This window comes from Prionailurus bengalensis, chromosome A1 (assembly GCF_016509475.1).
Source record: "Prionailurus bengalensis isolate Pbe53 chromosome A1, Fcat_Pben_1.1_paternal_pri, whole genome shotgun sequence".
Taxonomy (NCBI): domain Eukaryota; kingdom Metazoa; phylum Chordata; class Mammalia; order Carnivora; family Felidae; genus Prionailurus; species Prionailurus bengalensis.
This window is the reverse complement of record NC_057343.1, coordinates 6,093,101-6,237,279: the sequence shown is the minus strand read 5'-3', so window position 1 is coordinate 6,237,279 and position 144,179 is coordinate 6,093,101. Positions and strand designations below refer to the sequence as shown.

Sequence of the window (144,179 nt, the reverse complement as noted above, 5' to 3'; positions counted from 1 at the left end):
AAGATACGGACGTCAAGCTGGTGGAGTCTATTCCGGACCATTCACATTTTTCAGAGGAAAGAAACTTCAGGCCACTGGGATACTGAACCGGAGCACAGAAGAGAGGTCTCGGGTAGAAAGATCTGCCTGTGAGTCACCAACGTCAAGGTTGATGGAGATGATGAAGGGAAGAGGAGAGGGTGGAGGAGAGCTCTGGGGATGTGGACATTGTGGGGACAGGGGAAGAGGAGGTGAGAGATGAGGAAGGCATATCGGAGAAGGACAGGAAGCTGCAGCCAATGAAAGGAGACCTCCTAATTCAAAAAGATACATGTACCCCCATGTTTATTGCAGCATTAATTACAATAACCAAGATATGGAAGCAGCCCAAGTGTCCACGCGTAGACGCGTGAATAAAGGAGAGGTGGTACGTATACACGATGGAATATTACGTAGCCCTAAAAAAGGATGAGATCTTGCTATTTACAACCACATGGATAGTCCTAGGGGGTATTATGCTATGTGAAAGAAATCAGACATAGAAAGGGAAATACCAAAGAAAACAGATGCAAAACAAAACCCAGAAACCGACCTGCAGGTACGGAGAACAAACTGACTGATGGTTGCCAGAGAGGAGGGGGTGGGGGGATCGGCAAAACGGGCAAAGGGGAGCAGGAGGGACGGGCTTCCGGTTATGGGGTAAGTCACAGGGATGAAAGGCACATCATAGGGAATATAGTCTATGATATCGTCGTAGTGCTGCATGGCGAGGGACAGCAGCTACACTTGTGGTGAGCACAAAATCATGCATAGAGTTGTAGTATCACTACGTCATATGCCTGAAATAAATGTAGCATTGTGTCAACCATAATTCAACCTGAAGAATGCCAGAAAAAAAAGGAAAAGAAGAAAAAAGAGTTCTTGGTAGAGGGGGAGGTCACTAGCGACCAGTGGTGCAAAGGCCAAAGAAAACAAGGAACAAGCGTGTCAGTTTCCAATTCAAAGCTCATTGATGGTAGGGGCACCTGGGTGGCTCAGTCGTTTGGGCGTCTGACTTCGGTTCAGGTCATGATCTCACTGGTGGGTTCGAGCCCCACGTCGGGCTCTGTGCTGATGGCTCAGAGCCTGGAGCCTGTTTCGGATTCTGTCTCCCTCTATCTCTGCCTCCCCCTGCTCGCGCTCTGTCTGTCTCTCCCTCTCAAAAATAAACATTAAAAAAACCTCATTTATGGTATCTCTTTTATACTTTCACTCATTTTTCTTGATGGATTCTTTTTTTTTTTTTTTTTTTTTTTTTTTTGCTTTTGGATTCCACACGGATAGCTTTCGTAGTCACAACAACAACAACCACAAAATTCCTAAGGATCTTGAAGAGGTAAAACCCAGATTGTAAAGGCCCAAGAGAGACTACGGCACTGGGAGACACAAGCAATGATTGTGGACTGCTCCTTGAGAAGTTCTACAACAAATAGAAGGAGAAAGATAGTTCAAGTTAAGGTCAGAGCTAAGGGGAAGGCTGCAGTGATGCCCCAGAAACCTCCTACCTCTGGGAGAGCTGCTTTAAATTTTCAGAGATTATGCACGTTTCTTGTTCAACTGGCTTGACACACTCCCACGGTGGATGTGTTTACACTGCAGACATCAGCAAATGCTACCGATCAACCACCTGCCCTCACGCCCAGCCGGTTGTGAAACCCTTCACCTCTGTGAAGATGGAGAAGGTAAGCATGTTTCTACGCAGGGGGATTGAAAAGTGGGTTACGGTAGAGAGATAGGAGTTGGGGGTAGGGGAGAGGAAGCAGATACAAGGTTGAGGGAGGTCCAGGCGTCACGGAGCCAGGAGGGGATATGGAGGCTGTGGAGGAGGCAGGATTGTGAGGATGGGATGTTGGAAGCATCACTACACGGACTCAGAGGAGAGAGTTAAGAAATTCCCTGACCTACCTGCCTCAACTGAGCTAACAAGCACCCCCTCCATATCTCAGCAACTGAAGGAAATTAGGTCAAATGACAACAACAAAACCCCCGAGAGGTATCCCTAAGGAAGAAATCATTTTAACTGACGTTGGAAAGCCACGCCTTCGTTAGGGTATTTCTTTGGGTTGTTGTATTTAATGCCTTAGAAGTTTCATCATTGCCCCTGCTGAGACTTGTGATGGTAACCCGTGTTTTAGAAGATCCCTCAATCCCGTTACCCATGAGAGCAGCTCGGTCATCCCAAGCCAGAACTGGGCAAGAAAGCACATTATGAATTTGGGGAAACACGACCCCCCAGATACAACACACTCTGTATCTCCTTACTTAGGAAAAAAGGAACAACCCAGCTGAACACAGCCACCATCACTGGAATCTGAGGCTAACGTGAAACTTACCTCTGTGGGGACTGTAACCCTAAAACCAGAGCTGAAGTTTCTTTTCTCAAATAAGATGTTTGAGGTTTGCTCTTTCCTGATACCTCTGTGATACATTCCTGACCTTTCGGAATTTTTATTTAATTTAAAAGGAGTTACAACAGAAGTGCGTCTTATCCTAAACATATTTACCCTTCATTATAGGTTTTATTAAAGTTCTGTGTAGGTACACACAAGCAAGGAAAGTTCAAGGAAGGATGGGAGAGAGAGAGAGAGACAGAAAGACAGAGGGGAGGACGGAAAAGAGCATGCTTGGCCCGCGCTTGGGTCCCGGAACCAGGTGTGATTTAAGCGTTCCGGAATGACCCACTGTCACATCTCTCAGGGCCCCTGCACTCGCTGTGGAAAACAACAGAATTTCACAACGTTTCAGGGCTGCTGGTGGGAGAAGGCGACCAGCTGCTTTCCTTGCTTAAGACGACAGTCCCACAGGCTCCCTTGCAAATGTCAGAAATGTCAGACCTACTCCCAGACAAATACCTCAGGAAAGACATTCTCAGGGCAGCTGAGGACACTGGTTCTGTTCCCTCGTATCAATAGTGCCTTTGACTAATGCACTTGGCTCTCGGCTGCTGAGACTTCCAGTGGGGAATGCTTTGCAACTCTATATGGTACATCATCTGGCCCATAAATAAAAACCCGCTTTTCTTTCCTTTGAGGATAAACAGTGTCGTCAATGGACTGGAGCGGGGTGGGAGGGAGGGTGTCGGGTGGGGGCTGTGCAGTTCTCGAAGTAAGACAGAGCCCGAGATCTTGGACTCAAAGTTCGGGCGAGGGTCACCCTCTCTGACTGCAGGTTTAAAATAAGGAGACTTTCGCTGTCATAGCTCAGTGTGAATTCACTTGGAAATGTGACATGCTGTGAAAAGCAGCCAAAATGACATGGCAGAAACGGGCATAATAGTCATAACAGAATCTAAAAAATGTGAGGTGGGTAATGAGAATTTCTCAGTGTGTCCCTGGCACTGTCCCCAGGGAGGAGGCGGGGGGGGGGGGGGGCGCGGTATCATGGTGCCTGGTCTGCTTGGCATTCTTGGTTTTTTTTAAGCATTTATTTATTTTTGAGACAGAGAAAGAGCATGAACGGGGGGAGGGCCAGAGAGAGAGGGAGACACAGAATCCGAAGCAGGCTCCAGGCTCTGAGCTGTGAGCACAGAGCCTGATGCGGGGCTTGAACTCACGGAGCGCGAGATCATGACCTGAGCCCAAGTCGGACGCTCCACCGACTGAGCCCCCAGGCGCGCCCTGCTTGGCATTCTTATCGTGAGCTAATAATTTGGCATCCCGGTTTCTAAAGGGGTGTGAATCTGTTCATCAGGGTTCGAGTAGATCTAGGTTGTAAGAGAATTTCCGAGTCTATGTTTTCAAAAACCAGCAATGGTTTTGGTATCCATGGTCTCGTTGGAATTTCTGAACATTATTACTTATCCTCCCACCTTCACGCCACCACCGCCCTCGGCACCCCCGTGGCGTAAATAATGAGACTGAGGCTTCAAGAGGTTAAGTAACTTGCCCAAGGACAGCAGCTAGTAGCTGGCAAGTAGCAGACCTGGAATTTGAGTCCAGGGTTTACCTGGCTTCAAAATCCAGGCATTCGATCGATTCCTGAGACCCTGAGGCTCAGAAGAGTCGGGCGTAAAGACACAGAATAGAAAGAGACGAAGAGTCTTGCGAGCTGCGAGCCAAGAACTGCGGACAAAGACCAAATACATATGAGAAATATACCTTGGTCATCTGAATGACCAAATATGCATTTCTTATAAATCACAATATCGCAGCAAGCGAATTCTACTGTGACGGGATTATTGCTTTGATGGAAAGTGTGAGAGGGTAGAGTGGGCACTCGCTGGAGGAGCCCCGAACTATGCCTCGGGAGAGCCAGAAAGAACGTGCTATGGTGTCAACTTCTACTCCACTGGCTTTTCCTCAACAGCCTGTTAAATTTGACGAACCTCTTCAATATTTTTAAAAACAAATACTTGGATCCCCCAGCTCTCCCTAGCAACCCGCTCTTTCCTCTGTCTTCCATTTCAGACCCTAACTGCCTGCTCACTGTCTCCGTGTCCTTCCCATTCGCTGCTTGGCCTTCCACAGCCGGGCCCTGTCCCACCACCACAACGATCTCCTGTTTGGCGATTCTAACGGACTCTCCTGTCTTCATCATGACTGACTTAGAGGTGGCATTTGATGGTGTGGACCATCCCTTTCTCTAAAAGATCGCTTGTTCCTTTGCTTCTCTGCACTACATTCTCCTGGCCCACCTCCGCCTCTTTGACCGTTATTTCTCAGTTTCCATCAAGGCTTCCTGCTCTCTGTTCCTCCCTTCCATAACTACAAGGCCTCCTTGCCCTTCTGTGTGATCACCCTCGTTCACTCCTTGGCTTCAGCTGCCATCAGTGTGTGCGTTACTTTGAACCGTACATCCCGTCTAGATCTCTTCTGAATTTTCCTCTTGGGTGTTCAGTTTCCTTGTAGACACTCTACTAGAATGGGCTGTACAAAAGCTAACCATGCACCAACCCGAACTCAGCTTTCCCTCCCACGCTTGCTCTTCCTTGCATCTGCCATCTTGAAAAATGTCACCAGCAGTCACCCAAGCTGGGATCCAAGGAGTCCTGTCTGACTCTCCATCATTCTCTTACGTGGCACCCTCCAACACATCCAGCTATGCTGCCTTAATATGTCTCATGACCCTTGCCTCGACGTTACCCCACAGAACAAAACCCACGGTTTATCTTATCTGAGTGACTGCAATCGTCTCTTAATTGGCTTCTTAGCCTTCGATCTAGCTGCTACCACCCTTCAATCTGTCTTCCAGACTAGTATTTATAAAACACCAAACTGAACCTGTTTATTACAGCTCAAAACTATTCAGTAGTTTCTCTTTGTTTATAGGATGAAACTTGAGCGCCCGAGCATGTGGTATGAGACCCTTCAACATCTTCATCTCTGGACATGCTCTTCCTGGAAACTTCTGTTTTGACCGGCCACTTGCGTTTCCTGGAATGTGTCTGGCTATTTCCAGCTTGCGAGGTTCTGTTCGTTGGCTCTTGCTGCTTAGAACTGCTTTTCTCTCCTTTATTACTTGGCAAATAGCTACCTATCTTTCAAGACTTGGCTCTGATAGCATCTAGCCTGCTCCCCCTCCCCCGGTGAGAATCAACCTCGCAGAAGAGGAAGTTCCGCGTGCAGTCCCTATCATAGCACTTTCAGAGATGTGTTGCACTTATTTGCAAGTGCTTTGCAGGTAGGGGCCGTGTCTGATTCACCTTGGTGTGCCCAGCACAGTGCCTGGCAAGCCGAAGACTCCAACAATTTTGTCAGCTTTTGAAACAGAACCTACATGCAATGAAGCTCACCATTTTTAACTCAGTGAGTTTTGATCGATGCATACAGTTGTGTAATCTTGATATAGAATATGTCCATCTCCCCAAAGTTCCCTTAAGCTCCTCTATATTCAATCCCCACCTCCCACCCCCTGACTCTCGGCAGGTTTCTATCTGATCTGCTTTCTATCACTATAGTTCTTTTTCTTTTTCTTTTTTTGCGGAATTTCACAGAAGTGAAATCAAATAATGTGCAGCCTTTGTGTCTGGCTTCTTTCACTTGGTATGATATTTTAGTCAGGCATCCACGCGAATGTATAGGTCTCTAGTTCATGCCTTTTTTCTTTCGAATAGTATTCCACTGTATGGAGATGCCATAATTTTATAATTTATTTCTTCTTTCCTAGGAGACATATGTATATACGTGCACATAGATATATCTCAACTATGGCTATCTAGTTGTTCCAGTATCATTTGTCCAAAGATTATCCTTTCTCCATCAAATTGTCTTATCGGTTTGTAGCAAGTCACATGGCCATATATATGTGGATCTATTTTGGGATTTCATTTCATTGAACTACTCGCCTATCTTTACACTCGTACACTATCTTCTTTTTATTTTATTTTATGTTAACATTTATTTTTGAGAGACAGAGACAGAGCACGAGCAGGGAAGGGGCAGAGAGAGAGGGAGACACGGAACCCGAAGCAGGCTCCAGGCTCAGAGCCATCAGCACAGAGCCCGACGCGGGGCTCGAACTCACAAACCGAGAGTTCATGACCTGAGCTGAAGTCGGACGCTCAACCGACCGAGCCACCCAGGCGCCCCTCATACGCTATCTTGATGGCTGTGGCTTCATAACCAGGGAGTGTGAGTCCTCCAAGTCTGTACTTCTTTTTCAAAACTGCTTGGACTCTTCAGGGTCCTTGGCATTTCCATGCAAATTTGAAAATCAGTTTGTTGATTTCTGTAAAGAAGCCTGCTGGCATCTTGATTGGGATTAACATTGCATGGAATCCATGCATTAACTGGGAAAGAACCGACATATTTTTGTTGAACAAGTGAACTCCTTCCACGTGCAAGGTGCTTAAACCCATTCAATTTGTGGAGTGCTTCATAGTTTACAAGGCCAATTCACGTGCATTACATCATAGGACTCACCTCCCAACCCTGCAAGGTCAGAGGGAAATGCTGGGCTCGCTTTGCCAATGGGAAAACTGGAACTGGGAGACCAGACTCAGGTCCACCGGTGGGTGTAGGGTGGTGCTAGGTGGCCTGGTATTTTCATTTCACTTCCATAGTGTATTTGATGCTTGCTCCTGTGGATACCGATGAGGTGTATCTAAAATACTGGCACGTAGGTCTAGGCAGAGAAGACTAGGAATACTATAAATTCAACCCTACACTTTTGCTCTCTGACTTGAATAAAGAGGTAGGTCTAGGCAGAGAAGACTAGGAATACTATAAATTCAACCCTACACTTTTGCTCTCTGACTTGAATAAAGAGGTACCTTGAGACCTATCACCCCTGCTTTCCCACCAGCTCTGGGGAGCTGCTCCAACTTTCTCATGCATCGCAATCCACCGGGGAGCTTTACAAATGCAGATGCCTAAGCCACACCCCCCAAATTTTGATTCCGTTGTCTGGGGGTAAGGCCTGAATGCCAATAATACGGAAGAGCTTCCCAGGTGATCCAGTACACAGCCAGGATTGAAAACTACCACTCTGGGGTTTCCGGGAAAGAAAGCAAGAGCCAGAGGGGAGATTTCTGACAGTCGGGCAAGAAGTGGAAGGAAGGCCCACGGGTCACTGGCATTAGGGTCCCTGTAATGGGAAGGAAGGAAGATCAGAGAGCTGGCTGGAAGGACTTGCCAAATTTCCTAAGCAGATTTAGGAAGAGATACTAAAATTATGGCAACCCCCCTTTGGAGAATTGATCCCCATTCCTTTAAAAATATTCTTACCTTTCCTGAATAAGAAATTCGACTCTCACAGAATCAGATAAATCCATCACAGGAAAGGTTTGGGGATTATTTTGTCCAATTTTTGTATTTCACAGATAAGAAAACCAAAGGGAGGGTCTGGACGCTGGCGACTGTTAGCCTGTCCACCCAGTACAAGCAAACTGGAATTCAGAGTCCTGGCTCCCAGTGGGGGCTCTTTCCTCTTCTCTGTGTAGTCTAGGCCACCGGCTTATGGGATGCAAAGCTTGATTCTCCAGTTCACGGGGCCATGCCCACCACTGGTTCCCAAGTCTTAGAGCATCAGAATCATGAGGGGAATTTAAAATATAGATTCCTGAGTGCAGCCTGGAATCCAAATCTTTGGGTTAGGGACTGGGAATTTGATTCAAACCATTCACTTCTTTTCTTTGGCGCCCTCTTGGCCCCGTTTTGTTTAGTGTTTGTGAACTCCAGGGTCTGGAGAGGTCTGCCAATAGAGTCCCTGGCAATTCCTACATTCAGTGATTACTTGTGAATTTTACGTATTGGAATGTCTATGCCCCCCGCCCCCCCCCCCCAGCACAATTAGGAGTGAACAGCACAAGATTTATAGCCTTATGCAACCAAGATTCTATTCTCACTTCCATGAGCTAGAATACAGACTGAACATGGCGATCGTTTTAAGGCCACAGAAAAGATAACACCAAGACCAGAGCTTTGGGCAACAGCGGAAACACAGGATCTGGCCCAGCTCCCTTGTGCAGCTCTGCAGGGTGGGCAGCGGGCGCCCAGGGCAGGTAGAAGACTGGGCTGAAATCCCTGCCCTGCAGTTAACCAACCTGGGTGCCGGGTGCCGTCTCTCCACGCTCCTCTGTCCTTATCTGCTACAGGGGAGCTCACAGCTACTTTATGTGATGCTGCACAGTTTCAATGAGTCAGCACTTGAGCTCCCTTAGCGGCCTGCAGACACAGGGCTGGAGCTGGAGACACAAAGGCTATCACTGATAGCCTTTTGAGTGCTGGGTCCCCTGGTCCCTGCACGTCCCCAGAAATTCCTTCCTCGGGGATGGCCAGCTCTCTGCCTCCCTGAGCCCCCTACCCTGCTTCCCACTCCCCATTTGGAGGCCTCACGGAACCCCTCCCTTCCTTTGTTTTTTTTAAAGCTTATTTATTTTGAGAGAGCAAGCAGGTAAGGGGCAGAGGGAGAGGAAAAGAGACAGAGTCCCGAGCTCGTCAGCGCAGGGCCAGACATGGGGCTCAAATTCACGAACCGTGAGATCATGACCTGAGCCAACACCACGAGTTGGATGATTAACCAACTGAGCCATCCAGGCTCCCCCACCCCCCGCCCCCACCCCCACCCCCACTTCCTTCTTGAGTCACTCCCTCAGATCAGTGGTCCCCAACCCTTGTGCCCATTTGAACAATTTGGGGAGCATTTTCGAATGCACCCATGCCTTGGGCTCCCCATCACACAGCTGAGGCCAGACACTTGAGGAGGAGAGTGAACGCCAGGCACTGCATTTTCAAACCTGCTTTGTGGGCGATTATCATGTACAGCTGGGGGTGAGAACCCCTGCTTTAGACTTCCAGCTTCTGGGAAGCCCTTGAGGGTACAGAGAGACGGGGTGCCGGGGTGCCTCTGGCCTCTAAGCTCCTGCTTCCAGGCCCAGGAGGGAAACTCTTCTCCCACCTTCCTGGACACACACACACACACACACACACACACATACACACACACCCCACTGGGGCGGCAGGAAGCCAGAGAAGAGGTTTAACTGACATCAGTGCTATTGCAAACTTAAGCATCTTAGTCCTTAACTGGCTTTGTGCTCCCCCATCACAGGGGCTGATTACAGCTTCCCCCCGAGTTGCTTCCCTAGCCTGCCTTCCCTCCTGCCTCTCCACACCCTGCCCTCCCTCCGTGGCCTCCGCCTCACCTTCCACCCAAGGGCCTTTCAGTGGGCGGTTTCCCAAAGGCAGCTCCCTCCCTACGAGGTGCCAGCTCCTAAGGGAAACATTCACTCGTGACCTCTTCTGTGTACCGCGTTTCCTCTGAGTCCTTCCCACAGGCCCCTTCTCTCCTGGGCCCCTCCTGGCGCTGCTCCAGGCCGCCCCGGCCTACTGAACTGAGCCGGGAGCCTCAGGTAATTCAGACAGGCCAGCCTCGCCCTTCAGTGGCCATCACGGCCTCCAGTGGCCATCACGGCCTCCTTGCTGCCCGCCCTTGAAATTGCCTGGCTAAGAGCCTCAGGGTTTGCGCGTCATGGGAGCAGAAGAATGATACCCTGTCCATTCCAGACCTAACCGCCACCCCCTCCCCGCCCCCAAGGAGCAGGTTTGACTACCCACAGATTGCTCACGGTCTGGCAGACAGGCAAAGCCTATGAACAATTACAATCCACGAGGGGCGCCGTCGACAACAGGACGCTGGCCTGGAAGGATCGCAAACGGAAGAAACCGGAAGGATTTTAAAGCTTGACCGGGAGTTTGCAAGGCCAAGAGGAAGCGCTGAGGGGTGAGCAGGCTGGGCAAACGGACTGTGTGTGTGAAAGGACAGATCCCTGAGGGGGTCTGGTGTGTTGAGGGACGCTGTGGTCGCTGGTTTGGCCGGACTCGGCAGCTGCCCGGCCTGGCCCGAAGCAATCCCTTTGTCCCGTCGGGCTCCACGCAACCAACCAGACCTGCCGGAAAGTGCGTTATGCTGTGATCTTTTATCTTCTGAGGAAGCCAAGCCAATAAATGGTTTCATGAGAACCCAGAGCACCCAGGAAACAGTGGGGGGGGAGAAGGCTGAGGACGCAGGACACGTGAGGGTTGAGAGCCTGGGCCACGACGGGAACTGAGCATTTCATTCTTTGACTTGAAGCACTGGATCTTGCCCATGGCCCTGAGGGTGACACGCAAGGGTTCTCCCCATGACCCAATTCGCCCACAGAGAAGACGATCTGAAAGATTCTTGATGTGCCTGAAATATGCCTGAGCAGCTGGAAACATCCTCGAGTTATTTACCCAATTCTTGTCACCTTCAGACGGCACAGCATCGTAGAGCACTGTCCAAACACAGAGGCGGCATTTGTCTCACCGTTCTGGAAGCCTCGGTTCGGCAACCGTGTTCTGGCCCGTAAGAATCAGAGTAGAGGCTTTGACGCTGGTCCTCTGGCCCCTGCGGCTCAGGGGCTTAGCAATTCCACCCACCGCACGTTTCCCCGTTCCCGGGCTGGTGTTCAAGGACAGCTTCGGAGGACGCTGCGGAATGAGAGTTACTGACACAAAAGAGGAAATGGGTCACCTGGAGCCCTGGCCTCCTGCTTAGCGAGGTCCTCACTGCCGCCCGGACGCAGGAGCCTGGGAACCCACTTCCAAGGCCGCCTCTCGTCTGAACGTCACACATCGGTCTTGGAGCTGCCTCACCACTGTCAACCATAAAAATAAAACGGCCAGTTATTTAACCAGCAAAAATGAGATTATTCAGGAATAGCAGAGAAACTGCAATTCAGGACGTGCAAACCATGGCACACCAGGACCACGTCCGAGAACAAAGGAGGAGACTGTCCTCTCGTAGAGGAAAGGAGGGCATTAGGCAGGGTTGTTCCAAACGAAAGTTCATTGGAGGAGAGCTAGAGTTCCGGTTGTGACGGCTTCTCATTGGCTGCCTTGTGGCAGCTTTTCATTGGCTGAGTTATGGAGGCTTCTCAGTGGCTGGGTTGTGGAGGCTTCTCATTGGCTGCCTTGTGGCAGCTTTTCATTGGCTGAGTTATGGAGGCTTCTCAGTGGCTGGGTTGTGGAGGCTTCTCAGTGGCTGGGTTGTGGAGGCTTCTCATTGGCTGGGTTGTTGCCAGGCAAGAAGAAAATCCTTTCTGCCCCGGCTTGTATGGTAAGCTGCTGCAAGTGGTAGTGCGTGAGAGCCCTCCCTTTGTTGCTTCCCAACTCCATATGGAATTAAGCTTTCTTTATTCATCATCGCATCTCCTGGATACGGACCGATGGGAGTCAGCGCGGGTAGAGGGGCCCAGGCCCTGGGTTTGGCCTTGCCCGGTGGCCTTGCTCCCTGAGGAAGGACCACGTTCCTTCCCTGATCTCATGCCCAGTCTGGTGGACCCTGCCCTTCACTTCGCGCCCCTGCCCCTTCCCTGGGGAGGCCCGAGCCTGGGAGCAGGACAGGCGCAGGCGTGTGTGGCTGAGGGTCAGTATCGTCTGGAGGCGTGGACCCGGGTCACGGAGGCCCTGGGGCCACGCGTGGAGCCAGCCTCCTGCCCCTGCGCGCAGCTCTGCACACAGACCTGCCCCGTTCTCTCTGCACAGTGGAGGGCCGTGCCTTCTCGAGGGCTCGAGGGGCAGGGGGCGTCTGACGCTGCGCGAGGCCACGAGTGGGCCCCAGCCCGCACAGGCCACACTGACCAGGGCAGCGCCGCGCTTCCGTCACTTGGCCCAGGGGCGCTAGCATTTCGGGGGGGCAGGAGACCTGCTGCAGGTGGCTGTGGGAATGTTCCGCGGCCTCTGGGGGAGCGCTGTTTAGGCCTCCCTTTCTCGGTCCCCACCCCCGCGTGCAATCAGCCAGGGGGTCCCACTGATTGATCTCCAGACTGTTCCATTTTTGTGTGGTAGAATACGTAAGATTTACGATCAACCATTTCTAAATATGCAGTCCAGGGACATTAGGGACATTTTCCTTGAGCAACCATCACCACCATCCACGTCCAGGTAATCTTCCCGAACCGACGCTCGTCCCCGTTAAACACCAACTCCCGAGTCCCCTTCTTCCCCCAGCCCCTGGCAACCGCCCTTCTACTTTGTCTCTGTAAGTTTGATTTGTGAAACAAGAAAGAAAACTAACGTCCATGAATTTTTTGTTGACGAGATTTAAAAGATGCTGGTGATAATTGAGTACGGTCCCAGCTGTGGGACCTTCCCCTTCCTCCGGGGGAGCTCCGGGCCTCGCATCAGAAGGTGCTCACTCCTTAACGCCAAACGCCCCAGCAAAGGTGACCGAGCCCTCGGAGCTGAGCTGAAGACTGTGCCTGACACAGGGCGCCCGGAGACAGAGGACGGACGGGGTGCTGTCATCAGGCCAGAGCCTATGGTTGTTGACTCACTTTCTCCTTGTCTCGCCTACGGCTGTGCTTCTGGAACTTTAAGAGTGCTTAGAAATCACCTGGCGACCTTGCTGAAAGGCAGGTTCTGTGTGTTGCACAAATTCCAGGTGATGCAGATGTCCTGGCCCAGGGGCCACACTTGGAGAAGCAAGGCCCCCTTCCACCTGAGGACCTTTGATATCCACGCCGGGCAGAAGCTCTCTGAGGTTGAAAAAGTCCAGGACCAACCTCCCCCCACCCCCCCCACATACACATCCTTTTTTTTTCAAATCACTGGATATATTAACAGATAAAGAGATGCCAAAGCAGTTACAAAAATATTGACATATTTTAAATGTTCACTGTTGAACAAATTAATGACTTTATCCTGTCTGCACAGATACAATGCGATATGATTGTGCCCGTCACAGTTGGGGGGAGGGGGTTGGGAAATGCAAGTGGAACAAGCCAGGAGGGGCACTTAGTGAAGGAGGGAGCTCAGGGTGCCATCCTGTCACTCTCCGGGGGCTGAGTGGGATTCGGTCCCGGATGTGTAGGACTCCTTTGAAGGCATCTCAGAAGCTGAGACTCTCTGCTCCAAGGCTTCCCAGCCCCCGAGGTGGGCTTGTTTCTTGAAGCCCCTGTGTTTACCAACGGGATGCCTGAATTATAAAAATTCTCACTTTGGGGAAAGGAATTCTAATGATACTTCTCTGAGTAAGAAGCCAGTTTAGCGGACTTAGAATATTATCAGACCACCTTTCTCCACCCACCTACCCAACAGACATACACAGTCATTCTCATTAATCCTTGGTCCACCCCTGAGTGCTTTGGTTGCTGCGAAGGCCAGCCTCCACCGAGGTCACGCACACCATGGGCACTGTCCCCTCATGATTGTCCCCCCTGGCTGGGACAATTACAGCTACCTCAAGTGTCCCCATTTGGAAGCATTCAGCATCGCCTGCCCGTCCAATTTCCCAGGCAGGCTGTGCAGATGCTTTAGTAAACAGGTTGGCATGACACCAAACCCTTTCAGCCTTTAAAGCCGCTTTCTCCCAAGCCAGAGCTCGGTGGCGGCTCACCTGGCTGTGTGATTGGCCTGTGGACCGCCGCTTCCTGCCGTCCCTGAGGCTGCTAAACAAATCAGCGCTTCCTGGTGGACGGAGAAAGTGGGCTCTGTTTAAGGATAAGAGCATCATTTAGACATAATCAAGGATGCGGAAGAGACTTCGTCTGGGACAAAGACAGAGCGTTTCTAAACCAGCCACTGCTCTCCGAATGTGGGAGACTCTCTTCCCACAAGGCTGGGATTGTTCAGCTCTCAAAGAAATCAATTAGCTTGGGAATGGGTGATAAAGGGCTTTGTGATCAGAGGGTTATGCTTGCAATGCACCACCAAGAAATCAATGTTACCTCTTTCTCCATGAAGAGCCAGACGCTGGCATAAACTCTTAGGGGCATGAAGTAAACACAGACGTTAAAGGATGGAAAAAGAAAACTGACAAAAAAAAAAAAAACCACAAAGGCATGTGAACACATTTTTAATCTTCAGAAAGCTAATTGGTGGATGTAGCTTGATCTCCAACGGGTACACGATGAATAGCGATTACAATTTTCATTAAAGAACATGTTCCCATAGAAAAGAAGCATATCAGTAAATAATTAGTAAGCAGAAAGAGCAGTAGTGGGTGAAGAATCCCAGACGTAGCTCGTCCAGTGTATCGATGAGTATGTTTCATCGCAAAGAGCAAAAAAAATCAACTCACAATGGCTTAAAGAGTAAGGACATTTCTTTCCTTTTTTTTTTTTTTTAAGTTTATTTATTTTTGAGAGACAGAGAGAGAGCTGGGTAGAAGGAGAGAGAGAAGGGGACAGAGGATCTGACATGAGCTCCGTGCTGTCAGCACAGAGCTGGATGCGGGGCTTCAACTCATGAACCGTGACATCATGACCGGGGCCAAAGGCAGATGCTTACCCGACTGAGCCACCCAGGCGCGCCAAGGATATTTATTTTCTACGTAACTGGAAAGTCCAGAGGGGAACAGGCTTCCAGGCTGGTAGGTCCACATCCAGCCCCAACTTCTGGCGGTCTCCCCTCTGCCACCCTGAGCATCGGCTTCGTCCCAATCGCTGCTCCCCTTCCTGCCTCCCTCCGGGACTCAATGGGGGCATCGTGGGCTCACTGATCCACTGTGGAGGTAAAGACGAAAGCTGTAGGGGAAGAGAGGCCGAAATTGAATCCCGGCTCTGCCTGAGAGCTGTGCGTCTTGGGCAAGATGCAAACCTCTGAAGCACCAGCCTCGTCGTGTGGCGAACGGGAGTAATAATAATAATGTCTGTGCCCTGAGATTGTGGGGAGGATTAAGACAGATGGTGAGGTGGGGGCTGACATAGAGAAAGCACTTAGGAAATTTAAGGACTCACCCCTTGTCTTCACGGAACGTATTACGTGCTTATAGAGTGCTAGGCGCCGAGCTCACTTACGGAGACCCGAGTTAGTGAGGATACAGGCAAGTGAGCTGGTGGTTGGGACACAGGGGGACATGTTTCCTACCCTTGATACTGTTACTCCCGTGATAGGAGCAGGACTGGGGACGCGGTGGCCTGGCACCCGGTAAGCGACAGAAAGGTAGGCAGGAAAAATGGGAAGGATGGTGACACTGGCCTCCGGGTCACTTCAAGGTCCTTATGTCAAGCACAGAGTTGGTCGCATGTTTCATTTCCACTTCCGTTCAAACGCCCTGGTATCACGGGATTGAAGGAAGGAAGAAGATCGTGGATGCAGAGGGAGCAAAATGCTCTTTTTTGTAACCCAAGAAACCCAACGTGTTCTAAGGTCGGCAGATCAAAGGGCCCCTGTGTGGTCCAGAGCTCTGTGAGGGGGCAGGAGTCAGGGAAATCCCGATCCTACGTCTTTCTTTCCGGGCCACGTGAGGGCAAGTACTTGACTGTGTTTAAAAACGTTCAATGCTTTTAGCAGATATCAAAACTTGAAATGGCTAAGCAGCTCCGCCCAGGAAAAGAAAAAGCAGTCCAGACCCACTTAAAATAACCGTTAAAGTTAAGACCTTTGACTTCGTTGAGGTTTCAGTGCCACGCCACTGTCTCCTCCTGCCATCCCCCCTCCCGTTCTGCTCTCGGCTGGGAGTTGAGGAAAAGCCGACTGGAAACTGTAGCCCTAAACATCATCTTCCCAGATGAAGCAGTTTAACCTACGCTTAACCATCAAGGGACCGCTCTGTCGGCCGCCGCGCCAGTGGGGAGGTACGTAAGGCCGGTTCCTGCTCCTATGAAGCTCACAGAGGGTGGGCGGGTAATGTCAGTAGAAAGGGGGTGTCGTGAGCTCACGTGAGTCCCATCCCAGACCCCCTAGAAGACTCCGCTCACCCCCGCAGATGGCTCCTGGCACTCTGGAAAGGTGCCAGCCCCGAGCCTGCCTGTTGGGATCTGGTCCCCCCGCTGACCCTGAGCCACAGGGAAGCAGACTGATTTGTGCCCCAGTGCTGCCCCAAGAGCCCAGCTTAGGTCGGAAATCAGTCTGGGTCTCAGTCTTCCACACTTCTTCTCCAGAACATGCCATTTCCTCGGGCAAGGAGTGAACGGTCCGTTTTCAGAAACCACACATCATCATTCAGTAGAAAATGCAGTGAAAGAAATCAAGCTGTAAAGGAAGACCAAGACTGCCGGGCATCTTTTGAAGTTGGCTTGGTAATTACTGGATGAGAGAGAATACTGTAAACACTTTGGTTCCGAGGGTACTTGCCTTTAAGAATGGAAAACCAGGGGCGCCTGGGTGGCGCAGTCGGTTAAGCGTCCGACTTCAGCTCAGGTCACCATCTCGCGGTCCGTGAGTTCGAGCCCCGCGTCGGGCTCTGGGCTGATGGCTTGGAGCCTGCTTCCGATTCTGTGTCTCCCTCTCTCTCTGCCCCTCCCCCGTTCATGCTCTGTCTCTCTCTGTCTCAAAAATAAAATAAACGTTAAAAAAATTTTGTTTTAAATAAAAAAAGAATGGAAAAACAAAAGCTTGAAGGAAATGCCATTTGTTGAATTAATAATGTTTAAAAAAAAATCTCTTTTTGGGGCGCCTGGGTGGCTCAGTCGGTTAAGCATCCGACTTCGGCTCAGGTCATGATCTCATGGTTTGTGGGTTCGAGCCCCATGTCGGGCTCTGGGCTGACAGCTCGGAGCCTGGACCCTGCTTCGGATTCTGTGTCTCCGTCTCTCTCTGCCCCTCCCCTGCTCTTACTCTCTCTGTCTCTCTCAAAAATAATCAATAAACATTAAAAAAAAAATGGAAAAAGAAAAGCCTGAAGGAAATGCCATTTGTTGCATCAATAATGTTTTTTTAAAAAAAATCTCTCTTTGGGGTGCCTGGGTGGTTCAGTCAGTTAAGCATCTGACTTTGGCTCAGGTCATGATCTCAAGGTTTGTGGGTTCCAGCCCCGCTTCGGGCTCTGCGCTGACAACTCTCTCTGCCTCTCCTGCTCGCACTCTTGACTCTCTCTCTCATTCAAAAATAAATACACATTAAAAAAAATTTTTTTTGGGGGGCGCCTGGGTGGCGCAGTCAGTTAAGCGTCCGACTTCAGCCAGGTCACGATCTCGCAGTCCGTGAGTTCGAGCCCCGTGTCAGGCTCTGGGCTGATGGCTCAGAGCCTGGAGCCTGCTTCTGATTCTGTGTCTCCCTCTCTCTCTGCCCCTCCCCCGTTCATGCTCTGTCTCTCTCTGTCTCAAAAATAAACGTTAAAAAAAAAATTTTTTTTTTAAATCTCTCTTTAAGGATGCTCGACTTAGCACATGTGAAATGTAAAAGTGAGGGTGAGGAACTGGGTTGCAGGGGCTGGTCAAGCTCTGGTTAGTATCAACGGGCTGGCTGGCAGAGAAAGCATTGTTCTGGAATGGGAAGCAAGGGTGTTCTTTAGGGATAGGAATGTGCTGGGAGAAATTCCTTCTAAGCCCGGGTGTGAAGAAGTTGCTGGAGCAAGCAGCCTTGACCTCCTCAGTGCATCAGCCTCAGAGGCAGGGAGCGCTCTGATTTCCCCCAGAACAGCAAAGTCATCTGTGTCAAAAAGGGAAGAGGAAAGAAAGAAAGGGAAAATCACTGATTTAAAGAGGGCAGTGGAGATTTTCACTGTGCGCGAAGGATATTTTCAGCACATCTGGGCAGGATTCGAAACTTACCAACGGCTTAATGTAAGATTCTCATGCCTCCTAGGGATGTTTTATTGTGTTACTTCCAAGCTTTTTTGTTTTGTTTTGTTTTGTTTAATCACTTTGTTTCCAATTTGTATCCTTGGGGACAGAACAAAAATGCTTTTCTGAATCACAGGAAATGCTTCAAGCTGGGTACAATTTGGTATTAACTGAGGATATTCAGGAGGCACGAAGGAACTTAACACTTTTTCATGGATTCTAAAACAGGATCCAAAGTAGCAAACATTATTTTTCCCCCCTAACTTAATAAAGTGACAGAACAAGTTAAGTTATTAAAGATGTGACACCCCACCAGGATTCCACAGTAGTGAGGTAAATTGAATTACTCTTTCTAAATGATACAGCAGGGGGAAATGAAAGCATTATTGTTACTATGCTAAGAACAAATGAAGAAAATACGATTAGTTTTGCTCACTCCTTAACACTTTTTTTTAAAAGTCATTTTGACTGAAGGAATTCTTTAATCCTAGATTTCTTCACAGATACAACCATTTGCCATCTAAGTTGCCTCACAAGTGTGTGTGGCTTAGGGGATACCTGCAATCTCGGGGGGGGGGGGGTCAGGATAGTGATGTTAAAGGTAACATTTACCTCTGAAAAATTCTGGTATTCCGAAATCTCAGAGAAAATAAACCTGAAAACGTGAAAAGAAAAATGAACGCACTCACCTAGCCCAAACCTGTGTTCATGAATATTGTAGTACTTTAATTAGTCATGTGGGCTCTGGTGGAATATTCAGAAAATGGGTGAACACAGTCTTCTAATATTTGGTTCTCTGAATTAATTTCTACCCCCCACCGAGGGAAAATGCTTGGAAATATTATCTAGAGTGCTTATGATATTAGTACTTAGGAAGAAAATGATGGTGAAAATTACTGTTTATGCCCAAATATAAAGCGAGATGGTTTTTCAATATTATCACTCAAAAGAGAAGGAATCATCTGATAAGCAACATCTTATAAAGATTTTCCAAGGAGGACCTGGATCCAAAACAGGGTTGTATCATCAATAGATGAATGGATAAAGATGTGGGGTGTGTGTGTGTGTGTGTGTGTGTGTGTGTGTGTGCGTGTGTGTGTGTGTAATGGGATGTCATTTGGCCATAAAAAAGAATGAGATCTTACCATTTGCAATAACATGGATGGACCTAGAGGGTATTATGCTAAGTGAAGTAAGTTACTTAGAGAAAGAGAAATATCACATATGATTTAACTCACATGTAGAATCTAAAAAACAAAACAAAAAAATGAACAAACAAAAAGGCAGAAACAGACCTATAAATACAGAGAACAGACTGATGTTTGCCAGGGGTGGGGGGATGGGCAAAATGGGTGAAGGGGAGTGGGAGGTACAGGCTTCCAGTTATGGAATGAATAAGTCAGGAAGATGAAATGCACAACACAGGGAACGTAGTCTATGACATTGTAGTACTGTTGTATGGGATGCCTGGTACCTACACTTGTCCTAAGTACGGCATAAAGTGTACCATTGTCAAATCACTACGTCTAACAACTGAAACTAATGTAACATTGTGTGTTAACTATACTCAATTTAATTTTTATTTTTTTTCAACGTTTTTTTATTTATTTTTGGGACAGAGAGAGACAGAGCATGAACGGGGGAGGGGCAGAGAGAGAGGGAGACACAGAATCGAAACAGGCTCCAGGCTCTGAGCCATCAGCCCAGAGCCAGACGTGGGGCTCGAACTCATGGACCGCGAGATCGTGACCTGGCTGAAGTCGGACGCTTAACCGACTGCGCCACCCAGGCGCCCCAACTATACTCAATTTAAAAAAATTGATAAAGAAAATAAAATAGAATTGCCAGATTTAGCCAATAAAAGTCTGTATTTTTATTTCAGGTGGACATTCTGTATGACCAGTTAAATTGGAATTTCAGACAAATACCTTTTTTTTTTGTAATGCATGTAGGTTTCATACAATGTTTGGGGCAATTTATACTAAAATTTACTGTTTATCTGAAATTCAAATTTAAGTGGACACCTGTATTTTTTATCTTGCAACTCTAGTTTAAAATGATCTCGGGGCGCCTGGGTGGCGCAGTCGGTTAAGCGTCCGACTTCAGCTCAGGTCACGATCTCGCGGTCCGTGAGTTCGAGCCCCGCGTCGGGCTCTGGGCTGATGGCTCGGAGCCTGGAGCCTGCTTCCGATTCTGTGTCTCCCTCTCTCTCTGTCCCTCCCCCATTCATGCTCTGTCTCTCTCTGTCCCAAAAATAAATAAACGTTTAAAAAAATATTAACATGATCTTAAAATGCTAGTTTGGGATGATTAGAGAGGTCACCTGATGGAATGGATTTTTAAAAACAGAGACAAAGCAATTGACCAAGTTTAGTATTTAGTGATTATCTTTGGGGGTCTGACACACCCAGTTAGAATTATTGGATATACTGTAAACAAGTCTTATAAAAATCACTTACAAAAGCCACAAAGTATTTTGCATGTGGTGACTGCTGAATGAAAACAAACAAACAAACAAAAACAAGTGCCAGACAAGCCATTTCCTGTGATGTGAATGAATACTTGTGGCCCAGGTAAAATTTCCAGCGAGAGTGATATACATAAAAAAGAAAAAAAATGCTGTATCTCATGCAATTTCAAGTGACATAAAAATGATGTTTAGATAACTTAAAAAGAAATTATAGCAATGACAAAATTGCTCATCAAGTCAAAGATGCATATGAGAGAATGGATAATTTCCTTCTAGTGAGAAGAGGCAATATTCTAAAATAATGTTAGTTTATGTAATGTGTAGTTTTAAATATGTGTAACTAAATTGAACTTTATAAGTATATGTAGTTAATTCCATCTCCATCTCTTAAAGGATATCTATGTCTGTCTGTCTATTGTCTGTCTGCCTGCCTATCATCTATCTTTCTTTTTTTTTTTTAATTTTTTTTTTCAATGTTTATTTATTTTTGGGAGAGAGACAGAGCATGAATGGGGGAGGGGCAGAGAGAGAGGGAGACACAGAATCGGAAACAGGCTCCAGGCTCTGAGCCATCAGCCCAGAGCCCGACGCGGGGCTCGAACTCACGGACCGCGAGATCGTGACCTGGCTGATGTCGGACGCTTAACCGACTGCGCCACCCAGGCGCCCCTATCATCTATCTTTCTATCTGTCTCTATCATCTATCTATCTATCTATCTATCTATCTATCTATCTATCTATCTATACTTTTCTTTTCTTCATCTTCTCATTGGGAAACCAGAGGATCACATTATATACCAGATTGTCAAACCAGATGTTTGGACATGTACACAAGTTTTAGGAAAATGTATTGACTGTCTTGTCAATATCGAACTCACTTACATCACAATTCTAATAAATCTTGTGAATCTGCTCAATGTTTTCTCCATCTACCAAACTGTCTCCAGCTGTGACTTCTGCTTCCAGCCACGATGGAACAATAGGACCAGATTTACCCTTCCTCCTTAAACAAATTTTTAAAATTTAAGTTTATTTATTTATTTACTTACTTATTTATCTTAATATAATTTACTGTCAAATTGGCTTACCTACCATACCCAGTGCTCATCCCAACAAGGGCCCTCCTCGATGCCCATTAATTTTATTTATTTTGAGACAGCAAGAGAGAGCAGGGGAGGGGCAGAGAGACAGAGGGAGAGAATCCCAAGCAGCCTCCGTGCTGTCAGCACAGAGCCTAACGTAGGGCTCGAACCGAAGAACCATTAGAGACCCCTCCTCCTTAAACAATTTGAAAATTGGACGAAATATATTTAAAAATGTGTTTTTCAGACATCAGAGAACAGGCAGCACAAAGTGAGTTTTACTCTTGTGTGAGCTTACTGCTTGAAAGCAGTTTCCAACACAAGAAAGGGAACTCCAAATACGGTCTATTGGCGTTGGTGTGTGTTGAACAGATAGAAGCTGCACTGCATAGAAGCTAAGGTGGCTAGGGGCGCTTGTGTGGCTCAGCCAGTTGAGCATTTGACTCTTTTCTCAACGTTTTTTTAATTTATTTTTGGGACAGAGAGAGACAGAGCATGAACGGGGGAGGGGCAGAGAGAGAGGGAGACACAGAATCGGAAACAGGCTCCAGGCTCCAAGCCATCAGCCCAGAGCCCGACGCGGGGCTCGAACTCCTGGACCGCGAGATCGTGACCTGGCTGAAGTTGGACGCTTAACCGACTGTGCCACCCAGGCGCCCCGAGCATTTGACTCTTGATTTCGGCTCAGGTCTTGGTCCCAGGGTTGTGGGTCGAGCCCCATGTCAGGTTCTGTGCTGAGGAATGGAGCCTGTGTGGGGTTCTCTTTCCCACTCTCTCTCTTTCCCTCTGGCCCCCCCCCCCACTCTCTCGTGCTAGCCCTCTCTCTCTAAAATAAAATAAAATAAAATAAAATAAAATACACATAGAAGCTAAGGTGGCCAGAATTTCAGGGCCATGTATTGGAGCAGGGGACTGCACAGAGAGAGGGAGCTTGGGAGATCTGCAGAGGAGTCCCGTCAAATCTTTTGCTGAGTACTGATCTGTGCATGCATGAGAGAACATTACCTGAGGTCAGAGAAAACCTCTTCCAGGAACTTACGCAGGGCTGAGAAGAGTCTATCTTCCTACCAATCAGAGTGGTTGCTGAGGCATCTGGCAGAATTCTCAGGACATTTCTTTAGTATCACTACTTAGTTAGCCCCAGGCACAGTTCTGGACCTGATATACAAGCTTAAAAGCAAGCATCAAAAAGATCCAGTTAATTTAATAGTATGCCAGAACAAATCCAACACTAAACAAATATAATAAGATCTAGTAACCAACAAAGGAAAATTCACAATATCAGCATCCAATTAAAAAAAAATACCAGGTTAAGAAATTTAAAAAACACTCTCACTTATAATTGCATCAAAAGGAATAAAATACCCAGGAATAAATTTAACCGGGGAAGAGAAAAGACCTATACACTGGAAACTATAACACTGATGAAAGAAATCGAAGATAACACAAATAAATGGCAAGATAGTCCATGTTGGTTAAATGGAAGAATTAACATTGCCAAAATACCCAAAGTACCCAAGCCATCTACAGATTTAATGCAATCCCTATCAAAATTCCAATGGCACTTTTCGCAGAAATAGAAAAGACGATCCTAAAATATGCACGGAACCGCAGAAGACCCCAAAAAGCGACGCGGTCCTGACGAAGAACAAAGAAATGACACCACACTTCCGTGACTTCAGTCTGCACTACAAACTCACAGTAAAACAGTTATGGTACTGGACGGAGAAGGGGACCACGAGAGGAGTCTCCTTGATTAAATCAGAGAAAATTGTTCGTTATCTATTTTTGCCTATGTATAGCATATATTCCACCAATGAAGAAACTCAACTGGGAAGGCAGTTACCGCCTATCAAGCGGATTTTAGGGTCTATTAAGCCAGCATCAGTTTTTACATCCATTAGCACTGTTGAGTATGCTTTCGACAGACATTATCAATAGCCGGTAAAATGCAAATTCTCTTTGTACTTTGTAACTTAAATGGAAAAACACACCTAAGAAATGACTTTATTTGTACACAAAACGGTCCTCACTGGCCTTCCACGAGCTTACCAATTTCATCTGTGGCCATTGCTGCCCAGGACACGTTTAGTGCTCTGAACAGAGTGGCCACGTCACCGTGGGTGACCACCTTAGACCTATTCCTTTCTCTGGGGCCTGGATGCTGCAGTAATCTGACTTTACCACACAGCCGACTGACTTTGCAGGGCACGATCTCTCCAAACTTCATTTTGTCTCATTTGTACACTGAGACAAGTACATTTGTACTTAATTCTCCAAATGGTAGGCAGGCAGTGTTACTTTAGGGTCAAGCTGAGATAACAAAGTTAATTAGGCAACTCTGAACAGTGATGGAGCTTGCTCTCCACAGCACCTTTACGCATTTCGGTGACTCACTGAAAGTATCATAGTTACCACTACAATTCTTTTTCTGTAAGTTTTTTTTTTAACGTTTTATTTATTTTTGAGAGAGCACAAGTGGGGGAGGGGCAGAGAGAGGGGGACAGAGGATACGAAGCGGGCTTTGGGCAGACAGCGGAGAGCCCGATGTGGGGCTTGAACTCACGAACCGTGAGATCGTGACCTGAGCCGAAGTCGGATGCTCAACCGACTGAGCCACCCAGGCGCCCTGTTACTACAATTCTTAATATTTACAGAGCTTGGAAGAGAACGACTCGACCAAAGCCCGAGGTCCCAAACTCACGTTCTTTCTGATGCTTTTCACCGATAGTCTCCCCACCCAACCCCCGAAATCTTTCCCACTGTACTACTTTCTCTTCTCAAAAGAGAAATAGTTATGGTTCTTAACCTTCCGTTTAGTGCTTGATCCAATAATGGCTTCCATTGCTTTATTTCCCATACGTGTATCCTGCCTCCTCAACTAAATTAAATTCCATGAGTATTTGAGGATAGGGATTGTGGTTTGTTTCGGTTCTGTTTGGCCACAGGCCCTAACAGCCTCTCTGAGATACCAAATGCTCAGTAAATGCGGATTCAGTTCCATTGCTCCCTCAAAACACATTCAGGTTATGAGAAAATTCACAGCTGTCCCTAAGTGAGATGAGGAGAATTAATTGTTCAGTAAAGAGCAGGAGCCCCTCACCTTCCCTGAATTTAAGAAAGAAAAAAAACTTCATGATGGGTCATTGAAATCGGAGTTACCTTTAACTATTTCAGCCCTGGAATTATTGACGTCAAGAATTCTGCTGCTGTTCATATAATTGCTCTACGTTCATTGTGAAGGGCGAGGAGACATCTGGTCGTGACGTGACCCCCAAAGTTCAACTTACCTGCTACAAGTAGGTCATATTTTAAGTCTTCAGAAAAATCATATCTCCATATAGAGAGAATGCTAATAATAGCTAACGTTTAATGAATGCTTATAGGCGAGGCGTGTGCTCAGCGCTTTATGGATTACTGCATCTTAAGCAGACTGGCTTTCAGACATCATTTACAAATTGCCAATTGAAAGTGTACAGTTTCAGGAGTTTTGCAAAATGTATACCTGTACCATCATTACAACTAAGAGTCTACTGAACCTCCATTTTTACTGCTGAGTAACATACCCCACTTCATGCATATACTAGTTCGTTTATCTATTCATCTGTTGGTAGACATCCATTTTGGTGCTATAATAAAGGCGCTCTGAACACTGTGTGGACATGTTTTCATTTCTCTCAGGTAAACACACGAGAGTGCAACTGCCGGGTCCCCTGGGAAATATGTATAACTTTATAAGCAATTGTCAAATTGTTTTCCAGGGTGGCTGTTCTATTGGATATTGCTACTAATAATGTATGACAGTTCCAGCCACTCCCCGTCCTTGCCAACACTGGATATTGTTGGTCCTTTTCTTCCCCTCTTGTCTTCTACTATGGTAGAGTTTATGCAAAGCCACTAAAATTCACCTGAACGATTCTGCCAGTTTTTAAACAAATGTTTACTTATTTTTGAGGGAGAGAGAGCAAGAGTGCACGAGCAGGGGAAGGGCAGAGAGAAGGGGAACAGAGAATCCCCAGCAAGCTCCACGCTAGCAGCGCAGAGCCTGACATGGGGCTTGAACCCACGAACTGTGAGATCATGGCCCGAACCAAGATCAAGAGTCAGACGCTTAACTGACTGAGCCACCCAGGTGCCCCAGTTCTGTGAGTTTTGACGCTTACGGTTGTGTAGCCATGACAAAGATCAGGGTATAGAGGTTTCATCACCCAAAAACATACCAACATGTTCTTATTTAGCGGATCCCTCTTCTCCCTCCCGCCCCTGGCAACTAGTGGTCTGTTTTCCGTTCTTATAATTTTGCTTTTTCCAGAATGCCATAGAAATGAGATCGCACAGTATGGACTTCTTTCATTTAGCATCACAAGCTGAGAATCATTCACGTTATGTGTATCAGTAACGCACTTTCCATTTCACTGCCTGGGAAATCCACCATTTTACGGCATGTGTTTTGGTCAAGGTACGGATAGGTTTCCACCTTTTAGCAATTACAGATAAGGCCCCTGCAAAGATTTGTGCGCAGGTTTTTGTGGGAACGTGCTCTCGCTTCACTCGGGACGGCTAAGTTTTAGGACAAGGGTGTGTTGAACTTTAAAAAGAAACTGTTCACCTTTTCTAAAACGACGGTGTCACTTGGCATTCCCACTAGTGACGTGAGAGTTCCACTTGCCCCGCATCTTCACGTATGTGGTACTCCGTTATTTTTTAATTTTACCCTTTTTAATAGGGGTGTAGTAGGATCTCATTGTGGTTTTAATTTGTAGTTCCCTAATGGGCAGTGATGTTGAGAATCTCTCCATGAGCTTATCTGCCATCTGTTTATCTTCTTTGGCGAAACGTTTATTCACATCTTTTGCCCGTAAAAAAATTGCTGTTGTTTTTTTTTTTTTTAATTACTGAGTTTTAAGGGTTCTTTGTTTCCAGAGACAAGTTCTCACGGAACTTGCAAATATCTTCTCCCAGTCAGTGTTTGTCTTCTGTTCTCATAACAGTCTGTCAAAGGGCAGAAGTTCTTGATCGTGATAGAGTCTAACTTAGTCAATCTTTTCTTCTCTGCATCTTGCGTTTGGTATTATATCTAAGAAATTTTTGCTTAACAAGAGGTCACAAAGGTTTTTCCTACATTTTATTCTACAGGTTTCATATTTAGATTTAGGTCTATGATCCATCTTGAGTTCATTTCTGTATGGAGTACAAGGTCTGAATTAAGGCTCTGTTCGCTTGGTTTTGCCTAAGGATATCAAATTGCTCCGGCATCATTTGCTGAAGAGACGATCCTTTCTCTGCCAAAATGCTTTTGCCCTTCTTTGGAAAATCGATTGCCCTTCTATGTGTCAGTACCTTTCTGGACTCATCATGTTCTACTGATTTATAAGACTATTCTTTCTCCAATATCACAATGTCTTGATTACTGTGGGTTTAGATGTCTTTTTTTTTTTTAATTATTCTTTTATTTCTGGGAGAAAGAGTGTGAGCGGGGGAGGGGCAGAGAGAGGCAGACAGAGGGTCCGAAGCAAGGCCTGTGCTGTCAGTGCAGAGGCCGATGGGAGGCTCGAACTCACTAACTGTGGGACCATGACCTGAGCAGAAGTGCGACGCTTCACCGACTGAGCCACCCAGGCGCCCCTAGGTCTAGCTAAGGCTTAAAATCACATAATGTATCTTCTATGTACTCCTTCATTCTAGTGCTTTCGCTTCTCCATAAATTTTAGAAAAAGTTTATTGATGTCTACAAATATCCTCCTGAAAAAACACATAACCTCCTAAGTGTGACTGACTCAGGAAGCCACTGAAGGCTTACGAGCATGCATGGTGACCATTCTAGTTTATTCTTTAAAAGGACTACAGAATCCTTACTCCATGGGGGAGACAGACAATAAACAAGTACACAAACAAAAAAGAAAACCCTAGATGTATACCAATGTCAAGTAGTGATCAGTGTTCTGGAGAGGAAGGATCGGTGCTGTGTGGAAGGCAGGCCACAGAATGGTGCGAGTGGGAGCCAGGGGCCAGTTAGGAAGCCAGAGCTTGGCGAGGGAGAGAAGATTGAAAGTTCTCTTTTGGATATGCTGGAGTTGAGATCGTATTTGACGTCCCAACGTGGAGTCGTTTGTTCACTCATTCATTCACTCAGTATGTCATATGTACTGTCATATGTAAGGCACGTTTCCAGTTGCCGTAGATGAAAAGACCGCCTAGAGGTGTTAGCTAACACTGTGGCAATCACGCTGAACACCTACGTGTACCCAATCAACACCTCTCACCCCGTAAGCAGGACCGGTGACAGGTCAACGACATCTCAGCGAAAAACGACTGCCTGCCTGGAGTTTATCTTCTGGTGGGGTGGGGAGGAAGACCAAGCAAGCCGGAGTTGGTAGCGGTCAGTGCTATGGAGGCAAATGAAGCCCGGCTGAAGGGGACAGAGAAGGAGGCTGGGGTGGGGAGGCGGGGGGCAGGCTGCTATTTCACAGTGGAAAGGAAGAGCCTCTCTAGGATGAGATTTGAGCAGACCTGACGAAGTGAGGGAGCGAGCCAAGCTGGGGAGAGCAGGAGACAGATGCAGCCGGAATAGGGTGTGAGAGCCGTGAGACAAGACATGCTTGGCAAGCTGGAGGGACGGCGCAGGACAGAAGGGTGACAGAAGACAGGTGTACGAAATGGGAGGCCACGGCGTGCAGGGACTTGTGTGGCTCTCGCTGAGCCAGGAGCACTGCGGGGACGAGAGCAGAGGAGTGGCACGGGCTGTGTTCAAAGGGTCCCTCGGGCTGCTGGAGGCTGAGGAGACAGGGCGGAAACAGGCAGGACGCTTGTGTAAGAGTCTAGGGAAGAGGTGGGTGGCTGTCGTTTGGCGCAGAGTGGGGCCGCAAAGGCGGGGAGGGCGGTTCGCCCGGGGACACGAAGGGAAAGCGCCCGGGGTTTGCATGCGGAACGGGAATAGCGCGTGCGAGCAAGGATGACGCCACAGTGTCGGCGCGGCCTGGACGGCTGGGAGGGAGGGGTTCGTGGCCACGGAGACGGTCAAGTCTGTAAAAGGCGCAGGGTGGAAGGCGGAGGCCGGAGTCCGCTTCGGGTACCTTTGGTCTAGAGACAATCTGCAGTGATGAGTCAGATGCGGCAGGTAGGTCTGCACGGGAAATCCGGGAACCGTCGGCCTACCCGAGTCCTGAGCCTGGACGATGCGTTCACCCAGGGCCAAGGGAAAAGAGGAGAGGCGGAGACGGTACAGGCTCCTCCCGGGGGGCTTCTGTTGTACAGGGAAGAGACAGACAACGGTCAAATATACGTGCAACACAGAGAAATAAAGCCAGGAACGGGCTGGAGGACGACGGGGTGTAGGTCTGTGCACGTTTCTCGTCACAGATGCAATTAAATATACGCAGCTGGACCCGTATATGAAATAGGCTGGCTATGTCAATTTGATGGTTAACATATGTCATATGCTAATATGTTTATATGTCATATGCCACATATATATGTTATATGACATATGTCAATATGTCATAAACATATGTCAATATGTTTAACTCCTCAAGTTTGGACAGGATCCCTCAGAGAACAGGGGTTGCTAAATTTAAAAATCTGAGAACTGAGCCCTAGGCGTTTCCAACATTTCCAGTGGAACTTGCCATAATGGGTTTTACTTTTTTGAAAAAAATTTTATTTTTTATTTGAAAGACAGAGAGAGAAGGGGGGGGGAGAGACAGAAAGAGAGAGAGAGAGAGAGAGAGAGAGAGAGAGAGAGAGAGAGAGAGAGAATCCTAAGCAGTCTCCACACTCAGCGTGGAACCAGGGTGGGAGGCCGTATCCCACAACCCTGGGATCATGACCTGAGCCGAAAATCAAGAGACGCCTAACAGACTGAGCAGCCCTGGTGCCCCAGGGTTCTATTTTTTGAAATTCATGCAGGAGGCGGGTTGTCGACACGGCGGCCCTCTCTCCAAGTCTCTGAACTGCCGTTTGCTCAAATCTTTAGACCAGCTTGGAGGTGTTCTCCTGTGTTCCTCAGACAACCACATCCGAACCAACTGAGGAGCTGGTTAAAAATGAAGATTCCGTGTCCTCCCTGCGCCCCTGAACCAACCTCTGGGACTAGACCCAGAGAAAACAAACTGCAGATCATTTTCACGCCCACTGAGGTTGGAAGCCACTGCATCAAAGGCAGGGAGGAAAAACAGAAGGCAATTCGAGTGAAGGGAAATAGGAAGGCGGGTTAGGGTACTGACAGAAGTCAGACTGACTCAGTCTGTGGTCAGAGGGCAGCTCCTGAGGGCCCTGGGGAGGGAGCTCCGTGATCAGATCCCCGCGCTGTGCGGACGAGCCGGGGCGGCAAGACGTCATGTGGCAACACAGGTCTAGCTCCTAAATTATCCTCACTGCTCTGATCCGGCCTAGCAAGATTAGGAATTCCTTAGTTCTTTGAATGTTTTTATCCGAATGAGTTGAATTTTTAGGAAACAAATTATGTCAGCTTTTTAAATCTTCTGGGTTTCGTGCGAAGGGAGGGAGGAAAAAGAACTATTTGGGATAAAACAAATTGTTCTCAGCATAAGACAGAATTACGTCTTATTCTAGAAATGGAAAGCTCATCATAATTCTTTCGATTAGAAAGGTGTCTACTCCACATCTATCATAGTACGAAGTGCAGCAGAGGAAAGAACCCGTATATACATCCTAAGTCATTACTCCACTACAGAGGTAGAATATATAGACATTATTAATGAAAACAATCACAGAGATTTATTTAAAGGCCACTTGTTAAGACACATTTTAAAATAAAACACCTTTGTGTATATAAAAATACAGCTGACTCCATATTTTGATTTATGAAAAATAAATTTATTACATAACACCTTGTTTTTAACAATGTTCAATTTTTTTTTTAATTCAGAATACTTGTGTCATTCATGTAAAATAGTTTGATACAGTACATTGTATGTTATAAGTTTTTTTTTTTTTCCTCAAAAATCCTAAGGCTCTCCTACTCCTTCTCCTTTGCTGAAGTAAGGGCACCCTAAACAACGTGCGAACGAGTTTTAAAAAGGAAAATTAACTGAACAAAATTTTAATAGCACTACACCAACCAGCTTTAAAATCGGGACAGGATAACTGAATCGGATGCCGCACTTTCAGAGGAAGTTATCATTCATGCTTTTTTCATCTTAAAGCATGCTCACTAATCAGCAACACCAACAGGAGAAATAAAACACTGTCTATGACAATCATTTCAGTTTGTTTGCTGAACCAAACAGGTTTATATCAATGACAACATATTTAATTACTATCAAATAGCAGCTTTAATACCAGTCAAGTCATAGATTGAAAATAAAAACGAACTTATAAGTTGGAAATTAATCTTTGGGAGTTTTGAAACCTTTCTGGAAAAACTATGTGGCTTCTGTACTTTCAAAAAAAACCCAAGCAATAGTCTTGGTCAAAAAACACTGATTAATGTAGAAAAATGAATCGACCCACTGATAAGACACTAAAATGAAAGGTGTACCAAAATAATCTCACTTTGCGTCTTGGTGATTTTGTTGAGTGACATACGCCGTGTGTTTCAAGTACCAGTTAAACTTGTGTGTGTGTGTACTATTGGTCAGAGGACGCTGTTACACTGAAAGAACTCACCACATACAACGACAAATGCTCGCCCTAGCACATTTCACAGCTTCAACTGCTACAGACTGTCACTGAAAACGATGCATTGGTCAGTCTGAACCATGTCAAGTAAACTATGGAAGTAGCAAATCCACAACACAAACTGTGCTAGCACTTTCTTTCAAGTCTAACTCCGGAACAGGTACAACTTGGAAGCCACTACCCCGGTCTGTGAAAAGTGGTGGAACTTGGCTACTGGACAGTCTGAGGATGTGAGCGCACAGTACACTCCCGTGGCCCATGCCGGGTTCCCGCAGGGAGCTGCACCGTCAGTCCACAGCGCTAGCAACGGTGCACGGACAACATTCCAGCGCAGCTCAGTACCGGTGTGTCTGGTGTGAGTACTGTGGAGGCTGCTGGGAGGTAGCTGAGTATCCCATGCTGCTCTGCGGCTGTGATGTGCTTGGTCCAGGGTTGGGATAGGCAGCATGTGGATTGGAACGCTGGAAAATGGAGAACGAGGGAGACATGTGAGTCAGACGTCTCTAAGAGTCGGCTCCATCCCGAGCCAGCAAGGCTTATGTGTGTTTAAAATGTCACTGATTTCAAGGCAGTAAGAATTTCAAAGTCTTGCGCCATATACTAGCTCTAGACGGAACATGATGAAAACCCCCAATCTTTTAATATCAGCTTTTCTTTGTGGAGGTCAGAGTATTGCCAGCAAACAGTATCAGGCTGAGTCTCATTACAATGCTGTGCAGTTCGCTGTTTCTCTAGAGCAGTAACCTCCCTCTGTAAGCCATTTTGTACCTACTTGATAAGTAATAATTAATTTGCTCGAGTTGTTTATAAATGAACTTAGTGATGGACACACTAAGAAATTCAAAGCTAATTCACATGCTAGTTTCTTCGGTAGAAACCTCTCAACATGCTCGTGACTGAAAAATAGAAAAAAAAATGAACAGGGCAAGAAAAGGTACCACGGAATAATTCTCTTTGGCATTTAATATTTTTATGCCCTTTAATGAATCTTATCTTCTGCTACAAGGTATATACAAAAGTTCGTAATTATAGAAACGTAACAAGAATGGTATTCTCAATTCTAAAAAGAGCACAAAGGGAAAGAACAGTGATAGAGTTCAGAGACCTCTGATTTTGACCTGTTATATTATTATTCCTATTCCTGCACCTCTCTCTCTCGTATTATTAGCTCCCAAGACAAATGTGATAACTGATTAACCGTAATTTACTACTTTCCTCTTTCAAAGCGTAGTTAATAAATCATACAATCCGAAATTCTGCCAACCCTAGCAAAATAGAATTTTAAAAGAGGGGACACGTGAAATCGAAGTCACTACAAAAACCAACCACAATGAGAACACCAAGAAACAAAGAAGGGCAGCAGCATTTTCTTGGTTTCAGTAGCAAAGGTCCAAGCACTGCTCCGCTTCATTCTAAGGATGCCTTAGTGTGCAAACACACTCTTGGGCCAAGAAGGATGCGCTCTTTCCATCCAGATAGGGAGAGAGAGATGTCTGAACAAACATCAACCCTCAGAGATGTCTGCCCTTGACGTCCCTGTTTTGTTCCTGGAAGAGAGCCGCTACCCCGGCAGAGTCTCAAGAATTTCCACGGTTCGGTGGACTGGCCCCCTCCTCAACCAAAGCGAAGAGTGAAGGTCTTATTCCTGAACCGTAGTGGCAGCTCTGGGAAGCTCACCAGTTCAGTAAGATCTCCTTTTCTCTTCTGGTAGGTAAGTAACTCTAACTGGTCAAGCTTTCAGTGTCCTCTCCACACTGAAACCCGGCTGAGTTGGCAATATGATCAGAATGAGCAAGGAGGTGGAATACGATTTTCAGAGCAGGTCTTTCTGCAAAGGAACTGACAATGTCACTCGACAGGATCCACGAGCAGGCAGCCTTGGCGGTCAGATCTGAGTCTGTGTGCTGGGTCTGCCCCCGGCTCGGCAGGGGAACACGTGAAAGCTATGGAACCTCTCTGAGCATCAGTTTTCCGAGATAATGATGAAATAATGTAGGTTTCATGCTTAGTATAAAAGCTAGCAGAGTAAGTACCCAACAAGTTCTTATCATTACAGTCACCACCAGCATCACCACCACCACTTAAGAAGCGCTTACTAAGGGGGCGCCTGTGAGGCTCAGTGGTGAAGCGTCTGACTCTTGATCTCGGCTCAGGTTCCTGAGTTCAAGCCCCGAGTCGGGCTCTGTGCCGAACGCTCGGAGCCTGCCTGGGACTCTCTCTCTTTCCCTCTCTCTCTCTGCCTCTCCCCAGCTCACGTTCTCTCTCTCAAAATAAATAAATGAACTTGGGTGCTATGAATGCTACTAAGACTTCTGATGGCAGGAATGATGATGAAGACGGTAAGAGTGGTAACATCCGTTAAGGACTCAAGGCAGGCCAGCCACTGTGCCTCAGCATACGTTCTTTCGTTAAATCGTTGTTACAACTTGACACTTGCCATTGTCCATTTCTACAAACGAGAAAACTGGGAACATCTGAATGACTTACTCAAGGTTACCCGAAGTCAGTGGCCGGGCTGGGATTTGAAAGCCTGTGTGCTTAATCGTTATCGGTATACGGCTGTCTCAAAACAACAGACAGCACTGACTGAGCTGCTGCTACAAGTTAAGGCGCTAGGATTTATCACGTCTACTCTTACAACAGCTACCAGTTAGACTTGGCTACTCTCATTTTACAGATGAAAAACTAAAGCCGGGAAATGTCACATCGTCTGTCCAAGGTCACAGAGTTGATAAATGGCGTAGTTTAAGTTCGATCATTCTAGGCCTGTCTGGTTCAAAAGCCAGCTCCCTCTACTGTATCAGTCAGTGTTTCTCCATGCCAGTGACGCTCGTGTCAGTGTCATTTCCCCAGGTATGTAAAAGTCAGCATTTTTCTTAATTATACTGCATTTCCCAAAGGTCACAAACCCATATACAAGTATGGATATGGCAAGCCAAAACAAAACACACTAGAAATACCTGATAGTCTGAGGTCATGATTAGTCCACCTGAGGTAGTGGTCGGAGGGACAACTCTCACTTTTTTCAACGGGGGTCCCTGTGTGTGACTGCTGTCTTGATTCCCTGGGTGACCGGTTCCATTAGTATGGTTATTGCCCTGCTGCTGCTGCTGGTTCTTCTCAATTGGTTAAACAGAAAAATAAAGTTCAACTCAGAAGGAGAACCAAATACAAGCAAAATTATCTTCACGGTCGCACTGGCCACAACGAGAGGCAGGAAATGTACTTTAATACTTACTTTGTCTCCTTTGTCATCAGGTTCTTCTTCTGTCAAAAATTCTCGTTTGGGGTAAGGGATCTGACAACCGGCAAAAACGCTGATCACAAAAAAAAAAAAGGAGAAATGTTTTCCAGTATGCTAATCGATATTTCAGATCCTTCATTTTAATCTTTTAAGGTGGACTTTGCCTCCGTATTTATAAAACCAGAACCCTTCCTGCAGCTGTGAAGAGATGACTCTTCTAACCCGTGACATTACAGCAGGCCGTGGGAGGGCTTTTCAGAACTGTATAAAAATAATCGATCATCGAATATGACTCAACTTCCTTCTGGCCCAGGCTTACTCTTTATTACTATACCCGAAATGTAGAGGCCAGCTGCAACGTCACTGCTCTTAGGGAACGAGATCTGCAGTTGGGAACACAGAGTGTGAGTGCAAGCGGTGAGCGGCCTCGGGGAGTCTGAGGGAGTGGCAGCACCCACACGCGACCCGCCACCAAGTAACGGGAGTGCGCCTGAAACTAGAGCCGGCAACGTCGCACAAAGCGAGACACGGCCAGAGATGCCTAAATGACACCTCGGTCATCAGAGCTCATTTCTGGCTTATTGTGGGGATTTCCTCAGGTCCTCCCGTCACAGGAGTGGCAACTTGGAGTTGGTAGCTAAAATAAAGCACGCTCCAAAAAATTCCATCGTGCCGGTGAATTAATAGATGGGTCACTTACTCTGATGTAGGAAGCGGATCTTCTAAGAAGTAGGGATCCTGCATAGCCTGTTCTGAGGTAATTCGCTTAATTGGGTCCATGGTAAGCAACTTCTGAAGCTGAAACCGTAAGTCATAAAAACGTTACTGCGTTACTTCCCGTAGTCATCTCCTCGGACACATGTGCGAAGTGTATGTTTTTTGACGAAAATGCCACCATTTGAAGGTATTTATTCCCCCAAATTAACAACAGGAAAACTTATTTTCTATTTAATGTAGTAATTCACATTTAGTCATTCTAATAATCATGATCTTACTTGGTTCTCCTTTCAGAAGTAACTAAACGTATGCCTTACTCCAAACCAATGATCCACATTATCTGAACTGCTTTGCCCAATTTAGGACAGAACTAAATTCTTGTCTTTTCTATTCTTTTTCTATTAAGGGGAAACATTATTATAACACAAATAATAAACTAGCCATGTGTGGCTATTTAGATTTAAATCCAAATTAACTAAAACCAAATTAAACTAAAAAAACAAAACAAAACAATTTCTCAGTCATATCAGGTACATTGCTAGAGCTCAAGAGACACATGTGGGTAGAAGTTACCCTATGGGATAGCACAGATCATCAGAGAAAGCTCTCCTGTGCTATCCAGTGCTATCCTAGTCTAAATAAATACGATGCTTGATACAGAACTTGTAAAGTACAGAGGGGTTATGAATGGGAGACTCCAAGGTTACTGCTTGGGTCAAGTCCTGACTTGACATTTATGAGCCGAGTGACTCTGGACAAGGTGCTTACTCTCTTTGTAATGCCATCTGTCAAAGGGAGATTAACAATCGTGCCTACTACCAAAGGTTTGTTTTCAGGATTAAATGAGTTAATGTATGGAAAGCAAACATAATGGTACCTGGCACAAAGACAGTAAGTGTTAGCTGCTATTATTATTGTTATTGTTACCTTGCTACCTATAGAAATGTTGCACTCATGTGAAAATTCAGTATTTTTTGGTTAAAACATAGTTGACCGAAGACTTTACGAACATATTTTATTTTATTATTTATTTATTTTAGAATGTTTGACTTTAACATGTGATTTAAGAGCTTATCTAAATAGTGGTCTCTCAGCTTCTCCTCTTTGATCTAATGCGGTGGTTTTCAGATGTCAGAGTACATCGGAATCACCGCTCGCGCACTTCCGAAAGCAGACCGCTGGCCCCGCTCCCAGAGCTCTGACTGGGATGTCTGGGCAGGGGTCCGAAGAGCTGCCTTTCCATCAAGTTCCCAAATGACTCTGGTGCGGTGGACCAGGACCACTCTTGAAAACCAACAGACGTGCTGAGACTTGATGGGAGAGGGCACAGAGGACAGAAGGACATAAAATATTCAGAAATACAGAAGAAATGCCGGGATGGCGAGATTTAAATTTAATTTTGATGAGATTTCAGTGGAAGTGCAGCTTCATTTTTAGAGTTGAAAGGAAAAGCACGGATTTGCCATTTAAAATAGTCAACAGTTTTAACGGAGTTACGTCCGAGTTTTCAGATGGGCCCACACAAGGTCGGTCACCCCAGCAAAAATGAGCAAATAAGCTGCAAGGGAAGTCTCTCTCTGGGATGTCAGTGGTGATGGTTGTGAGAGCCACTTCAGACCATATCAAAGAGCAGCAAACTGGGGGGAAGGAAGGGCAAACTGTGACTTTCAGTCTACCACTATTACCATTATTTTGCTGGAATAAATAATCCGTATGTTGAAGGATCTAACTTACCTTCCTATTTGGGTCCTATTTCAAGTACGTTATAAGAAACCATTATTTGGATAATAATATATTGTGTGCTAATAAGATAGGTTAAGTACTGCTTTTTAAGTTGCTAATAAGATATGAAATATAGGATATAGGACATGATATAAAAATAAGTAGAAGGTGTAGGAGCAGAAGCAGTAGACAGAGAAGAAAAAGCAGAAATAGAAGACATGTTTGCAAGTGGCCTGGTACTGTAATAAAGGAAAATACAATCTTTTCAAGGCAAAAAAAAAAAAAAAAAAAAAAAAATCCCACTTAATGAACTCATTTAAAAATACCAAGAATAAAGGATTAAAAGAATTTTAAGCCAAATATAATACAGCCTGCTCCCCCAAATTTCCAAGTATGTTATATAACTTTCTTAAAAACATAAAGCTGAAAATCAGTTTTAATTGTAATGATGTAAAAGTGGAAATTAAATTGTAAACAAATTTAAATCGGCAATAGTTGAATATAATCTCATAAATTATGATAGCGCATGGATTCTTTCAGTTTCTAGGTCAAATTATTTTTCCATTATACAGTAATAAATCACACAACTCTCATATTCTTCCAGAAAATGCAAACAGTGCACACCATCACTGAAGGACTTCTAATACCCAAGTCTGTAAGAGTATCTTGGGAGTTAAAAATTTTATAAACAATCTTTCAAAGATCTGAAATACAAAATAACCTGTAAAAATTATTTCTGAGCAGTGGGATGGTTTTTCTTTTAGATTCTTCGAAATATTTGGAACTTTTAAATAACTGATGAAAACCAATAAATGTAACTCTAAAAATGTTCTTGACAGCCTTGGTACAAAGACAACCTTTAGAAAATCTAATATAACTGAACATTAGTCTGTTAAACCATGTTATGGGTTTGCAAAAACAAATATTTTCATGCCTTTACTAAGATGCACCAACCAGATGTCTGCGTTTACCATTAAAGTACTCTAAATAAATAAATAAATAAATAAATAAAAATAAAGTACTCTAAGAGTGCTAAGTAACCATATAAAGTGACCCCAAAAAACCTCTGGTTGGGCTAATCAAGGGGAAAAAAAAATTATTATTGTTCTCTAAAGCTTACCAAGTGGAATGCTTTACTATCTGGTTTAACTTTATGTTTTTCCATGTACTTGATAAGGCTGCAGTTGGTATACCTGAAAGAGAAATACTATGAAATACCTATTAGATTTTGAGGTTAATTTTACATCAGCTGAGGCTTTTCCAAACATTTTAATAACAACCGGTACAGAATATGTATAAAAAATGGCATTATCGGCATAGCATTAGATCAATTTCATATTTCATTCACGCACACTAGTCACTTACGAATGGATACCACTGATTAAACACAAAATAATTTCATAAATGATATACACTGAATAGCATTTTTATATGACTCTTATCTCAATAACTACAGGTCAAATGTTTAATTCAGCCTTTTAGTATAAAGAAAATTTTTTTTACATTTGTCACAGGCCTATAAACTGTCCTCTCTCCCAATTCTCTGATATTGCATTGCAGATAAATGAAATATTCCTTCTTCTCTGCTAAAGCCTACATAAAATGACTACACAACCCAGGTGGGGAGGCAAGTCAGTGCTAGCAAGGCTGGGTATTTCAGTCTCTTACTGCTTCAGCTATGATACTTTCACTGATGCCGTTTCCAGAAAGTAATAGGTACAGAAAGGGTTTTTTTCTATCCAAATTAGCTACTAAAATCAGCTGTTTATCTTCTTGATATCATGTAAACATCTTGAGCAATAAAGAATGCCATAATGTAAAATATTTATTAAGTAAATAAGTAAAACTGTTTGTTAGCATAACCTTGTGTTCCGTATTCTGTCGAGTACTCAATCTTATACCTAAGTATTGTGGGAAAGCAGAAATCAAAAAAGGGTCTACTTTCTTTCCAACTTACGTATTTCTTCTGAAATCTTTCATTAATGTTGAATGTTCGGGCATCTTTTTTATATCTTCCCAATCTTTATCTGTGGAATACATTGATAACATTTTATGTTGTCTAGGTTCCTGTTCTCAAGAATTTTAACAAGAGTTACCTCAATTTTTATTACACGCCATACACTTTGACCTTCCATGAAAGCACAGATCTCAAATAACTGACTAGCTATAGAAACATCTTATCTTGACCTGTAAATACAATTCTCATCCCTTGCATAGCATTAGATCTCTATCTTTTTGAGTTTATCTTTTCAGTGCCTACTTTCCATAGAATTTACTATCAGTTACCTCAATTTCTTTTTTACCTCAATTTCTATAAGTAGAGGGGAATAAGCTATTAATAAATATTTCTATTTTTAAATCATTCTATTTCTGTTTGTAAAACTACTTTTTCCCCTTTTCCACTCAGTACCTTGGTTAAATCAGCAACCAAGGTCTTCAATGACAAATGTAGTATCTTTTCCCTCCATAGCTATAAGATGCACTTTAAAAAAAAAATATGACCCTCCTTACTTTCACTTTATTAAATACACTGCTTTACGTCAGCAATCAATGTAAGCGACAACAATTGTCTGAAATAGAACAGGGTAGGATATAACTAGTATGCAAAAAAGTCAGCTGGTGGCTTGGCTAGTTTCAATAACAGTAACAAAAACAACCCCAGCTACTAGGTACATTAGGTGGAAAATGTTTCAGTTAGTTCTGCTGGCCTTAGAGTTGCTCGAACAACACATGCTAGACGGCTTGTTTTTTCCATCACTACCAATGGACTTTTACCGGGAGACTACCAGGTGCCGTAGTACAACAGGCAGTACAACAGGTAGCTTAATAGCTACCGTCAGTTTTTAAATGGCCTTCAGAGGTTTCCTTCCACTCACACAAACAGCTACTACCTATCCTCCATAAATAGCACATATTGTAAAGTCAACTAAATACACAACCCCTGCATGGAATCTTCTCCTTATTTCCTTGCTCTGATTTCTCTATTTTGTCAATTTCTCAAGCTAGAAATCTTGATAATCTTTTACTTTTCCCTCAATTACACACTTCCTATAAGCAATTCCATTTTTGTCCTTCACTTCCCATCCTTTTTTTTTTTTTAATCACTTACACCTGGAGTACCGTGATACAGGCAAAGAGCTGGCTTGCAAGGCTTCGCTTCCCTCTCTTTAACTGACTTTTACCCACCACCACACGCTAATCTTTCTAAAATGGAACATAAACCACATCACTAGTTTTCAAGAACTTATCGTGGATTCTCTTGCACATTAAATCTAAACCCTGCTCTGCCTACTTTTCAAATTTCTTATAAGCTGAGCCTACCGTAGCTATTGAACTACACATTAAGAATCATCTCCTACAGAAGCCACCCCCACTTTCACCTCCTTGTAAGCCATATTCCTTTGCCTCGGGCCTTAGAGATGGTGGACACATCCACAAGTGGGAAGAAAAGACCATTCTCCTCCACCTACTCCATCCATAGCTATTATTTAAACATTCTACTTAGAGCACCACAGTATGAACTCCAAGAAGGCAAGAGTCATGCCTGTTATATCAACAAGGCTGTATGCATAACTCAGTGCCTCCACATGGCAGGTACTCAAATATTTAGTGAATAAATACAATTCCCATCACAAAAAAGCAGTCTTCACAGAACCATTGACCAATTCTGCAGAAAGGTAGTATTTGTGTTAACACTCCAACAAGGGAATGAGAAATTATAACTCCCAGGTATTTCTGCATTAGTCTTGAGTTACCCTGACCTGAGAAAACTTCCTAATGAGACACCATTTCTAATAAGTACCTCACTAGCCAATATTATGTATGTGTTTTAAGCAAATATCCATTATTCTAGACTTCTGGGCAGTTTTTGGTGACTGAGGAACTAGGATTCTGTGGGTTAACAAGGGATGGAGACACAGCTGGTGAGGTCTAACGCCTGTGATGAGACACCTTAACGACTTTCTCCCTGCCGCTAATCAGTGCACGCAAGGTTGCTGTTCTAATAGAACACTTAAAAGAATGTTCTTACCAGCCAGGGTGATAGAGCAAAAATATTCTATGTTTCATATTACTCAACATAATGTGATTCTACAGTGCCCTAAATGTAAATAATGTTCAAAATTTACACTCAAATCCCAAGTAATGGCATTATTATACGTACTGCCGGACCAAAATACATACTACTGAATTTTATTTATAGTTTCCCCTGGTAAGAACTAAAGGCACCTTTTAATACAGATATCGCAAACATGTTGTCATTTCAAATATTAAACAACAAAACAAAACAAAATAAAATGAAACAAAAATATACTCCTCGAATTCAGAAAACCCACAAATATCTTTACGCTAATATGTGAACTCTAAATTTTGCTATTTCTAAGGAGCTTTGATTAATGCAAGTCACAAATATAAAGAACTGAGTAAAGAGTGGCTTTCATCAGCTTAAGATACACACCTTTCCAATGAAGATATCTAAGTTTAAACAACAGTGATTTAAAAACAAAAACAAAAACATAATGTGTACCTGCAGGAAATCCCATTACATTGAATATTCTGTCCAGCTGGTCATGGTGATAAGGATTACTAGTTTTGATGTCCTCTTGTCGACAGTGAAATATTGGTTCTGACGTTAGTAGTTCTGCAAATATACACCCTATAGCCCAAATATCTTTAAAACAAAAAGAAAAAAAAAAAAAGAAAAGAAAAAAAAAGGAAAGGAAAAAAGAAAAAGAAAGGAGGAAAATAAAGTGGTTCTTTCCAAAAGAAAATGCATTTTTATCGTGGTGGGGAGTGGTTGTTTCTTGTTTTCCTAATGAGTCATATTAATTCCTAAAGCAATTATAATTTAAAATATCATGGAATACTGTTTGTAAATATATTCCCACCCAATCCACCCCCATTTTTCATTCCCTATTATACCTCCATTCCACCCAGTGGCTTCATTCCAAATTCAAATCAAATTTATTACCTACATTTTTGGCAATTTTTAAATGCTTCAAACATTACCTTATCTGTGAAATACGTACAAAGCTACATATGGAGCACAGGAACCACAAACAAACAAAATTAAACAAAAAATAAAACAAAAACAAGAAAACCCAAATAGCCTTTGAAATTGGGCATACTTGCCAAAAAAAGTCAGCACAATTTTTTGAGGTAAAAATACTTTTTCTTCACCTAGTTTATGTACTTGCTAATTTGTAAAGTCTAATGATTATTCTCTCATGCAAGCAAGGTCATATTCCAATAAGAAAAAGACAGTGCCTGACCTCAAATATTCTAATGAAATCACATTTCTACTTGAACAGCTTTTTTTGTTCAAAGTATTTCTTTATGCTACAGTAGCATCAGATTTTCCAATTTAATAAAGACAAGAAAACAGGGAGCAAAATTCTACTTCAAGAGGCACAAAGGGTATAAACTCACTGGAATTACTTACAAAAGCCAGGCAAATGTATGCCTCCTTAACCCAACAAATTCCTTTCATTCACTTTAAGATATAGGCTAACTTTCATTCAGACTGAACTTTTACTCAACAGAACTGTTATTAGTAAAGAGCTACATGCCAGTTTAGAATTTAAAACTGAAACTATTTAGTTTCCACTCTTGAGAAAGCCCTAAGCCAACAAGGTTGACTTCTCCATACTAGTAAGTACAACAGTGTGTATACAGCAGACGCTCAATCAGTGGTTTTTGACTGATCTTATAACCATGGTAAATAGAAATAATGATAGAGGGAAAAATAAAAATCACTGTTTTATTAAAGGCAATTAATCAGGTATGTTAATAACTGTCACATAAATAGAAAATGAGAAAAAATGTTAATTTACAAATTAGCTGAGAATTCCTAAACTCTAAAACTGGAATATAGATCTTGAATGTAAAATTATCACATGTACATTTCAGAGTAACAAGTTAATCGCCTATTTATTAGAGATTACACAACACACTGATGACAAGCGATTTTTAAAAATGACGCTGTGTTTGCGTATCAGTTTTCTCCCATATCAGAGAACCAAGTCAGCCAATACCACCATATGGAAAAGTACCAAGAAACACAAGCCAAACTATATTATTTTTAGTGTCAGAAAGTACACGGAAAAAAAACGATTTTGTGATTATTCTCTTTACATGTGTGCCAAATAAATAGCTTGACCTATGATAATCTCAATCAAAGGGAAGGGAGACAAACTAAGTAGCGTCACAAAAAGGGGCTGATGGGTCAGTCTGCATGTGTAAAACTCACAGCACCCAAAAGACCGCACAACTCATTCTGGTTAGCTACGAAAAATTCTAAAGAAGAAAACAAACTCGGTAAAGGAAGATGAAGGCAAGTAAGTCGTGTAGCTATCCTTAAAGCTACATTGCTTCCAAAATAAAAAGTCAGAAAGTAGGACGAAATAGTTTATTAAGCCCTGCCTAACCTTACCCTAATACCTCTTTGTATCTTTTCTATTATCTCTTACCTTTTAGCAACCTCATCATCCTTCCTTTCTTCAAAATCCTGATCCAGACATTAATCAGAAAGTTAAGTTAGCTACAAGCAGGCTATTATTTCAGATAAATTTCTAAATCTGTGTAAATAAATCTCTCCTACCTATCTTGCCTGATTTTTTTTTTTTTTGGATTGTGCCAAGTTCATGAAAAAGTCCCTCCCTATTCACCTCCCTGCCTACGTCCTTCTAGAAGACTTTCCAAGATAAAAAACCTATGTATCTCATCTCCTTCTCAAAATCTGTAATACTTGCGTATAATAGCTACTGAACTAACCAGCCAAAGTAGATAGGAATTAGCATGCCATGTAGACCCAAGGGAAGGGGGGCTTGTTAAATAATGTATTAATCAATAGATGTATTAATAGCAAGTGTCTACCTTAATTAAAGAGTAAATTCTCATTTCTCTTTATCTTATAATGCATTTCCCACTTAACAGAATGCCACATAATCAGTGGGCAGTTATTTGAGAACAAACATCTGAGTGTACCACACTTTTTTCAAACTAAAAAAAGTTTTTTTAAAACTAAAATTTTAAGACTGCTTTAGTGATGATTAAAAACTGAAACTCCTCTTTCAGCCTGGTCTACAAAGTCAACCAAACAAAACCCCAAAATACTTAAAACTGAATTAAACTTTGTCACTGGGAGTACAATGTTTACTGACCCGTTATTTACTCGCTCTGGTTTAATGATTCAGCTTGCAGTTCTATAGAAGTGGATCAAACCTGTTGGCGACAGCGGGTGGGGACAGCATTTCCCTCTATGCTCTTTTGCTGCTTCTTAATATCCTTCAGTGTAACATAATCCACTAACTACACTAGCAGATTTCACCCTTCTAAAGGATGCCCCTGAAACGAACTACTGAACAAGTAATCTGTGCATCAACTACAAAGGTTCTTCTATCAGCTGCTCAAACCACAATGATCTGACAGGGAAGTAAAAACACAGGCAAGTTCTTTGATAAGTAGCTTTCACTGTGTGTGGTGTGTGGAATTTGTTGAATACTTTAATGGACCCTTAGGCTACTTACACAGGTAATAGGAGGAATGCGAATGTGGTGGAGAGACTGGAATCAAGGAAGAAGTTTCCTTTTTTATTCCCTTATTCTATTTAAAAAAAAATTTTTTTTCAACGTTTATTTATTTTTTGGGGGACAGAGAGAGACAGAGCATGAACGGGGGAGGGGCAGAGAGAGAGGGAGACACAGAATCGGAAGCAGGCTCCAGGCTCTGAGCCATCAGCCCAGAGCCTGACGCGGGGCTCGAATTGACGGACCGCGAGATCGTGACCTGGCTGAAGTCAGACGGTTAACCAACTGCGCCACCCAGGCGCCCCTTCCCTCATTCTATTTTTAAAAATTTGTGTTAAAAATGGTTTATGTATGATTTCTCGCTTTCAAAAAGTAATTTGAAAGATATCTATATTGTAACACTTATGAGTCAATGTCTGCATAAAAGAAAAGGGCTTTCCAAGATTGATCTTGGCCAAGTCAGGTATTCATGGGGTGGGGACCACCACCACAAAGGGTCTGGCACTGACCTTGGTTTCAATCATCTACGCTCCAGTCAGTCCCCTCTGCAACTTCCCTCCCTCAGAAGCAATTGTTTTATCCAACGTCACAGAACTTTTGGATTTAAACGGGAATCTAGGAGATGATCTAGGCTAAATTCTCACTTTCAAAAAATGAGGCTAAAGAACTAAATCTTTGCTAAGGGCGAGCATGAGCACGTATACACCGCCCTCCCGCCCCACAGAGTGATGGAGTTAAGGCTACAAGTCAGATTAAGTTGCATACGTTTTGGTTTCTCTTGTTTCTCTAACAGTTATCCAATGAATTTTGATGATGAGAGGGAGTAAAAGGGGAAAAATATGAAGAAAGGCCTTCTCCTTTCCAAATTATAAAGCCATTTGGACAACTGGCTGGTTAGTTTAGCTTTGTGACGAGCAGCCCTGCATCAAAACTGCCAGACTAGAGATTGTCCTCGTGAATAGTAACAGGTAATACAAACTGCAATGTTCACAATAAAATGTTTCTGGAGGAAAAGATAATAAACAGTTTAAGTCAGAGACACAAGCTTCTGTGATGGTGTAGTTTTTACTTAATTTCAATCAATTCAAAGTCTCAAGTTTTCAGTTGATAACAGCTAAGATTAGGCAATAACTTCTTTGTATAGTCTGTTAATATGTCTTATCAAAAATAACCCTGCTCTTACATATTCATTTCTAGATGGAAAAAATAGCTATGCATCATATTAGTTTATATGCTAAGCACTTAGAACACACGTATAAAAAAGATAACCAGGGGCGCCTGGGTGGTGCAGTCGGTTAGGCGTCCAACTTCAGCCAGGTCACGATCTCGCGGTCTGGGAGTTCGAGCCCCGCGTCAGGCTCTGGGCTGATGGCTCAGAGCCTGGAGCCTGTTTCCGATTCTGTGTCTCCCTCTCTCTGCCCCTCCCCCGTTCATGCTCTGTCTCTCTCTGTCCCAAAAATAAATTAACGTTGAAAAAAAAAAAAATTAAAAAAAAAAAAAAAAAAAGATAACCAAACATGTGCCTAGGTAATAATATGTACCCCCAAAACAGGACTAGCTTCAATAACTTTTACTTTTCCTTCTTTCTAACTGACTTTTCAAAAAGTATTCTACTTTGGAGTAATTTCAGATTTGTGTAACAGCCACAAAGATAGCACAGAGAAGTCCCGTATCTCCCTGACTTAAGTTTATCTACCTTTATTTTTCTATAAAATGAAATTGATGTCAAAGCAGGTACAAAGATTAGTGAACATAAAGATTTTCTGAGGGCACCTGGGTGGCTCAGTCAGTTAAGTGTCCTTTTGAGTCTTGATTTTGCCTCAGGTGATGATCTCACGGTTCGTGAGTCTGAGCCCTGCGCTGGGCTCCGCGCTGAGAGCATCTAGCCTGCTTGGGATTGTCTTTCTGCCCCTCCATAGCTCATGGGCTCTGTCTCGCTCTCTCTCAAAATAAATAAATAACCTTTTAAATTAAAAAAAAAAAAAAAAAGATTTTCTGAAGAAAGACATGTTGGGCTCAGATTAAGACAGGGGAATAATCACAAGTATTTCTTCTTTTCCCTCATTTATATACACTGAAATGGCAGCAACGTCCTTTCTGAACAGGAGGAAATCACTGGGGACAGGATTCGCTCATTTATTCTACAGAGAGTACCGAGTTCTCACTGTGTACCCTGTAGGCACTGGCCTACCAGGGTGACCAGCTGGGCAACGTCTATCTACTTTAGTGGATTTTAGATACTGTTCAATGTTACCACGGCAGTAAGCTAGAAGTGGGATGGGGAAGGCAGGGTGACTGTACGATCACAGCTCTCCCTGAAGAGGTAGCGTTTTGACTAAGATCTGAATGAAAAAAAAAAAAAAAAGAGAGACTGGCTATATGAAGACCTGATTTGGCAGAGATATATAAGAACACTTCTGGAAGCTGGAAGGCAGATGGAACAGCTCAGAGAAGACCGTAGGCCACAGTATTATTGCCGAGTGGGAAGCAGGCCTGTCCTGTACGACTTCGTGAAGAGTCTGTCCTTGCAGCACCAGTTACAAAGTCTGTATTCTATAAACAGTTCATTCTCCTTCCCCTAGTCCCCTCTGCTGCCCTGGGGCTATACAAAACTTGGGCCCAAAGTGGAAAGACTCTTCCCTTAAAGAATCTCAATGGACTCAGGGCAAAGACTCGTGCCTGCTGACACTTGGGGATCCCCCCGTTAAAGTTCTCTGCTAGATTACCCTAACGCCTGCCAATCAACGAGCCCTATGATCTGTGTACACAAAGTCTGCAAGCACCTTTCCGTTAACGTGACTCTTACATATGAAGAGACAGGCAAGGATCAAGAACACGACGTGTGGAAGGGAGACACCAAGACAAATTAATAAAAAGGGAGCCTATAAAGAAAACACAGGTAATTATTCCAGGAATACAGCATTGTCCTCAAAGATATTCAAGAAGCTTCTTTCCATAATACAAAAAATTAACAGAGAATAAGAAGGGGCTCTAGGAAAAAAAAGACAAAAGCAGAAAAACAGAAGAAAAGTGGTATAAAGGATTACCCCCAGGAGTCCAATATCTGCCCGTACTCAGTTTAGGAAAGAGAAACACAGAAGGCAGACAGAAGGAGGGGTGCCTGGGTGGCTCAGTCGGTTGAGCATCTGATTTCAGCCCAGGTCATGATCTCACGGCTTGTGAGTTCGAGCTCCGTGTCAGGCTCTGTGCTGACAGCTCGGAGCCTGGAGCCTGCTTCCGATTCTGCGTCTCCCTCTCTCTCTCTGCCCCTCCCCTGCTCATGTTCTGTCGCTCCTGTCTCAAAAATAAATAAACATTAAAAAAAAGTTAAAAAAAAAAAAAAAAGAAAGTAGACAGGATGAAATCAAAAGACTAGTGTAAGAGTTTTCTACAGACTTTCCACTATGAACTTCAGGATGAACGTGCTCACCAAGGAGCCAGCACGTTACTGTGAAATACAACGATAAGAATTCTTATCTGTTTTCAGAAAGAAAAACCACCAAAGTAATCCACCAATGAATAAGACTGGCATGAGACTTCATTAGCGACACTAATGATACAAGACAATGGGGGAGCATCATCAAATTTTGAAGGAAAATTATTTTGTACTTAGAATTTTAAAGCTGGCCAAACTGCATGATACAGTATGACACAGGCATTTTTCAGAAATACAAGAACTAGAAAATTTACCTCCCTTCCAAAGCAAGTTACTTGAGAATATGCTATAGCAAAATAATAAAGCCCAGAATGAAACATATCCAACACAGAGGAATTAAAAAAAAAGAAAAGCCAGGATTAAAATCAATCCAGAATACAGCAAAGCATAGATGACTTCAGGATGGAGTTAACCAAGGGACAGAAAAAAAGCAGGCTCAATGTCATTCTGGAGAACGCAGAACAGGTTAAATAAGCAATAAAAACACACAATAAAGGAGAAAAGAAAAGAAAAGCACATAAGAAAAGTACTCGATGATAAAATTCAGCCAAATAAAATGAGGCGGAATAAAGACTCCGTAATGGAAAAGAGGTGGTCAAAGGACCGTGGTAGTTGAGCACTGAATTCATTATAATACACAACCTGAGAATAAATGGTGGGAATTACAGCTGGCCAACAAAATTAATGTCATAAACATCAACAAGCCAGTAATAATAACGATGACAATGACATTTCTAAGATAGCTTATAAACTGAGAGGTCAGTGTGGAGGAAGTACAAGAGTACTAATTTCCCAGTCGTTCATTGTAGGGAGGTAACCAACACAGTCAAAAATTGAAAAGTGAATTAAGATGTTTCCAACTCCTACTTTTTCCATAATTTTTTCCCCTTAACTCTAAGGGGATCTTTTAGAAGTTACTATTTCTTTTGCTGAAAGAAACATTTGTCTGAAGCTTAAGGGTTTAGAAATTTTACTGTGCTTACTTCTCTTTTCAAGTAAAATTAAATTTAAAATACATGTTTACTTAGAATGCATAGTATGATCCCATATGTTTTAAAAGTTTTAAAATATCTATTTATCTGTCAGAGAGAGATGCTTGAAATAATACCCTCCTAGTGCTAACAATGGTATTTCTAGGTAAAAGAATTTTAGGACCATTTTTGTTCTTACTTTTATAATTTTCTGTATTTGATTTACTATATAGAAATATGTATATTTTACAACAACAAAGCCACTTTTTAAATGTCATGGAATTTTAATTAGTTCTACTCACCAATAGCTTTGGTATAATGTCTCGCTCCAAGAAGTAATTCTGGGGCTCGGTACCAGAATGTTACGACTACTGGATCCAAATCTGCTAAAGGCTTCAAAGGTGAATTAAATAATCGGGCAAAGCCCATATCAGCTGTAAAAAAAGATAATAATAATGTTGAGTCAATAGATTTTTACAAATTTAATTGACTACTCTAATTTTACCATTGTTATTTCATAAGATAGGAAAAAAGTGCTAAATTTGCAGGGCAGGGGGAGTGGGCGGGGGGGGGGGGCACCAAAAACGTTTCATCCCTTTCAACAGCCTAAATATAAACCAAGTTTGAGATCTTCAATCTTGGCAAACTCTTGTCATTTGCTCTTCACCTGGGTTACAGAGAGGCTCTGCTATCAGAGGTCAAGGGTGACCCTACTCCCCTGGGCAGATTTCTTTCCACCTGTCGCACCAATGCTGGGGACAGGGTTGTTAAGCTGCACGTCCATTCTTTGTACTGGTAATAAGCACTGAGACACCAGATCAGTTACAGTAAGGCCTTCCATTATTTGCATCAATAAGCCTTGTTCACTGGGATCATCAGAAGTTGACGATACAGTATGTTAACACCACTATTGCCCCCCATTTATTTTGGCTGAATTTTATTAGCTTAACTTTAAAGATTCATAGTAACTTTTTTAAGCTGGAAAAGACTTTTTAAAGGCCATCTGGTTCAATCGCCTCCCTTTTTTAAGAGGAAAAAAGAAGAAATTTTCAAAAGAAGAAATTAAATGATTTGACAAATGTCATAAACTCCTAGCTCAGAACGGGAGCTGTGGCATTTGACACAGTTTAGTAAGTACTGTAGTTATTCAGGCATGGCTGTTTGTCCTACTACACTGTAATCTTAAAGGCAAAAACTGTCTTTTTTCATCTGTGTCTTTTAGAATCTACTGTCAGTACACGTAGCTTTTGTCAAATACATGTTGAATGAACAATCAATATTTATACCACCTATCAAAAATGTCAAGACTTATCCACCGTTTGTTTGGTTTTGCTCTCCTAATATACATTTTTAATGAAGTAGGCCCTTGTTTAACCTACTCAATTATGGAGGTTAAAAAAAAACAACACAGAAATTTGGCAAAGAATTAAAAACATGACTCACATTACTAAATACTGGTTTACAGAAGAACTAATATTTCTTCTTAAATGTAAATGCTTTAAGTCACTGGTATCCCCCCAAACTTGCTAACATCATATACATTATATAGAAGTATAATTCCAAACTAGATTTTAATTTGTTATATAAGGTCTCCCCAAATCTTATAGTAAAACCATGCCTATAACTACTAGTTGGCTGAATCTTTTCTATTTTGCATGCTTTGAACTTACATTTGAACTTGATGCAACCAAATTGGGCTTTTTAAAACACAAGTAAGGACTTAATAGCATTTGGTGACTCTATGCTAAGTACTGACAGGGCCTAGCTCTTAAAGGGAGTCAATGACTAGGAGCACTTTGAGGTGCATCAAATGTTTGTGATACTAAAAAATTTGCAAGGTTTGTACGATAAAAGAACATTCTAAGAGTCTAATTAAAAGCGTAAAGTGAGATCTGGGGACTTTATAGGGGAGGACAGGGAAGAGGGATTAGCAACACCTAGGTTTTTCTTTGTTGGCAAAGTGGTACAAATCAGATGATAATTCGGATCTATATTAAATCTTCAATCAGAAATCACTATTTACTTTTTTGTATACTCCCACAATCCTGCTGCCTTTAAATATAATTTAGTTACAACATTTCTTCTACCCACACACAAGACAAACTAAATAAATGCAACAAACACAACTTGGAAAAGACAATGAAAAAAATAACCAGTTAGAATAAATAAATTTTAGTTCTATCTTTATAGGTACCAAACCAGAAATGGGTAAAGTTTTGCTTCCATATATAAGAAAACAGAGCTATTAGAAAACACGCCAAGGTATAGAATGCTTGTTACTTTTTTTCCCCCATCAGGCAAAGGCCTTCTATAGTAAGACAGGCTAGTTTGAACTTAAGGTTCTGTACCTATCCAGCCTTAACGGTTTTCCTAGTTGGTAATTTCTGATCTAGACAAGGTCAACAGAGGCATATGTTCTGATCTAATCTGGCTCAGGTGAACAGAACTGATGGTATAATTACTAGTACGCTGTATGCCCTTGTGACTAAAGGTGAGGCTGGCTTCTAACAGGGATAGAAGCCACTCACCTCTATAGGCTATTTTTAATGAACACAAAGGTTTCTAAGAAACTTCCATGGTTTATTTTATAATTAGAACACTTCAATCTCTAAGGATTGTCTGACACCTTTTAAGAGTGTGAAACATTTTTCACTTTTAATGTAAACTCTTTAGAAATGGCTTTGATCAGATGGAACTACATGAATATATGCATATTATTACAGCAAAAATTAGAAGTGATACAGCTGCCTGCAAAAGTTTTAAAAGAGTGCTACGCTGTGACTTATCAAAGATAAAACATACCAATTTTTACTCTTCCTCGCTCAGGACCTTCACCCATAACTAAAATATTAGCAGGTTTCTGTGGAAACAAAATAGTGTTTTTTTTCAGTAGACAGTAGTGGTTTCTTTTAAATAGACAATATGCCAATATAACATAAATCCACCTTTAAAAAACCTCATTTACTCAAAAATTAAAATCGAACACAGGAAGTCACCAAGGAAACTTTGTGTATATATGCAAAGCAATATGCAAACTTCATGAAGGCCCAAATATGGCAGTGCTCTTCTGCATGTAGAGCGAAGGCTTTTCTTGGCCCTTTTATCAGTCTGTTTTCACTACTGTGGAGCATCTGACAGGAAGTTTAAATATTGTGCTTCCTGCCAACTTATATATAAAATGCCCTACAACTTTAAGGGAAAATGTTATCTTCAAAGATGACTTCAATCTAAGTAAAAGGAAGGAGGGAAGGAGCCACCTGATATCTCTGTTCTTTTCTTTTGAAATGGCAAAGTATGTACCTATGTTTAAACAAATAAATTCTAGAGAAATCAATTTACTAAAGTCTTTCCTACATGAATTAGCAAAGTTAAGAGGAATTTTCTATGACCTCAATGGCTTTGAGGTTTTTATGTTTAAATAAAAAGAGAAGCTAAAATTTAAAGGGAGATTTTACAGAAGTAAAATTTCAGACAGTGTTATAGTCTCTAAATTAACTGTCATCTACAATCTGTTAGAGTGAGTGATATCTACTATACTGACATGTGAGGTTCGCCCCCTCCTCAGCAAGAAGTAAGAAGAGGGGAAGACGGAAGGGAAGGGAAGGGGGTCGCGGGGGGAGAGCAACCCCCAAAACTTTCTCACCCTGCTAGCCTGTCTACTTGGTCTTTAATTCTACCAGTCTGCTAAACAGAAGTGAAACTAGATCAGAACGCCCTTCAAATAGATCAAAGGAACCTTAAAATTAAAGATTTTTATGAAAGCTGTTTACAGTAGTAACCAATTCACAGGCTTACCTAACCATATTTGGTAACAGCCTCCATGCTATTACTGACAAAATGGAACACAGAATATATTATTCTATCAACTACTACAGATCAAAATTTTTTCCCCAGCAAAAAGAAAAGAACTGCTGAAATGGTAGCATATACATTTCAGAAATTACAACTCCCTACATTTTTCAAGGTGTGGAAACTAGGCACCAGAGAGATTAAAGGACTTGCCCTGTAAGTATAATCTACAAGATTGGGGCAACAGTAGAATCTACCCCATGTCTTAAGCCTAATGCTCCCTTCCTAATATATCATTTTGAAAGTAACTTTGTGAATCAAGTTTTTCAATTAATGCATACTATAATAACAATAACAATGATAATGATAATGTTTCCTTCAAGAAAAAGGTTTTGGAACCTCTATCATTAACACACACACACACACACACACACACACACACACACCTGACCCCCTGGGATAACCTGCAAGGTACCAAAAGGAAGTACAGCACTAACAATACTCCCCAGGAGCTACCTGTAAGTACTGCCTAGCACAAATAAAATTGCTTTTGTGCACGATGTTCATCAATCACCCCTGGGTTACACTCTGCAGAGACTTTCAGAGCTCAGCCTACTTCAAAATGAAGTCAGATCTCTGAGACTAGTGTAAAGTGTTGAAGGCCCAGGAGGGCTTTCCAAGAGGAATCAGGCAGCATTTCTACTTGGCAGAGGGGAGAGGCTTGCTCTCAACTACCAATGTGGGCTTAGGAGGGAACTTCCATGCCTGTGCTAGAACTCTCTTATGGTCCACTGGGGCAGAACTCCCTAAACATCTCTTGAACCCATTCCCTACTCTTTAGCCCCAGTAGGATTCTTTCCCCATCAAATCCATCTTCTGCAATGTGGCCAGGGTCACCTTTCTAAGAGAGGAAGCTGATCATGTGACTCCCTGGCCTAAAATCTTCCACAGCAACACAGAAAATTCTTACAAGATTGGGTGAAAACAGCACAACACAAAATGATATACAGACTGTGATTACAAATAGGTTTTTAAAAAAGTACGATGAGTAAGAACTAGAAGAACCGAAAGAGTTGGTGACAGTGGTGTAGGTGAACCTTTCAAAAGTCTTTGAATTCTTTTGCCGTGCCTTATTACTAAAATATTATTTCTACTTTAGCCTCTCACCACCTGTGAATAAGACCCAAAGTCCTTATGAGGGGATGCAAGGCACCTGCAAGCTCATTCCCACCAATCTTTCCCGTCCCACCTGCCACCACCCACACTGTTCCTGCCACACTGTTTTCAGTGTCCTGTGACTAGACCTTTCAAAACTAAGTCATTGCTATCCCATTACTTCTGTCCCCAAAGACCTTTCCTTTGTTATTTGGCAAAATCTGATTCTCTCCCCACACCCCCCTTAATGACATAAATAGTACACGAATGTATTCTGATTGTAAACAATTCAGACCATAAAGTCACGTCTAAACTAAACGTTAAAGACCCTTCCTTCACCCACGGCTCCTGCTCCTCAGCCATACCCTAAGTCCCACCCCCTTCTCCAGAGATGCAGGTTGCTTAACTGGTTTGCTGTGATGGACTTTTACCACACTTCAGTGCTCAATTCTAAAATGCAATCTCCATATCTGGCAAGAGCAGAGCACATGGACATCTCTCTCCTCCTATTTTAGATGTAGTGGAAAATCCTTTTTTTTTTTTTTTTTTCTTACTCATTCAGCAGCTGGGCCCATACCTGAGAAGCCCTAGGGTGAGTGGCATCAGTCAGCATGCTACAAGGTAAAGGGGGACAAACACCCTCTCTTGCTCCTCATTCTGTTCTAGACTCATCAGACTGGTTGAGTTCCAAACTTGGGTTTCAGCATGGGGTGGGGAATACACTGCTTCTCTGTCAAGGTCTGGTCTAATACTGGGGCTTGGGGCCACAGCTCTAGTTAATAGTTACAAATTGCTTTTCTAGGCAACTCACTGCCTATTTATGATCTGAAGCAGGTCTTGGGGATAAAAGCCATTACCAACATTACCTCTGTAAGTAAATTTAAAATTCAGTTTGGGCCATGCTATATAGTCACAAGCAAAACAGAATGGTGTTGTGTTGTTTCAGTAACACTATACACAACGGGTCCCTCCTCATGTTAGTTTCCACGGTAGCCTTCTATATGCCCCAGGGTATGATGTTTTGATTCAGTAGAGGTAAATCTAACACTAAATTTCTTTTATCAATATAATCTAATGGAAGTCTCAAGAGACAACAGGCAGAAAGGCCCTAAAGATCAAAAGTACTTTTGTTATTATTTCTGTTTTGTTGCGTAATCAGTATTAAGGAAGGCTTCAAAGACTTGATAATTTTTGTTTGTAGTACACTCACATAGTATTCCCCAAAAAAGCTAATTTCTTTTTTCTTTCTTCTTTGTCTACTAGGAGAATCTGGTAGGGATTTTTAGCTCTAGAGCCAAAACTTCCAAGTAGTTAGTGACAATACATGAATCAAATTAGTAATAACCAGAACTGTGATAAACAGTCCATTATCTTTTATATGCTATCCAACATAATCACTTTGAAAGCATGTATAGAATTTTACATTTTAATGAGGCACGTACTCTATTAAACTATATTTTTGCTATGGAGATCAGAGGTCCAACATGTTAGAAGTATTATTACATCATGGCAACATCTTCAAATATAGCTATGCTATGCACAGACATTACAGAGCACCTTTTATTGCCTATTGAACAACGAAATAAATCAATGAGATACCTGAAGTATACTTCTTGTTTGAAACTATAATATCCTCTATTGCTGTTTTGTTTCTCCCAGAAAAAAACAAAACAAAACAAAACAAAACAAAACAAAAACCTGTTTGTAATTAAAAGAACATGTCCTTGTTTTATAGGACAGGTTTATGGCTTTTCTTGTTTTCTGTTGGTATGCTTCCCCCAAAACTCAATTATTTCCTAAAGCAAGATGTTTGTATTACAGAGAAAACCATTCATGTAGAGGCATTCTCTTCTCCAGAATTTGTCATGCTGTGAAATAGTTCACTGATGACTTTGGCACACAGCAGAGATGGCAAATTGGTTTCATTTCAGGGGTCAATCCTGATTTAAAAAAAAAAAAAAAAGGTTAAAGACTGCAGGGAGCTCTATCTTGAGAAAGACAAGAATTGGGCTGATCAGGAAACTGCCAATATCAGATATATCTGACAGAGGTGCAGAAGTGGAGAATGATAGCCTATCTGTCCCGATAACTGCCAAGACCCTATTTTAGGGGTGAAAATGGGGTCTTCATATGCGCACTAATGTGTCAAGGCAAAATGGAGACCTGCAGTCAACAGGAAAGTTTGATTCTTGATGGATCTATTAAAAAAAAACACAAAAAACAAAATACAGCTACCCATAAGAAACCACTGCCAGTGCTGTACTCTAAGATTTATTCAGAATTTAACTTTCACAAAACATTGTACACTTTCTGGGGACACACATTCTAGATAACAACTTTCAGCTTGGTTGTTAATCAATATGTACAATACATACTAAAAACTTTCACTCTGATATACATATATGAGATTCAAACATGAGCAGCAAAGTCTTAAATAGACATATATTCGGTAATTTAAAAAACTGTTTTATAAGAAACCTTGTAAGGAGTCGAGTTAGAAATTTGGAAATCCAGTGAATAAAGTCTGGAAGACCATTTATAATAGTTGCACTTTTTCTTCCAAGCGGTGAATTTTAATTTTTTACCTCTAATATTAAATTTTACCCCAGTATTGCTGCTGAACATCTTTAAGCTAAAGAAGAAATTATCAACTACTCTAGTAAAGTTAATTCTTGCTTTTTGTATAAATTCGAAAAAAAAAAAAACGTATAGAATTTTTTAACAAATTCTGCTTCCTGATGAGAAAACAGATGTTACTTTATAACCAGTAACTTCATCCTCTACAGTCAACAGTTCAAATACTCTACATTTATCCCTGTATTTGAGGAACTAAGAGGCAGTGAGGCCTAGAGATCAACAGAGCAGCAAGCCAGGGGCAGACAGTTTAGACTAATGGGTAGGGTAAATTCAGGCAAGGAAAGGCTTTGCACAGGTGATGACAGCTGACGTGTGAAAGCTCAGGAGCTGGTCTGGAAGATAAGCAACGGGAGACGGTGCCTCCAGAATTTACTAATGTCCTCTACTAAACCAGTGCAAGGCTGGGTCTGCACCCTCTCGAGGGATGGAGACAGCATGCACCAGGGCATCGAAACACATGGGTGCACTGATGAATCTTTTACTTACCTAACAAGTCCTCTTTTAGGGAGAATAGGAATTAGGTTCTTTGTCAGAGTCGATGCTAATCAAGATACTTTGAAACAAGCATTAACTACATGGCAGTAATCACGCTAATAATAGATGACAATTCTTCTCAATAAGCCTCTCCTACATCCCTCCAGTCCAGACTACTACTCTACTTTTTGTTTTCATCCAGGTGATACAAAAGTAAATAAAATGGTCTTTCACCAAGTTGTGAATATGATCATCATAAGTATTTCTGATAACAAACATGATTCACATTAGTTTAAAATTGCTATCTTTTAAAACTATAAATTTTGAATTTTTAACTTACAAAATTCTTAACCTGTCCATTTTAGGCAATTGAGGCATAAAATACTAGTTTAAGTGCAACAAGATCAATCTGGAATATAATGTCCTATTTTCACTGACACAACAGTCATTTTCTTACTGTCACAGACTACCAGAAACAATATTCATTTCATTAACAATGAAACATGGGGGCACAGAACAGAAACATGGCAACAGAAATAAACTTTAATTTTAAAGCAAAGCTAGATCTCATTTGTTCCTAATAAAGAATGTGTGGGTGCACATATTAATACATATATGTGTATATTTTCTTATAGATGGAAATGTATTTTCCAAGTTGGATTTATTTAATTGTATTTTTGTAAAGTTTTAAGGTATGTTGTAACCATAGTTTAAGCAAAGAATCTAACAAAGTGCCCAATAAGAAAAAAAGTACCTATTACTCAAAGACTAGAAAACTGAGTAACATTAAGGAGATCAAATACATCTTAAGGGAGAGGTATTTAAGGGGCAGAGACAGGATATCAAAAATCTTTTAGTTTTCAAAATAGTTCCAGTTTCATTATTAAGAATTTAACTAAATTTGGGGAATGCAAGCTGGTGCAGCCACTCTGGAAAACAGTATGGAGATTCCTCAAAAAACTAAAAATAGAACTACCCTATGGCCCAGCAATTGCACTACTAGGCATTTATCCACGGGATACAGGTGTGCTGTTTCGAAGGGACACATGCACCCCCATGTTTACGGCAGCGCTATCAACAATAGCCAAAGTATGGAAAGAGCCCAAATGTCCATCGATGGATGAATGGATAAAGAAAATGTGGTGTGTGTGTGTGTGTGTATATCTCCATACACACCCCCCCACACACACCCACACTGGAGTATTACTCGGCAATCAAAAAGAATGACATCTTGCCATTTGCAACTACATGGATGGAACTGGAGGGTATTGTGCTAAGTGAAATTAGTCAGAGAAAGACAAAAATCATATGACTTCACTCATATGAGAACTTTAAGAGACAAAACAGATGAACATAAGGGAAGGGAAACAAAAATCATATAAAAACAGGGAGGGGCACAAAACAGAAGAGACTCATAAATATGGAGAACAAACTGAGGGTTACTGGAGGGAGGGGTTGTGGGAGGGGGGATGGGCTAAGTGGGGAAGGGGCATTAAGGAATCTACTCGTGAAATCATTGCTGCACTATATGCTAATTTGGATGCAAATTTTAAAAGATAAAAAATAAAATTAAAAAAAAGAATTTAACTAAATTTGCCAAAAAAAAGTATACCTAGTTTATATTTAAATCTGAAAATCACTGTAATTCCAAATACTATTCTAAACAATATTAATTTATATATTTGATAGTATAACAGTAATCAGTGAGTAATACTGTTTTGTGTTGTCTTCCCAAGTATTATTTTCTGGACAAATCTGGATGTTTGTACATTACACTTACTAACTACATTGTATTTTTCTATTAATAGACAGCTGGTTGTATTTGCCCCAAACCCCCACTTCTGGAATCAACCCTGATGATGCTCCCATTGACAATGTTTGTATAATTATACTTGCCTCCCTCAAACCCCAAACACCCTGACACATACACCAGGTAATTTCCTTGGGATGAAATCTCAAATGTAGAATTATCAGACCAAGTAATATCAAGAGCTTTATTGTTCTAAAACCAGAAGTTTTTCTTTAATGTTTATTTATTTTGAGACAGACAGACAGACAGAGAGGGGGAGACAGCATCCCAAGCAGGCTCTGCTGTCAGCCCAGAGCCCGACACTAAGCTCGATCTCATGAACCGTGAGCTGAAATCAAGAGTTGGATGCTTAACCAACTGAGCCACCCAGGTGCCCCACAAAAGTTTGTTTTGTTTTTTAAATTTCAAAGGTGGATACATGCTCAATGGATATAACTTGGGAAATAAAGTATAATGTGCTGATAATAGACGACTGAAAACAAAGCAACTGTATATAATCTCTAAACTAACAGAGGGCCACTATAAACATTATCAGTATGCCTTTTTATTTTTTCCTCCATATAAAAATAAAAAATGGCATTATACTAAATATATTGTTTGTACCCTCTTTCCTCACTAGTATATCATGAAGATTTTTTAGTCTGAAAATTACTTTCCTGATATAATCTTCATGAATCATATGGATTCCCTGTAACTTATACCAATTATCTCCTATTAAAATGTTGAGGTTGTTCCTAGTTTCTTAATAAAAGAAAAATAATGCCATAACAAACATTTCTGTATGTACCTATGATAAATTCCTAGAAAGTCAAATTATTTGCATAAATGTTATAAACATTCTTAAGGTTTTTTTGGATACACATTAACAGATTTTGCCCTTGAAAGGTTCAAGTATCAATTTTATAAATTCAACATTCTTTTATACCATTAAGTATGATAAAAGCAATCCTCAAAACCAAAAGCAATGTGTATCCACGTAAGATTTTATAATTTTTATTAGCTTGATACATAACTTAAATATTTTAATTTGAGGATCTTTCATTGATACGCATGTTATGATTTACTCTCTCTAGATTTACCTAAGGGGGCTTAGGTTACTAAACTTAAATATTCACATCAATTCTCTATATTCTAGTTAGTAAAGGTAGATTCAATTATTTTTGCCATTTTTCTAATATATTACTTTCTTCTTGCTACAAACTTTACGTTTTATATTTTATAAGAGCATTTATACTATTGTTTTCTATAAGAGTATTTTTACTCTTGTTTTTACATTTCAGCATATCTATCATATCTTTAGTGATAGTCAGGAATTTACTTGGTTAGGAATTTACCTCCAGCTAAAACTAGATTATCTCATTTTTTAAAAATATTTTTTTTTAATATTTATTTTTGAGAGAGAGAGAGAGAGTGAGCAAGAGAGTTGGGGAGGGGCAGACAGAGAGAGACAGAATCCGAAGCAGGCTCCAGGCTCCAAGCTGTCAGCACAGAGGTCAATGCGGGGCTGGAACTCACAAACTATGAGATCATGACCTGAGCTGAAGTCGGCCGCTTAACCGACTGAGCCACCCAGGCGCCCCTACCATCCAGATTTAACCATAATATTTTCGTATATTTTCTTTTGTTGACGTATTTTTCACTCAGTATTTTACTTCCACTATGTTGAGATCTGCTTTCTCTCTTAACGTTATAACAACATTACTTACACTTACCATAATTTTATTACTTTTTTACACTTAAATCCAAGTTAGTTAAAATATAATGTAATAATTATTTCAGGAGCAGAATTCAGTGATCCATCACTTACATACAACACTGAGTGCTCATCCCAAGTACCCTCCCTAATGCCCATCACCCATTTAGCCCCTCCCCTTAGCAGAGCCCTCGGTTCGTTCTCTGTATTTAAGAGCCTCTTATGGTTTGCCTCCCTTTCTGTTTTTATCTTATTGTTTCCCTTCCCCCATAAACATAATTTAAAAAGATTTTTCTTTAATGTTTATTTACTTTTGAGGGAGGGAGAGAGACAGCAGGAGCAGGAGCGAGGGAGGGGCAGAGAGAGAGAGAGAGAGAGACAGAGACAGAGACAGAGAATCCAAAGCAGGCTCCAGGCTCCGAGCTGTTAGCACAAGGGTCTCAAACTCACGAGCCATGAGATCATGACCTGAGCCGAAGTCAGACGATCGACTGAGACCCCCAGGCTCCCCCACCCATGAACATAATTTTAAATGGCTACACAATGGGTCAATTTTTCTGCATGTTACAATTTGCACATTTTCCAGTTGTTACACAGGTACATTTTTTCAATTTGTCATTATCAATAATGCTGTGATGGCCTTTTCATCATTTTTTAGTAATATCCATAAGAGAGTGTTAAAAGTAGGATTGCTAGATCAAAAGAAATGATTTATTTATTTATTTATTTATTTATTTGAGAGAGCGTGTGCACCTGCACGAGTTGGGGAGAGGGACAGGGGAAGAGAAAGAATCTTAAATAGGGCTCCACACTCAGCATGGAGCCCGACGCAGGGCTCAGTCCCACGAGGGTGAATGCAACCCTTTATTTTTCTTCTTAATTTTTTCTGTTGTTATTCTTTACTTCTTCCTACCTTTTACCTACTTTTTTATTTTTAGATTCTCCTCTTCCTCCTTACCATGAAGGCCCAGACTACCTGATTTTGCCAGCCGGTGTTAATCAAAAGGAAAAAAAAAATAAAAATAAAAGAGAAGATCAATCAGAAGAAGAGAGAGGTCAGGGTCATACATTCTGATTTTCTGACTCTACCTTGTGAGGCCTACAGCTATGTAACAAGTGTACCGTACTAAGACAGAACACTAGTCACTGCTGGAAATGCTGAATGGTGACAGCATGGTTACTGCCACATGCATTACCAAGAATCACTACACCGTGTAACGAATGGGAATGGTCACTTCTAAGATGCCTTCCAACTTTATAGTCTATTAGTTTATGAAATTAGGGAACACAAAAAAATGCTCTTCATTTCAAATGGTATATGGTGTTTACATACACAGATTTTTAAACTAATGATTAAAAAAATTAGCAGTCTATCTCCCATCATTTACATTTTCGTTAAATAGGCATCTTGAATTGTACTGACCTAAATTACAAGCCTATCTGTAGTTTGAAAAGGCCATGAATTCAGAGAATTGAAACTAATCTTAGACACTCACACATCTATTGTGGCAAGGGGAGTTAGGGATCCTTAGATTATACACCTACTTAAAAGTATTATATCTATGGCATGATATATATCTGAAGGCAAATTATACATAAATAATAAAAATGGACATAGGTTATTACAACAAAGGGACACTCTGAAAAACAAGTAAAATCCTAACTGTACTAGGGGCAGGAAACTTTAATAAAGAAATATTTCTTCAACAGTTAATTCAATAACTATTACTAATTTAATATCTAATTGTACCTGAGGAAACTTTTAGTTTTACTCAATCTAAAAAAAAAATCCTATGTGTTGATTACAACATTTATAAAAATTTACTCAAAGTCCTGAACTTTTATGTTGAACTGACTTTGAAATATGGCTAGCTGCATGTGCTTATTTCTGTAGGACGACTTACTTTTACCCTCTTATATAACCATTTCTCATTTGCTTGTATCCAGTAAAGACATACAGTTATCAAACTGAAAAAGACGGAAAGATATATATGGCCAAGGGAGCCTGTGATCTAAACAGGTTTAGATAACAATTTTAGCTGAGATAAGACAAAATCTTATCTAATATACTCTATCTTTAAAGATTAAATTACTTTGACAAATCTTCATTAGTCTAGAAGACAATATAATACTCTAATACTCTAAAAGGCCTGACTCTACTATTAGAAAGCTAGACTGGAATATTAATTTTTATATGTTTTTCAGAACATAATACAAAAAATTCTGAAACTTATTTTTAGAAAAAGCATTTCTTGGTATTTTGACTATAGACAGTATGTATTTCTCTTTTCCTAATGTAAAAGTCTAAAGGCCAAAAGAGAAAAAGGATATATTAACACTATATCCAGTAGTAATAACTTGTATCAGGGACCTGGTAAATTCTTGTCTTTAATATGATTCAGGGGCGCCTGGGTGGCGCAGTCGGTTAAGCGTCCGACTTCAGCCAGGTCACGATCTCGCGGTCTGGGAGTTCGAGCCCCGCGTCAGGCTCTGGGCTGATGGCTCAGAGCCTGGAGCCTGTTTCCGATTCTGTGTCTCCCTCTCTCTGCCCCTTCCCCGTTCATGCTCTGTCTCTCTCTGTCCCCAAAATAAATAAACGTTGAAAAAAAAAATTAAAAAAAAAAAATGATTCAAAAGTCCTTTAAACAAAACCTTCCCAAATCTGTCCTGTTTTTGGAAACACACTGCTCTGGATGATAGTAAATTTTGTTTATAGAAAATGGAAGCAGTTGGGGCACCTGTTGGCTCAGTCCATTAAGCATCTGACTCTTGATTTTGGCTCAGGTCATGATCTTGCCGTAAGATTGAGCCCCATGTCAGGCTCTGTGCTGACACCATGGAGCCTGCTTGGGATTCCCTCTCCTTCTCCCTCCCTCTGCCCCGCCCCCGCTTAAGCACACTCTCTTTCTCTCCTTCGAAGTAAACAAAACATTTTTAAAAAATATGCAAGCAGTTATGTAAATGATATAAAGATGTTATCCCATCAATTATGTCAAAAGAAGAGAAAAACAGAGAAAAGATATATCAGACTCAAAACTCTGATAATCCTCTACTTCTACTGAATTTTCAGGATCCCTCAAAAATATCGTCTTAAACTCTTAAAAAAAAAAAAAACCAAAAACCTTGACGAGATTATTTAGAATAACCCTTCTTGATTGGTGAGAAATTTGACTAAAAATATTCTAGCAGTGTGTTGATAAAGTATCTGAAAAGACTCATTCAGAATGTAAAAGCAGCCTAACAAGCAACATGTAAACCAAATAGCAGCATTTTTATTGCCAACTTGTAACGTGTCTTTATAAAATGTATGACATTTGCAGCTGCCATTTAGTAAAATCAAGCGGGCTACTTTTTCATTATTTACATATGATAGAATGCAGTCCATTGTGTATGCTCAACATTAATATCAAAATTAAGCAAATGTGGCATTTGTCAAGAAATCAAACATTGTTTACAATCAAATATTTTCAAGGAAAATTTCCAATTGGTCATTTAAGTAAACACGCTTTAGAATAAGCACGACATTCACAATAATAATTAAAATAAATGGAAATCTCATTTAAGTTTGCCTCAATCAGCTGTTATCAATAAAACCCACGCTTTATCCTCAAACCTAAATTTTATGGATACAATCTTAATGCTATACAATCAAACAAATAAGAAAATTAGAGTAAATCACTGGAGCTCCCAATAAATGAAAGAAATCTCAAGAAACAAGCGTGATTAAACCTGACATTTCCCAGAGCATTTTTCTTCCCAAAATCTGTTTTAAAGAAACATGCTTACACGGTCCCCAAACTCATTTTATGGAAGCTAAAGCACAGAGAAGGGGCAAAAAACAGAGCAGAGGCTGCAAATGTAGGCTCCTTTCTTCCAACTGTTCAATTATTTTGTTGCTCTCCTGTTCCAGCATATGAGTAATCTCAGGATCCTTTCTGCTTGTTATTCCTTGCCACCACCCCCCCCCCCGAAGAATTTATTGGCCCTTCTTTTTGGGCAGAAAGAAAGTGTATGCATGTTTTTACTTTTTTTCTTTAATAGCATCATCCTTTACCAACATAAAAATACCCTAAACTACACTGAATGTTACGTGTGAACTTCAATAACAGACTAAACAGACATTTTCCTCAGTTTCTAGTCCAAATGAAACACTTTTTTTTCTGATTTTAATAATATATGTTAACTGCAAGCAATTCAGACAATTTAAAAGATATTAAAGGAAGAAAGGGAAACCTGCCTGAAATTCTCGTGCCCATATAAAAACCCTAGTTTGAATTTTTTTTTCCCTAATGGGCGGCTGCTATTCAAAATAATTTTATCATCACTGTCAAGGAGTGTGCACAAAACATCAAAGTACCTATAATTTGGGAGTATTTTCTAAAGATTTGACTAAGTTTTTTTCTCTTTTCCTAACCATATCAAATACCCACAGCAAGAAAATGATTTAATATTAAATGAACATACATATAAACATATAAAAGTAAAACAAAAATTTCATGAAACAATAACTGCCCTTAATACATATGATATACTCTGATACTTTTTCTATTCTATTCCATTAAAAAAATAAAAATAAAAGGGCTAGTTGTGTTGTGTGCTTTCCTGACTCATTTATGGCTTACAACCTGCAATTTAAAAATCACCAACCTAGAAGAAAAATCCCTGAATTTAGTGATCCAGCTTTGTTACGGTTCTCCAAGTAGCCAGAATCACGTCATTTAACTACTTTGCTTCTCGGTTTTTCCACTTATTAGTGACAGAATTCAGCAGACAATAAAAAATGCACTTCAAAACAAACCATATCACCATGAGCAAATACATAGTGTTCAGTAAGCAAAATTAATAAACCAGGCAATCTTTCACTCAAAGAGAATCAGATCCAGAATACCCCAATAATCCATCATGCTACCGTCAATACGTAAGATGCCAAGATAAAGCAGGACCTATGAAATTGAGTTTGAGTCAGTGGCTCACTCAAAAGATTTTGATCTTATTTAATGGTTGCTAGGAAACCAACTCATCCTTCACCAAGGACAGCTGAAGCCCCACCAAGTGATTCCAAGCCACCCAGTATAATTAAAATTAACTGCAGGGCAACAGCACTATCAGATTTTTTTTCTTCTACTTCAGATGAAAGCTTTGAAATGGCTTGAACCTCTTTTACATATGTATATACTGTGGCCCACTGGGCTGTCTCACATCATGTGCTTCTCTCACAGTAGCACATCCCCTTTGGGACACTCCTAAAAGAAATCTCTGTAGAGATCTATTTTCTAAGAAATTTACTGTGGCCTAAAAAACTATTTTGAAATGCTTTCGGGCAAGAGTGATTACAGCAGCTTGTTGCAATACTCCAACAAAGCACTCCAAATTTCATATACAGCCTTGTAATTCAGCTTGAATGAAAAAAGAAAAAAAAAAACTATGATGAAAAGTTACAGTATCTCTCACTTAATATTCTACTCCACTTAGGGCAACAAGGTGAAAATACCCCTATGTGCCTGGTAGTTCCAAGTTAATTACCATTATGCTAAAACCATTAGGGTAATAATTAAAATGAGATTTTTGAATATCAGCTTTTTAAAAAGTGGAACACATTGGGGCGCCTGGGTGGCTCAGCCGGTTGGGCGTCCGACTTCAGCTCAGGTCACGATCTCACAGTCCGTGAGTTCGAGCCCCGCGTCGGGCTCTGGGCTGATGGCTCAGAGCCTGGAGCCTGCTTCCAGTTCTGTGTCTCCCTCTCTCTCTGCCCCTCCCCCGTTCATGCTCTGTCTCCCTCTGTCTCAAAAATAAATAAACGTTAAAAAAAATAAAATTAAAAAAAAATAAAATAAAAAGTGGAACACATTAATGACCATGAGAACTTGATTTATACTCAACAAAAACTAATGGTCAACTGGCCAGTTTTATTAACTAGCACTCTACTTTCCTAAGTTCCCTAGGAAATATGTTGAAAGCCCAAGTCCTTAACATTTAGAGTTGAATTAAGTGTAAACCATTTCTATGGTCTGGCTGATATGGGTGGATGACTATTTTCAACAAAAGCATAAAATTCAGCCAACACTAAGTGTACTACAAAATTAAAAGTGAGTAACTATTAGCTAGAAATTAAAGTATTTACATTGTGACCAGTAATGAACTGGTCACTTAAATGTAGTATAAAAGTGAAATGAGAGTTGTAAGTTCAGAACTGCTGTGTGTTCACAAGGTAGGTACTGCTGCCTTATCTACAACTAAAGAATAATTCACACACTTGGGACTTGAAGATGTTTTTGAAAAAAAGTAAGGGATGTAAATGAACTACGATGGAGATGTCCTAACCTTAAGAAAAACACTGGAAAAAATAAATGACATAAAGAGAACACAAATAAATAGGTAAATGGTCAGGAAATAGGTTTCACTGGGTGAAACAAAAATACTGGGTAGAAAAAGAGTGTGATAAAAGAAATCAACAGATTGATATCATTAGCTGAATGGTCTTTGGACTGACTGATAAGAGCTGAATTCTAGGTAGAAAGAGGAAGGCTGCTGAAAAGAATTAAAAATTATGAACAAAGGGTTGTTTTTTTTTTTTTTTTTTGCCCTCTTTCACTTCAGTAGGCTCTAAAAAGGAGCGTGCACACATCTGTAGACAGGGAGAAACATTAGGTGGTAGCAGAAATAACCTATGGAGAACCATCTTGGAAGCCACCTTGTTTCTGCTACAAATGAGCTAGTTCATTCATTCAACAAACATAAGCAATACTGTATATACCGACTGTATTTTGCTAGGCACTGGGAGGGATACAAACACAGAGGAACCCAGTCTTTGCCCTCAGGAACTTATAATCAAATAGAGAACACACTACCAAAACTAGCTTAAGTGCCCCTTGGGTAATTCAAAATAACTGCTATGGGACTTTAGATGTAAACATTCTCACTCCTAGCTAGGGTGATCAGGGAGGGCTTTATTGGTGGGGTAGCAGGAGCAGCGCTTTGAAGGAGGAAAAGAATTTTAAACGAGACAGATGACTAGAGATGACGGGAAGAGGGGGTTCAAGTACACAGGGAAATCTCTGAGTTGGCTGGAAACAGGTATATGGAGTGAAATGGAAGGAAAGAAGATTAAAGCCAGCTTTCACTTCAATTCACAAATACTAGCGTGCATACACTTAACAGAGATTTTCAAATTTTAACCCAATCACAGAATGTCTCCTAGTTAAAAAAGAAACCTGACTTAGACATTTATTTCACAACTGCGCAAGAAAACCAATCTTAAATTTAGAAAGTTATATAAAAACTGATCTTTTCTACGAAAGAGGACAGACAAGAGAGGGAGTTGGCTGGGTGGCTGGGTGACCTGAAATGGTCACAGCAGAGGCACTAGTAGGGACAACTTCTCATGGCCTTGCCAATGTGCTTTAATTCAGTCAAGAAGGACAACCTTTTAAGAGGAACGACTTCAGACACCACTGCCAAATCACACTTTTGCTTCTACACAGAAAGTATCAGATAGGATTTGGTGTTTAATGTCTTTTTATTCATGCTCCGAAAAACCACCAAACTCAATCCAACAGGCTAACAGACTTCAAACTTTTCCTTATTCTGACTCACTTAAGTTTATCTTTATTCAAAGCTTTCGTTAAGATTTCACACTTAGTTCCTCCTTATAGCATCGGGCAAAAAAATCTTAATATTCTTTAACCCAGTACTCCTTTTTTATATAAGCAGATAATTGGGGAGTAAAAACTGGAATTAACTGGTCCCATGTTCCTTCAACTCTGTGCCTCTGTTTACTCATTTGCACAGGATGGTTATTTTATGTGTCAAATTGGCTGGGCCATGGTGCCCAGACATTTGGTCAAACCTTTCTCTGGATGTTTCTGTGAAGGTGTTTTTGGATGGGATTAAGATTTAAATTGGTAGACTTTGAGAAAAGCAGCTCACCCTCCATGTGACGGGTGGGCCCTACCCATTCAGTCAGAGGCCAACGCCACGATAGAGCAGAGACTAACCTATCCTGAGTAGAAGAGAATTCCGCCAGCAGACTGCCTTTGGACTTTTCTGCAACTCTTCCCCTTAGTCTCCAGCCTTCTGGCCTACCCTAGAGATTTTGGACTCACCGAGCCTCTACAATTTCCCCGAGGGAACTCCTTAAAATAAATCTCTGCCTCTCCACACATACACATTCTGTTTCTCTGGAGGATCCTAATACAAACGTTAGGGCCAGAACCAGGACTATAGCCTGTTGGTCAGACTATTTTCATTTCCCAAGGAGAGGAGAATAAAAGAAGGGAAAGAGTGTAGTCAAAGGGAAGAACAAAGCTAACACATATATCTTTGTTTTTATTTCTCTCTAGTTAAGGCAAATAGATTAAGTGTAAAGCAAACCAACTTATACATACATATTTTAATGTTCTAAAACCAAAAAAGTTTGACTTGGACTCACAAATTATTGCACAAAAATAAATATTTCATGTGTTTCCTTTCAGGCCCATTCTTCTTCTTTTTCTTTTAAAGTTTATTTATTTATTTTGAGAGAGAGTGTGTGTGTGAAGAGTGGAGGCTCAGAGAGAGAGGCTCCCAAGCAGGCTCCGCGTTGTCAGCGCAGAGCCTGATGTGGGGCTCGAACTCGCAAACCGTGAGATCATGACCTGAGCCAAAACCCAGTCAGACGCTTAACCGACTGAGCCACCCAGGCGCCACTCAGGCCCATTCTTCATAAAACATCCACACACATATGCAATTATTACCGACTTCAGTCCAACCAGAGTTTCAGAATTATTAAATCTCTATTTCTCACCAAGGACGACAGACCCCAGTAACTGATCTGCTACTATGTGATGATTAATAGTGATGAAATTAATCTGTACTTATTAAATAGGAGTATTAACTGTTAAAGCTCAACTGCACATATCAAGCAAAGAACGTCATTATTCTACCATCTCAGATCATTATTTCTATTAATGATGAAGACAATTTTATTAAGCAAACTTTCAAGAACATTCTAGGGCATTATTAAAATGATATTTTTAGGGAGTCTGTGCCAATTATCCATCTTAGTCTGATGTTTCTCGTGGCATGTCAGCAATTCGTAACATTAGAAATCTTACATAGGTCTGTTTAGGTCAGTATTGCCACATTTCATCTAAACCTGACTGCAAAGAAGCAAGGAATATAATTAGCCATTAATTATATTTGTTCTAATAGGATAAGTATTTCATCTGCAAATAACAATATTTGAGAGAGTTAAAGTCAAGTTATCAGCTTCTGAAGAACATCCTTCAGAGTAAGTACTTTTTTGCTACAAATATGAATATCTAATGTAATTATAGTTGAGCACTACATACCATCAAAACTCCAAAATTTACTTTTTAGTTAGTAGGAAGGTGGACACATTTTAACAAAAACTATGATAGCGAATCTTTCTTACAGAAACTGAGGACTGATTCAAGAAGTAAGCACCTGAACCGGTAAGATCCTGACTGGGGGCAGATGTTACCACTTTAATGACCCAATGGTTCCGTGGGCCCTTGTGTGTCTACAATGCACAAGAGACTTAGGTGTGAACAGTCATACACAAATGATTCAAGAGCTTTCACTCTAAGTGGGGGAGTCAAAGGAGGTAGCAGTACTCAGACAATACATTACAGGTCGGAAAATATTTTGGGTAAATAAACAACTAAACAGACAGCAGTGGCAGACGAGAGGGGTAAGAGGAGTGGGAATGGTTTTCTCAGAGAACGAGAGTATTTTATCACTGACACTGTTCCCAATTGCCAGCATATGGTGACAATCGAAAGTAACCTCTTTTCATGGTTTTTTGTTTTTTAAATGAATGTTCATTTTTGAGAGAGAGAGAGAGAGAGAGAGAGAGAGAGAGAGCGTGAGCAGGGGAGGGGCGGAGAGAAAGGGGGACAGAGCATGCAGAGTGGGCTCTGTGTGGACAGCAGAGAGCCTGATGAAGGGCCTGAAGTCAAGAACCACGAGATCATGACCTGAGTCAAAGCCCAACGCTCAGCCGCCTGAGCCACCCAGGTGTCCCCCTGTTTATTCTCTTATAAAAGTCTGTTTATTATTTTTAAGTCACCTTCAGACGGTGCATCCCTTTGATGCTGGCATCTAGGGTGCACTGCTCCCACTGGCCCCCACCTCTTGGCACACCACTAAAAGACGGGGAGACCTCCAAAGTGAAGCGTCCCACACTATCTCTAGGTCAAAGAGAACTTGTCTATGCCACACCAATAGAAAGAGCTTTCCCAAAAGAGAAATTAAAAAAAAATTAAACTGTAACTATTTTCACTACTGTAGTTGGTATTACTGTAAGTGGTTCAAATATATTATATACTAACATAACAACTGAAATGCTGGTTTGTTTTCAATTTGTATTCATCTAATAAACAGACATATTTTCACGATGAAAAATAACTTACAACAAAAAGAAAATGTAGGGTCATCTCAGCATAATTAGGGAAAAATGCCCTTTTGCCATATTTTATTCTTTCGGAGATCATAAAAAAGGTCGGTAGCTTAAAAGTATCAATAGTCGACTCCCCTAAAAGTTGAAATTTACTTTCAGCTTCATAAGGAACCAACAGATTTGTCTCACTTCTGTAATTCCACTGTAAATAAAATACCCTAATAATATTAAAAATAAAATTTGCAGACGGAAAAAAGTTCCTTCAACCGAATTTCTGATGTTATCGGTCCTAGTCTAAATGCTTTCTAGGTATGTGACCTGGAGATAAAATAAGTAGCCTTAAACATATTGTGAGGAGATCTGTTGAAAATAGATGCAAGCACAAGAAATTATGCACTGCAACATCTGATCTGAAGGCATTAAATACAGAGCAGCTCAGAAAGACTATGTGCAAGGGGCAGATCAGCTCCATCTCAAAGTCTACAGGGCTAAAAGCTAGGTCACTATTGACTATGTCACTAAGTGACTAAGTGACTAGTGACGAAGTCACTATTAGTGACTATGTGACACATGTGATCAGAGACCAAGTCCTCACTTCCAGCACTGTGTTTGTAACTGTTTGCAATGAAGGCACTGTCACAAACTTTACTATAGTTACCACCTTTACAAAGAAAAGAACAACAAAGCACAAGGTAATTATGCAATATGGGGAATTTGAGATTTAAATCATTTACATCCAGGAAGATGAATGAACAACGCACCATTTAACGAAAAATTTCATGCTAGATGGATTTTATAAAAAGGCATAAATTATTCTGCCATGTGGAATTCTTAAGAATTTAATGTGCATTAACATGGCAAGGCTTCTCAATAATGTACTCAATAATGATTAATAAATGTTACTGGTCAAAAGACTGCTACTGATATAGTGGGGCTTAAAAATAAGCAGATTGATCTCTATCTCTCAAAAAAATAAACATAAAAAAACAACAACCCAGCAGATTGAATTAAGATCTCCTCTCCTAATATGTAACTTAGTTTCAGTAGGCTCCGAAGTTTCATTTCCAAGTTATTCACAAATATATCGATTTCTAGAGTTTGCTTAGCATCTAATAATCAATGAGACTTCATTTATAAAGTTAAAAGTAAACAAAAGCTTAGGAAAACAAATGTGCCCTCTTTCACCTCTTCAGGGAACCCCAGCCAGTATACGTCAGAGAAGCAGGATGCATCATATAAACAGCACGAGGCTAGACTGTAAGGAGACTACAGCACTCTCACCCTTCTACAAGGTTTGCAAGTCTATGCAGCACTGATATGTAGAGACAACTAGAAAACCAACCAACTATAAATGCATCCTTCTGCTTAAACCTAACTACATATCAACTTACCAAATCCCTGTGCAACACCCAGTTAGCATGCAGGTAGTGAATCCCATCTAGGATCTGATACAATAGTGACTTCACCATTCCCCGAGGTAACTGAACTGGCTTCTTGTTTGCTTTAGAAGCTCTGTGAAACTTGATTATATGCTGAAAGAAAGAAAAATATCACCAGAAGCTTAAAAAAGAAAAGAGGGAAAGATCACTTGATGTATAATATTTTCCTAACAGAAAAAGAAACACTCAGGGATTCCCAAAGATATCGAAAATATAATTTCATATTCTGCTGGATAACATAAACTTAAAATTTCCTACTAACTGGAGCTAAAATTTCATTTCCTGAGCAAATGATCGTGTCTCAGAAAACAAATGATTACAACAGAGAAGTTGAGAGCAATGTGATTTTATTTTAAAAGTATAATTAAAAAATACTTTCAGAATATACTTGACCCCTGTTTACCTGGTAGAAATTTTCAAGAACAGAATCTGTTTTATCTGTACTAATTAAATGAAAAGAAAATAAACAGAACAAATTTCAAGAGATACTTATGGGTTGGCTGACATAGCATAAATGTGTTGCCTGTTTATAATACATGGGTTATAAAGGAAGCACACAGGGAAATTATTTCAATAAAATACACAGAAGCATAAAGAAATCACATGTAAATGACCAGTTCACACTGGAAATATTTAGAAATAGCTAAGATTCAGATGAGAAAAAAATAGCCTTGTACTATTCATTAAAAACTTTCTAGGAACAGTATTAGTGGACATCCGGTAAAACACAATACCATTTTATAAACAGGAAAATTGCTTTATAAACAAATGTACCTCAGTAGAAACAAGATCCCATGTTTCAAACGCTCTTGACAGGTTTCTTCGTTTTAATTAAAGCACTCTTAAACTGCAAGAACACCTACAAATCAGCTGAAATCAACTCTGCTGTGTGTAACACTAGGCATATGCCTGGTACCTCATGTGCCGAAGAACAGACTCTTGAGCAGTATTTATGGGTGAATATCAACCATATTCTTGACATTAGTAAACACAACTAAAACAGGACAGACATATTTTATATTACAGGTCAACATTTTCACCTCCTATTTTCTTATGACATAGAAAGTAGAACAAGGATAAGGAATAACTAGTAACTCATGAGTGAAGAAGTTTTACTTTCCAAAGAAAAAAATATATAGCAAAGACTACCTGGTGGGAAAGTAAAAGTGTCGGCCTGCATGTAGTATGATTAATCTGTACTTTATTAGCAGCATAACACTATTTTAATTTTCTTCTGTTATCTGCCCAAAGTATTTTAAAACAGTCAAGCAAAACAGAGCTAAAACTCAATAATCTAGAATGTTCTGTCACATAGCCTAAGAAATGGTGTGACAATAAAGTCTGTTCACCTTAAGAGCTGGTGGTTTTCAGAGCTTAATAAAAATAGATTAAAATACATCATTATTTATAAAAATTAAAACTTGACAGAGTGAGAAGAAAAGAATATGTAGGGGAGGTACAATAAATGATGCCATATGCACTCCTCCAGTTAACATTTTTAAGTAATCTCTATCCCCAACGTGAGGCTCGAGCTTACAACTCCAAGATCAAGAGTTGCACACTCTACTGGCTAGGCCAGTTAAGCACCCCTTCAGTTAACATTTTCATTAGGGTTTAACAAATTACTTTTTTACCAATATGTCATAACTACAAAAAACTACACTGGGGAAATCGCTTACCTTTGTTTGTATTCCAGGGCTATATAAAAAATATGCGGTGTGCTTAGCATGAAATTTCACCAACACCTAAGTGATTTTTTTAAATGACTCTTTTTACTGCAACTGTTTTTGTTATCCTCTGCTGCCTTACCCCAGCTAATTCAACACTCCAATTAAAATAAGAAAATGAAATGGATAAAGGAGGTTTTAGTAAATGGAATTATTTTATTTTTATTAAAATGAACATTAAAAGTACTTATTTGACTTAAATGAGTATTAATAAGAGGACAATAAGGCCAATGATGCCCATGTATACACATCCGGGAACACTGCATGCAGCATAATCTGCGAAAGTATAATTATTATATCGACACGTAAAATTAAATATCACATACTAGCTAGAAATTATACTGAATACAATACGATCTCCTATGTTCAACTATTACAAATCATGATTTATTACAAATTATGTTTATAAACCAGCCTACACAATTTCTCATAAATTTGGATCATATAATTTGATTTCATGTTAGGCTTGAGAATGAGCGTCCAATTCAATATCGGCCACACTAATTTAATAAATTTTTATTAACAGAATCCCAATTTGATTTGATCAGATTTATTTTAAAAGAACAGAAGTGAACAACAACAAAAATATTTACAACCAGCACTGACTGTGGACAATAGTTTCATAGAAGAGAAAATGTGATGTCTACTTTCAGTTCAAAACAATTCTTTACAGATAACTTACACAAATAATTTGAATCAAATTGCATTTACTCATGGAAAACAGAAATCCACACAGTAAAAAATACTTCTTATAAATCTGAAAGTATATGAAACCCATAGAAGTTTCCATTTCTGAAATCTGTTAGGGTTAAAATTATGTAAATGAGGTTAATTCTGGAAATTAGCAAGAGTTGAAAACTATTTTACTATTTTCAGGAGGTGAACTTCCTTCCAAACTATGTACTGTTTACTTGTGTTAGTTTTACTTCAAAATTTTGTTTTTACATTTACAAAGTGCAGCTGAATGAAAACTGTAAATTATTTTGAAGATACCTGAAACTGAGCCAGAATATTATAATCCCTTGCATACCAGTACAGATGGTCCTGACTTACAGTGGTTCAACTCATGATTTTTTGACGTGGTGATGGAGCAAAAGCGATGAGCATTCAGCAGAAACCACACCGCGAATTCTGAAATGTGATCTTTTCCCAGGCTAGCAGCACGCAGGCCAGTGCTCGCTCAGGATGCCAGGCGGCGGCAGCTGCTGCACCTCAGCGAGGGGCAACGGCCAACGCGCTACAACCATTCCACACTCACACAACCATTCTGGTTTTCAAGTTCAGGACGGTGTTCAATAGATGATGTGAGGTACCGAGCACTTCATTACAAAACAGGCTCTGTGTTAGGAGATTTTGCCCAACTGGAGGGGGATGTTAAGTGTCCTCAGCACAGTTAAGGTAGACTAGGCTATGCTATGATGTTCAGCAATCAGGCTAGGTGTATGAAATGTACTTCTGACTTGATATGTTTCCAATCTGCGATGCATTGATCAGGATCTAACTCCATCGTAGGTCAAGGAAGATCTGTATGTATGTTTGTTTTCTTTTATTTATCTCAAGAGATGCACAGCCAGTATAGAAATATACATATAGGCCAGTATACAAAACACAGTGAAATATTTAAAGATCCTATTAAGTTACTTATTAAATATCAGAAAAAATAGAGTTCACAGAAGTGAAGTACTTGTTAATGAATTAACTCAATGTAATACTGGGTTTTCGCTTACTTGTTTTATTTTCTCAACTGTAGTCTGCGTTAACATGTTCTTTACACAAGACTGATCAGCATATAAGTTTTGTGAGTATATTTCAAAATTGTTTTGGCTATCTTGCTACAGATTTTCATTTTATATATCATAAACTCTTATCCCCAAGATTGCACTTCAGAGTTTCAAAAAACATAACCGTTATGATTAATAGAGTAAATCTGATAGTTGCCCAAGACTTTCGTAAATACCGGTTTTAAAAACAATCTACTGAGTAAATGCAAAATACTGAGTTAGCTCTTTGTATTTCAGCTCTTTAGCCAAGATAAATTTAAATTCTGAGCCAAAGCATAAGAGACTCTTAAAAACTGAGAACAAACTGAGGGTTGATGGGGGGTGGGAGGGAGGGGAGGGTAGGTGATGGGCATTGAAGAGGGCATCTTTTGGGATGAGCACTGGGTGTTGTATGGAAACTAATTTGACAATAAATTTCATATAATAAAAAAATAAAGTAAAAAAAATTTTTTTTAAATAAATTCTCAGTTTATAATAATTTTTATCAATGTAACATCATTTTTGTCATTATATTAGCTAACCTAATAAAACTCATCTAAGAGACTGTAATCACTTGACTTTGAGAATCTTCAAGGATTTGATTGGAAGCTGTCTTCCACAAAGAATTCTTCCTAAACGAGACCATGCCCAATTCAAGTAAGTACAATACTGAATTTCTGTTTATGGAAATAAGCAATACATTAGAATATGGTATTAAGTGTGAATAATATCCAGGAAATGATTAATAGTATGTTAGATTTGTATACTACACTTAGCTTATGAAGCTTTCCAAATACAAAATTGCTCTTCCAAAAAATCCTGTAGAAAAGCAGGAAAAGTATCACATTTTACAGATTGGGGGGGGGGGCGCCTACAACTTCAGAGCCCCTCCCCCCCAGAGCCATTAAGAGACTTGCCTGATGTTGTATGACAAATAACAGAATGACTAGCTCTCACGTATTTGTCTCCCTACACACGGATACCACTTTCTCATCTTATATTCCTTTACAGAGTAAAAGGAAACATGCTGCTTTTAAATCCTAGAACAAAATGGCTATTACAGTTACCTTAAAAATTTTATCAAAAATCTGTAGCTAAGATACCACACCGAATAGTTGTTTATACTGTTCAGATTCTACTGTTTTCTGTAGCACGTTACAAAGATGAAATTGGTAAGACCAAAAAGTAATAATACAAAGCAAAATACCCTAGTCTTGGTAATTCATCAACCATATTCTGTGAGGTCACTTTTACTTAAAAAAATGTAAATCTCACAGTAAGATAAACTCCTAAAATTGTTTTTAGTCACCTTTAATCCCTGACTAAAACCAATGACTTGATGCCTACCACAATTCACCTTACCCAGAGGTCATGTTCAGCGTAGTCAAACAGAAGCCATACTTTCCTATCAGCATGAGACAGAAACACCTTTTGAAGAGAGATGACATTTGGATGCTTAAGCTCTCGAAGTAACTGCAAAATAAGGAAGATCCATTAAAAATTTTTGCTATGAAAATCATGTTAAATAAACCACACCATTTGTAATTCACAGGCAATAAAAACCCAATGGTAATCAATCCTAAAAATCTCATAACTACCCACACTATTTTAAAAGTGTCCATACAGATGAGGAAAAACTGTTTGGAAAAGATATAATAGAGTAAATCTGTTTTGTTGTTATTGTTTAGTTGGTTTTCTTATTTCATTTTTATTTTTTGTGATAAAATACTTAACATTAAAATTACCATTTTAACAATTTTAAGTGTACAATTCAATAGCATTAAGTCTCCTCCAAATGTTTGCAACCATCACCACTGCCCATTTTAGAACTATTTATGATCCTAAACAGAAACTCTGTACCCATTTAACAATAACTCCCCATTTCCCTTCTCTTCTCTCAGCCACTGCTAACCTCTACTCTACATCGTCTCTATGGATTTGCCTACTCTAGGTACCTCTTTTAAAGTATTAGAGTCATACAGTATCTGTCCTTTGGTGTCTGGCTTGTTTCACTTAGCATAATGTTTTGAAGGTTAAGCCACACTGTAGCACTAGCAGCGTCATAATTTCCTTCCTTGCTTAGGGCTGAATACATTCCACGGTATGTATGTACCACCTTTTGTTTATCCATTCATCTGCTGATGTACTTGAGTTGTTTCCATGTTTTGGCTGCTGTAAACAATGCTGCTGTGAACACTGGTATACAGCTACCTGAGTCTCTGCTTTCGATTCTTTGGAAATATACCCAGGAGTGGAACTGGTGGATCGTATGAGACTTCTGTGGTTCACTTTTGGAGGCAACACCAAACCGGCTTTCACAGCAGCTGTACCATTTTATATTCCCATCAGCAACGCATGAGGGTTCCAATTTCTCCACGTCTTCATCAACACCTATTTTCCTTTTTCTCCCCGCTCTTTAATAACAGCCACATTGTAACAGATATGAAGTAGTATCTCACTGTGGTTTTGATTTGCCGTTTCCCTAACAATGGGTTAGGCATCTTCTTTAAGGTGCTCATTGGTCATTTGTATACCTCCTTTGAAGAAAGGTCTATCCAAAGTCTTTTGCCCAATTTTGAATTGTTTTTTCTTCTTGTTGTTGTGATCCTTTAGCGTAGATATTAATCCCTTATCAGATAAATGATTTACAAATGTTCTCTCCCATTTTGCTAGTTGTCTATGTTTTGACATCATAAAACAATTGAACTTAAATGTGTAGTTTGCAATTCTTTAAAAAAAACTAATCACGACATTAGAAAATACAACATTTATCAATATCAAATAGCAGATGAGAATTAAGATCTGTAATTCTGTGAGATATGGTACCTATTTTCTCAGGCATTTCAAATATATAGTAAAATTGATTAAAATATTTTAGCCTTTAATAAAATAATAAAGAACTTATGCAGACAGAAGCATCTAAGTAGAACACATTTTTATGGGTTTAACCTTTCTCATTTCCTAGAAGGACATTCTTTTATCTAAAATCTTTTATCTCCTTATTTTATTCTCATTTCCTAACCAATGTGGCCCTAATAATCCATTAGGATTAAAAGGTTAAAAAGTATTCCTACCTTGTCAACAACAGCTCCAACAATGACAAGAAAAAATTTCTCATGAAGCCTCATACTACGTATTTATCAGTTACAACTGACTTACACAGTGGCTTCCAAATGTGTTCCAAATACATGACAGCCATGTGAGAAAGTCAAGGTCTTGGAACTTACGACTTCAGTACCTTTTATAAGAACACTGCTACCAAAACAAGAATTAATATAAATACAATGTTAACAATATATTAGGGAATCTAAAATGAATTCAGCAAAGGAAAGACTATGAATGGACCGTATGTTAAATCACTTACATTAACGATTATTCTCCGGAAAGTGATAATTATTTTATTCAGAAGCAAGATTAAATTCAAGTTATCTATTTCTGCTTTTAGAATATAATTTCAAAGCTATGAGACTTTAGAGAGTACACACAAATCCTCAGAAACCTAAAGGGGCAGTATTTAAGATTAACCATTTCCTAATTAGTAAACAAGGCAAAGAATCTGATAGGGGAAGTCTAGACTTCGGAGTCACCCAGGATAATCCAGCTGGCTGGAGAGCCAACCCTAGTGCTAAGTTCACCTTAGTTCTGGGTCAAGCGTTTTCTCTATTACCTCACGATTGGAACACACTTCTCAGGCACTATTTCAAATCATTTCTGGAAAGTGGCAGGGTAGAAATTACGGCAAACTCCATTAGAAACCTACATATAAAGCTATTCTTAGATAACCCCTCAATTTTACTTCTAAGATGAGGCTTAGCTCCGGTACTGGGGAAGTGGGGGAAACAACCAGCAACATACTTTATTAAGTTCTCTAGAGGCCCAAACATGGTGCTAAATAAGCAGAGGACATGCCTTATCTCGCTTAATCACAAATGACTGTATGAAATATTTATATTACTTCTATTTTATAAATGAGAAAATAGTGGTTTGAGGGTATTAAATAATTTGCTCATGGTCATAGTCCTGGGTAGTGGTTACGATCAGGCTTTAAATGCTTTTAAAACTAATTAATTACACTCTAAGGTCTAATACCAATACCTTCCAAGACCTAACACTCGGGGGGGCTATTTCTCACTATACTTCATAAGCACAGATGTCTAAATATATACTAGGGTGTGAAATGCACAGTGACAGGCACAGTGCCTTGCTCACCATTTCACTGCTAGGTTCTAGCACACTGCCTGGGCACCTGGTGGGCACTCATTAGGTATTTGATGATTAATGAATTTGTGAATTTAAAAATAGATACAAATGTACAGGCATCATCCAAACACCCTTTGGCTTCTGACCTGTGGACTCAGATCACTGCTTTCATCATGAAACCAGTCGACTTCTTTTAAGAATCTACTTCTTGGGGTGCCTGGGTGGCTCACTCGGTTTAGCATCCGACTCTTGATTACGGCTCGCGCCACGATCTCGCAGTTTGTGGGTTAGAGCCCCTCAGTGGGCTCCGCACGAGTTCAGAGCCTGCTTGGGATTCTCTCTCTCTTCTCCTCGCTCTCTCTGCCTCTCCCCTAGCTTTCAGAATAAATAAACTTAAAAAAAAAAAATCCACTTCTATTTTTAAAACATCTACCTGATGAGTCAGACAACAAATCTTCGAGGGTAATAATTTAAAAATATATTAACAGTCAGTGCTATCATTATCATAGTAAGTAAGTGACAGTAAATGTTATGGACTGAACTGTGTTCTCCCTCACATTCATACGTTGAAGCCTTAACTGCCAGTACCTCAGAATGTGACTGTATCTGAACATAAGACCTTTACAGAGGCAATTAAGTTAAAATAAGGTCATTAGGGTGGCCCTAATCCAATCTGAATGGTGACCTTATAAGAAGAGATTAGGTAGGACACACAGAGAGACACCAGGGCAGCTGGTACAGACAGGACCTTCCAAGAGGTCACAAGAGAATAGTCGTCTGCAAAGCCAGGAGAGGCCACAGAGGAAACCCAACTCTGCAGACTCTCCAATTTTGGACTTACAAGTTCCACCAGGAGAGAGTCAGTTTCTGTTGCTTAAGCCACCCAGTCCATAGTATTTTGCTATGGCAGCCTTGGTCAACTAACTCAGTAAATAACTACTATTAGTGAGTAAGTAAGACACTCTATGCGGGGTGTTTTTTAAAGGGAGATTTATCAGGGGATGGGTCACTGTGGGATTAGAGATGGAACCGAGTCTCAGTGGGGAATTACATCTAAGTAAATATTTCTATTGAAGTACTTCCAAAAAACCAGGGAGCTGTGCTACATTTAGCAGGGCTAACATTAACCAAATACCTCCTACATGCCAGCCACTGTGGGAGATACACTAGGTCCTGGACATAAAATGTGCTAAGACTTGCTGAGGTTCTCCAGTGGGAGACAAATGCAAGTAAGCAGACAATCCTAGGCTGCAGCTGCAGTAGTGGTAACCCATTACCGAGAGCAGCTAACATTTACCTGGAGTTTATTGTGTCCAAAGAAGTATGCTAAGCTCCTCACAATAAACCCTATGAGACACTATTACCATTTTACAGATGAGGAAACAAAAACACAATTAACTTGCCTTGGGCCCTACAAGCTAGTAAGTGGTCAAGCCAAGTAAAGCACAGGTTTATTTGGCTAGGGCTTTAAGTGCTACAGGCAGTGCTTTGACATTGGTACTCTGGCACTGGGAGCATCCCAGTTTTCAAAGCTGATGAAAAGAACTTCAGCATTTCATCACCCCGTACAGAGCCCACAGCATGTAGTTACATATTTCTTAACATTTTCTAAGGTTGGTTTTTTTTTTTTTTGCCTTTTTGAAGATTTTAAGCTAAAAAAAATTAAAGAAAAGGTTTGAATAAGCTTAAGCAGTGGTTTCCATCACAAAAATCACCTAAATTCTTCTAATTCTACTGGGAACAAATTCTTGTAATTTCCTGAATACTAAGATCACTGCTAAAAATATAAACGTCTTAATATGTCATTCATTACAAACTTAATTCATTCTAATTGTGCCATCTAATATCACCCTTAATTTGAACTCTTAAAGTACAAATAAATAAAAAATTAATATTTGAAACTGTATCTTGTTAATATATACCATGTGTAGCTGTGAGAAGATAAGAAAATCTCCAATATTCTCAAAATGACATTGACTTATAATATTAAAATTTTACAACATGGCAAAAATAAATTCTGAATTTATGCCATAGGTCTGACGATAGCTATGGGCTGCTTCCATAATTTGGCTATTGTAAATGATACTGGAATAAACACACGGGTGCATGTATACCTTTGAACAAGTGTTTCTGCATTTTAGGGGTAAATACCCAGTTAGTGTGATTACTGGATCCTAGGGTAGTTCTATTTTTTTTTTTTATTAAAAGAAACAAACTTTTTTTAATGTTTATTTTTGAGAGGGAGGGGCAGAGAGAGAGGGAGACAGAATCTGAAGCAGCGGCCAGCTGCTGAGCTGTCAGCACAGAGCCTGACGTGGGGCTTGAACCCACAAACTGTTAGATCATGATCTGAGCTGAAGTCAGACGCTTAACCGCCTGAGCCACCCAGGGGACCCTAGGGTAGTTCTATTTTTAACTTTCTCAGGAACCTCCATACGGTTTTCCACAGTTGCTACACCAGTTTGCATTCCCACCAATGGTGCAAGAAGATTCCTTTTTTTCCACAGCCTCGCCAACACGTATTGTTTCTTCTGTTTTTGATTTTAGCCATTCCGGCAGGTGTAAGGCGATAGCTCATTGTAGTATTGGTTTGCATTTCCCTGATAATGAGTGATGTTGAGCATCTTTTTTGTCTATTGGCCATCTGGATGTCTTCTTTGGAGAAATGCCTATTCATGTCATCTGCCTATTTTTTAACTGGGTTATTTGTTTTGAGTGTTCAGTTTTATCAGTTCTTTATATATTTTAGACACTAACCCTTTAATAGATATGTGATTTGCAAATATCTTTTCCCATTAAGTGGGTTGCTTTCTAGTTTTGTTGACTGTTTCCTTCGCTGTGCAGAACCTTTTTATTTTGATGTAGTCTCGACAGTTTATTTTTGCTTTTGTATCCCTTCCCTCAGGAGGCATAACTAGAAAAGTGTTGCTATAGATGATGTGAGAGAATTGACTGCCTGTGCTCTCTTCAAGGATTTTTATGGTTTCATGTCTTACATTTAGGCCCTTAATCCATTTTGAGTTTATTTTTGTGTACTGTTTAAGAAAGTAGTCCAGTTTCATTCTTTTGCATATAGCTGTCCAGTTTCCCCAATACCGTGTGTTGAAGAGATTGTGTTTTTTCCCATTATAAATTCATTTCTCCTTTGTCAAAGATTAACTGACACACTTGTGGGTTCATTTCTGGGTTTTCTATTCTGTTCCACACATGTTTAAAAAATTAAACAATATATTTCTAAATAATCCATGAATAAAAGAAAAGAATCACAAAGAAAATTGAAAACATTCTGTACTAAATGATAATAAAAATACAATGTAACAAAACTTATGGAATGCAAGAAGAATACAGCTTAAAGGGAAATTTATAGTTTTAATTGCTTATTGAAAAGAACCATTTAAAAATCAATGACCTAAGGTTCCACCTTAAGAAGATAAAAAAGAAATGTAAGCCAAAAGTAGAAGGAAAAAAAATAATAAAGAGTAGAGATCGATAATATAGAGAGAAAATACAAATTACCAACCTCCAATGAAACAGGACATCACTACAGAAGCTACAGATATGAAAAGATACGGGAATAATATGAACAACTTGGTGCTGATAAATCAACAACTTGCGTGAAATAGACAAACTACATAAAAAATACAAAATATCAAATACTAGATGCCATTAAGGATATAATATTAGTTTGTGAATTCTATCAAATATTTATGGAAGAAAAACTACCAATCTTACAGAAACTCAGAATACAGGGGATGAAGAAATGCTGCATAACGTGTTTCACGAGGACAGCATAATCTTGATACCAAAGACAAAGACATTACAGAAAAGATAATTATAGAACAACATCCTTCAAACTCATACAGTTAAAACTCCTTAACAACACACTAGTAAATCAAATCTAGCAATAAACAACCAAGCAGGGATTATTTCAAGAATGCAAAATTGGACAAACATTAAAAATCAATGTGGTCTACCAATGAAACAGAATAAAAGAGAACTATAGGGTCATTTCAGTACACGTAGGAAAAAAGCATCTGATAAAATTCAATACCACTTATGAAAAAACTAGAAAGAGCTTCCTAAGTCTGACTGACAGCATCTATAAAAACCTACAGCTGGCATTTTATCTAATAGTGAAACACTGAAACCACTTTCCCCAAGACTGGGAACAAGTCAAAGATGCCCGTCCTCATTACTCTTCAACATTATATGGAAGCCAAGTCAGTGCAATAAGAAAAAAAATACAAAGATGAAAAGAGGTAAAACTATTCCAAATCACAGATGACATAATCATTTCTCTGCATATATCACCAAAACCTACCAGTGAATTTAGATATAAAATGGATACGAAAATAACAATATTAAAAAAATTCGAGGTATAGAAGCAAACAAATGGGAAGTAAAAATTTTTAAAGCAATCCATTTACAAGAGTACCAGAAAACATGAAGTCCTTAGGAATGAATTTAACAGAAGGTGTGCGTTTTCTCTACAACTAAAAACTACAAGACACTATTGAGAAAAATTAAAGAAAATATTAAAAAATAGAAAGTTTATCTTTTGAGTTTCATGGACCGAATGCAGTATTATTAAGATATTAGTTTTCCCCGAATTGATCCAAACCATAATCCCAGCATGCATATTTTAGAAATAAAAATGAGCTGATTCAAACATTCATATGATACTGAAAAGGACCTAAAATAGCCCAAACAATCCTGAAACAGAGGACTAAAGCTGGTGGCCTTATACAATCTTACTTCAAATCTTGCTGTAAAGCTAGAGTGACCTCATAATGGCATAAGGGCGGACAAAGACATCAGTAAGAATGGAACAGAGCCCAGAACAGTTCACACTTACATAGTCATTTAAGTTTTTACAAGGGGAGGGGAGAAGCTCAAACCTTACATCACATGTATACAAACAAAAATGAATTAAACAGAACCCAAACTAAAGCGTACAACCAAAACTATACAGCTTTTAGAAGGAAACACAGGAAAATATCTTCACAATCCGTGGGTAAAGATTTCTTCAGTCAGGCACAGAAAACAATGGTCACGAAAAGGAAAAAATAGTAAATTTCATCAAAAATAAAAATTTGTGCTCACTTTAGGTTGAAGAACCATAATCATATACGTTAAAAATAAGTGTTCATATTTCTTTCCGTGCTTAACTTCATTTACAGTTATCAACATACACATGAAGAATGTCTGTTCCTAAAATGAGTTGTTTTCAGAACATTTTGCTGAAGTCTAATAAACACAGAGAAAGAGCACACAAACCCGTTAAGTGCACAGCTCGGTGAGTTCTCACATACTAAACCCACATAACCAGACCCAGAACAAGAACAAGAAACAGCACATTACTAGAATCCTGAAAGTTCCCTTGTCTCCACTTTCCATCACTCCCTGACCCCTCCAAAGATAATCTCTACCATGACATCTAACATCACTGACCACAGGTCAATGGATTTTAATTCTTTAAAACTAACTAGAATATACAGAACTGTAGATGCTGGAAGAACTGATAGTTAATGTACAGTTATCCTTCCTCTAGATTCAAGAGCATTAAAAATCTATCAATTACATGAAACGTAATTTCCAGCATGGCATACCCTCCACCTCACCTCCACTCTTCCCTCGTGGAGGTAATTCTTACATGTCTTCCTGGAACCTTCCTTGATTTTCTCAGTTAGATGTAGATCCTTTTCCCATTCTCCATACAGTTCTATCACTGTGCTTGGTATACCATTATTATAAGATATATGAGTGTCTTTCCTCATCAGCATGTAAATACTCAAGGCCAGGGACCCTGACTGTTCCGTTTCTTTACTTTTACCTACTCTAGTTCCTGTCAACATGACATACAACAAATGAATGAAAACCCAGTGGTATAAATCTATTAAATGAGTAAAATTATCTAAGTTAATATATCTAGCTCACAATAGCCTATTATCTGTGGATAGATACAAGGGCTAAAAGCAACAAGATTATAATATATATTCTATAATATTCTCATTATAGCCAGAAAAGATAAATTTGGACCCACAGTGCCACAACAGTAAAAACTGAAGTAAAATCTCATGAAAGTAAAACTCAGTTTAAATCTGTGAATAATTATTTAATAGTGCATTAAGATGAATATTTTCCTTTGGGATTAAAATGAGATTCTAATGCCATATGGAAAGCTAAGTTTCCAAAAGAAAACAGCGCATATTTTTAACATATTCAAATGAACAGATACAATGAAAATCAAGTAACACAATCTCATTTTAAGTTCATGTAATGACATCAATCTCATTAAAATAGAAATACTAGTTTTAATGAACATATAGGTTCCTACAAACTTACTTTTATTGCACCCGATGAAATAATAACTGGACCCTTAATATTTAGTGACATTTATCAGAAAAATATATATTTATATAAACAACTAAGACTGACTTACTCCCAAATAAATGAATTTATGCAGACATTTTTGCTAGAACTACATGCCACCTTTACTTCTCTTAGGAAAGAAATATATTTTTCTACAAATGGCCAATATGAAAGATATTTACCAACTTTCAATTAATGTGTGACAAATACAATTCAGAGACCACACAGTTGACATTCATGAGTCAAATGATAATGATTATAAAAAGAGCTTCACTTACTGCTATTTCTCTACATGCCGACATAGAGATCCCAGTTCCTTCTATTTGTTTTAAAGCATAGTCCTTATCATCTTTCCTGCAAAAACAAAGTTATTTTAATATACAGATAAAACTAAATTTACGTGCATTTTTAGTAATATAAAATATAAATGAATATAAGCCACATATTTGATACACAGACCACTTTTCACATGTGTTAAATAGTATCATATAGGAAGAAATTTTTAGATAATCTAGTTCAATCCCATTATTTGATGAGGAAAGTTACATTCAAAGTAATAAAAAGACTTGTCCAAGCCTCCATGGTTTGGGGAAGACAAAGATTCAGAAATGGAGCTCCAGACTTTCAGCAATGATACGTATAGATTTCCTTTTATACACGCATGTGTGCGTGTGTACTGTACCCTCAACACACACACACACACACACACACACATACACACACACACACAACCTTGCTTCCTAAAACCATTCAGATATCGGTGGGTCAAAAAAAAAATTAAGAAATGAATGCATCAGCAAAGTACAAGATGGTTATAATTTCAAACATGTTATAGTCCTCGTATCTCCCAAATACCTTTGAAGAGATTCACTCAACATGTGTTTACTAAGCACTTACTATGTATTCAGAACTGTGCTCGGTATGGGGGTTACAGCAGAGTTCCTTCTTCTATGGAGCTTTCTGTGTCTGCTGGCCTAGACAGATAAGTAACTAACATACCGCAGTACAATATAAGTGCTATGATAGGGCAAGCGCAAACGGCAGAGGTTACTCAACGGTTACTCTGGTGGAGGACCTAAGCAAGGACTTCTCAGAAGAAACACCATTCAACTGGGGCCTAAGTGGCAATTTTCACACTGTTTTGACTCAGGACCCCTTTACTCTCTTGGATATTACTGAGGACCTTCAAGGTTTTGTTCATCATATCTATCAGTATTTACCCTATTCGATTTTAAAAATGGTAACTTTTAAAAACAGAATACAAAGCACCTATCCGTTTAGCCAGCAGGGCGATGATGTCACGTTATGACACCTTTGGGAAAAAAACCCACCGTACACTCACGAGACAGTGAGAAAGGAAATACCATTGACCCTTGAACAATATGGGTTTGAGGTACACGGGTCCACTTACGCGCAGATTTTTTTCAACAAATGCAATACAGTACTGTAAATATATTTTCTCTTCTAGTTTTAGTAACATTTTCTTTTTTCAAGCTTTCTTTATTGTTAAGAACACAGTAAATAACATATGTAACATAACAAACATGTGTTTAATTTGCTGTTTATGTGATCTGTATGGCTTAAGTAGTCAAGTTCTTAGGGAACTAAAAGTTATATGTGGATTTTAGACCGTGGTGACCGCGGTAGGCTGTCGACGCCCCCAACCCCCACGTACTCAAGGGTCAACTGTGACATCACAGCACTACTATGAAAATCGTGTTGACCTTGCAGATTCTCTGAAAGGATTCTGGGGGTAACTAGCGGTTCCCAGATCGGAGTTTGAGAACTGCTGATGTGGGGGTATGTGTATTTGTGTATGTGTATGTGGCTTGAGTTAAGACGGAAACACAATGTGAAGACGCATGAGGCGAGACAAAAGCATTTGAGGAGAACAGACATCGTAAACGACGGGGGATGAGGCTGAGGACATTAATCAGGAACCAGAACATAAAAGTCTTTTTACTCCAAGAATAACAGGAAGCCCTCCATTAAAGATCTCTTTAATAAGAGAATATCAATTATATTTTACTGGGAAAACATATCTTTGGCTGCCTTTTGAATGCTTCGGGAGAGCAAATAAGAACAGGAGGCAGAGAAGCCACTGAAAAGTAAACAGCGTTAAAGTAATTCAGCTGAGAGACGGTGGCGGTGGCTGCCCAACGGTGGTTTCTATACAGAGGACCCGGACCGGAGTGCGCGAGGCAGGACCAGTAGCACTTGGTGACAGGATACTGGTCAGAAGGAAGGAGGAGGAGTCAAAGATAATGATTTCTGCCGAGGCAGCAGGTTACCAGCAACATTACCGACTGAAATAAGAAACGGGAGGAAAAGGACCGAGGGAAGAAGAAGACAGCTCTGTTTTGCGTAGGTTGAGTCTGCGGCACATCCGAGATACCAGAGTGAGGATGGCGAGCTGAATAAACAGGTCTAAAGCTCGAGAGAAAGCTGAAGACACGCGTTTACTATAATTAGGACACACACGGTAATCAAAGCCATGGGAGTAAAGTGACGCTAGAGAGGTCAAAAAAAAAAAAAAGAGTTTCAAAAAGGGTAGAATAGTAAATAGTATCGAGAGCTGCGGAGGAGACTAGTGAGGTGAAGAAGCGTTCACTGAATTTAGCAATGATGAAGTCACCAGAGAGCAGACCGGGCGAAAACAGTTGAAGTGATGTAACGGCAGAGTCCACACTGCAGCAGCTGGCGACGAACGGGGCACAAGCAAACTAAGATACTAAACGGAGACATCTGAGAGGGGGAAAGTACACCTGCAGCTGGAATGATGCGCAAGGTTACAGAGTTACTATTATTTTAAGACGGAAGAGAACTGAATAGGTTAAGCACTGCCACGAAGAATCCAGAGCGAAGGAGCTGCTGATGGAAGAGGGAGAGGCAGGTAAAAATTAAGAGAGCAAAGACGGAAATGCTGAGGAGAAATTAAACAAGGCTAGAAGGAGAAATACTTTCAGGGAGAGTTCTCACCTGGTGGCTTTGAATCTTCCTCATGTTGGAAATTAGGTCATATACTAAAAGTAAGAGGAGGGCACCTAGGCGGCTCAGTCAGTTAAGCGTCCCGACTCTGGACTTCGGCTTAGATCATGATCTCACGGTTCCTGAGTTCAAGCCCCGCATCTGGCTCCATGCTCCCGGCACGGAGACTACCTAGGATTCTCTCTCCCTCTCTCTCTCCCCCTCCCCCACTCCCTCTCAAAATAAATAAACCTAAAAAATAAAAGTACGGGCAAAGGTGGTAGAGTTCAAGATTTGAAAGGATAAAAGGAGGTTTGGTTGAATAAAACCTATTCATTTAAGTTCATTTACTACTTTATTATCTCAAATTATTAAAACATACATAGCTTTATCTTCATGATTGCAATATATTTACACCAAATCCTTAGCTGTGGGGGGAAAAAAATCCCGATTCCAACATTATTTTTCTGAAAAAAAGATTTGTCTTATGACAATCGGCTTTATAACATACTTTCTAGTAAAGCCCCATGGGCACTCATTATTTTAAAAATACATTAAGCGCACCTACACTCAATGTTCACTATGTCTGAATGATGTGTGAAAGAATTAAAAACATGAAGTTGAAGAGGGGGATGCAAAAATAAAATGACGTCAGGACTAGAATACATCTGCCAGACACTTTCACATACACGGTACCGGTTTAACCAGATGGTTAACCCAGGAGTGAGTACAAGGGATTGTTATAGGTACTATTTGAGGATAGCATCCTAGATCTGGACACTCTAAGGAGAAAGAGAGTGGTGGGAAAGAAAATAAATTAAACCCAAGACTTACCCATTCACCTCCTTAACAACAACCCTGAATTTCTCTTGTATGTAAATGGCCAAGCTGCCATATGCAAACGTCTTCTCAATGAACTGAAAAATTCTAATCTGCAAACAGTTCTCTCCCCCATCCCAAGTAATTATATGTGTTATATTTTATAAAGGTAAGTGATGAGAAAGAAAGGTGAAATGGGAGAATAGAAAAACTTTAGATGTTTGATAATCAAAAAGGCAACCTCCTCTTGAAAATCATTGAATTACCATCATAATACAACAGCACTTTGTGGTTTACAGAGCACATTTATTTATATATCCATCCACACAGTCACTTTTTAGTAAAAAGGCACATTGGAGAGGAAAAGGATTTGTTTCCTAGTTTCAGTCATGATCCGGTTAAAGCAGTCAGACTGCATAAATAAATAATGGCAATATAGTGTTTTAAGTGCTATAAATAGACGGGACCAACTACAACTTGAAGGGTTGAAGCAAGATGAAAGAAAGCTTCAGAAAGAGGCTACCTAAGCGGAGATTTTCAAGATTTCAGAAGTTTGTGAGGAAAGGAGGGAGGGGCTGTGGAGAGCAATCAGTAGCAAGAGCAGCCGTTCCAGAAAGTGGGAACGGTACGTACAAAAATACAGAAGCATGGGGAAGGTGTGACATGCTCAGAGAATAGCAGAGAGTAGCGGGAGCAGTTTAACATCATGAAACATGCTCACGTCCTGAGGATGGATGAGATTTTAGAAACAGGCAGAGGGAAGATGGGAGGGGGTCAGCTGTGTCATCTGTGTCCAAAGAGGGGTACACAGAGTATATGCGCTTCACTTCAGAGACAGTAAAAAAACGTAAGTATGACAAGAAAATATTACATTAAAAATAATAAAGAGGGCTGAGGGAAAGTGTGTTACACGAGGAAGCCGAAAGGAAGAGAATGGAACCATGACGAAAGAGTAAGCCAGTAATAGAAAATGGCCGTAAAGGAGCGGGTAAAAAAATGAGCAGTGTTTTGGTACAAAAGAGTAATGCACACACATATGAAATTTCACTTCCTTCCTAAAACCCTACTAAAACAATGGCAAAGAAATTTTTAAAAAATTGAACTCACATGGATGAGAAATGGAGAGGAGGCAGCATAAAGCTTTGGAAACTAGAAAGTAAGTGGACAAACACTAACTGATTAACAAGACCCAAGAAAAACTAGATCAGACACTGACAGTGAAGGAAACTGAGGACCAATTAGATGCATACAGCAAAATCCTCCAAGATCAGAGAACTGACAGTACGAGATAACTCTGGAAGTAGGACTGGCTGAGTGGAAGATAAAGCTGAAGAGACATTTCTAGAAAATAGAATAATAAGAAATGTGAAAGAAAAACAGAAAAATTAGACAACCAGTCCATGAAATCCAATATACAAGTAACTAGCAGTTAAGAAAGAAAGAACAGAGAAAAGAAGTAATTCAAGACAACTTCCCAAACTGAATGACAGGATTTCTAAAACTGAAAGGGTCCAATGAGTTCCCACCACAAACAGCTGAAAACAGACCCACATCAAGACACAATACCTACATCTTTCAGAAAAGTGGAGATGAGTGGATTTTACAAGCTTCCGGCGGAGACAGGTAATGGGCCATTTGGAAAGGATCAATATTGGCCACGAGAAAGAAGAAAATCCTGCCATTTGTGACAACATGGATGAACCTGATGACATTAAGCTAAGTGAGATAAATCCCATAAAGAAAATACCGTATGATATCACTTATATGTGGAATCCCTGAACTCATAAAAACAGAAGGTAGAATGGTGACTACCTGGGGCGAGGGGCACAGGGAGATGTTTAATGAACAGGATAGTGATTATAGATAACAATACTATATTATAAACTTCAAAGTTGCTAAGAGACTGTATCTTAATTGTTCCCACTAGGGGGAAAAAAGTGTTAGCTACACTACAGTGGAAGTCATATTACAATATACAAATTTATCAAGTCAACAAGTGGTACAACTTAAACTCACACAATGCTATATGTGAATTATATCTCAATAAAAATAAATTTTAAAAAAAGAATCAGGAATCAGGATACCTGTGGACTTCTCAACAGCAGTTTTAGAAGCCAGAAGCTCTGGCCTAACTGCACTACGTAAAATCATGAGGTATTGATTACAGTGTCAATAGAAGTTGTTTGGGGTGTAAGAACCTGTTCTGGAGAATTACATTGTCAGCTGCAATGACAGAAAAACATTACGGAGTAGTCAGCCAGATCCAGGAGCTTGAGCCAGAATGTAAATCAGTACAGTACTTCCTTCATGGAAAAAGTCATGCTTTACAGGAGAAGCAAAAAAGAAAGAAAGAAACAGCTGAACCAATCACTGTTAGTTACGTAGTGAAAATTGTGAATTACATGAAGTGTAATGTGTTAAACTGAAGATGTAATTATCTTCATTACGCAATCATCTGTAAGCAGATCATAAGCAACCGTCACTGTTGCGCTGCAGTACGATGGCTACCGAGGGAAAAGGTCTGGGAGGACGCTAGACCACAGCACGAATCTCAGCGACTGTGCACGACAATGAGCTGCCCTGGCCGAATGCTACAGAGATGTGAATTCAGCCCCCTAACTTGCTTAAGTATTTGGTATTTTTAATAATCTTAGTATTTCCAGTTTGGGACAGAATGCTCTTAAAGATACATCCTTGGGCCTTAAACATATTTTAAATCATTTTTAATAAAATCTATTTAAAAAGATTAAAGGTCCTAATAATTATTGTTCTTACTGCAATTAGTATTTTCAAATATGGCTTAGGAACTACTTTTTACCTTTGGATACCATGACTAAAGTTCACATATTATCATCATCTGATTTTGTCTTTTGTGAATTTAGGTCCCAAAATCAAAATAATAAAGCGGATGTCTTGTACACTTAACGTATCTTTGGATTTCTTATTTTAAAAACTCTGTTCTCTCCAAATTGATTTATTTGACAAATTAAAGGAGTTCAGCCGTTATACATTAAATGCAAATAAAATGTATTAATGTGCATATACATATGTGTGTGTATGTGTGTGTATATACATATATGTACGTATGCATATATACACATATATATACATATGTACATATGTTTGGTGATTTATGTACATTGAGCTGAGAAGAGGCAGACTCATGTTCTTAGAGAAAAACTGGTACAATGACTGTTTCAATATTTTTGTTTCTAGGTTTCAGTATCCTAGTCAATTAAGAACGAACATAACACACTTGACGGTAGAAATCAAGAAGCCTTGCAGATTGGTTCAAGTCCTCACTGTTCACAATATGTTCTAACTCCTTGGGTAACCACTGACTAAAGCCTTACATCCTTGTGTATTATATACACATCAATAGAGGAGCTGCTTTCTCCCATTCTAAAAATTCTGGTTAACCTAATTTTCCAGAGCTGTTCAACCTTATCTTCCCTGGCTAGATACTTAATCAGCTCTATACGCTCTGAGATTAGGTGACTGGCTATTTTTGAAGCATCATTAGGGAAAGACTGCACTTGAACCCCCATGGAAATGACCTTGCCATACTCTGTTGACAACTACAACAGCAGAACTCCTTGGATGCACAGCTCTCAATTACCGTGACATAACAACACATCCTCAAATTACTGGAAGACCGTCCCAGCCAGAGACCTCAAATTGAGGATGCCTAAGAATCCTCCAGAAGATGATCCTAGAGAATGAGACAGCTTCCACCCAGGACCCATGGAACAAGATTTAAATGGCAAGAACCAAAGACTGTCAGGCTTAAATCTGCATGCTATCATTCCACAGCTCTTTTCTATCCTCTATGCTGGTTTAAATTTCTGAATTATTAACAGACACCTGCTATATCTAATAACAATACCCTTAATATTGCTCTTTGTATCCCTAATCACTCCTTGTATGAATCCAATACCTGGCTACAATTTGCTCACGATTTCACTAAAATAATGCAAACAAGCTAATTATTGAGATTTTAGCCACTTTCTTTTGGGAGCAACTCCGCTCACTCTAGTTCCTGGGCAATCACACTCAACTACTAAGCAACTCCTGAAATAGTAAACTCAAAATAGTAAACAGGACAGGGAGCCCCCTGTGATGTCAAACCTAGCAAAGTTTCTGTCTACACCAAAACCACACTTGGGACTTGGCTCTTTGCTTAGAAACAGATTACAAAACCTGTTAATCTCAGCATGTGCCATACTGCAGTGCTCAAATGACTCCAGAGTCCTACATGTGCACAGCCATTTTTGCTTTGGATGATTCAATAACTAACCTTACAACAACAAAAAGTATACATAAAGAACTCACTTCAGTCCAACAACTGAGGTTCTCTGAACAGCCTCCTGATCAATGGAATTCTGGCAAGAGTGAAGATCTGGATTTTACAGAACAATGTCCTGAATGGCTGAATTTGGCCAAAATGAGGGGCTGAGAGCAGTGAAAATAAACTCCGCTGATAATCAGATTGTGATATACCTAACAGATTAGAGGCAATGCCAGTACAAAGGCACACAGGAAATAAAGTTTGCCTAAGGCAACACCACAGCTGCAGAATGACTAAAATGGCCCTTTTATGAGTGATTACTGTTCTCTTACCAGTGAGTCCCAGCTTTGCTTCACTCCTACTCTTGAAGAGAATGCTGAGATACCCAATTACCAAACAGACCCCATTTCATGAGAGTATCCAATCCAGAGCTGATCTACTCCCCGAGTCTTTCCTGAAGACCATGCAGCCCAAGCCCAAACCCTCCGAAGCCCTTGCCCACTCCCTCTTGCTGAGATACCTCACAGTTCCCAGATGTTCACTGTCATTTGCTACGGCAGCCTAATAAACTTTGACTACCGGTGCATTCTTGATGGCCTTATGCCCAATAATCTCACATGAAGTTATAGTGCATTAAAGCAAACTGAAACAACACTTCCTTTCATTTAAATTGGGTACACTCTGAGAGCACATTCTAATTAGCCACATTATATTTTGCTTAAAATCCCTTGTCATATTAACACATTCGGCTCTTTTGATCGTCTGACAAATGAAATCTAGAAATTAACTTTTTTGTCAACAACCCAAGTTTATTTTAAAAATTACTAAAATTACTAATTCTAGATTTGAGGGGATTTCTTGGCACTTTGGGGGAGGTTCCTGTGCTTGGCACAGGTATAGTCTCCAAGATACAGCCGTGAAAAAGAATGCCCTATCAGGAATTACTTTCAAGTTTCTTGGCAGCTCCAGATGCAAAGCTCCAAGAAATTATAAACCTTCTTGTAAACCTAGAAGTGAGTATCTCCCATCTACATGATCTCAAGCAATTCACGCTAAACTTGTTAGTTCTCACACTTTAAACTCATCTTCACCTTGTTTGGAGAAACAGCTATGCAGAATTTAACAAACTGCTGAGCTTGGAAGTCAGAAAGTAACTCTTGGTCCCTTCCTGTCTGTTCAGTTATAAGATTACAGTAACATGATCAAGTATCATTACATGTGGGGGTTTTCCATCAAAGTAAACTACTTACCAATCTTTTTAAATCAACTTCTCAAAGTGCCATTTTTCTGAACATAACTCTATAAAGTTATTTATAGTCACTGCGTCTTGACTTCAAGAACCGTATCTTAATATTCGTTGTCTATAATCATTTTTCTTCTCCTTTCTTCTCCTTCATGGTCCAAGAACTAAGAAACGCTAAAACCAGAAATCAATGCATAGTATTTTTCTCCCAGATGGTTGGTCTTTCTTGCTATTTCACATATCCACTAATTTATTTCCAGTTGGCCCCAAATACTGTTTTCTTAAAAGTACTATTACATCAGGCATACGAATATACTCAAATGTTTCTTAAATATTCATATTATACTCCAAGTATTATTTTAATTATTCAAGATTGATGTTATTAAGACACCCTAAAAATGTCTTCTTCTCCCTTAATGTACATTCTACCTCGTCGACAACACTCTGTAATTGAAAAGATTGTTATGAATGCTCATTGTTGAACAAATGAACTGGATGGGATCTGAAGTCATTACATTACAGCTCTGTCTCTCACATGCAGAGGGTTTATTCTGTCATTAGCAACACAGCGTAAAACCTGAATTTATAAATAAAAATCTGGCCACAAAAGTTTTTCTACGTAAAGAAATCAATAGACTTCTACCCTCTCACTCTTCCCTTCTATTTTTGTTTCCAGTATCTTTAAAGATTAACATTTAACATTATTTAAAGGTTCTCCTTTAAACTGGTGAAAAACGTAAAGGAATGGTAACCTCATGTACTATTAACAGTATAAACCGGTACATTTTAGAAAGCAATCTGGAGTAGTGGTATTAAGTATGTATACTTCCTACGCCAGCAGTTCCTTTCCTGATTGATTATATACCATAGGAAAGGTTTCATATAGTGTCAAAGGAGGACACTGTTGTGGAAGCAAATAGGGGCATACTATGTATAATACATCACCATACCATGTATACATAAGTAACACATGGTGTGTACATATACAGTATTGAGAATATCTGGTCAAAAGCAATGAACTGGGTCTACATATAGCTAAGCAAAAACATAACATTTTTAAGAGGAATGAGACTAAACCATACCCAAGCAGTATTTTCATGGGTACAAGTATATAATAAAGATATTTAGATTAAAATAGGGGCTGAAAGGATCTATACTCAAGAAATCAGAATGAGAGGGCACCTAGGTGGCTCAGTCAGTTGAGTGTCTGACTCTTGATTCCAGCTCAGGTGATGATCCCAGAGTTGTGGGATCGAGCCTGGTGCCGCGCTGGGCGTGGAGACTGCTTAAGATTCTCTCTCCTCCCTCTGCCCCTCCCCTGCTCAAGCTCTCTAAATAAATAAATGAATGAAATAAAATGAAGTGAAAGAAAAGAAAAGAAAAGAAAAGAAAAGAAAAGAAAAGAAAAGAAAAGAGAAAAAAGAACAGGAGTTGATTATAGTAGGAGAAGAGATGGGATAGAGACAGGAGAATGAAAAATAAAATACAGGACCTTGCACAGAGTGACAATGATAGTATACCATGTACTTAACAGTATTTTCAATTCAATTCTATGTACAGAAAAACAAGAAACAACCAGTTAAATGGAACTACCCCTACTCAAGTACAAAAATAGGGTTTCCTAGAATTCTGGGGAAAAAATTACAGTGGGAAAAGAATTAAATTTGGTATATGCCAAAGATAAATAAAATTAAGAAAATTTCAACAGAATTACATAGATATTTGACAGTGTTAAACATAATAAAATTAACAAGGTCTGACTAGACTAAACTTACAGAAAGATCACACATTAGCACACAACAGAAATACCAACATTGGAGGCAAGAAGGGTAATTAGGAAGCTACCGTCAATAATCTAAAAGTTGAGTAACAAGTTCCAAAACTAAAATTTGCTATTTTCAATACATAAATAAACAGGAGTGGAATTAAGGAGTGATAAACTTACCTTGCCTAAGAACGGTTCCAAATACAGTGCTTCAAACAAGTTAAAAACTGGCAAGAAGAAACTTCTCTCTTCTTCCCTGTTTCCTTCCACTCACTCACTCACTGCCCCAGCACCAATTACACATAAGGTAGAACTGGATAGGGTCTCACTGTAATTAGGTGAAGATGTAACATCTAACCAGAAAGCAGAGGGCCACACAGAATAATGAAACATGCAGCATATTTCAGAGTGGATGGGGGTAAAGGAGGGGCATCAGCTCCCAGTGAGTCTCTCCTTGAAAGGCAGGGCCGTGCCAGATTGGAGAAGCTGAAGTCTTGTAGCAATATTAACATTAACTAACCTTTTACATTTGACGCTTTCATACCATTCCGTAAAAAATTACTCTATTAGTGGATTTACAAGGGCTGTGTTCTCCTAGTTCTTAAAGCAAACTCACTATTATCTGAAGGGAGGAAGCAAAGTTATTTCCCAGGAGTGGGAACTATATACCTTTCCCTCCAACTTTCCAAAATATCAGAAAGCCCATTTCTCCACAGGTGAATATTCAATAAATGTTGACTTCTTGGCAGGCAGACAAGGAATAGGATTCCTAGAAGAATATTATAATATGTACCAAGCACTTTCCACAGCCAAGTACTATATTAAGCACTTAAGATAAATACATGTTAAAGTTCATGCCACACATGCTCTGAAATTGTGTACATAAAATATGTAATTTACATGTATATAGTTATATATAGCCAGCATGGCTCCATGTTTCTCTACAGAAATATTTATGTACACATACATAAGCACATTTTAAAATACATATGCAAATATGTACACATAAATACATATATACACATATGTACATTTATATATCTGCATATATACAGTAGAGATATACACAAACAGAGAAATATAGCTAACTATATGTGTGTATATGCGTGCATATATACACACCTATATGTACACACACACACACACACACACACACACAGGAAGAAGATAATTTTAGTAATAATTAAGTTACTGACTGCCCACAGTACTATTTTAACTCAGTTATAAAAAAACAAGTATCAGTTATGTAGGTGACATAACTGATGACACAGACTGTCCTTTATGTGCAAGCATTGTTTAATAATGGCATCACAACAACACACTATTGTTATCCCATTTTACATAAAAGGAAACAGGGAATCCATAGTCACAATGCTAGAGAGCAGCAAACCGGGACCTCAAACCCAGCAGTTTGACTGCGGAAAGCATCGCCAACCATATGCTACATTGGCTCTGTTCAGGAAGTGTGACTACCAACTGTATTACAAATTGCTTCCGGTAAAATACTCTTAGGCAAGTTCACTACAGCAATAAATGGGTCATGTGTAAATGAATACACCTCCTCTACCTAGATGAGCTAATAAATAGACTATTCTTTGCTTATCATTAACACACACAGATTCAAACTCCCTCCTAACAACTTATCCGGCAATGCATGGAGTACAAGCTTTCAGAAACTTTTCATTTAAAGCTGCTATTATCAGGGCACCTGGGTGGCTCTTTCGGTTAAGCATGACTCTCAGTTTCAACTCAGGTCATGATCTCCCAGTCTGTGAGTTCCAGCCCCATATCAGCTCTGTGCTGACAGTGCAGAGTCTGCTTGGGATTCTCTCTCTCCCTCTCTTTCTGTCCCTCCCCTGCTCACTCTCTCTGTCTCTCTCTCAAAAATAAACTTTAAAAAAGTTAAAGCTGCTACTATTATATTCTATGAACAAAAAGAGGACCAAGAGACCTTAAAACAAAAGACTACCCGAAGTTTCAAGTTTTATTTGTAGCATTCACAGATCTATGATCTTTTAGTTATATAAAACTAAAAAATAGCAAAGAGGTAAAAAAAATTTAAATTGTGTATAAAAGCTATGATTTAACAAAGTATATACTTTGAGTGATTTGAAGCCAAGAGACAAGGCACAAAAGACTATACAAAAGGGGGGGAACATCTTATGATTATCAGAACTAGACTAATCCCAAAACGTAAAGGTAGTGGGGAAAACCAATTTTCAAACAGTTCACGAAAGAGGTACAAATTTAGATTCTAACAAACTCTTAACACCTCCTACATGTTGGAAAAGCCTTGCTACTACTAATAAATCAATGTTTTATCCTTTAAAGAGTTAAATACTTCTAAATGACACCTGTCATACAAAACAATAGATCACATCATTTTGTGAAATAATCTGTATCATGTAACATGTATCAGGCTGATACAACTTTTGTAACTAAAGGCCTGTAAAACTGTTGTTGAATAGACACCTGGAGAAAAGATCGATTGTGAGAAGACAGTTACAGGATTATAATGAAAAGTGAACATATTTTTTTTAAATTTTTTTTTCAACGTTTATTTATTTTTGGGACAGAGAGAGACAGAGCATGAACGGGGGAGGGGCAGAGAGAGAGGGAGACACAGAATCGGAAACAGGCTCCAGGCTCCGAGCCATCAGCCCAGAGCCCGACGCGGGGCTCGAACTCCCGGACCGCGAGATCGTGACCTGGCTGAAGTCGGACGCTTAACCGACTGCGCCACCCAGGCGCCCCTGAAAAGTGAACATATTTTTATGACTGCACAGCAGGTCCAGCACATACTCCTGCAATGACAAATTCTCTCACACTACACATCACTGCACTTGCAAGACTAGCTCGGTGACTCTGGGTAACTTCTGTCTTCATTCCCACTATTATAAAGTACTTCAAGATGAAAACGTATACATATACTTTATAAATTTGACATCAAAGAATAAGAATACCTGCATGAAGGCCAACTAATTATAAATCTATTTTGAGTTTGAAGCACTGATCTAGATATGAAACGACCTATAAAGAACTACAAACACATAAGCTACTTCATCCTAGTAACCCAATTTTCCAAAACATATTAGCCACAGCTTCAGAGTTAACTTGGATTTAATGTTTGATTTCCTTCTTTAAGATGAATTAACAGCAAAAGTATTTAAACTGAGGATTTTACAAAAATTTGGAAATGTTCTTTGGCTTGTGTTTCCACATTATATTTCTCAGAACGGATCGATAATGAAAGTTACATGTAAGAAGTCTAAGATACTTCCAAAATAAAATGTGAGATAAGGAAAAAAGTTAAATAAATTAAAGAATATCTGGTGAGGAAGAAGTTAAAAGTGATGGACACCTAAGACCAATTAGAAACTTCACACCTGCAGGGGTGCCTGGGTGGCTCGGTAGGTTGGGCATCCGACTTAGGCTCAGGTCATGATCTCATGGTTTGTGAGTTCAAGCCCCATGTTGGGCTCTGTGCTGACAGCTCAGAGCCTGGAGCTTGCTTGGGATTCTGTGTCTCCCTCTCTTCCCCTCCTCCACTCCACTCTGTCTCTCTCTCAAAAAATAAATGAACATTAAACAATTTAAAAGAAAGAAAGAAAGAAAGAAAGAAAGAAAGAAAGAAAGAAAGAAAGAAAGAAAAGAAAAGAAAAGAAAAGAAAGAAAAAAGAAAAAAGAAAAGAAAACTTACACCCGCAAAATCTCTCAGAGATCTTTCCCCTCTCCTGCAAACTCTGGACCATGAAAGAAAGCAGGTGAAATGAAAGGACATAAAGTCCAGAGGGATCTGCTTCCGTGCTTAGAAATTCTTAAACACTGGCCTAACCCCAGTCTCACCTTCAGCAGTGGTCCTCAGACCTTCACAACTTGTCAAACTCTGTGGTTTACCATTTACTCACAATCAGGTAATTATTTTATTTTTCCTCTTCATTTCACCTATCTAGTCAGTTATCAAATCCCTGCTCTCCAACCTTACTGCCATCCCTTGTTCATAGCATTCGCCTTCGGAATTACAAAAGCACAGATCTAACTGGCTCTTCACCCCTTAGTCACATATTAGATGACATATTAGTATTATTAGTCAGATATCAGCCACGTATTAGTATAGGCAAGAGTTTATCTCTGGGCTCTCAATTCTGTCCCATTGGTCTGTGTGTCTATTTTCATACCAGTACCATACTGTTTTACTATAAGTTTGTATGATAGACTGAAATCAGGAAGGGTGATGCCTCCATTTTTGTTCTTTTTCAGGATTGCTTTGGCAATTCGGGGTCTTTTGTGGTTCCATACAAATTTCAGGATTGTTTTTTCTATTTATGTGAAAAACACCATCAGAATTTTGACAGGGATTGCACTGAAACCATAGACTGCTTGGGTAGTATGACATTTTAACAATATTGATTCTTCCATTTAACCAACATGATATCCTTCCATTTATTTGTCTTCAATTTCTTTCATTGTTCAAATATTCACCTCTTTGGTTAAGTTACCCCTAAGTATTTTAAAGTTTATGATGCTATTTTAAATAAGATTGTTTAATTTCTTTTTAGATGCTTTGTTGTTAGTGCATAGAAATGCGAATTTCTGTAAGTTGATTTGTATCCTGCAATTTTATTGAATCCAATTCTAACAGTTTTTTGGTGAAGTCTTCAGAATATTCCATATATAAGATCATATCATCTGCAAACAAACAAATTTACTTCTTCCTTTTATCTTTTCTTGCCTAACTGTTCTACTAGGACAATGTTGAACGGGAGTGGTAAGAGTAGGCACCCTGATCTTAGAAGAGAAGTGTTTAGCTTTTCATTGCAGAGTATGATGTGAGCCATGGTCTTATTTTACATGGCCTTATTACTTTGAGGCACATTCCTTCTATATCCACTTTGCCCAGAGGTTTCAATCATGAAAGGAGGTTGTATTTTGGTAAGTGCTTTTTCTTTATCTATTCAGATGATCATATGATTTTTATTTTTCATTCCATTAATGTGATATATCACATTTCTTGATTTGTTTATGTTGAAAGATCCTTGCATCCCAGAGATAAATCTTACTTGATTACAGCATATGATCCTTTTAATGTGGTACTAAAACCAGTTGCCTAATATTTTGTCAAGATCTTTTGCGTCTATATTCAGGAAGGATACTGGCCTGTTTTCTTGTAGCGTCCTCATCTGGCTTTGATATCTGGCCTTGCAAAATGAGTTTAAGGGTGTTTCTTCTTCTTCAATTTTTGTGAAGAGTTTGAGGAGGATCCTTCCTCATATGTTTAGAAATCACCAGGAAACTATCTGGTACTAGGCTTTTCTTTGTTGGGATTCAATCTCCTTACTTTAGGACTAGATTTTTCTATTTCTTCATGATTCAGTCTTAGTAGGCTGTATGTTTCTAGGAATTTATCCATTTCTTCTAGGCTACCTAAATTGTTAGCATATAATCATTCACAGTAATCTCTTATGATCCTTTGTATTTCTTTGGTATAGCTGTAATGTCCCCTTTCGTTTCTGATGTTATTTACTTGATCCTTCTCCTTCTTCTAGTCTAGCTAATAGTTTGTTCCATCTGTCAAAAAAACCAGTTCTTGGTTTCATTGATATTGTCTACTGTCTTTGGTATTTCCTTCTTTCTACTAACTTTGGGTTTAGTTTGTTCTTCTTCTAGTTCTTTGATTTATAAAGTGAGGTTATTTCAGATGTTTCAGGTTTCTCCATATAGGCATTTGTCACTGTAAATTTTCCTCTGCTTTTGCTGCATCCCATAAATTTTGGTATACGCTGTGACTTCATCTTTGTTTGTTTCAAACTACTTCTTCAGTTCCCTTCTGATCTCTTCTTTGATCCACTGGTTGTTCAGGAGTGTGTAGTCTAATTTCCACATATTTGTGAATTTTCCAGGTTTCCTTCCTGTTACCGATTTCTAGTTTCATACCACTGTGGTCTGAATAGGTAATGGGTATGATTTCAACCTTCTTAAATTTGCAAAGACTTGTTTGGTGACCTGACATATGGTCTATCCCGGCAAATGATACACATGTACTTGAGAAGGATGTATATTCTGCTGTTGTTAGATGTAATGGTATATATATATTATATATAGATACATATTTTAAGTATATATTATATATACAATATGTATATTATATATATAAAACATTGGTTCAAATCCAATGTTTCCTCATTGATGTCTGCCTGGATGATCTATTCATTATTGAAAGTGGAGTACTGAAGTTCCTACTATATTATACTATTTCTCCCTTCATATCTGTTAGCATATGCTTAATATATTTGGGTGCTCCAATGTTGGGGTCATATAGATTTACAACTGTTATATCCCATAAAGATATAATCCCTTTATCATCATACAATGGCCTTCTTTACCTTGTGTTACAGCTTTTGAGTTAAAATCTATTTTGACATAAGTACAGCTCTCCCTACTCTCTTTTGGTTTCCACTTGCATGGAGTATCTTTTTCCCACTCTTCCCTTTGAACCTATGTGTATCCTTGAAGCTAAAGAGAGTCTCTTGTAGGCAAAATATATTTGCATCTTGTTTTCTTTTCCATTCAGTCATTCTATACTTTTTGATTGGAGAATTTAATCCATATTTAAAAAATTGTTTTTAATGTTTATTTATTTTTGAGAGAGAGAGAGCAGGGGAGGGGCAGAGAGAGAGGGAGACACAGAATTCGAAGCAGGCTCCAGGCTCTGAGCTGTCAGCCCAGAGCCTCACACGGGGCTCAAACTCATGAGCTGTTGAGATCATGACCTGAGCCAAAGTCGGATGCTTAATGGATTGAGCCACCCAGGTGCCCCTTAATCCATATTTTTGAATATATATTTGTGGAACAGAAGAAAGGGCAAAGAGAAGCAGTGGAGCAGAAGAACGCAGAGAGACAGAAGAGAAAGAGAACAGAAAGACATGGTAAAGAAAAAGAAGTGAAGATATTTAACAAGGTATGCTACTGAGAATGAAGTTAAAAAACTAGGTATGGCTCACAACGACTGTGATTCCACTTCTATTAGGTACCCCAAACAGTGCAATTCAGAGAGACAGAAAGTAGAATGGTGGTTGCTGGGGGCTGGCAGAGGGGGATGGGGAGTTGCAATAGGTACAGAGTATTAGCTTTGCAGGATGAAAAGAGTTCTGGGGGGGGGCGCCTGGGTGGCGCAGTCGGTTAAGCGTCCGACTTCAGCCAGGTCACGATCTCGCGGTCCGGGAGTTCGAGCCCCGCGTCGGGCTCTGGGCTGATGATGGCTCAGAGCCTGGAGCCTGTTTCCGATTCTGTGTCTCCCTCTCTCTCTGCCCCTCCCCCGTTCATGCTCTGTCTCTCTCTGTCCCAAAAATAAATAAATGTCGAAAAGAGTTCTGGGGATGAATGGTGGTGATGGTAGCACAAGTGAATGTTAATACTATTGAACTATATACTTAAAAATGGTATACATAATTTTTAAAAAATCCTATGTCTGTTTTCTAGCCAAGAGGTAACAGTGGCTTGGTCTAGATTAAGAGCAGAGAAGATGCAACTGATTGGATCGTGAGAAGAGGACAGACTGGAACTATATTTTGAACATAAGGATGAGCAGGTCTTGGTGACTGACTGGAGGCTCAAAGAGAAATATACCCAAGATAATTTCCAAATTACTGACATAAGTAATTAGGTGGATAACGTTGCCAACTGTAAAGGAGAATACAGAGAAACAATTCAAATTTGTACATGTTCAGTCTGAGAAACTTTTCATACATCCAAATGAAAGTGAGTCGGTGAGTGTCTAAATGGGTCTTGAGCTCAGAACAGATGTCTGGCCTGGAGATGCAAATCAGACAGTCCTCAGTATTTAAATGATATTTGAAGCTGGCAAGCCGATGCCATTACATAGGAAGAGAGTGGGGGGAAGGGGGGGAGAAGGCCTGAAATCCAGGCTTGAAGGATCTAGTTATGAGGAACTTTTACATTTGGAGAAAAGACAAGAAATTCCCACAGCAGAATGAGAAAGGGAAGCCATATATACAAAATAAAAACAAGTAAAGTATGATAAATCAAAAGCTTAGAGAAGAAAATATTATAGAAAAGGAAACCTGTTAAAATATACAATGATCATGATAATAATAGAAGGCATTCACTAAATGACTACAATGTTCCTAGGACTGTTAAAAGCACTGTAAAGGTAATGATTCATTCATTTCTCACAACACCCTATGAAAAAATTTCCCTATCTTTTTTTTTTTTTTTTTTTACAGCTGAACACATTAAGGCTTAGAGAAAGCAAGTTAACTCATTGACAGCTATGTATCTAGCAAACTAGGCAGAACTCAGAACCTGAATTCTTACTCACTACGTGATACTCACTCTGTAAGTATCCATAGTCTTAGCAACAGAGAGAATGGTGACGTTAGCCAAGTAGAAGTAAATGGAATGATGGAGGCAGAAGCCAGACTGGAGTGCACTGAAGAGTAAATGGAAAGTGATGAACTAAAGGTAATAGGAATAAACAACTCTTAAGAAATATGTCTCTAAGAAAGATGAAAGAAGGGTGGTCACTGGAAGGGCATTCAGCGTATAGAAAGTTTTACTGTTGCTGAACTTGCTACTAAGGGCAAGAAAGCATACTCAAGTATCCAGACAGATCAGTCAGATAATTTACACAACAATAAGGACAACCAATACTTAATACACACTTATAACGCACCAGGTATTCATCTAAGTATTTCTTATATGTTAGCATGTGTGATGCCAACAACAGCTACTTAGCCCCATTTCACAGATAAGAAAACTGATATACCAAAAGGTCTGCAAGTTGGGAAGGTCAAACAGCTGGCTAGGATTCAAACCTCAGCAAACTTGTTCCTGAACAAGTACCTTCTATCAGAGAAAGGGCCAAAAAAGTGCATGTGATATGAGAGCTTTGGTGAACCGAACAGCAAATGCACCCTCAACAGGGATCTATGGCTCCAACAATAGCCAAACACTGTCTGTGAGATGGAAATGTCCTATGCTCTGTCCAAGGCAGTAGCCATCAGCCTTGAGTGAGTATTGAGCATTTGAAATAAGGTGGAACGACCAAGAGGGAACTCTAAATTTTTTCTCATTATAATTAAATTTAAAAAGACACATGCGGCTAGTGGCTATTATAATAGATAGTACAACTCCAGAAAATTGTTTATGAATAGCCTAATTTTTTTAAGGATAAGCCAGAAATAAATTTTTTAATGTGAATTCTTCTCATTTTAAAATGTTGGTTCCGTTAAAAACAAAACAAAACAAAACAAAACTACTTATCATACAATCCAAATGTACCTTAAGAGAATACCTATATAATTTTCACAAGTTATAATGGAATTTACAGTAACAGAATAAGGTATACCTACATGTTTCAACATGTGTATCTCAAAAACAATGTTTACAACAAAGTTGCAGAATGAAAAGTACCATAAATACCATTTATATTAAGTTTAAACATATGCACAGCACTACTTAAACATACATACAGTATTAAAAAGCCATATATACAGTATAAAAGTATAAAGGCATCCAGGGGAGGGGCACCTGGGTGGTTCAGTTGGTTAAGCATCTGACTTTGGCTCAAGTCATGATCTCACGGTTAGTGAGTTTGAGCCCTGCAGCCCCAGCTGTGCCTAGAGCTTGCTTGGGATTCTGTGTCTCCCTCTCTCTGCCCCCACCCACCCCACCCCCCATGCTTGCGCTCTTTCTCTCTCAAAAATAAATAAACTTAAAAAAAAAATAAAGGCATCCATAGGAATTGTAACACCAGTGTAGTGTGAGAGATATATCCACACTAGGGTGACAGATATAAATTTGATCAGAGAGAGTGTATTAGTCTCTTACTGCTGCTGTAACAAACTACCATACACTTGGCTTAAAACAATACAAATTTATTACCATACACATGTATAAGCTGAAAGTCCAACATGGGTCTTGGTGAGCTCAAATCAAGGTGCTAGTAGGACTGTATTCTTTCCTGGAGGCTGTAAGGGAGAATCAGTTTCCTTGCCTTTTCCAGTTTATAGAGGCAACCACCACATTTCTTTGCTCATAAACCTCTTCTACCTTCCAGACAAGAAATGTAGGTGAAGTCCTTCTCATTATCACATCACTCTGATCTTGATTCTGTTGTCACACCCCTAACACTTGTACCTCCCTCTTCCACTTTTAAGTACTATCGTGATTACACTGGGCCCACCCAAATTATCCAGAATAATCTTCCTATTTTACAGTCAGCTGATTAGAAACTTTAATTCAATCTTTAATTCAAACTTTAATTTCCCTTTGCCATGTAACTTAACATATCCAAATGTTCCAGGGATAAGGACAGGATTATCTTTGGTAGGCGAGATTTATTCTCCCTCCCACAGAAGAGTACACAAGGAACTTTAATTTTGTAATGTTTTGTTCCTTAAGTAGACAAAGGAGTTCATTATGTTTTTTATTATATCTCCCTATATGCCTCAAATATGTTTAAAAGCTTTTGATGTGAAATTTCCTTGTAAGGTAAGTTTTCCAAACTTTCATAGGGTCTTAAAATTTTAACGAGATCGATCAGGAGCAATAAGAGGTAAAGGGAGAAAAATATGGAAAAAGCAAGGCGTTGGCTCTGCTTCAACCTAACCAGACCTTTTTATTGCCTTTTACTTTTCTTTTTTTAATTTTATTTTTTATTTTTTAAAATTTACATCCAAATTAGCATATAGTGAAACAATGATTTCAGGAGTAGATTCCTTAATGCCCCTTACCCAGTTAGCCCATCCCCCCACCCACAACCCCTCCAGCAACCCTCAGTTTGTTCTCCATATTTATGAGTCTCTTCTGTTTTGTCCCCCTCCCTGTTTTTATATTATTTTTGTTTCTCCTCCCTTATGTTCATCTGTTTTGTCTCTTAAAGTCCTCATATGAGTGAAGTCATATGATTTTTGTCTTTCTCTGACTAATTTCACTTAGCATAATACCCTCCAGTTCCATCCATGTAGTTGCAAATGGCAAGATGTCATTCTTTTTGATTGCCAAGTAATACTCCATTGTGTGTGTATGTATGTATGTATATATATATATATATATATACCACATCTTCTTTATTCATTCATCCATCGATGGACATTCGGGCTCTTTCCATACTTTGGCTACTGTTGATAGTGCTGCTATAAACATGGGGGTGCATGTGTCCCTTCGAAACAGCACACCTGTATCCCTTGGATAAATGCCTAGTAGTGCAATTGCTGGGTCGTAGGGTAGTTCTATTTTTAGTTTTTTGAGGAACCTCTATACTGTTTTCCAGAGTGGCTGCACCAGCTTGCATTCCCATTGCCTTTTACTTTTCTACATAACCTTTCATTTGAAAAGAAAAAAAAAAAGGATTCCAATTATTTAAACAAAAAAAGAGAGAATATAAATGCCATGTGACTCTAAGAAAAACCGTAATGAAATAAAATTAACTTACTTACATGGTATAAAAAGTAAATAATCGGGGCACCTGGGTGGCGCAGTCGGTTAAGCGTCCGACTTCAGCCAGGTCACGATCTCGCGGTCCGTGAGTTCGAGCCCCGCGTCGGGCTCTGGGCTGATGGCTCGGAGCCTGGAGCCTGTTTCCGATTCTGTGTCTCCCTCTCTCTCTGCCCCTCCCCCGTTCATGCTCTGTCTCTCTCTGTCCCAAAAATAAATAAACGTTGAAAAAAAAAAGTAAAAAAAAAAAAAAAGTAAATAATTAACAAGCTAGTCCTACAACGAGGCTACTGATGAGCTGAGTGATGCTTTGGGTAACATTGCAGGGCTAAGGAGACAGAACTTATGTTCAGTCCAAGGATCGCTGAAGCCAAGGAGAAAGAAGGAAAGGACACAAGGAAATGCCCATGCACATTGGTTAAGACTGTAAAGAGCAGTATTCTAAAAGTAATGTGAGTATGAACAAGAAGTTTACTGACTCATGGGGACCGCAACTCAGCTTCCAACATCAAAGACTGAAAACAGATTAATGTAGTCCTAGATTGCTAGTACCTTCAGGTACTAACGAAAGTGGACACTGTTGAAAGACACCATCTCCTACGTGTAAGTTTCTTCTAAAGAACAATTTCAAGTACGATGTCTACACTCATAAAAAAATAAGTAACCAGGCATATGAGGAGACAAGACAACTAGCAGAAACTGCAAACCATAGAAACAGACTCATGAGGCTCCGGATGGTCTCTGAAGTCTCTAACCGTGCAAACAATGTTTAAGATAACAAAAGACGGAGAATTCTGAGAGTCTCAAAGCCCAAGAATAGGATACAACAGACTTCTGAGGAGAAAACAAATCATAAAACTGAAAAAATAAATGCATTTAATAACACAATGGATGGATTTAAAGGCACAGTAAGCACAGCAGAAGGGATTATTAATGAATTGGAAGAGGTATCATAGGAAAATACTCAAAATAAAGACCGGAATGATAAAATGAAAACCACGAAGGAGAGGATAAGAGACATGGATAATACAGATGAGAAGGGCTAACCTAACTAAATCCCATCAGGAGAGGGGAGAGAAATAAGGCGGAGGGGGCACAAATACTATTTAAAGAAACAATGGCTGAGAATTTTCTGAAACGAATGACAGCAAATTACAGATTCAAGAAGCATTATCAACCACAGTAGCATAAGTAAAAAGGGTATTCTTCAGGTAGTAAGAAAATGATCCAAAAAGGAAATACAATAATGCAGGAAAGATTGAGAAATGGTAAAGATAATAGTACTTCTAAATGAATATTGACTGTATACAATAATGATAGTATCTTGTAGGGTATCAAACACACAGAATTAAAAGATACAACAACATGGTCAAATTAAGTCAGGGTTGGGAGGAATAAATGGATTTGAAACATTCTAATATTCTTTGTTTGGAAAAAGAGTAAATGCGCCAATTAATATTATACATTGATGAGTCAAAATGCATGTTTTAATATCTAGCACAACCATTAAGGAATACCAAGAGGGTAGAACTTCTAAGTTAATAAAGTGAGCCTCCTGGTAGACACTTGCAGATACTATAATCAGACAGGAAATGGAAAAACAATAGTTCTGTCACTGCTAAGAAAGGGAAGGAAAAAAAATAAAAGTCAGTAAGTAAGGTGAGGTGAGTAAGGTAAGTAAGGTGATGGAGAATATGCTATTTTATCCTTAAACTCAAGAGGAGAAATTTCTCTAAATAGTAAAGGGCAACCCTGCAAACTCTGTGTTAATACTGATGCTATAAAAACCTTAAACCCTACCCCTGTTACAGAACTTCTGCCTTGGAGCTGACAAACTACTCTGCTGATGGCATCTGCAGTAACCCTCAGACATTCTCACGTACCACTACTCTCAACTCACTGGCAGACTTCTGACAAAGGAGTATTTTTTTCCTCCTTTTTGATGTCACTCCGAGTGATTTCATAGGGAAAGACCTACTGTGCAAAAGGAATTACCATATGAAGTGCTCTCCTAATGGTTCTTTCCTCAAAATCCTTGAGGTCTTCCTTTTCCATCAGGTCATAGCTAATTTGGACATGGATTTACTGGCGTCCCTTTATTTAAATCAAACCCAACTTGAACATCTCTAGGAAGTATGCCTCTTGCAAAAAACAAAAATTTTACTGACATCGGCAGACTTATTGGGGCTGAACCCATCAAGACTAAACTGACCCATCCAAATACGTACCCACATTTGGACAGTACTCCCTAAAGCGGCAGCTAAAAGAAGGGCTAAGAACAACTGAGTACCTTATAGGGAAAGGACTCACTGTACTTCACACTAATCCTTGTAATATTCCCATCTTCGTGATTAAAAAATATGAAACAGAATATTCACCTCCCCCACCTACCTCATTTATAAACAGAACCAAACCAACAGAGTATTTTATCTTCACTGCCCCCTGCCCCTTACAGATCTGTGTCTTTCTTGTAGTGTTTCTTTAGATCAAAACAGTCAATACTTGTTCATCTTGGGAAAATCAACAGTACATCTGGACATTTATGCCCTAGGTATATACTGGGGCACCCTCCAATTTTGCAGTAAGTTCTCAACTTGTACCTCAAGGATCTTAAATTTCCCTGGATTTCTACCCTAGTCTAATATGTGGATGATCTTTTGTCATGTTTGAAAGATGAGGTAAGCCCCAAGGCTGATTGTATTTTTTCTGTTGTATCTCAGAAATGACATAGATTTCCAAAGAGAAGTTATGACTTTATTAAAGTACACTAACTAGCACATCATTTATCCAAAGGAGATAAATCCCTTATTCTTGACAGATTATAAATTGTTCAAAACTTTCCAAGAAACTAAGAGACAATTACAAAGATTCCTAGATCTCACTGACCACTGCAGGCAATGGGTTCCCACTTTTCCGTGACAGTATGATTATTTGACAATTTAACCAAGACCTCCTCAATAACCAAAGCTCTTCCCTAGAAACCTAAACACGTACAGATCTTTTGTTAGATAAAAAAGAGCACTTCAGTCACTTCCTACTCTGAGTTAGTTATCATAAAATTTTCCATCTATTCATCCATGAGAGATCTGAACAAGCCCTTAGTGTTCTGACTTCACTTGATGAGAATCATCAGAGATCAAGAGGTTACTAAAGTTTCTCTTGACCCCGTGGTAAAAGATTACCCAGTGTGTCTAAAAATAGCCACAGTAAAGGCTTTTGTCCACTTAATTTAAGGATCTTCTTCTAACCCCAAGGTCCTTCATACTGTACAATCTCTGTTGCTCACTGCAAAGACAGAACATGTCTCAGCAAGGAGGCTTAGCTCCTATAAAATCCTATTGCTTTACCCTTCACATATTTCCATTCATGGTAATACTCAAGGGGTCAGTAAACTATGGCCCACGAGCCAAATTCAGCCCACAGCATGGCCTATCGGCTAAGAATGATTTTTATACTGTTAAATTATTATTAAAGAAAAGAAAAAGAATACACAACAGAGACTGTTATATGGCCCACAAAGCCCAAAACATTTACTATCTGACCCTTTACAGGAAAAGTTTGCTGATCTCTGCTACTTTTCTCCTCCCTAAAAAAGGAGAAACTACTCTCTACTGGCAAACCATGCCCTAAATAGACTTACAGAAACTCCCCTAGAAAATTCAGACTTAATCTTCACTGTTGATGGGTCAATCTTAAGACTAAAACAAGTAAATAGTAGGCAGAATATGCTGCAACAGATCTCAAACTCACCCCTAGAATGTGACTCCTTTGCTAGAGGCAAGATACACCTAACTGGCAGAATTCCCCATGAATTCACCAGAGTTTGCTAGGTAGTGAACAGGTTAATTGGCATTAACAGGGTTAATACATGTAAGTTCAGAGCACATCTGCTTTTGAGGTGGTCCATAATTGTGGAATGCCTCGGAAATCGGGAGAGCTCTTGACTTCAGCATTAACATTTCCTAAAAAGATAACTATTATAAAGATAGAAGCGCATTTAAAACAGAGGTAAAAAAAAAAGATTAAAGAATGTGCCCTGGCTGATTGTTATGGTAGATAGGTATCTCTTACCAAGATTTTAGCCCTCATGATACGAAAAGTCCATTTGCACGATGCCAGCAATTATCTCCAGAGTTGGAAAAAGAAGGGTGTTAGGGAGAAATCTGAGTAAGTACCCAAGTTAGCTTCTGGTGTTCTCAGGACAGTTTCTCTGTGGCATCAGAGGTCCACAAAAGAAACCTGGGAAAAATTTTACATGAAATTATATACTATGTTAAGGACAAATTGGTTAGAGAACTCAGTTCTCTAACAGTTTAGGAAAGTGGGAAAACTTTAGTAAAATTGCTGAGCATGTTACAGTTTGTGTCTCATCAGTATAATCCCTGCTTAAAACAGTAAATGTGGGGACACCTTGGTGTCTCAGTCAGTTAAGTGTCCCACTCTAGATCCTGGCTCAGGTCATGATCTCATAGTTTGTGGGAATGAGCCCTGCACTGGGCTCTGTGCTGACAGCATGGAGCCTGCTTGAGATTCTCTCCCTCTATCTCTCTGCCCCTCCCCTGCTCCTGTGCACTTTCTCTCCCTCCCTCTCCCAAAATAAAGAAATAAGTAAACATTAAAAACAACAGCAGTACACGTGAAGCATGGACAAGAGTCTAAACCTCAAGGTCTCTTTGAACACCCCCAAATGGTTTTCATACAAGGGTTTTGAATATGTTGTGATCATCGTTTGCTTATTCTTGGGGTAGACAGAAGCCCTTCCTTGTTGGAAATCTGTATCTCAAAGAGTAGCAAAAACCTTACTCAACTATGTGTTCCCAACTTCAGAAATTCCCACTTTCTCTCTGATGAGAGGTACCCATTTGCTGATACTATTATTAAAGAATTTTTAAAGCCCTTCCACTTACTCAGAAACGTCACTGTCCAATCTTCAAGAAAGGTTCTGAAACTAGTATTAGCAAAAGTCTTAGAGTCTCTCAAACCTCCACAGCCTAAGATACTGCCACTGGTTTTAACGACAATGAAATCAATTCCTTCTGGAGCTTGAGCACTCCCCAATTATGAGTTATTACACACCAGCCCATACATTTAAGAATGTCAACTCTGATACTAGCCCTACACTACTGCAAGCAGACATAGCCAAATACTGTCTGCCAGCGGTTCATGCGATATACCCAGTCTTAACATTAATAGGTACAAGCAGCGGGGCGCCTGGATGTGACAGTCGGTGAAGCGTCTGACTTCGGCTCAGGTCGTGATCTCACAGTTCGTGGGTTCGAGCCCCACGTCAGGCTCTGTGCTGACAGCTCAGAGCCTGGAGCCTGCTTTGGATTCTGTGTCTCCCTCTCTCTCTGCTCCTCCCCCACTCATGCTCTATCTCTGTCTCTCAAAAATAAATAAACATTAAAAAAAATTTTTTTAAGGCCTATGTCAGTGTTGAATTGCTGCAAGACTGTTGCACCCAGAGAACTTGAACTGAGGATTCTTATGAGTCTTCTAGCAGCAAAGGGTCTTTGGAAGGAGAGAGCTTCAACTAAAGACCTTTACACCAAGATCCACAGAATAAGACTAGTGACTGTCATGCTCTAATCTCTATTACTCTGCTCTTTATTTTCCTAGTTATTTTTTTTCTTCTTTTGCTGTTAAGGTTACTTTTAACTATGTTACCCATAAGGACCCTATTCTTAAAATTGGCTTTTCCATAGTCACTCCCTCTTATGAGCCCAAAACCTGGCTAAAACTGACTCATGATTTGACTAAGGCATACAATCAAACAGACCACCTTAGTCAATTCCGGTTGCTATAACAAAAATACCATAGTCTAGGTGGCTTATAAACAACAGACATTTATTTCTCACAGTACTGGAAGCTGGGAAGCCCAAGATCAAGGTGCTGGTAGACTCAGTGTCTGCTGGGGGCCTGCCTCCCATAAACAGCTATCTTCCAGCTGTGTCCTCACATGGCAGAAGAGATGACTGAGCTCTCTAGGGTCTCTTTCAGGAGGGCACTAATCCCATTCGTGAGGTCTTGCCCCCATAACCTAAGCATCTTTCAAAGGACCCACTTCTAAATGTGAAGGCATTTGGGACTAGGTTTTAACGTATAAATTTAGGGAGGACACAAACATTCAGTCTACAGCATCGACTATACACAGTTTATACACAGTTTCCTTTGGTACCCACACAGCTTCCCTTGGTACCAGTTTCTTGTAATGAATCAACTGGTGTTCTGGGCAAGAGTACCTAGACTCAACTGTTAAGTAACCTTTTAAATGGCCGGTCCCCTCTGGGCTGATGGCTCAGAGCCTGGAGCCTGTTTCCAATTCTGTGTCTCCCTCTCTCTCTCTGCCCCTCCCCCGTTCATGCTCTGTCTCTCTCTGTCCCAAAAATAAATAAATGTTGAAAAAAAAAAATTAAAAAAATAAAATAAAATAAATGGCCGGTCCCACAGCAGGCCATCTATCCTACTGTACACAGGATAGAAGGTTCCTATCTCTACCAAAACCATATTCAGGGATCTTTCATGGGAGCTAGCTTCTGTAACTTAACTTTCCCAGAAACAGATCTTGGAAAAAGAAGACCTCACAGTGAAGACAGTCTGCTTAAATTCAACCCCAAGTTCCTCCACTTTATTTTTTTAATTAATTTTATTTCTTTAATTTACATCCAAATTAGCATAGAGTGCAACAATGATTTCAGGAGTAGATTCCTTAGTGCCCCTTACCCATTTAGCCCCTCCCCTCCCCCCACTCCCTCCAGTAACCCTCTGTTTGTTCTCCATATTTAGGAGTCTCTTATGCTTTGTCCCCCACCCTGTTTTTATATTATTTTTGTTTCCCTTCACTTATGTTCATCTGCTTTGTCTCTTAAAAGTCCTCATATGAGTGAAGTCACATGATATTTGTCTTTCTCTGACTAATTTCACTTAGCCTAATACCTTCCAGTTCCATCCACATTGCTGCCAACGGCAGGATTTCATTCTTTCTCATTGCCAAGTAGTATTCCATTGTATACATAAACCACATCTTCTTTATCCATTCAACCATCAATGGACATCTGGGCTCTTTCCACACTTTGGCTATTGTCAATAGTGCTGCTATAAACACGGGGGTGCATGTGTCCCTTCAAAACAGCACACCTGTATCCCTTGGATAGATACCTAGTAGTGCAATTGCTGGGTCATAGGGTAGTTCTATTTTTAGTTTTTTTGAGGCACCTCCATACTGTTTTCCAGAGTGGCTGCACCAGCTTGCATTCCTACAAATTCCTCCACTTTAGAGCTACCTGATGATATTGACACTACAAATTTCATTACCTGGTAATAGATCACTCTTGTTAAGTGACATCAAAATGTTACAGTACTCTAAAACAACTCTGATGGGGGTAACACAGATCATCAGGTGTTTCCTAAAGACTAATACTGAATCTATAGCATAAAAGTCTATGGGTTACCACTTACCAACCAGTCACCAATGTCAAGGATTTGTGACCCTGGTAAACTGATGCCTCTCTTCAGGGATCTCACCCAAAGCCCATTTTGGCCCATCAGCTTCCCCTCTTGGAAACCATTTGAGAATCTAATTCTCTAATCATTCAAAGGGATTCCGAATTACTTCCCTCACATCAAGCTTTTTCACTTCCAGCTTTAGAAGATGCCTATTAAGTAATGGGGAACTCTACGTACTAAGGTTCAGAGCAAAAGAATGAAACAATGCAAACAAGACCAAAGAACTCTTTGTCCCAGAGGCTTGTAAAACAAGGTAGGTAGTAGTTTTGAAAAAAGCTACTTTAGATATAATACTGGTTTGTCTTGGGATAAATGGCATGCTTACAACATTTTAGTCTCTTCAGTCCTCTCTGGGATCGTTACTGTTATTACAGAGACTGGAAAAGCAAAGGAAATAATCATAAATTTGATAATTTTGTCAATAACCACACATCTGATTTAGTGGGCTCTTTTGGATAAAGTGGTTTAATTTTGGCTTAATTTCTTGCCTTAATTTTGGCACTCCTGGCCCCTGCAGACTGCAGACTCCAATATAATCCTTTTCTTAGAATTTGTGTTGCAGTGCCTAGGCGTGACCTCCAGAGTATTAAATGTTGCTGCATAGCCACTGTCCTGTCAAATGACCCCAAAATGACCATGTAACAGGAGGAGAGGAAACTCTGATTCTTACAAAGACTAAAGTGACCATCTTCCTCTTTCACACCCCCATCCCCAGTTTATTTCATCATAACACCTCATAGAGTGATAAAGATCTGATCATATTTCCAGACATTAATGGGAAGGGGATCTGAGAACCAAAGCCACCTAAAACCACACACTGTCTACATTAACATGGCTTTACTATTTGACTTAATACAGCTTTACTAATCCAGGAACTCTTACCCAGGAAAATAAGTTATAAATAACCTTGTTTGTTTCAGGTCCCCAAGATACACTTATCCAAAAAATAAATCCCCTTCCCAGGACAATAAGTCACCCAACTAAGCTTATCAAAGACTTGATCAGAAACTCTTACTTAGGGCCATTATCTTTGCCTTATCCCATTTAGGCTTTTGCAGTGAAAGATCTATATTAAAGCAGACCCCAACATCCTCATAAATATCCTTCCTGTTTCTGAGACACTACTAAAACTCCGTAAAGACAGAAGACTCTCTTACTATAGCAGTAAACTAGGCTTTGCTTTATTAATAAGATATTTTGGTCATCTTTTGGGGAAGCCCATGAGAAAAGTTGTACTGATACAGAAATCTAGGGGGTCCGTAAAAAAATGGCCTATTCCCTACCTGATCTTTTCATAAGCAAGCATCTGCTTCTACAGGCGAATGTTTTACTGCTTTATGCTTAAGTATGAATTGGCTGCTGAGAATCACCATACTTAAGGAAAGCCTCTAATAAGGAGAGACCAAAATAGCTCGGAAGAAACAAAGACAAAGCACCAACGAGAAGAGAAATTAAAACATCTATACTATCACAAAGACATTAGCTATTGTATCCATAAAACATAAACAAGTTTATATAAAAATATTCAGATGACAGGGGCGCCTGGGTGGCTCAGTCTGCTGAGCTTCTGACTTTGGCTCAGGTCATGATCTCACGGTTCATGAGTTTGAGCCCCACGTTGGGCTCTGTGCTGACAGCTTGGAGCCTGGAGCCTGGAGCCTGCTTTGGATTCTGTGTCTCCCTCTCTCTCTGCCTCTCCCCACACACTTGCATACATGCTCTCTCTCTCTCAAAAATAAACATTTAAAAAATTTTTTGAAAAATAAAAAAATAAAACAAAATAAAAATATTCAGATGACAGAAATAAATATGAAAGCAGAATAAAAAATTAACTGGAAAGGCTGAATGATAAAGTTGAAAAATCAAAATCCAAAAAAAGAGAACAAAGTAAATGTAAAGAGAAATTATCAAATAGTTAACATTTTATACAACTGAAAGATGTGTTTGCTAACTGAAAGCTCCCTTCCCACATCTCTATACTCTCAGCATAAAAGACCCAGAAATGTATATAATCATAAAAGTTAAAGAAACAGAAGTTTAAAAAGATCTTAAAAGCTTTCAAAAATAAAAAGAAGTTATATACAGGGATCAAGAGTCTGAATGGCATTGGACAACACTGAATGGCATTCAACAACACTGAAGTTAGAAGATAACAATATATTCAAAATTCTGGTGTGTGTGTTTTTAATTTCCAACCTAGAATTCCATATCCAGCCAACGTATCACTGTTAGTTTCTTCCCATATCCATAATTTTCTTCCTTTTATTATCAGAGCCCCACCAAGCATAGCTGAGCACATATCTACCTAACTAAATATACTAGATTTTCCTGCTTCCCTTGTACCTACTAATAGGTGTGGCTACATGACAACCTCGTGGCCACTGACATATGAGCAAAAGTAATATGGGCAGCTTCCAGTTCATGCCCTTAAAACAAATCTGCATGCCCTCCACTTCCTCTTTCTTCCTTCTCAAGGACGGAGTAAGACAGGGTAATAAGCCATCTTTGAGCATATAGATAAAGACAGCACACGTGCTGCTGAAGCAAGCACTGAGCATATAGATAAACCACAGAGCAGTTCTTAGTATGTACACGAATCACCTAGGAATCTTGTTAAAATGGAGATTCTGACTCAGTAGGTATGGGCTGGGCCTGAGATTCTGCATTTTTAACAAGCTCCCATATGTTGCTGCTGTTTCCGGGAATCATACTTAGAGTTCCAAGGCCCAAGAGTAGAGAATGATGTAACAAGAAAGAAGGCACCTGGGTCTCTAGAAAACTCCAGGAAAATCCACTCTATCTTCGCTCAACTCTTGTCCAGCTCAGTAAAAAAAGAGAAATAAACATCTTTATTAAGCCACTGATATACCACTAACAAAACAAAACCAAAAACTGACAATGGTGTACTTAGTTGTCTAATAATATTTCTGCCAAAAAATCAGTGATTTATAATTTGCATTAAAATAAACATAAAATCTTGTCCAAGGAATACTCTTATAAAAGCTTAAGATTAGACTATATGACAACTTAAATGTTCTAAACTAAGTCTGCTAAATAAATTACTTTATATCCTCATGACTAAATAGGAAATAATACAGCTTCACTCCAGACATTTTGAAATGTTAATAAGTCATTTATCTACCACTCAGAAAGAATACCTTGGCCTGTTCAGTTCCAGTCTGAATTTATGTTTGTCTTTTTTTTAATGTTTATTTATTTTGAGGGGTGTGGGAGAGCGAGCAGGAGGAGGAGCAGAGAGAGAGAGGAAGAGAGAGAATCCAAAGCAGACTCCACACTGTCAGTGCAGAGCCCAATGCAGGGCTCGAACCTACCAACTGAGAGACCGTGACCCGAGCTGAAATCAAGAGTCAGATGCTAACTGACTGAGCTACCCAGGTGCCCCTATGTTTGTCTTTCTATATATGTGTTCAGTTAAACATTTTATATATGATTTTTTTATTTTCCAGAATTTCAACAAACACATATTACATTTGATATGAGACAGAGACAGAGACAGAGAGAGAGACAGAGAGGCAAACCAAGAAACAGGCAAACCAGGAAACACTCTTAACTACAGAGAACAAACTGAGGGTTACTGGAGGGGAGGTGGGTAGAGGGATGGGCTAAAATGGGTGACAGATTAAGGAGTACACTTGTAGTGATGAGCCCCGGGTGATGTATGGATGTGGTGAAGCACTATATTGTACACCTGAAACTAAAACAACACTGTAAGCTAACTAACTGGAATTGAAATAAAAACTTAAAGAAAAAAATAAATAAAATATTAAAAAATAAAAAATTCTCACAAAGAAAAAAAGAAACCAATTATTTTCTTTTAAAACCTAAACAATACCAATTATTTTGAATGAATATAAATATATCCTAGTTCATGTATCTCAATACAATGAGATATCAACTCACATGAATGCTAACTAATCAGTTAAAAGAATGCAAAAAAGGGGTAGATTTAAAGTAACCTTCAAGAATCTCAGGGGCGCCTGGGTGGCGCAGTCGGTTAAGCGTCCGACTTCAGCCAGGTCACGATCTCGCAGTCCGGGAGTTCGAGCCCCGCGTCAGGCTCTGGGCTGATGGCTCAGAGCCTGGAGCCTGTTTCCGATTCTGTGTCTCCCTCTCTCTCTGCCCCTCCCCCGTTCATGCTCTGTCTCTCTCTGTCCCAAAAATAAATAAACGTTGAAAAAAAAATTTAAAAAAAAAAAAAAAAAGAAATCTCATAGGGACCTGGGAGAGAAGTTTTATATAGAGTGCATATATTGTATTCACGATTCACATTCCAATATTCAGCATTCACATTCCAACTGCGCTTTGAATATTTACCATAGAGTCTTTAATCCTTATCATAGAGTCTTTCCGTACTACAGGTTATATGACCCTTCTCTTTGCTCATATAACATTCAGAGTATACCACATTAATAGCACTGTTAAAATTTTCTAATTGCATCACATCAGATAATGATGGGCTCTCCCACTGTCTGTGATGCTAAGATTGATCATTTTGTTAAGCTGGTGACTGCCAGAACTCTCCATATGTAAAGGTGTATCTTCTTCTCTGCAATTAGAAAATTATTCATGAGGTGATACTTGGAGATGAAAGGAATATTCTATATCCCAACAAACTTTCACCATACGACTTTAGTATCCATAGATGACTCTTGCCTGAATCAATTATTATACTGGGAGTCTCAAAATGCTTTTTTCTGATTCTATCATTCCTTCTACATTTATCAAATGGCATTCTTCTATAAAGAACTCCCTCTTCCGAACTTTTTTACTGCCAATAGGGATTCATGGATTCTTTATTTGACATATTATAATCTATTATTCTTTTTGATGTTCAAATTGCCCCAAATTTGTCCAGTAAAAACCTCTTCATGTCTACTCCTATTCCTTTTGAAATGATTTGACATCTTTGAAGATGTCACTAGAAGGCAAACAGAATTTGAGACCTAAATAATTAAATAAGACAAACACTGTAAGACAATTCAATAAGACTGTCCCACACAGCTTCCTGTTTTTCCATCTCTCCATTAATGGCACCGTCACCAACTCTGTTATTCAAGCCAGAAACCTCAGAATAATTCTCGACCCTCCCTTTCCCTCACCACTAGGCAGAGAAGGAAATAGGGTGGTTGGAGGAATGGAGCACTGTTACTTTCCAGTTCATGCTCTTCTATGTATTATGTATACTGTTTATACTTCTTTCTGTGCCCATTTCATTAGTTTAAAAAATTTTAAAGAACTGTTCAAAAAATGTAAGTGTGTTGCTCATCAACTTTGAAAGGCAAACCAACCATCTCCAGGTTTCATCATAACTTACTACACTTTTTCTAGATCTAGCCCATTGGTCCAAAGTTCTCTGATAACGGATCCTCATATAAAATCTCAGAGCTGGTAGGATCATACAAGTCATCTAGTCCAAACATCCACCCAATACTTGAGTTTCCTTCACAACTCCATCAATTTGTCATTTAGGATATGCCGAGACCATGTGTATAAAGAAAGAATTCTCTGGGGCAACTGGGAGGCACAGTTCTTAAGCATCCAACCTTGATTTCGGCTCAGGTCATGAACTCAACAGTTGTGAGATTGAGCCCTGCGTTGGGTTCGACACTGGGCATGGAGGCTGCTTGAGGTTCTCTCTCTCCCTCCGTCCCTCTCCCAAGCTCGCATGCTCTCTGCATGCTCTCTGGACAGGAAGGAAGGTAGGAAGGTAGGAAGGTAGGAAGGTAGGAAGGTAGGAAGGTAGAAAGGTAGGAAGGAAGGAAACAAAACAAAAGTAAGGGAGGGAGGGAAAATTGTCTCATGCTAAGACAACTTGGTCTGTTAAAAAATTGTTCATGTTAAAGTGCCAAAGTGCATCTTTAGTTTCAGACATAGTCATAGTTCCACATCTTGGGTCCCAAAGAAGTTCTGTTAGTCTTCTAGATTTAACATAGTACCCATATGGGAAGGTATGCTTATACCCCTTGATTTAACCATCAGAAGACAGAGGATAAAACCTCAAGTTCCATTTAGTAACTAATTGTGGATCTATCATTCATGAATATACCTAAACTTTTCTAGAAATTATGTTTTCAGCAACAAAATAAACTATTATAGAGCTTCTACCCAACTGTCCTACTTCAAGATTGGGAAACGAAAACAGCTCATAAGCCTAAGATTTAGAAACAAGTTTATATTCAGGATTGCCTGGGTGGCTCGGTTGGTTAAGTGTCCATCTTTTAATTTTAGCTCAGGTCATGATCCCAGGGTCCTGGGATCAAGCCCTGCATCAAACTCTGCGCTGACAGCGTGAAGCCTGCTTGGGATTCTCAGTCTCTCTCCCTTCCCACCCCCTCTCAAGATAAATAAACAACAAAAAAAGAATTCATATTCAACTTACCTGTATAGTCACAGTTTTCTAAACTTCAAATCCACCCCTTTAATTTCCAACCTGAAAGACCCAAACCCTTTTAGTTTATATATTATAACACCCTTCTCCCAATAATTTTACTTGCCTTTCTCCAAACCTGTTCTAGTTATCTTCCTACAAAATGACAACACTTGTCAAAAGTAAAAAGGTACTACAATTTTGTACAATAGTAGAATTACATTTTCTACTTTGTTTTTAGTACGTGGTCTAAGTGATAACAGTGAATACCTGCTTCCTTTGCCCAACTCCCACCCCCCCAATATGTGTTTTCTAGAGATACTCTCCCCCTACAACTTTCTGGAACCCATTCAAATGCTTATAACAAGAACAAACATATTTATACAACCAGATCCTATTCAAAATGCATAGTTTACTGAGCCAAGCTTGAACACCTGCACTGAGCCAGAGCAACAACAGTGTGTTTCAATATATGAAAAGGGTCATCTGGCCATTTGCAATCAACAAGTATTTACAGTACTTATTATTTGCTCTATACTAGCAAATACAGGCAAGTCTCTTATAGCATGAGTTTTTTTATAACATAATGTAATTATAACCTCACCAATTAGGGGAAAAGAATCAGTATGTGAAGGCACTGTTATTACAATGCAAAATGGAATCAGCATAGAGTAAGGAGGAAAAATAATAGTTGCATCCAAACAATAGATAGATGCACACATAGATAGATGCACTGTTTGAGTGTCCGGGGTTCTTCTGGAATAGAATTGTTCTGTTTACCCAAGCATTGTTTTTTCTTTTGTTTACCACTGCCAGTAATAAACAAAAGAATGCATGGTCAAGGACAAAGGTGATAGGGATGTCTAAGAATCTTCTGAGTAGACTAAATGGTAAAGGAGTAAACATATGATTTGTTTCTGTTCACTTGTCAATAGATACAGTACTTTCAGGTTACGCTTATAAAAATACATATATCATAGCAAGTCAGCAGAAACCCTGTAATCCCCTCTCCCAATGAAACAGCTGTTTCTTTAAGAGATTTTTCATCATAAAACATTTCTCAGGAACACAACCATGACATTATAGCAGAAGCACTATAGGTTATTATTTGAAAACAAAACATACTTAGGAAAATCATCTACTAATAAACATCTCAAATTCTTCTTGATAGACGTGAATTAGCATTAACTGGGCACTGGAGAAATAGGGAATCATGAATAACTGAACAAAGCAAGATTAATAAATATATTAAAGTACACAAAACTTAGATGGCCTTACAAGAGCTTGAAAACTTTGTTTACATGCTTTATCTTACCATGTTATACAAAAGACCTCTGTGAGATGAATTCATTTTAGAGATGAGAAATCTAAAGTGCTCAGATTAAATGAATTGCCCAAGCTCATAAAGCTAGTATATTGCATGTAAGATGTCAGTCTCATATCTAATAATGTTACGAAAATAAAAATTACTAAGAGGTCTTACCTAACAGAAAAAAACTAGAAACATTACCATTTAAAATCAAAAGTAAAGCAAAAATATTCCACCCCCAGCCAATGCTTTAGATTTTCTAACATTGAAGAACTAGAAAGAGATTAATAATAAAACTAAAACCATAATAGGAAAGAGTCACAAATCCATTAAAAATTTTTAACTACACAGGAACAGAAAGTTTATGGCTATTTGGCCACCATGGTAGGTTAGTGGGGATTCACTGAACTATCTTTACTTTGGGTATGTTTTTAAAATTCCATAACAAATAGTTAACAAATCATTGTTAGTATAAGTATGTCACAAATAATTGCATGAGATCAAATGACACACAAAACTACACATAAGACTACTAAAACAAATAAAGTACCTAGTAATAAACAATATGTAGGATCTATATGAATGAAAATGCAAGGCTTTATCAAGATTCATAAGATAAAATTTGAACAAATAAAAACATAACCACGCTGCTGAATATAAACAGTAATTAACACATTAAACACAACTTAAATCCACGTCAAAAAATATTTTTTTAGAACTTGAATTGTTGCTTTTAAAGTTTACTTAGAATAAATGGACAAAAAAACTACATTTTTTTTTTAAACTACATTTTTTTTTAAAGAAAAGTTATGAAAGGGTACCTCACCAGTTATTACAGTCTATGACTTCAAACAATAGGGGAATAACACAAGAATAGACAGATCGATGGGCCGGCGGAGAAAGTCCAGAAAGAAACACAAGTGTATATGCGAACTCAGGGTAGTGATAAAGGTAGCATTTCAAATATACCGTGAAAGAATTATTCAACAGTACTAAAAGGACTACAAAAACTACAGTTAGAATCCTGTATAACATTGCTCTGACAAATACATCTGATCAAATAAAATTTAACTGCAAAAACTTTTTTAACCCATAAAAACGCTAGAAGAAAACGTAAGAGGGGCACCTGGGTGGCTCAGTCGGTTGGGCGGCCGACTTCGGCTCAGGTCGTGATCTCGTGATCAGTGAGTTCGAGCCCCGCGTCGGGCTCTGTGCTGACAGCTCAGGGCCTGGAGCCTGTTTCAGATTCTGTGTCTCCCTCCCTCTGACCCTCCCCCATTCATGCTCTGTCTCTCACTGTCTCAAAAATGAATAAACGTTAAAAAAAAAAAATTAAAAAAAAAAGAAAATGTAAGAAAAAATGTATATAATAAAGTCACAGGCAGTAAGACAATGAGATTTTATTACACATTAATATTTCCTAAGTATAAAAATTGACAAATGAAAAATTAGAAATACTTACAATATGAAAAAAAGAGTTGATATCCCAATAAACAAGGCACTTTAAAAAAAAATTTAAAGAAGAAAATGATAGGAAAACAGGCAAAATATGGGCAATTCACAAAAGAAATTAAATAAGGAATAAATAAGAAACTATAAATTTAAATATGAATGAAACAAATAGAAGTAAAACCATGATTCCATAGGTTTCCTATCAAATTTGCAAAGATTAAAAGAAAATTATTTTTAAAATTATATAAGAGATAATGATCAAGAAAGTGGCAAACATTACTCCTGTTCATTATGAATGAGATTACAAATAAGTTCAACTTTCTTGGAGAAAATCTGGCCTTATATATCAAAAACCTGATTCAATAAAGCCACTTCTAGAAATGTTTCCTACAGATAAAATGATGGATGTCTACAAAGATGTAGCAACAAAATTTTAACTGCAAAAGATACATGAATGTAAAAATAAATATATATAAGACACCACCACACAATACAATAAATACACATTAAAAACTTAACAGAAAGATGGTAAGTAACATGGAATATACATAATTTATTGTTGAGGGAATGAAGCAGGTTTAAAAACAATAGGCACAATATGATCTGACTTTTAAAAAACATGACTAGAAGAATGTCTGGGTGGCCAAAGTAAGGTGAATTTTATTTTCTTCTTAGAATTTATTTGCACTGTAAGTTCTACAACTGATACTCCATTACTCCCATAATTTAAAAAGCATTAAGTTGCATCTTTAACTGACAACTGACGAGGGAAGAGTAAAGGAAAACAATATGGGCAGGTGAACTCTGAAAACACAACTGTTTAGTACAGAAACCAATACATGCATACATATAAATTGTATACTACATTTTAGGATGATTTTCATCCACAGTGATTAAAATAAACGTTTGATGAATAAAAAGTGAACCAGTTACCCAGAAAACTTTGTAACCTAGAGCCATATGTCTAAGGTATCCCAATCTATTAGAAAAGTAAAAGATAGTCACAAATGCAATCAGAGTTTAATCTTTATGAACCACAGATTATTCTAAATAATCTTGAAAAACAAGAATAAGGCTAGAGAGAACTCACACCCCTGATTTCACTTACTACAAAGCTACAGTAATCAAAACACTCTGGTAATGACAAAAGGACAGCCATATACCATACAGACCAAAAGAATAGAGTCTAGAAATAAACGCTTGCATATATGGTCAAATGATTCTTGATAAAGGTGCTTGGGCCAGTCAATGGAGGAAAAGACATCTTTTCAACAAGTATTTGAAAAGTGGATATCCACATGCAAAAGAATGAAGCTGCACCAATACCTAATACCGTATACAAAACTTAACTCAAAATAGACCCATGACCTCAATGTAAGACCTAAAACTAGACAAGTCTTAGTAAAAAAAAAAATTAAAAAAAAAAAACCCGGGTGATTCAAAACATTGGATTTAGCAATGATTTCTTGGATAGAACATCAAAGGCACAGAAAACAAAACAAAACAAAACAAAACAGACAAACTGGACTTTATAATTTTTTTTAATTTGTGTATCAAAAGACAATATGCAGAGTAAAAAGGTAACCTGCAGAATGGGAGAAAATATTTGCAAATCATATATGTTATAAGGAATTAATATCCAGAATATAGAGAGAACTCCTAAAATTCAACAACAAAAAATAAACCACCAATTCAAAAATGAGCAAAAGACCTGAATAGACATTTCTCCAGAGACCTTACCAATGGCCAATAAACACATGAAAAGATGCTCAACATCACTAATCATCAGGGAAATGCAAATAAAACTGTGAGATCCCAGCTAATACCCATCAGGATGGCTACTATAAAAACAAACAAAAACCAGAAAATAATAAACACTGGCAAGGATGTGGAGAAACTGGAACCCCTACGCACTGTTGGTGGAAATGCAAAATGATACAGCCACTGTGGAAAACAGGATGGCAATTCCTCCAAAAAATTAAGAACAGAATTCCCATATGATCCAGCAATCCCACTTCTGGGGATACATCAAAGAGAACTGAAAGCTGGGTCCTGAGATATTTGCACACCCATGTTCACAATAGCATTATTCACAGTGGCTAAAATGTGGAAGCTACCCAAGTGTCCATCAATGGATGAATGGATAAGCAAGTTGTGGTATATGCAATGAAATGTTACTTAGCCTTAAAAAGGAAGAAAGTTCTGATATATGCTAAAACATAGACAAATTTTCAGGACACTCTGCTAAGTGAAATAAGCCAGTTACAAAAAGATAAATATTGTGTGATTCTACTTACATGAAATACTTAAAGCAGTAGACACAAAAAGTAGAATGGGGTTTTCCCCAGGCTGGATGAGAGGAGTAGGGGGACCAGATACAGTATTATTGACCAGATACAGAGTTTCTATTTCACAAGATGTAGAGAGTTCTGGAGATATATGGTGGGTGATGGCTGGACAACAATAAGAATTTACTTAATATCAGTGAATGGTATACTTAAAAATGGCTACAATAGTAAATTTTATATTCAGTGTATTTTACCACAATTTAAAAAATGAAAAATAAAATCTTGAAAAAGAAGAACAAAATCGGAGTTCTCACACTTCCCAATTTTGAAACGGACAGTAATCAATGTCGTGTGGTACTACTGGCTTACGAACAAACATAGATCAGTCAAACTGAATGGAAGGGATAAGAAACAAATCCTACATTTAGGACCAACCAATTTTTAACCAAGGTGCCCAGACAATTCAAAGATGCTGGGACAGCTGGATACCCACAAGCAGCAAAAGAACGAAGTTGGACCCCAACTCCCATGATATTCAAAACTGATCACAGACCTAATCCAAGAGTTAAAATTATAAAAGAGTTAAAATTATAAAACTCTTAGGAAAAAACATAGGAGTAAGTTCTTTGTGCCCTTGGGTCAGACAGCAGTTTTTAGATACAACACCAAAGTACAAGTGGCAAAAGAAAAAATAAATACATTGGATTGTATCAAAATTAAAAGCTTCTGTGCTATAAACACCACCAACAAGAAAGTAAAAAGACAACCCAGAGTGGGAAAAAGATTTGCAAATTGTGTATCTGATTGGGGTCTAGTATCCAGAATATGAAAAAAAAAACAAAAACCTACAACTCAATAATAAAAAGAGAAGTCAATTTTAAAATGAGCAAAGGATTTGATTATGTTTTCCCAAGATGTACAAATGGTCAAAAAGTACATGACAAGATACTCAACATAATTGTCATCAGGGAAATGCAAATCAAAACCACAATGAGATACCACTTAATACCCATAAGGATGGCTATATTAAAAAAAAAAAAAAAAAAAAAAAAAAAAAAGGAAAATATGTGTTGGCAAGGATGTGGAGAAATTGGAACCCCAGTGCGTTGCTGGTGGGAACGTAAAATGTTGCAGCCACCGTGGAAATAGTTTGATGGTTACATAAAAATTAAGGAGAGGTACCATATGATCTGGCAATTCTACTTCGAGGTATATACCCAAGGAATTGAAAGCAGGAACTTGGATAGTTGTACACATCGATGTCACAGCAGCATGATTACAAAAACTGGTAACTCAAATATCCATCAATTGATAAATGACTAAACAAAATGTGATACATGCTAAATCACTGATGAGCCTTGAAAACATTATGTTAAGTGAAAGAAGCCAATCACAAAAGACCACATACTGTATGATTTCATTTAAATGAAATGTCCACCAGTAGGCAAATCCAGATGCAGAGAACAGATTTGTGGTTGCCTAGGGCTAGGAGGTTGAAGGGAAAGGGGAATGACTGCTAATGGGTACAGGGTTTCTTTAAGAGGGAAAAAAAAATTCCAAAATTAGATTGTGGTGATAACTGCACAACCCTGTGAATATACTAGAAAAACAGGGAACTGTACGTTTTAAAAAGGTAAATTATATGCTATGGAAATCTTTATCTCAATAAAGCTACAAAAAAACTTTTATAAACTACACAATTATAACTTCTTGGAAGGTATTACTAATATTTTCTGATGAAGACAACTGGGATTTAATTTCCCTACTTAGTACACTGCAATGAAATCAAAAGTACTTTTAACACTTTTAAAATAAATAACTAGTGGCAAATGTTATCTTACATTCCAAAACGTTTCTGGGATAATTATAGTACAGAATTTCACGAAGGCAAAATGTAATTGTACCGCATTCGGATTGGAGAACCAGCAAGCGTACCTCCACTCAGCGGGTCCCGCTACAAAGTGCGGTAGAAACAGAGCAAAGACACCGCGCGATCAAGGTCAAAATACCAGGGTTTGCGGGAGTTACACTTGGTTTGTTTTTGATGGCACTGAAAACTTCAAGTACTTAAAGAACATCAGGCTGAATCACCTTTTAGAATTGAATGGTCCAATCCAAAAAACAAACAAACAACAAACAAAAAACCAGAAGAGAAACAAATGAAGTATGAGAAGTATGTGCTACTTTGATAGATTTCCGTATGTTTTTTTCACTTACATACTTCAGAATCTAGCTCATGTCACAAGCCTGAAGGGGATCTGCAGAGGTCAGCTAGTCTTGGCTAAAAAAAGGATAATAGTTACTTTCAACTCCAGGATATCTGGTTTAAATTTTCAAGTAGAGCTGGACTCATTTGTACTAAAATAGATTTTAAGATAAGAAGATAACATGTTTGCATACTCCTTCTGCTTCCTAACTCCCTATACAGAGTAAATACCTTCCAACTTCTGTCCAGCAGAAATTATGTCTATGAATAGAGAATTATTTTTAATAGTACTTAAAACTTTAAAAAGTCTCTTTGAAGTTAAAATGCCTCAGAATTATCTTATGGATAATCACCTGCCTGCTTATCTACCATGAATGATTACCTCTGCTGAACACACACAGTCAAGCAATTCTATCGGCAGAATGAGTCCATGGAGACAAGCCCACAGGTCACCTGAAACAGGTGACAAAAGCACAAGGCTAAAAAATAAAAAAAACTACAAAACAGAAAAAGCAAACCAAAAAGTGGGAGAAAGGAAAATCTGGGGTGAAGATCAGTGCTGGGTAGAGAATGAAAGGAAGACCAAAGCCAAGGAACAGGAAAAGAAGGGATCATCTAAGCAAAAAGTGAAAGAGTCAGTGTTAAACAAATGGTTGGAGGTAGAATGTATCCAGAGCGTTAGTTATTTGTAATAGGAACACAGTGTACCAGCAGTTTTGAGTGGGAAACAAGAAACACGATGAAGTGAACATGAAATAAGATGTAAACATAATAATGACTACAACTTTAAACATCCACATGGCTCTTAAATATTTCTAGCCCAGCAAGTAATCTAAAATGCATAACACTATGTGGGCAAAGAGAACTCAAAGCAAAAAGTTCCAAAAGAATAACCTAAACCATTCTAACTTTACGATGTATTTAACCCCCATGGTTCAAACATCCCATTACTATATCTATTCCCACTTCTTCCTTCAGGTAAGTTTTGTTTGTGGAGTTTTGATGGGAGCAAAATTGGTGTAACCTGTTTAGAGGACATTAAGATTGTCCACACAAGAGCCTTAAGCCCAGGCCTATTAAGATTTATTTCTAGGAAACTGACCTGCGCTTCACCAGTCCTGCGGTAAGGTACCAGGGTTGTTATCAGTAACTTGTGCTTAGGCATAATGACCAGTTTCTAGAACTGAGAGAAACCAGGAAGGATAAAAATCGCTGTAGATACAGCAAGGGAACTTCTCTTACTTCATGAAAACTTTACTCTGCACCAGTGGCATCAGCCACAGCAAATATCCCTGTGGGGAGCCTGGGGAGCCTGGGGACCTGGGGAGTTCTGCCTCCACCTGAAAGAATGTTGTGTGCAAAGACAGTAAAGGACATTCGTTGCGGTGCTTTTTAGAAGCACATATAAGTGAAAGAACCTAAAGTCCCCTCAATGGAACCAGTATACTACATTCTATCCATAAAACAGAATGATAAGCTGATGAACTGAATTGCGATCTACGTGCAGGTACTGATCACCAAAACATATGAACTGAAAAAAAGCAAGGCACGGACTCATACACATAATACCATACAATTTATGTTTAAAGAGAATGACATATGGACCTTTCTAACTAATTCTGACTCATAACCAGGGAGCCATTAAAGAAATAAGTGATAAAGGTAACTTCCTAAAAATAAGAGCTGCACACAAAAAACAATACCATGAATAAAGTCAAAAGATGTTTGTTTCCACAAACTGTAAAGCATAACACAAGAAAGCTATCAGTGGACAGCTCTGGGGAGAAGGACCTGGGTGGCTGGAGGAGATGGAGTGAAAACACACAAGTCTACATTTCCTCAGTATATTTACATTTTTTCATATACATGTAGTATTGTCTGCTCAAAATGAATAAAGTATTACAATAAATTTTGAAGTCTATCCATACATAGATATGCTTCTATATGCATAGACACAAGAAGATGCTGACAATGACTATTCTAAAGAGGGAGACACAGATTGTCCTAGGTATCCTTATGTACTGTTTAAATTTTTTATCATGAGCATACATGAATTTTATAACCCAATCTTATTTTATAAGAAAAATTTGCTTGTTGAAAGTACATAACCTTTGACCCTGAAATTCCATTTCAAGGACTAACTACAATTGGAGAACTGCAGACATATATTCTAGGAGGTCCTTTGTTAATTGTAATGGCTAAAATTTGGAGACTACTTACATTTTTTCTATCACTAGAGAACTGGTTCACTATAGATAGATACATATTTACATACATACATATAATGTAATGACTGCAATAATTAAAACTGATGGTTTAGAACTACATTTACTGACAGGAAGAGATGCATAATTTTCTTGAATGAAAAAAATGTTAAGATCGTAGATTTCATTAATCTCTACCTACATTCATAGCATTATTTGGAAAGATGATAAAGAAAATAGTACTTGTCTCCAGTAGCAGAGTTAAGGCTTTTGGTTTCCGTATACATTTTTTGGGGTGCCTGGGTGGCTCAGTCGGTTGAGCGTCCAACTTCAGCTCAGGTCACGATTTCACGGTTTGTGAGTTCGAGCCCCACATCGGGATCTGTGCTGATAGCTCAGAGCCTGGAGCCTGCTTCAGATTCTGTGTCCCCCTCTCTCTCTGCCTCTCCCCTGCTCGTGCTCTGTCTCTGTCTCTCAAAAGTGAATAAACATTAAAAATAAATAAAATTTCTAAAATTTCTAGTTTCTGTATACATTTCTAGACTATGAATTTTCTACAATAAACCTATAATTGTAGAGAATTATAATTCTTTTATAATCAGACAAAAAAGCGATTTTATTTTTTTTAAAAAAAGAACTATCTCAAATACCATGGAATGAATGAATGTACAAACAAATAAATAGCAAGTCAGCATATACAATTTTAGCTTCAATAATAAGCCAATGTGGAAACAAAAGTGGAAGTAAACTTTTCATTGCTTGGCCCTGAATAATAAGGCTACCCATAAAAGTACCACAAAATATTCTGGATAAAACCTACAAAGCGAGTTATAATTTCAGCTCTAGTGTCCAAAAATCTTTTGCTGAATTTTTCTTCTGTTTAAAATACTTAACCAAGGGATGCCTGGGTGGCTCAGGTCTTGATTTTGGCTCAGGTCACAGTCTCATGGTTCGTGGGTTCAAGCTCTGCGTCAGGCTCCACTTTGAGCTCCACATTGATGGTGTGGATGGAGCCTGCTTGGGATACTCTCTCCCACTCTCTCTGTCCTCCTCCCCTGCTTGCTCGCTCGCTCTCTCTCTCTCTCTCTCTCTCTCTCTCTCTCAAAATAAACAAACATTAAAATAATTAAAAATAAACAAATAAAATACTTAACCCAAATACTTCATCATCTCCCTTCCCCTCTGTGTGGCATAGGGTATGCCTACCACTCCTTCTGAAAACACTCTTTCCTTGGTTGGTATGATTTTACCTTACAAGGCCTTGGCTGTTCTCCAAGTTGCCATGTACAGCCAATAAGTTGTGCACTGCACAACTGCTGGTGCACAGTGGGAATGACCCTGAGTTCTCTCCTCCTCCTCGGGACTCAACTTGTTGGCCTCCTGGATGGACATCTGTTTCTCTACATTCTGTCCTAGGACCTCTTCTTACTCTACACTTTGTCTAGGCAATTTCAAGATGACTCGAAGCTTCAAGTACCTGGTTAACTCCCAAGTTCTTCCCTATCCAGATCTCTATCTAGAGCACTACACTCATGTTACCTGCCTAACGGACATTTCTTCTTAGATGTTTAACAGGTACATGCATTTCAATACACCAAAACTCAATTCATCATGTTCCCCATCAAACCTGCTCCTCTTTCTGTTTTGGCTATCTATGTGAATGGCAGTATCTTGCTGCTTATGCCAGAAACCCAGACCTTACCCTTGGTTCTTCTGACTCCTTCCTCTCTCACATTCAATAAATCAACAGGTCCTATCAATTGTTCGTCATTCCCTCTGTCATTCCCTAATTCAAGCCTCTAGCACCTCTCACCTGGATTACCATTACATTTTCCCAGCCCCAGTTCCCCGTAGCTACTAGCTATTCCGAGTATGTTGTCAAGCACTCTTTTTAAATGATTAATCTGAACTTGCTACCTGTTTAAATCCTACAAATGGTCCCCATTGTCTTCAGAATCAAGTAAGAAGTCCAGGACATGATTTCCAAGACTCCACTTACTTCTCCAACTTAATTTTTTGTACCTCTCACCCTACCTGTTACCACTCTCTGCAATCTGGTATTGAAATTCTTCCAATTCCCTCACCATACTATCTTTTCTTCGTATCTCTATAAATGCTACTTGACGGTGGCTCCAAAGGGTCCTGGAGACAGCTTTAGCCTTCCCTCCTACAACATAACATAAAAGCTCTCGAAATCACTTCAAATAAATAAGTTAAAATTTGCTTACTACACATCATACTCCCTTTTCCACCAGATAGAACTCCTTCCTTTATAAAGAAATTCTGGAACCAGATGCTACTCCTCTAGCCTGCACTGTAACTCCCCAACCTTCACTCACTCTTATTTACTGCCCATTCACTCGTGTAACTTCTAATTATCTTTCAAGTCACAACTGAAATACCATCCTTGAACCCCCAAGAGCAGATCAGATACCCCCATGGCAACCTATACATCTTCCCTAGTGCAGCCCTATCCCCACTATGCTATAATTACCTTTTTACTTGCCTGCATCCCTGAAAAGTCTGTAAGTTCCCTGAAGACTTGGACCCTGTCCTGTTCACTGCTGAATTGCCAATATCAGGCACAGAACCTGACATATTAGAGACATTCTGCAAATAGCTACCAAATAAATTAAAAACATAAATTTACCAAAAACAAAACACTACAGCTAAAGAGAAACTATAATGAAACATCAAATATTTAAATGATTTGACTTCACATTTAAAAGGATCTTCAATGTTGGGTCAACATTAGAAAACACATTACAAGTAATGTTTTACTTTACACAACATTTTCTTGGAAAGTGTGTATAAACTGAATTTTTTGCAAACGAAGTCATGTGGTAAATACACCAAGAGAGCTTATGTACTTAAAGAGATTCTTTCATAAAGTGAAAAAAAAAAAAAAAAAAAACCTCCAAATAAATTTATTCTACACGAACTCAAATTTTCACAATTGGCTCTCCTTAAAACAGAAACCTTATAAAAATAATTTTTCAATACTCATGTCTGCTTTCCCCAGAAATAGGACTTGGTTAACATTAAGTCATGACACCACTGATGGACAAGTTTTAGGTTTTTAAAATCTCTTTAGTTCTCTAGACAACCTCTAAATTCGGGTGTCTAGAAACATGTACAGTGGTCCTTGCATCATGATGTAAAGAATTCCTGTCCTTAGGATGATTATTTGTTGGAACTCATGAGCTATATAATAAAACCATAAATTTTAGAGAGCTATCTCAAGAGATGAGTAACTGAGTTACCTTGAGTCGTAGGAGCCTAAATAATTTATTCACATAACAAAAATAAACTTCAAATATCAATCACGGAACATCACGATTTAAACAAAAATGTCAGTCTGGTTCAGAGACTAATTATATTTTTCTTAAATTTACAAATAGAGGTTTGATCTCTCCCATTTGAATTGATTTATTTACAAAGTATATTTCAGAAAAAAAGCTTTATTCTTTGTAGTGGTTCAATTTTTCAAATACCTGGGACTTGTATTTGGCTCACCTGATCAACAAAGTTTGCCCTGTCTTTGACTTTTGGTTTTGTTCAATTTTGTTCCTGGTAGCAATACAGCCAGCCGATCAAACTTTGCTTCTCTGGGTATTTTCACAAGATGCTGCTTTTCTAGCCTCCTATAATATGCTCAAGTTTTTAATTTCAGCAAATTGAAAAGGGACACTTTCAAATATGAATTTCATGTACACCAAAAATAAAAAAGTATTAAGTACCTGTCAACATTTGGCAATGTGCCAGGAACTGAGGGGAACACAATTACTGCCCTAGAGGAAATCTATAATATCTAAGCCATAAACATCCACCAGAAAGACCCAAAGGACATATAAACATTAACCACATATACTCTGAAGCAGTTACACAATACATCTATGAAGGACTAAATATGTTTTGCGGGGTGATTAGTGAAGAGGAAATTACTGGAGTTGTATGTTAAGATAAAGTAGTCAGAATTTCTGAGGCTAAATGTTAGAACCTACTTCAGCTGGGGCGGGGGGGGGGGGAATTTCCAGCACAAGGTGCTGCCTGAGATAAAGTTCAGAATGGTGGTCTGATTTGATGGAGGAGCCAATTTTATCCATTTGCACTTCAGAATCCTGCAATGGACTAGAGAGTGAACACTCCTGGGTCTCACTGTCAGGTCTCACAAACGAAGAACAAAGGTCTTGGTCCTGCACCGAAGTCAAGGTAAAGCCACTCACAAGTGGTTCTCAACTGCTTTGAGAAAGTGTGGCAGTTTCTCAAAAATCAAAACATGGTGTTACCATACCTGGCTATATGCCCAAGAGAACTGAAAACAAAAATCCCACATGACAACTCAAACATCAATGTTATAAGCAGCATTAGTCATTATAACCAAAAAGTAGAAACAACACAAAGGTCCACCGACTGATGAATGGATAAACAAAATGTGGTATATCCATAGAATGCAATACTGTTCAGCCATAAAAAGGAATGATACTGATACATGCACAATGAAGATGAATCTTACAAGCATTAGGCTAAATAAAAGACAAACAAGGCCACACACTGTGTAATTCCATTTATATGAAATGTCCAGAACAGGCAAATCCACAGAGAACGGAAGTAGATTAGTGGTTGCCAGGAGTTGGGGAGATGGGGGATGTGGAGTGATGGCAAACTGATACGGAGTTTCTTTTTGGGGTAATAAATGTGCTGGAATTAGATAGGGGTAATGATTGCACAGCCTTGGGAACGTACTAAAAAGCAGGGACTGCACACTTTGAAAGGGTGAATGTCATGGTATGTAATACATCTCAATTTTAGAAAGGGGGTTCTCAGCGTTTTTTCTGCCATAACGCATCTGAAGGACATGACATGACTCCGTCAGTACAGGCAGCTTACTACAGCAGGGACTGGTTTTGGGACTCTAACAACGACCATAATAAAGACTCTTGAGACTCATGACACTAAAGGGTCTTCAAGGATTATGATCAAAATAACAGCTGAAAGTCACTTTTTAGTCACAACATCAAGTCACTTTAGGTAACAAGAAATACCTAAAGACAAAAAAGCTCTTAGTAGTTTCTAAGGAACAAAGAGAGGACCAAAGCCTACCTAAGCTGGTGTGAAGGAAAGGATTTACAAACTGTTCTGAAGAAGGAAAGGACAGTAGGATTTTCATTCTCTAGCAGCAGCTAAGAACAGAAAAAGAATAGAAAAAGAATAAAGAGACAGTGAGGATCAGATTCAACAATAAAAGGCACTACAGGAAAGATGACAGCAGCCACAGGGGATAATATGTATTTGTCAACACTGATTTGGCATATACAGTTCCCAAATTACATATGGATCACGTTTCAAATGTTGGTAAATCATAATTCTGAACACATTTGCCAAGAGAAATAATTGTTGAAAAGTAGGTAAGTTTGCAAAATGGCCTACAATAATTTATAATAATCTGTCATTATTTCTATTTTCCTAGCTGAAATCCAGTAGGCTGGAAGCCATCTCCCCACCTCCCATCTCTTCCCACATCAGATTCCAACAAGAGAAATTCTCCCTCTGGGAATTTGTTGCCACCACCATCTTGCAGCACAGAAAACTCTGGCTCCCTAGTTCTCATGGAGGTGAGGCCGAAGTAGAATCATCAGCTATCAAGAGCTGTAATCAAAATGGAGTTCTGCCATGGCAGCTTTACATATGAGGGAGAAATTCGTAAGTCAGCCATTGAATTTCAGAGGCTGCTTGTACTCTGATTCAGCAACATTCTTGTGATGGGAAACTGCCGCACAGAGAATTAAGGTGCTCACTGTGAAATAACAGAAACCTCATCATGTCCAGTGGGTACAATGGATCATCTGCAGTGCACGCACATAGCAGGACACATACAGCAGGAGCTCAACGGCCAAAAGGTGTGGGGAGGGAAGGCGGGAGAAGAAAAAATTCAAACCCACACGATCTGCTGGGGTCTGCAAGAGCACAGTAAAAAAGCACCTCTCCTTACCCTAGTCCTCTTAAAATACCCTATCTGATGAGATCTTCCCCTTCTTTTAAGAGTCAAACAAAATGCTGCCATCTTTGAGAGGCTTTCCTTGAAAACCCTAAACAGGGTTGGCAGTTTCCATCTGTGTTCCATTAGCACCCTGTATTAATTATTATAGCGCTTATTAAATCGCTACAGTGTATTTACATTTGTTTCCCCAGTAGATACCTCCTCAAGTAATGGAATATTTTATTCATCTTTGTATTACCAGTACTTCGGACGGTGCTTGGCACATTCAAGAGTCCAATAAGTATCGGTTAACGAATGACTGTATGGATTTCTTCAAATGTTGAAAGAAACAGAAAAAGTAAAAATCAAATGAACAGCTCCCAAATGAATTAATTTGCCAGTCTTGCTACTAAGAAAATGGGATTTAAGCATGAAACCTCAAAGTGGCCTTACCAGTAGATCTGAAGGCACTGAATATCTAAGGTAGACAAATTCAACAGTGTCCCTTTCCATCACATTTTTAAAAAGTTATAAGGAATACTCTTTCCTGGGCATGCAAAATCCTCAGTAATGGGTATGTATGTTGTATTTGGCATTTCTGACGTCTAAAGAAATATTTAAGTCAGATTGAACATATATGCAGGGTTCAGCAATATTCAGAAGAAAAACTATCCGATTCCTTCAGGGGAAATAAAGGGTTCCACCATGTTCTGATCATAATTAAGGAAATAAAACTGAATTAAAGCCCCAATGCAGACTGAATCAGAAGGGTCCTTTGTGCTAGCCACCAAATGAATGGTTCACTGGAGTGGGAACAAGCACAGTCCATAAATCCCAACGTCTTAAGAGATAAAGATAATGGAATGCTACAGCAATATAAGACAGGTAAAATAGCTGATATGTCTTTGGAAGTTAACCTAACTTCTTTCAGGCAGTTGGTGAGAACCTACGTTAAAGCATGAGACTAAGAAATAAAGACGTGTATCACTGCCTAAAGTAAAATTTGTTTTAGTGGCTGTTTACCTAATCTTGCAAAAGTATTACACTTTATATTCATAATTTATTTCCTCAAATCATAACACTAGAAAAGACCTTAAAAATTATCAACTCAAGCCCTCTAATCTTACAAATAAGGAAATCGAGGTTTACAAAGGGCAAGTGACTTGCCCAAGGTCATACTGGTAATCAGATGCGGAGTCTGAACTCAAACTCAGTATTTGTCTCCCCAACTTAAGAGTTTCTTCTACCAGAAGACCTTTGGTTCCCCCTCCACACACACATATATATGTGTATATATGTGTGTATGTATAGATACACCGATGTATCTACATAAACACTTGTCGCACTCGAAAAAACCAAGGCTGTTCAGAAACGTATTGAAAAAGTATACCAATTAATTGAGTTAGTTGAAAAGACTACTCCTCTGATAGGTAAGACATTCATGTTTTCCGAATGACCCACGAAAACACCAAATCTCCACATCTAGGTATTTACCTTAATATATTAGCTTTATGAGGCATAATGGTTAAGAGCACGTGCTCTAGAATAAGAGGACCTTTTGTAATCCCCTAATTGCAGCCCTGACATTTAATCAATCGTATAAGCACAGACAATTTTATCTAACCTTTCTAACAGCTTAACCTTTCTAACAGTTTCCTCACCTGTAAAACTGAAAAACAGAACTGACTTGACATGGTACTTTGTAAGGATTAAATAGATGATGAATGTAAAAGGGCTTTGCCCAGGACCCAGTAATACTCATTAATTTGGCTATTATCATTATTACTGCCTCCTAATTTTTGGGTTGCCTACAAAAGTGCCCCAACAAAAGTTTTCTGTATATTTCTCTCTCTCACAAACACACACATATAATCCCAATTATATATAATCCGTTCTTTTGAACACAGAGTACAGCAAATTAAGAACCTTGTTCAAGAAAACTGCTTTTGCTTTTCTTTTTTGGAGATCAAACTCTTACCTCAAATTGATTTTTAAATGCTAGAAATGTCCAGTCCCTGTAATGAGAGTTTAGAATTTAAAAACACAAATTGTCTTGTCTTCTCACACTTTTCCATTCTTTCGAACAGAATGAGTTTGGTTGCCTAAATTGTACAAAGAGGAAATGCAACTGACTCAGAAAGAAAATGAATCTCCCTGCTTCCTACTGAGTACCCTTTTGGTGTTCAGACACAAAGGACACTATCTCATTTATGGTGACAGTGAGAACAAATTATTTCCAAGATTTATTGTGCATTTATGCTTTAACTCTATTAGAATCTGAAATTAACACAATTACAAAAGGCCCTTTTTCCATATATATATAATCATGCTTCAAATAAAGTATTTCCTCCTTCCCCACATTCCTTAAAATGCTGAGTTTATTTTAAGTGTGGTATACTAGCAGGATAGTATTAATAATTCTTTGAGTCAAAGAAATGACCTTATGAGCTGTTTTATTTCCTAAAACTTAATAATTTAAGAAGCTAACACCTCCAGTCTGAATTCTTTTACTACGTGCTCATATTCTGTGATGCTTGCTGGAAGACTGAGAAGATACATTTATGTGCGTTCGTTCTGATAGACAAATAGGTCTAAACAAAACCCACTTCATTGTACATCTCAGGATTCTCTTTGAAGGTGTTATTGTCTGTGTTCCTAGAGTACTCTGAAATTTCAGTTACAGAATGTATAATTTAATTTGAAAGTAAATCAATACTAGAAACAAATTATTTCGTCATCATCTTTTTACAAAAGATTAAACAGCCACAAATTTTATTTTACCAGGACTAAAATGCATTAAATTACATTTCACTGACATAAGATCAAAAGAACCTCATAAATACAATGCTATATTTCACTCGAGTGATGAGGCTGTGAGAAGCCAAACCAAAAATATTCCCTCTGGAAAACAAAAACTGTCTTAAGTAATTTTAAAACTCTCTTGACATTTGATCCTTTTTAAATTTTTTTGAAGTTCATCCTATAAACAAAATCATTAAAGGCTGCTGGAAAACAAGCCCAAAAATTATAAAGTTTTTTTTTTCCAAAATGCAATGGTAATTTTCAGCTATCACAAATGACTAAGAAATGTTTACATGCTGTACATTTAGCTGTTTTTAAATTGTATTAATTCTTCTAAAATTATTTAGTCTAAATTAAAACCTAACTATGAGATATAAAAGGTGGTTAAAAGTACCTCCTGCCATTAAACAATACCATAGTTTTTAAATAAAATATAAAACCAAAGTTAATAAATTTATATATTTTATTAGCTTAAATCAGTAATTTATGGAAATAGAACTGGCTTCTCTCAGAGAGATTAAAAATAATTTAGAGTCACCAGAATTTTACAAAGCAGATGACAGACTGGCCAAATGTACTACTATGTGTAATCTCATGGCATTGGGAATTTTTTGAATATGCCCCAAATTACATAATATTGGAGGAAAGAGAAATGGTTTAAGGCTTTTGAAAAATATTATATGAGAAAGATAATTTTTAAAGTACATTATTAAACAATACTTCGATGAAAAATATAAGCAGAGTCAACAGTAGGTAGGTACCTCCAGATGCAGATTTCTCAAATGTCACCAGATTATCCATTCCACTAAGAAGTACTTTTAAATACATGCAGCACACCAGAGTATCAAGTTTTCAAATCCCTATCTTTTGCAGATATCTGTACTGCTTTAACTGCTCATATAAGCACTGAAATGCACATACCAAATTAATTAGAATCACCATCTTCCTTTAAGAGTCCCTTTTAAGTTATTTGAGAAAGACACCTCAGTCAATCTAAGAAAAATGTTGAATATACACTTCCTTTTCCAATATCCAGAATATTAAAGTATTTATAAATATGGCTCCCCCAACTTACTTCAGCTTTATGAACGGTTTCTTTTTTTTAGTGCTAATATAGTTCTGAACAAACCCTCTTACCTAATTCGGGGTGGGGGGGGGGGGAGGAAAGCAATTCTTTTAAATGTGAAAACAGCAGCTATCAAATTAACATTGATATTCGAGTAAAGCTACTTTGTTTATACTGATATCGAAAGATTATATAATACACTCTGACATGATTTCTCCCGCAATTTTCTATAGTGTCAAAGGCAATAGACAACATCAACAGAACGTTTGTACAAGAGGAAAACAAGGAGTTAATAAAATATATTTTCCCCTCAACTAAGAATTGCCTTCTCTTTTGTCAATATTACACGACATTCATCTACTGACAAAGGAAAAATGAACACTTCACTTGCCTGTTTAAGAAACTAAATTGGGAGCATTACCAGCCATAGACTTAATTGAGTTATTTGTAGGGAAAAATATTTAAAGCAAAGACACGATTTACAGCTTATTGCCAACAGCTCAATTTTGGGGGGAACAGGCCTGAACACGATAGCCCCTATTAGTCCCTTGCCTTTTTCCCCACCACCCACCCTGCACCAAACCCCCATTGTTCTACGTAAAACTCACAGGTTAATGGTATCTAAATAACAATTGCTACATTGAGGTTACAGACGATCCCTATGAAGAACTCTTCAGCATCACATTTACTTGCTGCTTTCTTTCTCCCAAATAAAATCCAAATTTGGTAATAAATCAATCACAAACTGGTGGAGGAAAGGATCACAGCTTCCCTTCCAGACTGATGGATGTCACTCCAGAGGCGGGCGAGGAAATCCCCCCGAAGGTTACCAGCATAAATGGACCCCTCCCCCCGAAAACCATTTAAACTGACGTTTTACTACGATTTTTTTTTTTTCAATCTAGAACCGAAACCCTTGAAAAGTATACAGCCCATGGAGTAGCAGCTCTTTTTCCCTATTAGCCACCGAAGTAGCATACACAGGCAGGATTTCGTGTGGGCTTGGATCCCTAGTACACCACTTCCTCCCCAAACCTGGCTGGCAGGGCCAGATTCGGGTGTCAAGGAAGTGGGAGACCGGCGCGCCGGCGCCCCACTCTCCCTCCGGGCTACCTGCCTCGGCCTGCGGGAGCGCCGCCCAGCGCGGACACCGGCACAGACACAAACACTCACCCATCTTTCCTCTTGGCTTTGTAGACGTGACCATAAGTGCCTCGGCCAACTTTGCAGCCCTCGTATTCAAACAGGTCCTCGACCCGCTCCCGCTCGCTGCTCAGCTTCACTTTAAAGTCATAGTCCATTGTCACAGCCTCCGGGGCCGGGGAGCTGGGTCGGGGGGCCGGGGGACAGGGGTGGGGACCGGGGAAGCACCGGCAGCCGCAGCCCCCGGGAACCCGCCCGCTCTACGCCCGGCGGCCGCAGCACCAGCCCGACTGATGCGGCAAGAGCAGGAGGAGGCCCCGCAAGAGCGCGGGGGACATCCAGGGGGACGGCGGGGCAGAGGCCGGCCGAGGGGGTGGGGGGACGGGGAGGTTCCCCCGGGCGAAGGAGAGCAGAGGGACGACGGCTGGGGGTGGGGAGCGGCGTCTCTGCCCTTGTCCCCGCGGGCTCCCGGGGCGCCGGCTCTCCTGCTCTCTCCTGCCGCGCGTTCTGCTCCCGCTGCGGGGAGCGGCGGGGCGGCCGCGGCGGGCTCTCCTCCTCTTACACTCGCACTCACGCCTCACCCTCTCTCTCACACACGCTCACACTCACTCACTCACTCTCTCACCCATACACTCAAACAGAAAGGCAGCGCCGCACAACAGCCGGTACCTCCTCAGAGAGAGGAGGAGGGAGGGAACTCGCGGAACACGGCCCCAGCTGTCGCAAAAAACGTCGCGAAGTCTCGGGCTGCCTGCGGGCCTCCCTGCAGCCTGCTCCGCGACGCCAGTCCGGCCCCGCCGGGGCCCGCACCTCGAGGATCCGGTGGAGGAAGCAGGGTAGCCACTGCCCGAAGCTGCCGCCAGAAGCACCACGTGGATTGTCCTGACGGCGGCCAGAGCCCCAGACTACATTGCCCAGAATGCACAGGCCACCGTCGTTGCCGCCCCTTCGACGACTCCACCCCACACAGTGGTAATACGCGAGCGTTGCATGATGGGATTAGTAGTCCAAGGAGAGATTAGTTTCAATCGCTTAGAGGGATTTTTTTTTTTCCTTTTCCTTTTTCTTTTCTTTTCTTGTCTTTTTTTACAGCAATATCGCTAGA

General features: G+C 39.6%; 1 protein-coding gene across 4 annotated transcripts; it reads right to left on the bottom strand.

Annotated features, from left to right (window-relative positions):
• Positions 1–30,294: 30,294 nt before the first annotated feature.
• On the bottom strand, positions 30,295–143,978 carry CDK8 (cyclin dependent kinase 8). 4 transcript variants are annotated; one of them, XM_043575574.1, is made up of 13 exons: positions 143,105–143,978; positions 86,470–86,545; positions 76,982–77,092; positions 72,085–72,225; positions 51,539–51,596; positions 49,039–49,170; positions 41,329–41,472; positions 38,761–38,830; positions 37,924–37,996; positions 35,065–35,162; positions 34,359–34,437; positions 34,081–34,239; positions 30,295–31,581 (listed from the first exon to the last, which is right to left on the bottom strand). In XM_043575574.1, exons 1-13 carry the CDS (start codon positions 143,230–143,232, stop codon positions 31,456–31,458), a joined length of 1,395 nt encoding a protein of 464 aa, XP_043431509.1. In that variant the 5' UTR covers positions 143,233–143,978; the 3' UTR covers positions 30,295–31,455. The 4 variants fall into 4 exon arrangements, with proteins under 4 accessions (XP_043431509.1, XP_043431515.1, XP_043431525.1 ...); XM_043575580.1 differs by having other exon boundaries at positions 34,081–34,236; XM_043575590.1 differs by lacking the exon at positions 41,329–41,472.
• Between the last annotated feature and the right edge of the window lie 201 nt (positions 143,979–144,179).

What these genes read in the sequence shown, in the direction of transcription:
- CDK8 (XM_043575574.1), bottom strand. Translation starts at nt 143,232, where the DNA reads ATGGACTATGACTTTAAAGTGAAGCTGAGCAGCGAGCGGGAGCGGGTC. An exon ending in AAAGATTTCAGAAGAAATAC is followed by an intron (nt 37,997 to 38,760) that starts GTAAGTTGGAAA and finishes TTTCTCTTTCAG; the next exon opens with GTATACCAACTGCAGCCTTA. An exon ending in ATAGTAAAGCATTCCACTTG is followed by an intron (nt 35,163 to 37,923) that starts GTAAGCTTTAGA and finishes TTACGGTTTCAG; the next exon opens with CTTCAGAAGTTGCTTACCAT.